The sequence below is a fragment of the Phocoena sinus genome, chromosome X, assembly GCF_008692025.1.
Source record: "Phocoena sinus isolate mPhoSin1 chromosome X, mPhoSin1.pri, whole genome shotgun sequence".
NCBI classification, from domain to species: Eukaryota; Metazoa; Chordata; class Mammalia; order Artiodactyla; family Phocoenidae; genus Phocoena; species Phocoena sinus.
Window position 1 is genome coordinate 12,053,547 of NC_045784.1, and position 144,179 is coordinate 12,197,725.

General features: G+C 40.2%; 2 protein-coding genes and 1 long non-coding RNA gene across 7 annotated transcripts; 1 reads left to right on the plus strand and 2 right to left on the minus strand.

Annotated features, from left to right (window-relative positions):
• Window positions 1-8,832: 8,832 nt before the first annotated feature.
• FANCB (FA complementation group B) lies at window positions 8,833-33,394 on the minus strand. Of its 2 annotated transcripts, none has more exons than XM_032618707.1 (9): window positions 33,293-33,394; window positions 25,523-26,572; window positions 22,186-22,338; window positions 21,036-21,122; window positions 15,560-15,688; window positions 13,032-13,195; window positions 12,127-12,563; window positions 11,769-12,006; window positions 8,833-11,050 (listed from the first exon to the last, which is right to left on the minus strand). In XM_032618707.1, the coding sequence occupies exons 2-9, from the start codon at window positions 26,453-26,455 to the stop codon at window positions 10,636-10,638; spliced, it is 2,556 nt and encodes an 851-aa protein (XP_032474598.1). In that variant the 5' UTR covers window positions 26,456-26,572; window positions 33,293-33,394; the 3' UTR covers window positions 8,833-10,635. The 2 variants fall into 2 exon arrangements, with proteins under 2 accessions (XP_032474598.1, XP_032474596.1); XM_032618705.1 differs by having other exon boundaries at window positions 10,753-10,883.
• Window positions 33,395-33,627: 233 nt separating this feature from the next.
• MOSPD2 (motile sperm domain containing 2) lies at window positions 33,628-102,016 on the plus strand. 4 transcript variants are annotated; one of them, XM_032620126.1, is made up of 15 exons: window positions 33,628-33,868; window positions 34,028-34,097; window positions 48,393-48,548; window positions 50,398-50,484; window positions 51,916-52,070; window positions 55,695-55,755; window positions 58,193-58,231; window positions 63,475-63,599; window positions 73,073-73,249; window positions 84,777-84,889; window positions 87,254-87,350; window positions 88,118-88,214; window positions 88,876-89,005; window positions 98,812-98,914; window positions 99,502-102,016. In XM_032620126.1, exons 1-15 carry the CDS (start codon window positions 33,860-33,862, stop codon window positions 99,637-99,639), a joined length of 1,557 nt encoding a protein of 518 aa, XP_032476017.1. In that variant the 5' UTR covers window positions 33,628-33,859; the 3' UTR covers window positions 99,640-102,016. The 4 variants fall into 4 exon arrangements, 3 of the variants coding, with proteins under 3 accessions (XP_032476017.1, XP_032476020.1, XP_032476018.1); XM_032620127.1 differs by having other exon boundaries at window positions 33,777-33,868; window positions 101,081-102,016; XM_032620129.1 differs by having other exon boundaries at window positions 33,769-33,868; window positions 88,876-88,991; window positions 98,812-102,016.
• LOC116747665 lies at window positions 88,238-92,010 on the minus strand. The gene is made up of 3 exons (XR_004348097.1): window positions 91,927-92,010; window positions 91,376-91,450; window positions 88,238-88,358 (listed from the first exon to the last, which is right to left on the minus strand). It is a non-coding gene; the product is annotated as an uncharacterized LOC116747665 (long non-coding RNA).
• Window positions 102,017-144,179: the final 42,163 nt, after the last annotated feature.

Here is a 144,179-nt window from a genome sequence, read left to right on the forward strand (position 1 = left end):
TGGTGGCGCAGTGGTTGGGAGTCCGCCTGCCGATGCAGGGGACGCGGGTTCGTGCCCCGGACCGGGAGGATCCCGCGTGCCGCGGAGCGGCTGGGCCCGTGAGCCATGGCCGCTGGGCCTGCGCGTCCGGAGCCTGCGCGTCCGGAGCCTGTGCCCCGCAACGGGAGAGGCCGCAACAGTGAGAGGCCCGCATACCGCAAAAAAAAAAAAAAAAAAAAAAAAAAAAAAAAAAAAAAAAAAAAAAAAAAAAAAAAAAAAAGCAGAAAGGGAAAAACAACAAATAACACACAAGGGAATCCCCATAAGGTTAACAGTTGATCTCTCAGCAGAAACTCTGCAAGCCAGAAGGGAGTGGCAGGACATACTGGAAGTGATGAAGGAGAAAAACCTGCAACCAAGATTACTCTACCCAGCAAGGATCTCATTCAGATTTGATGGAGAAATTAAAACCTTTACAGACAAGCAAAAGCTGAGAGAGTTCAGCACCACCAAACCAGCTTTACAACAAATGCTAAAGGAACTTCTCTAGGCAAGAAACACAAGAGAAGGTAAAGACCTATAATAACGAAGCCAAAACAATTTAGAAAATGGGAATAGGAACATGCATATCGATAATTACCTTAAATGTAAATGGACTAAATGCTCCCACAAAAAGACACAGATTGGCTGAATGAATACAAAAACAAGACCCTTATATATGCTGCCTACAAGAGACCCACTTCAGACCTAGAGACACACACAGACTGAAAGTAAGGGGATGGAAAAAGATATTCCATGTAAATGGAAACCAAAAGAAAGCTGGAGTAGCAATTCTCATATCAGACAAAATAGACTTTAAAATAAAGACTATTATAAGAGACAAAGAAGGGCAGTACATAATGATCAAGGGATCGATCCAAGAAGAAGATATAACAATTGTAAATATTTATGCACCCAACATAGGAGCACCTCAATACATAAAGCAAATACTAACAGCCATAAAAGGGGAAATCGACAGTAACACATTCATAGTAGGGGACTTTAACTCCCCACTTTCCCCAATGGACAGATCATCCAAAATGAAACTAAAGAAGGAAACACAAGCTTTAAATGATACATTAAACAAGATGGACTTAATTGATATTTATAGGACACTCTATCCAAAATCAACAGAATACACATTTTTCTCAAGTGCTCATGGAACATTCTCCAGGATAGATTATATCTTGGGTCACAAATCAAGCCTTGGTAAATTTAAGAAAATTGAAATTGTATCAAGTATCTTTTCCAACCACAACGCCATGAGACTAGATATCAATTACAGGAAAAGATCTGTAAAAAATACAAACACATGGAGGCTAAACAATACACTACTTAATAACCAAGTGATCACTGAAGAAATCAAAGAGGAAATAAAAGAATACCTAGAAACAAATGACAGTGGAGACACGACCCAAAACCTATGGGATGCAGCAAAAGCAGTTCTTATAGCAGAGGGAGGAACACTCCCAAATTCCTTCTACGAAGCCACCATCACCTTGATACCAAAACCAGACAAGGATGTCACAAAGAAAGAAAACTACAGGCCAATATCACTGATGAACATAGATGCAAAAATCCTCAACAAAATACTAGCAAACAGAATCCAACAGCACATTAAAAGGATCATACACCATGATCAAGTGGGGTTTATTCCAGGAATGCAAGGATTCTTCAATATACGCAAATCTATCAATGTGATAAACCATATTAACAAATTGAAGGAGAAAAACCATATGATCATCTCAATAGATGCAGAGAAAGCTTTCGACAAAATTCAACACCCATTTATGATAAAAACCCTCCAGAAAGTAGGCATAGAGGGAACTTTCCTAAACATAATAAAAGCCATATATGACAAGCCCACAGCAAACATCATCCTCAATGGTGAAAAACTGAAAGCATTTCCACTAAGATCAGGAACAAGACAAGGTTGCCCACTCTCACCACTCTTATTCAACATAGTTTTGGAAGTTTTAGCCACAGCAATCAGAGAAGAAAAGGAAATAAAAGGAATCCAAATCGGAAAAGAAGAAGTAAAGCTGTCACTGTTTGCAGATGACATGATACTATACATAGAGAATCCTAAAGATGCTACCAGAAAACTACTAGAGCTAATCAATGAATTTGGTAAAGTAGCAGGATACAAAATTAATGCACAGAAATCTCTGGCATTCCTATATACTAATGATGAAAAATCTGAAAGTGAAATCAAGAAAACACTCCCATTTACCATTGCAACAAAAAGAATAAAATATCTAGGAATAAACCTACCTAAGGATACGAAAGACCTGTATGCAGAAAATTATAAGACACTGATGAAAGAAATTAAAGATGATACAAATAGATGGAGAGATATACCATGTTCTTGGATGGGAAGAATCAACATTGTGAAAATGACTCTACTACCCAAAGCAATCTACAGATTCAATGCAATCCCTATCAAACTACCACTGGCATTTTTCACAGAACTAGAACAAAAAATTTCGCAATTTGTATGGAAACACAAAAGACCCCGAATAGCCAAAGCAATCTTGAGAACGAAAAAAGGAGCTGGAGGAATAAGGCTCCCTGACTTCAGACTATATTACAAAGCAACAGTAATCAAGACAGTATGGTACTGGCACAAAAACAGAAAGATAGATCAGTGGAACAGGATAGAAAGCCCAGAGATAAACCCACGCACATATGGACACCTTATCTTTGATAAAGGAGGCAGGAATGTACAGTGGAGAAAGGACAGCCTCTTCAATAAATGGTGCTGGGAAAACTGGACAGGTACATGTAAAAGTATGAGATTAGATCACTCCCTAACACCATACACAAAAATAAGCTCAAAATGGATTAAAGACCTAAATGTAAGGCCAGAAACTATCAAACTCTTAGAAGAAAACATAGGAAGAACACTCTATGACATAAATCACAGCAAGATCCTTTCTGACCCACCTCCTAGAGTAATGGAAATAAAAACAAAAATAAACAAATGGGACCTAATGAAACTTCAAAGCTTTTGCACAGCAAAGGAAACCATAACCAAGACCAAAAGACAACCCTCAGAATGGGAGAAAACATTTGCAAATGAAGCAACTGACAAAGGATTAATCTCCAAAATTTACAAGCAGCTCATGCAGCTCAATAACAAAAAAACAAACAACCCCATCCAAAAATGGGCAGAAGACCTAAATAGACATTTCTCCAAAGAAGATATACAGAATGCCAACAAACACATGAAAGAATGCTCAACATCATTAATCATTAGAGAAATGCAAATCAAAACTACAATGAGATATCATCTCACACCAGTCAGAATGGCCATCATCAAAAAATCTAGAAACAATAAATGCTGGAGAGGGTGTGGAGAAAAGGGGACACTCTTGCACTGCTGGTGGGAATGTGAATTGGTTCAGCCACTGTGGAGAACAGTATGGAGGTTCCTTAAAAAACTACAAATAGAATTACCATATGACCCAGCAATCCCACTACTTGGCATATACCCTGAGAAAACCAAAATTCAAAAAGAGTCATGTACCAAAATGTTCATTGCAGCTCTATTTACAATAGCCAGGACATGGAAACAACCTAAGCGCCCATCATCGGATGAATGGATAAAGAAGATGTGGCACATATACACAATGGAATATTACTCAGCCTTAAAAAGAAATGAAATTGAGCTATTTGTAATGAGATGGATAGACCTAGAGTCTGTCATACAGAGTGAAGTAAGTCAGAAAGAAAAAGACAAATACCGTATGCTAACACATATATATGGAATTTAAGGGAAAAAAATGTCATGAAGAACCTAGGGGTAAGATAGGAATAAAGACGCAGACCTACTGGAGAACGGACATCAGGGTATGGGGAGGGGGAGGGGTGAGTTTTGACAGGGCGAGAGAGAGTCATGGACATATACACACTAACAAACGTAGTAAGGTAGATAGCTGGGGGGAAGCAGCCGCAAGGCACAGGGATATTAGCTCGGTGCTTTGTGACAGCCTGGAAGGGTGGGATGGGGAGAGTGGGAGGGAGGGAGACGCAAGAGGGAAGACATATGGGAACATATGTATATGTATAGCTGATTCACTTTGTTATAAAGCAGAAACTAACACACCATTGTAAAGCAATTATACCCCAATAAAGATGTTTAAAAAAAATAAAAAATAAAAAAAAATAAAAAAAAAAAAAGCAGTTCTAAGAGGGAAGTTTATAGCAATACAAGCCCACCTTAAGAAACAGGAAACATCTCGAATAAACAATCTAACCTTGCACCTAAAGCAGTTAGAGAAAGAAGAACAGAAAAACCCCAAAGGTAGCAGAAGGAAAGAAATCATAAAAATCAGATCAGAAATAAATGAAAAAGAAATGAAGGAAACAATAGCAAAGATCAATAAAACTAAAAGCTGGTTCTTTGAGAAGAAAAACAAAATAGACAAACCATTAGCCAGACTCATAAAGAAAAAAAGGGAGAAGACTCAAATCAATAGAATTAGAAATGAAAAAGGAGAAGTGACAACTGACACTGCAGAAATAAAAAAGATCATGAGAGATTACTACAAGCAACTCTATGCCAATAAAATGGACAACCTGGAAGAAATGGACAAATTCTTAGAAATGCACAAACTGCCAAGACTGAATCAGGAAGAAATAGAAGATATGAACAGACCAATCACAAGTACTGAAATTGAAACTGTGATTTTAAATCTTCCAACAAACAAAAGCCCAGGACCAGATGGCTTCACAGGCGAATTCTATCAAACATTTGGAGAAGAGCTAACAACTATGCTTCTCAAACTCTTCCAAAATATAGCAGAGGGAGAAACACTCCCAAATTCCTTCTACGAGGCCACCATCACCTTGATACCAAAACCAGACAAGGATGTCACAAAGAAAGAAAACTACAGGCCAATATCACTGATGAACATAGATGCAAAAATCCTCAACAAAGTACTAGCAAACAGAATCCAACAGCACATTAAACGGATCATACACCATGATCAAGTGGGGTTTATCCCAGGAATGCAAGGATTCTTCAATATACGCAAATCAATCAATGGGATAAACCATATTAACAAACTGAAGGAGAAAAACCATATTATCATCTCAATAGATGCAGAGAAAGCTTTTGACAAAATTCAACACCCATTTATGATAAAAACCCTCCAGAAAGTAGGCATAGAGGGAACTTTCCTCAACATGACAAAGGCCATATATGACAAGCCCACAGCCAACATGATCTTCAATGGTGAAAAACTGAAAGCATTTCCACTAAGATCACGAACAAGACAAGGTTGCCCACTCTCACCACTCTTATTCAACATAGTTTTGGAAGTTGTAGCCACAGCAATCAGAGAAGAAAAAGAAATAAAAGGAATACAAATTGGAAAAGAAGAAGTAAAACTGTCACTGTTTGCAGATGACATGATACTATTCATAGAGAATCCTAAAGATGCTACCAGAAAACTACTAGAGCTAATCAATGAATTTGGTAAAGTAGCAGGATACAAATTTAATGCACAGAAATCTCTGGCATTCCTATACACTAATGATGAAAAATCTGAAAGTGAAATCAAGAAAACACTCCCATTCACCATTACAACAAAAAGAATAAAATATCTAGGAATAAACCTACCTAAGGAGACAAAAGACCTGTATGCAGAAAATTATAAGACACTGATGAAAGAAATTAAAGATGATACAAATAGATGGAGAGATATACCATGTTCTTGGATTGGAAGAATCAACATTGTGAAAATGACTCTACTAACCAAAGCAATCTATAGATTCAATGCAATCCCTATCAAACTACCACTGGCATTTTTCACAGAACTAGAACAAAAAATTTCACAATTTGTATGGAAACACAAAAGACCCCGAATAGCCAAAGCAATCTTGAGAACGAAAAACGGAGCTGGAGGAATCAGGCTCCCTGGCTTCAGACTATACTACAAAGCTACAGTAATCAAGACACTATGGTACTGGCACAAAAACAGAAATATAGATCAATGGAACAGGAGAGAAAGCCCAGAGATAAACCCACACACATATGGTCACCTTATCTTTGATAAAGGAGGCAGGAATGTACAGTGGAGAAAGGACAGCCTCTTCAATAAGTGGTGCTGGGAAAACTGGACAGGTACATGTAAAAGTATGAGATTAGATCACTCCCTAACACCATACACAATAATAAGCTCAAAATGGATTAAAGACCTAAATGTAAGGCCAGAAACTATCAAACTCTTAGAGGAAAACATAGGCAGAACACTCTATGACATAAAGCACAGCAAGATCCTTTCTGACCCACCTCCTAGAGAAATGGAAATAAAAACAAAAATAAACAAATGGGACCTAATGAAACTTCAAAGCTTTTGCACAGCAAAGGAAACCATAAGTAAGACCAAAAGACAACCCTCAGAATGGCAGAAAATATTTGCAAATGAGGCAACTGACAAAGGATTAATGTCCAAAATTTACAAGCAGCTCATGCAGCTCAATAACAATAAATCAAACAACCCAATCCAAAAATGGGCAGAAGACCTAAATAGACATTTCTCCAAAGAAGATATACAGAATGCCAACAAACACATGAAAGAATGCTCAACATCATTAATCATTAGAGAAATGCAAATCAAAACTACAATGAGATATCATCTCACACCAGTCAGAATGGCCATCATCAAAAAATCAAGAAACAATAAATGCTGGAGAGGGTGTGGAGAAAAGGGGACACTCTTGCACTGCTGGTGGGAATGTGAATTGGTTCAGCCACTGTGGAGAACTGTATGGAGGTTCCTTAAAAAACTACAAATAGAATTACCATATGACCCAGCAATCCCACTACTTGGCATATACCCTGAGAAAACCAAAATTCAAAGAGAGTCATGTACCAAAATGTTCATTGCAGCTCTATTTACAATAGCCAGGACATGGAAACAACCTAAGCGCCCATCATCGGATGAATGGATAAAGAAGATGTGGCACATATACACAATGGAATATTACTCAGCCTTAAAAAGAAATGAAATTGAGCTATTTGTAATGAGATGGATAGACCTAGAATCTGTCATACAGAGTGAAGTAAGTCAGAAAGAAAAAGACAAATACCGTATGCTAACACATATATATGGAATTTAAGGGAAAAAAATGTCATGAAGAACCTAGGGGTAAGACAGGAATAAAGACGCAGACCTACTGGAGAACGGACTTAAGGATATGGGGAGGGGGAAGGGTGAGTTTTGACAGGGCGAGAGAGAGTCATGGACATATACACACTAACAAACCTAGTAAGGTAGATAGCTGGGGGGAAGCAGCCGCAAGGCACAGGGATATTAGCTCGGTGCTTTGTGACAGCCTGGAAGGGTGGGATGGGGAGAGTGGGAGGGAGGGAGACGCAAGAGGGAAGACATATGGGAACATATGTATATGTATAGCTGATTCACTTTGTTGTAAATCAGAAACTAACACACCATTGTAAAGCAATTATACCCCAATAAAGATGTTTAAAAAAAAAAAAAAAAAAAAAACAAAAATGGGCAGAAGACCTAGAGACATTTCTCCAAAGAAGATATACAGACTGCCAACAAACACATGAAAGAATGCTCAACATCATTAATCATTAGAGAAATGCAAATCAAAACTACAATGAGATATCATCTCACACCAGTCAGAATGGCCATCATCAAAAAATCTAGAAACAATAAATGCTGGAGAGGGTGTGGAGAAAAGGGAACCCTCTTGCACTGCTGGTGGGAATGTGAATTGGTTCAGCCACTATGGAGAACAGTATGGAGGTTCCTTAAATAACTAAAAATAGAACTACCATATGACCCAGCAATCCCACTACTGGGCATATACCCTGAGAAAACCAAAACTCAAAAAGTGTCATGTAACAAAATATTCATTGTAGCTCTATTTACAATAGCCCGGAGATGGAAACAACCTAAGAGCCCATCATTGGATGAATGGATAAAGAAGATGTGGCACATATATACCATGGAATATTACTCAGCCATAAAAAGAAACAAAACTGAGCTGTTTGTAATGAGGTGGATAGACCTAGAGTCTTGTCATACAGAGTGAAGTAAGTCAGAAAGAGAAAGACAAATACCGTATGCTAACACATATATATCGAATTTAAAAAAAGAAAATGTCATGAAGAACCTAGGGGTAAGACAGGAATAAAGACACAGACGTACTGGAGAACGGACTTGAGGATATGAGGAGGGGGAAGGGTGAGCTGTGACAAAGAGAGAGAGAGGCATGGAAATATATACACTACCAAACGTAAGGTAGATAGCTAGTGGGAAGCAGCCGCATAGCACAGGAATATCAGCTCGGTGCTTTGTGACAGCCTGGAGGGGTGGGATAGTGAGGGTGGGAGGGAGAGAGACTCAAGAGGGAAGAGTTATGGGAACATATGTATATGTTATATGTATAACTGATTCACTTTGTTATAAAGCAGAAACTAACACACCACTGTAAAGCAATTATATCCCAATAAAGATGTTAAAAAAATTTTTTCACTGCAAAGTAAAGGAGCTGTTACAGTGGAGGATTACTGGACTGAATGTCAATATTATGACATAGTATGAATGTGTTCGGTAATTGCAATCATTGTTGCTTTTGCTGTAGTCATCCATTTACAATGCTTGTTGTCAGTTTATTTATCTCTTGTAAAAATAAAATACAGTGTGTGTGTGTGAAAAAAGAAAAAGAAGAAAAAGAAAACAAAATTATACTGGAGTACAAAGCTCACTTGTAAAGAGGTTATTTGGTACATACAGATTAATACCTTTTGTTTGCTTTTATAAATAAAAAATAAGCAATATGCTATTTTTTTTATTATCCTAGCTTTTCTATAGATAAACTATTACAATCAAATTCTGTTTAGTTTTTTGACAGCCTCCATTTTATAATTTAGTTCCTATATTTTCTACCTGGTTGTTCTTTCAGAACATGTCATGCGAAGTTTCACTACACCTACTGACACACATTGCTTTCTGACTTCCAAAATTAATCCTGAAATTATCACATTTTCATTTCCAGAAAGTCTGAAATATTTTTCATTGAAATTTCATAGAAATCGAGCTATAGAACTCAATTTGCAATGGATTACTAAAAAAAGAGGTAGCATATTATATGGACAACCATAAAAACCGAGACAAGACAGTAATAACCTAGCTTCTCAAAAACCCACTTGCATCACCAGATCATCAGGGACAAGCACTTCTGAGGCATGGGGTGGGGGGATTAGCACTTCACTGCTGCAAGTGTGAAATGCCGGTTTCTATAATCATCTTTATGTCTCTCAAGTGAGACAGAAACTTCCATCTCACTTATGGATTTTAGACCAAAAAGGATCAGAAACATTCCTTTTGGCCCATATCCCTTTGTGTCTTTTTCCTTCTCCTGACATTCTCTTATTACTTCAGAATTCTTATTTTTTCCAAAAAGAAAAGAGAATAGGTTGAATTTTTATCCCTTTGAAATGCCTCACTGGACCCCTTAAAAAATCACTTAACTGAAGTGAATTTTCACTTATTTTTAAATTTCTCAGTCCCTAAGGAGTGCCATATTCTTTAAGTTACTTTAGTTAGGATTTTACATTTTAGCTTTGCCTAGAGTTGGAATTTCAGATGGCTTAAAGGCAATTTCAATTTTTTAAAAATAGTGGCCTATGAGGTATGCTTAGCCTTTTGAAAGAGAGATGCTTTTCAAAGAAATGCCCCCAAATTTTCACATGCCTATAGACTTCATAGAGGCTTTCTAAGAAAATTTAATGTAATACGGGTTTCCACCATAATGGTCTCACCTAGACACTCTGCCATTTAAATTTCCACAGGGGCTTGATATTTACAGAAACTTCTGAATCGTGACAACCTTGTTTATCTGTTTGAAGCTTTTTTTTTTTTTTTTTTGCGGTACGCAGGCCTCTCACTGTTGTGGCCTCACCCGCTGCGGAGCACAGGCTCCGGACGCGCAGGCTCAGCGGCCATGGCTCGTGGACCCAGCCGCTCCGCGGCATGTGGGATCTTCCCGGACCGGGGCACGAACCCGTGTCCCCTGCATCGGCAGTCAGACTCTCAACCACTGTGCCACCAGGGAAGACCTGAAGCTCATTTTTATATGCTAGGTTTTACTAAGCAGAGTATAATAAAAGGGCTACTTAAGGTTTTTTGAAGATTTAGAACAAAATATTGTTCCATCACCTGTGTCTTAAGTGGAAACACTAAGGCAGGATTTCTCCACCCCGGGCATTACTCACATTTGGGCTGGACCCTCCCTTGTCGGGGGCTGTGCTGTGCTGTGTAGGAAGTTTAGCAGCATCCCTCGCCTCAAGCCACTAGATCTGAATAGCACCCCTCTCTTGCCCTCCCCACCTGCCACTACTTTTGACAACCAAAAAATATCTCCAGACATAGCCAAACGCCCCTGGGAGGCAAAATGAGCCTAGGTGAGAAGTGCTGCTCTAAGGCATGCTATTTTGTGCATCTTCAAGATTCTACACTAAGCCTCAATCTTTACTTTTACAGAGAAGGCATATAATGTAAGATGAAAACAAGTAGGACCAAAACATTCTGGCAGGGGAAAATATTCTAAAATATAACCAAGCCGAGATTGTAATTATAAATCAGTCACTTTCTGGGCAGCAAGGTCTGATTTCAGCTGAACCTCAGCTAATTTCAAAGTCATTTCTCTGTAAAGGGCACCACTCACTTTTAGGTTCGTCCCCAGCTTTTGCTTCTTTTCTCTCTGAAGTTCTTTTCTGTAGGCATGGATGCTTTCCTCTATGTCTGATAAAGCAGCCACATCACCACTAGTCTTTTCTTTGCTTGCTTCACAACTCTGCACCAAGTTGCTTTCAACCTTAACTAAGGCAGAAGAAAAAGAACCAAGGATAACCAATTCCTTCTCCAAAGCTAATCCCAAATGACCAATTAGGAAATCCTCACTTCCTAATTTTAGATATTTGAAGAAACTGTTTATAGGGAGAACGCTGCTGAGATTATGAAGGCACTGGAACAAAACTGTTTGATTCCTGGAATAAAAAACCAAACACAATATTACACAACTTAGGACAGTGAAAAATGGTCACGTACAACATACTGTAGTAATCAATTAATATTCATTTCTAAACTCTTTAGTAATCATCAGAATCAATAATGCATTCATGTGGTCACTGACATAATTCAGACTGTAGCAATCAAATACGGTCAGCCCCGTGGTTGGTTGAATCGCAGATGTGGAACCCATGGGTATGGAGGGCGGACCATACTATGCCGTCCTCTAGGACTCGAGCATCCGTGGATTTTTGTGTCCACTGGGGTCCTGGAACCAATCCTCCATGGATACAGAGGAACAGCCGTATACATATCCTAAACCAACTCAGTTAGTATTAATCAGGTTGCTTCCTGATTAAAGTTCTTTCTCTGAGTAATAAGATCAAAATTATATTTTTAAAACTTCACTGTGGGGGAGTAGTAAGGGGAAATCTTAAAGTCATTATTAGGCCCTAATCAACCCCACCAAAAAGCCAAAAACAAACATAAAATCAAAACGGCTTCAGTTCCTAAATGAGACCACCTGTTCATTCATGTTGTACCAGGCGATGACCTGGACATGTCCCACAGTGGTATAGAACACTACCACGGGGATCCCTGTTGCACGCACGCGCGCGCGTGCGCGCACACACACACACACACACACACACACACACACACACTTCCCTGGACCAATTCCAATTTGACGTGCATTACCTGGAATAGACTATTAAAATCCCTTCAAATGGTGTTCTTTGTTTCCAGTTGAAGAGTGTCCCATAGAAGCTTCCTGGCCTTTTGCAAAAGCAAATTTCTGGAAATTCTTTGATAACTTCACATTCCATGTGTTCTAAGAGCCATACCTTCATTGAAGTCAGAGCATAGCTGGGTGATATTATTTGAAAACAAGCTCTCTGCCAGGCCGCGAGAAGCGCAAAGAGATCTTCCATGTGTTCTATGGCAAAAACATGTCACAAGTGCTGTCATTAAACTCTGCCCATTATCACATAAAGGGAGTTCTTAAAATTTTCTGATTCTATTAGGTATATGATTAAAAAGGACCCACAAAAATTACCTATAGGTTTCTTCTTTGGAAATGTCAGTAGGTATTTTCCACTTGAAAGATCTTCTAGACTTAAAGCAATTCTGCCACACTGAACATAACGAGTTGCAGAATGGTTACCATTGTCTCTCTCTCTAATTTGTAGCAGCACAATGCAACAAAAATTACCGAATGCTAACAGTGGCGAAAGAGATGTTACAGCAGTAATCATCTGCACATACTCTTTCTCAGATGGTTGTACAAAAACAATGCTTTCCTGTTTCTCTTCCGCACTATCAACACTCAACTTGATTTTTTTTACCTCTGATCCTATTTCATATGGCACTGAGCCTGGTACTGGGGAAGACTTCCTACTCAACTTGATCACCCTACTTTGACACTTAATGAGCAGAAAGCTGGAGTTAGGGGCTTGATCCATTGACAGCGATAAAGTCACATGATTCAGGGACCTGTAAAAAATACAGAGCTCTGTTTACTCTAAAAGCTCATTCTTTAAAATCAAACAGATGATTAAATGCCATACAAACAACAACCAAAAAGTTTTATTCTCTCCTTTCCTAGGAAACATCATTTCAAATGTAAAATATATCAGAATATTAAGTGTAAAAGCCAAACACATTTTTAAAGATTCTGTAATAGCACTTCTCTTGAAATAGGAAAGCAAAGACGTTATAAATATGCTGGACTTAAGGAAGTAATTTTTTTAGGAGAAAGGAAAGGTAAAGTAATGCCTGTATTTTATTTTTGAGGTAGATTTTTCTCCTTTCCTCTTAAACAAGAAAAAAAAAACTACTAAGTTTTTAAAAGAGTCGATTTTGGTAATTATTTAGAATGAAATACCTCCATGCACTATATTTCTGTTGGACAGTGCTGTTGTAGAGCATCAAGATAATGTTATCATGTTAGAATTTACTTACACCTTCAAAGATGTGGTTTTCACTCCAACAACCAAGCTATCTTCTATTACACGATACCATATCTTCTCTACTAGCTGTTCTGAATCTTGAAAATTATCTGATAACTTTTCATCAAAGGTATAGACAGGATTTTCTTCTTCACCACAAAGAGTGGCAAGACATTCCTTATGGAAAAATGTTTAAATAACTGATTACAAAAAAAAAAAAAACAAAAAACCTGCCAAATGTATCAAAACTAAAAAAAAAATATAAACCAGCTTTTGGCTGGGCCTTATGGCTTACATATTTAAAAATAAATTATCATCAATAATATATTATAGATTACACATAATTCACTAAAATAAAACTTATAAAACATATAATTAACCATCTACTTGGATTAAGAAGCATGGCCTGACTGTAAACAGGGCTCTGGGTACCCAACACAGAGCCAGCAGGGATGTAAACCTGGAGTCCATTTTGAAAAATAATCTCACAATATGTGCTCAAGGCATGCTGAGAACAATCCAATCTTTATCTTAGCAGTGACTAACTCTAAACTGTAACTGGAAACTTTTGTATGAATAACAGTGATTAAACTATCTTAGGACAGCTGATCGATTATTGCTAAAATTTTCTTCTTTTATTTTTCCTTATTTAAAAAAAATTCTAGTATAATTGATGCCAAAATTTTCTTCTTAAAGACCAGGCCACTCACTTATTTCCGCACACATATGGATTTATAATAGAAATGGAAATAGGAGGAGGAGTAATGATAATAATAATACACAACACTTACTGAATGCTTGCTATATGTTAGGCACTGTTCTAAACGCCATTCATGCGTCAATTTGTTTAACCATCACAATAACTCTACTACCCTAGGTCGGTAGTATTATTATCTACATTTTCCAGATAAGGAAACTTGAGGCACAGGGAGGTTAGGTACCTCGCCCCAGGTCACCCAGTTAGCAAGACTCAGAGCTGGAATCTGAACCAGAGGCAACTGCTTCCAGAGCCCATGTTGCACATTAACCACTACTCTATACTGCCCCTCTATGTGGTAATTACTGAAAAAAGATATGGGCACTTACATTACAGTGAATGAAACATGTTCCTAGGAATCTGACACTTCTGCCAGTAGCTGTGAGATTTGAGGCAGGCTGTTCACCTGAAACCCGCAGAAATTTTTATTACCTGCCAGAATTGCTCTTAAAGTTAACAATGTAAAGGGCCCCAAACAGTGCCTTGTACGCAGTGGCTTCAATGCACTAATTTGTAACATTTCTTCCCCTTTTCTAACACCGGCAAAATCACCGGGGTCAAGTGGGGAAGGGAAATGGGAAGACTTTGAACAGTGACTTTCTACAAGGACTCGCAAGAGGTTTCCCAGGAGATGAGAACAGTAATACAGAAATGCAAGACGATGTGCTTTTGTTTTTTACGTTAATGGAATCATATTTTGGGCCAAAATCATCATATGGCTAAGACCGAAATACAGACACAAGGCAAAGAGCATTACAAGAACAGTAAATCTTAAAAAGGGAGTCAAAGCAAGGCACTAAAGTGCCTTGAGGGAAGAAAATGCAACTTCAAGTGTATCTATGTCCAGCTTTTCTTGATTTATCTGTAACTCTGCTATGCTATCTTTCTCTGTAGGGAACGAATGTGCATAAATCCTATTTTTTATGAAGTCAAAGCAGTTTTTGCTCACTTTCTACATTACTATACTGGCACAAGTAACTGCAAGGTACCTGACGAGGTTCTTACGATGGTCAACCACAAGGGAAACCAGAGTAAAATTATAAAAAGCAGATATGAGGACTAGAAGAGCATAGCAATTTAGGGACATTAAGTAGAGGAATAAATATCCTTAGAAATGAACCATGCAACAGACTAAAAGAATAATTATATTAATGATGAAATTATGTCACCATTAATACAAGGTAAAATAATACTCAGTATATTCTGTTTAAGAAGTCAGAAAACATATACAATTGCCCCTTGAACAAAAGGAGTTTGAACTGCGCAGGTCCACTTATATGTGGATTTTCTTCAATAGTAAATACTACAGTACTACTCGATCACCAGTTGCTTGAATCTGCAGATGGGGAACCAGGGATACAGATGGCCCACAGTAAAGTTACTTGTGGATTTTCACTGCGTGTAGGGTCGGCACCCCTGACCCCCATGTTGTTCAAGGGTTAACTGTAATTCACTTAGGAGTAATTTCTATTCAAACTATACAAATAAAACAGTTTAATATTTAAACCTTGTTTAAACAAAAGGACTTGTTCCCCGAGGTTCCTGATAACTGAGATTTTAATATCCTACAGAACAATTTGCAAATTGGTAAAATATTTGGCTTTTTAACCAAATAGTTTTCAATGTCATAAAAGCCCACCATTACATAATCCCTGCCACTTTGCTTCTTGATCCATTGTGCAGCATTTTCTAATATATTCCAATATTCTCATTTATAGAACTCTTCAATAGCTTATAGGTTTTCAATTCATAAAATGATAAAACGGTCACATGATCAAGTTTACCTCCTCTGCACTTGATGTACTATCATCTTTCCCTTGAAACAGGTTCATTAAAGCCTTGTAAGATTTTGAAATAATTTTTTCCTTAAGCAAGAGATGCTGCTGTAATTCCTGAACAGAAACCAAACCAACCTGTAGAGTATAAAGAAAAATCATTGCCAGAGACACAATAAATGAAACCGAACGTACCAATAATTCAGTAAGTATTTTCTCCAAATTTGCTTATTAATTCATTTTTCTACAAACAAGTAAAGAATACGTCTCAGAGCAAAACTATTTACAAAATTTGAGTCTCTAATTACAAAGGAAAATAAACACAGCAAATAATTATAATAGTTTACATATCAAATTGAGAGAATGCCAATGTATTTGCATCTGTTTCACTAGTGAGTTAAGTAATGAATCAATATGAATAAGTCCAATCAATATTACTAAAAAGCAAGGCCTACCAACACTCCTACTCCAACAAGAAAACTGTTTTGCTTGTTGAAATAATTTCTGCTTCAAAAAGCAAGACGTATCATTATGAACGGAATTGCTTACCTTTGATTTGATACTGCCTGAAATCCTCTGTTCATATGACCTTTATAGCAAAATTTTAAAGGTAACATGTAACTGTCACACGTTAATTGTTGAGCAAATAAACTCAATGCTCGGGTCCAGTCTTAACTATCAGGGGGTAAAAACTGGCTCTGAACTGGGCAAACAGCAAACCATTCCTTTTATTATACTAGATAAATAGATTTCAGCACTAAGGATGAAACATTCATGAAATATATTTTACTCCTGAAAATTTAAAAAGAGTCGCGTCACTGAACATTTAGAAGCGGCTTCATTTCAGATGGATATCTGAGACTGTTAAGTATTAATTCAGCTTTTAATATAACATGTTCTTCTAGACTGAAAAAAACAAGATGCAGCCTGCATTTGCCTTTCTTTTAAATTACATTTTAAGGCAGATAAATTCTTTTTCCTTTTATCAATGAATAGAAGTTGGAGAGTAAAGACTGAATTCTATCTTCCCTCGGTGCACAAAGCACGTAAAGTGTCTACCTAACGTTTTAAAACTTCATCTGTTAGCCTACCTCCGAGGGCTCCACGTCATTCACGTTCCATCATTCATTGGCCAAGTAACTCACGACTGTGAGGCCGTGAGATGTACCTGTCTGGGGTGGAGAGCCAAGTGTGAAGCTGCTGGAGGGGCAGAGAGTGGAAGAGAAGGCTACACAGGCAGAATGACAATGAGGGCACCCTCAGAAATTATCCGTGGTCTCTCTTCCCTACTCTCTTCAGCATGACCCTCACTCCAGGAATAAATCGTGTGTCATTAGACTTCTTAAATATTCTATGTTGTTACAAGTTTTGTTAGAAAATTATGAAAATAAGCCCATGATAACAAATTTAAACAACATAAAAAGACATCTCACCTTCCCTTCCTAGACCCTCAATCCCATTTGCACAGCCAAAAGATTGCTTACCTTTCCAGAACTTTTCCATGTATATGTTAAGGTATGCTTTCATTCTCCTCCTCATAAACAAGACCTACCCCAAACCAAACAGAGGAGCACACTGCACTGCGTGACACTGAATCTTGCTTTCCTGTTCTTATTGTGATCTCTTTCATACGTGCAGAAGAGTTTGCAAGACAAAAAAGCAGTTCATAGACTAATGATGAAGTAGATACCCCTGGAACCACACCCAGGTCAAAAAAGCAGCACTTTAGGAGCAGCCCATGGGCCCTCTCCAATAGAGAACCTCTCTCTGCCGGAGGCAACACTACCCTGGCCTTTCAGGATAACTTCCTTGTTGGTCTTCATCATTTTACCATCATCATATGAACTCCTAAAGAATATGTTTAGTCTGTGTGTGTGTTCTGCTTCTGAACTTTTATAAGTGGAATCGTTCTGTATGTAATCGCTTTTCGAGTCATCTATTTGTCGCTAGTAGCTGCAGCTCGTGCCTTTCACTGCTCTGTAGCATCCCATCGGCTCACTACACCAGTTCCCCTCTCCTTCCTCCCGCTGATGGACAGCTGGGTTATGCCCAGCTGTGGAGCATTACAAACAATGCTGCTGTGAACATTCCTGTACCTAGGCACAAGTGTCTCCAAGGTCCTGGCCTCTCCTTATCCCCTCCAACAAGTGGCTGGAAAATAAAATGCATAGGGGAAAGAACAGTGAGCCGAACTCTAGCTCTAGCTCTGCAAGCCACCTCACATTTCTGGCTCTCCATCTGCTTCCTTGTATGCAAAATGGCGGAGAGGTAGATTTGTTCATCTCTAAAAGGCCTTGCAGCGCTTAGAAATGTTTTGAGCCACATTGAGAGCTAGTGGTAGCATGTGGATACTTGAAACAACATGGACGCTCAGCTATCTCTCGTACGTCCCTGCCTTCCCTCTCTGTTTCTTTCAGATTTTCCTTCTTTGTCTCTGTTGATACCTTCTAGATAATTTTCTTAACAGTCTAGTTTGCTTATTTGCTCCACATCTCTGAGTCAACTGTTAAACTCATCTGTTTTTTTAAATTTCAATTTAATTTTAGTTTATAGAAATGGTTATTTTCTGTGAAAAATTAATCATGATGCCTTGTTTCTTCATGTGCTTAATTATTCTGTAGGTGGCTCATTTTCTTTCAAAAATTACTTGTGAGATTCAGAAGAGACCTAGGATAAATGTGTATTCCTAGAGAGGATTTTATGTTGTTTCTGCCAGGTGACTAGGGCACTCTTGCTTTATATTAAATACAAATGCTCCCAGGGCAATAGTAGCATCAGTGTTCTGCTTGCCTCCCTGGGTTCCAGCCTTTAGAGTTTGGCCTGCTAATTTATTCTTATATTTCCAGCTTTTTGATGCTTTTAAGAATATATTAAAAACATATTTCATCTATCATTTTAAGTTGTTTTTATCATCAGAGTTGATCCAAATAAATTAAATGACATATTACCAGAAGTGGAATTTCTAAAAGTCATGCTTTCATAAATTAAATTATTTTGGCATCATTTAACAATCCGTATAAAGAGGTACCTTAATCATTCTGACAGCTGCACACTATTCCATGGTTCGGTTATATCATATTTACCATACTCCTAATGATGGATATTTAGATTTTGATTGAACTTTGTTTATTACTACTACTTAAACGTTCCTGTAAAATCAGCTTTGCTTACGTGTATAAGTATATGTTTAGAACAGATTTCTAGAAGTGAAACTGCAAGAGTAAAAAGATATGTGCAATTCACATTTTAATAGCTGTAACAAGTTTCCTTCTGAGGAGGTTGGACCACTTTACATACTCAACAATACTGTTTTAGGGCTTCCCTGGTGGCGCAGTAGTTGAGAGTCCACCTGCCGATGCTAGGGGACACGGGTTCGTGCCCTGGTCCAGGAAGATCCCACATGCCATGATGCGGCTGGGCCCGTGAGCCATGGCCGCTGAGCCTGCGCGTCCGGAGCCTGTGCTCCGCAACAGGCGGAGAGGCCACAACAATGAGAGGCCCACGTACCGCAAAAAACCCCCCAAAACTCAATACTGTTTTAGCATAATGCCTATTTATATTAAGAAAATTAATCCTTTGTCAAATATGTTCCAATTTCTTTTTATATAATTTGCCTTTTTATTTATTTTACTTTGTTTGGAGCACAGAAGTTTTTAATGTAATCAACCTCTTCCTTTATGGTTCTATGTCCATTATGTTTTATTTATCTACTGTTTACATTCACATCTAATATGTGTTCACTAAGCATTTACTGAATTCACTTTAATATTAAAATACTTGCAAAAAAAACTTTTAAAGGGCCTGCAAAGTACAAATATTTACTATCTGGCCCTTCACCAAAAAACTTTGCCAGGGATAAAGGAAAAAGATAAATGACAACACAAAGAAATAGACAAATCAGAAAGGAGGGACAACTGGCCTGGCCTCCTCATTAGTGTCACTCTTTGCAAAACAGGGAGAGGGCATAATTCTAGATGAAAAGACCAATGAGACATATAATAATCAAGTGCAAGTGTAAACTGATCGGATCCTGAAAAAAGCAGCCATATAAAAACATTTTTGTGGCAATTGAAGCCATTTGAATATGGACTGAATAGTAAATAAGATGAAGAGATTATTATACTAACTTTCTAAGCAAGTAATGGTATCGGGGTTACATAGGAGAATGTCTTTATTTTTAGGAGATTCCTGCTAAAACACATAGGAGTGAAGTATTAGAAGATTTGTAACTTTCAAATGGTTCTGCAAAAACGTACAAATACATGTACATACACACACACACACAAGCAGAAACAGATGAGGAAATGTGATTTTTTATAAAGTAACAATAGTTGAATCTACATGGGGACTAGAGATAATCACTTTTATTCTATGAATTTTCTGTATATTGGAAAATTTTTATGAATGAAAGAAGGCAGGTTACATAAGAACAGGCATCTTATAATCACATTTCCATGTAAACTTGTATATATTCATTAAAAACATCAACAAGAATATGCAAGTCAAAGTGTTAAAATTGGTTATATCACAGTAGTGGAATCATAGGTAATTGTTAGTATCTCTTGAATATTTCTTGGCATAGTCTGAGTATTTTACAGGGAATGTGTGTTACCTTCATACATTTGGAAAAAAAATCAAAAACTTAGAGAGCTTTGTATGGAAAACTTGAAGGTAAACTGATCATGTTTAGAACATGTCATGATTCATCATATTTGCTGCTCCTTTAAAAGAGTTATGGTATGCTGATCCTAAAAACTAGGAAGAATGTGTTTTCAAAAGTCAGCCTCTATTTTACCTTATAAGGCTTATTAAATTTACATAATCTTACGACAAAAAGGAATCATGTTTAGATGACACATTTATAAGTAATGTCATAATAGCTTTTACAGAGGTACCAAAAAAGGAAATAGATCCTTTGAAATACAGGTTTCCCCACTACCCAAAAGTAGAGCATGCCTATGAAACCTTTTGAAAGCCATTATGAAATGATGTAAAGCAAAGAAGCAATTACCTTAGGACACATCTTGCTAAGGGATGCACAAAAAAAATGGGAGATAAAGCACGGGTGCTCACAGACACAGGTCAAAGCTATGGCAGCTGGATGCTGAGATGCCAAACTCAGTCCCCAGGAAGGAGCTTGGCGGGGTTACTCTCGCTTCTCGGGACGCGAGGTGTAACGGCTCATCACAAAACAAACGCTGAACGCTATTTTCGCTTTCGCCTTTTTTCATAAAAGCGAAAGTCCTCTTTGGATTTCTTTCGGTTAGCAAAAACAGGTGCTAACGCAGGTCTTTCGTAAAAGCAAAGTGGCATAAAGCAAAGTGGCATAAGGCGAACTTTCAAAAAGCAGGGGATACCTGTACCATATTTTTCCCTCCCAATCACTCAGTTTCTTATACTTTAAGGACCTTTCTTTCAATGTTCTTTCCTTCATTTAGAACAGCACTAATCCAAAAAAGCAAAAGGAGAAAGCAAAGACACTAACTTTCAATCTTCTTTCCAGAGGTGGAACCACCAAATAATTCTCTTTGCCGTCAAATAACTCATCTTCGTTGTAATCCAATGATTCACTCTAATAAACAAAACAATACACTAAAACTGAAATTTTGAAATAAACTGAAAATTCTTAAGATTAACAAAATACAATTAAAGTTTATCCAAAAGGCAGTGTGCCACAATACACATTGTTATATAAAAGACAAGATACATATTTTCCCCCTCATCTTCTCATAACTAGAGAAAAAATTATTATTTCCACTATTACCACCCACCTAACATTTGTATACTGCTTCAAAAAGTATCAGCTTGGGCTTCCCTGGTGGTGCAGTGGTTGAGAGTCCGCCTGCCGATGCAGGCGACACGGGTTCGTGCCCCGGTCCGGGAAGAGCCCACATGCCGCGGAGCGGCTGGGCCCGTGAGCCATGGCCGCTGAGCCTGCGCGTCCGGAGCCTGTGCTCCGCAACGGGAGAGGCCACAGCAGTGAGAGGCCCGTGTACCGCAAAAAAAAAAAAAAAGTATCAGCTTACTAGGCTTTTATAAAATCCCATAACTAGAGAAAATACCAATTATCCTCATTTTACTAATGGAAAAAGAAAACAGAAAAAAAAAAACCCTGAGGCTCAGAGATGTTTTATATAGATCTGAAACTTCCAGAGTATTATTTTCCTTATGCTCAAAATCTTAAGATATTATGAACTGTTACTTCTTTTAGTAAAGTAGTTTCGCTTTATTTTGTTCCTTAATTAATCCAATATTATCTTGTTTATTGGTATAAAATGTGCTTTTCAGAAGCAACGATAAAGTTAATTTACAGTATTATTGTCACTTGAGTGAATACCAGATACACTATATTCCAAATTTATAACAAAAACACCTACACTAATATGTATAAAATAGATAACTAATAAGAACCTGCTGTATAAAAATAAATATTTTTAAAAAGTCAATTTGTATAACATCTGTTGAAAGAAGAGTTAATGTACTATTTAAAAGATTCAATGTATGTAGTTTTAAAGTTCTAAAAGCTTACTTTAAGTATGAAATCAAAAATATTTAAAGGGTAAGTCAAAAGCTTTAAAGAGCTCAAATTTTCTAAAGTGTTCTTAAGTAATGCATAAAAAGTAAACAGAACTTACTGAATAGTTTAAGTTGTCCAGGTCTGTTATTTTAAAGGAACTGAGGCAATCTGAATTCAAGGGGTCCTTAAAAAGTAGCAGTACTTGTTCAGTTCCAGTTCCAAGAAAGTCATCTATCAGTACTGAGCTAACTTTCTCCCACTTAGCAGCAACCTGAAAGAGAGTGTTAAAGAAGGAATAGAGAAGAAAAAAATCAGATGTGAAGTAAGCTAAATCCTTTTGTTGCACGTAGCTCTAATTTGTCATCTTCAATCTTACAAACAAGCCATGAAAATGGTAGGGTAAACACTAAAAACTAAACTAAAATAAAGATATTGGGAGATGAGAAGACATAAGGAGTCATCAATTTATAAATAGCAAGGTACTGACATTTCTTTATCAACATTTGTCCAGGGACTGTCACGTTCCTGATTTCTATATTAAAAGTTTATAATTTATAAATTCTAACACTTCTCATGACTAACTCTAGTGAAGATTCTTTCTCTAACCGGTTAATTTAAGGATGACCCTCACTCCCATAAGCCTTAGTGGATATGTATTTATGATCAAACCAATTAAACAAGGAATTCAGTGGCATTAGGTAACTAGACGGTACTAGCAACCACTTTAAGAGCTCTCAAAGCAGAATAACGTTTAAGAGTCCATATGAAATTAATTAATACCCTAAACTCTGGTAGGACAAAACAGTCATTATGAGGGGCACAGAAGGGGAGGGATCCTAATAGTAGGGCACCTAGAATCATCCTAGCCTAATGAAATGATTTCTTAGGTTTATACAAGAACGTGACACCCCAAGTTTAAAACAGAAGACAACTTCTTAAAGATCCATAAAGCTGAAAGCTTCCAGATTGGTTCCCTAGAAAACTAACACCATGGGGATCAGAAATCCCTTCTCCCTCAGGCAGAAAAGCTGAAACTCCCACTTAGAATCCCGCATGGATACATCATCCTCTAGGTGGAGGGTAGCCTGCATTACAGCAAGAACATAAGACTCTCAATCTATATAATGAAATATCAATCTTTCCCCTATAAGGTTAATTCCAAAGCAGTGATTTTTCACTCATGCAGGGAGAAAGCTGTAAACTCATATACTCCCTTCCTCCCACTGCCCCACCATGAATAGCATGGACTATAATGAACCATGTGAAGAGACACTGGTAATAAGAATGTGCTCAGCACGCAAACACCATAGAGCTGTGCACGCATGCATGCACACACAAGCCTGCAATCTCTAGCTCTAGAATAGCGTCATCCAAAAGAAATATACGTGAGCCACAAATGCAAGGCACATATATAACTTTAAATTTTCCAGTAGCCAATAAAAGAAAGTTCTCTAGTAGCAGTAAAAAGGTGAAACTTATTTTATTTAATCTACCTAAAATATTATTTCAATTCAATATAATCAATAAAAATTATTAAAGAGATATTTTATTTCCATTTTTTACGAAGCCTTTGAAATCTGGTGTGTATTTGACATGGACAGCACGTTCTAATTCACACCAGCCACATTTCAAATGTTGAATCGCCACCTGCGGCTAGTGGCTACCGTATAAGACATCGCACCTCTAGAACATATTAGCCTCTTTCTATCTACAACACACCACAATCTGTTTCACATATACCTGACAATGATCTCAATTTTGAAATGCCTGCTACATAGATACTTGTCAAAACTTGCAGAGACAATTTCTTAGTTGTGGCACATGGTATCTTTAGTTGCAGCATGCGGGATCTAGTTCCCTGACCAGGGATCCAACCCGGGCCCCCCCACATTGGGAGCACGGAGTCTTACCCACTGGACCACCAGGGAAGTCCTGTGATAGAAAATTTAATTGAGCTTCTAATTAAATGGACAGGGCACATCAAGTAAGGCAGTATCTGCTTTTTTTCCCAAAGCAGCACAGGAACTTAAAAGATTGTATAATGTATTAAAAAAACTACTTTGGAAGATCTTAAACTATAAACACTTCATATCACATAAATGAATGTGCTGATAAACATCTTAAGCCAGGAGGACGCAATGTTAACAAAACACCAGCGTCAGAGAAATATTATCGGAGACGCACAGTTACAATCCTCCAACTTCCTTTTCATTTTCTGCACCTTTTTACTTGTTATTGAATGCTCAAATACCAGTGAGTATTTTAAAGCAATTTCCCAACCTTACATTAAAAGACATGACTACATATAGATAAAATGTGAATGCTTGCTCAAAGGACAACTCTGAGTTTCAAAATGTAACATAATGAAATTCTCTAAGCAACGGTTTTTAGAAAAATTAACCCATCACTTTTCTCTGGAGAACAATTATTTTTCTCTAAAGGGACAATGATAGATTTCAAGGAATTCCTCTAGATTTCATTTTAAGTTTAAAATGATAATGACCAACTTTTAAAAAGCTCAAAAACTGGGCTTCCCTGGTGACGCAGTGGTTGGGAGTCCGCCTGCCGATGCAGGGGACACGGGTTCGTGCCCCGGTCCGGGAAGATCCCACATGCCGCGGAGCGGCTGGGCCCGTGAGCCATCGCCGCTGAGCCTGCGCGTCCGGAGCCTGTGCTCCGCAACGGGAGAGGCCACAACAGTGAGAGTCCGGCGTACCGCAAAAAAAAATAAATAAATAAAAATAAAAAAAGCTCAATAACTGATTTGAGTTTTCTAGAAAGGTTAATGATCTTGTTCTAAGTAAAAATACAAAGCCAATTATTACCAACTCATGAAAATTAAAAAGTTATAGTAAAAGACAAATAAATAGATAATTGTTGTTATGTATTTATGTATTCCCCAAAACTCAAGGGTTTTATGACTCAAAATCGCAAGGCAAAATCCTTATCAAGTAATATTCAGATAATTTTAAGAAAAAGGACTGATGTAACATATATGATTTTCTTTTTAGTGCAGCACTAAAAATTGATTTGGATAATCAGACTCCAGGATGAACCCTATGAAGCACAGGGATGCTTAGTAGGTCTAAGACTGTGCCAACTGAATGATTAAAAGTACCATACCTGGGGCTTCCCTGGTGGCGCAGTGGTTGAGAATCTGCCTGCTAATGCAGGTAACACGGGTTTGAGCCCTGGTCTGGGAGGATCCCACATGCCGCGGAGCAACTAGGCCCGTGAGCCACAACTACTGAGCCTGCGCGTCTGGAGCCTGTGCTCCGCAACAAGAGAGGCCGCGATAGTGAGAGGCCCGCGCACCGCGATGAAGAGTGGCCCCCGCTTGCCACAACTAGAGAAAGCCCTCGCACAGAAACGAAGACCCAACACAGCAAAAATAAATAAATTAATTAATAAACTCCTACCCCCAACATCTTCTTTAAAAAAAAAAGGTACCATACCTGAAAGTTCTTTTCCCAAACAGCACAAGCATCACTGGCCCTAAAGGATATGACGAAAAGGAGGTCTCCTCCACCTGAATCCATAAGTTGAACTGCACAAGGATCTCCAAACGGAAGCTGGCACACACTTTTAGGAGTCCCATTTTGGAATGAAATCAGCTGATTCTTTTGAGTAAGAGCAATCAGCGACATTCTTAACCGGTTGTTGACAATCTCAGTTGCACAGACATGCACACATGTTATCACACTGGTATAAACAGGAGGGATAATGTATGTATCACTTATTACTTCTTCCCTTTCGAGCGAGTATACACAAAATTGAGTATTCCAAGTTGCATAGTCTGATTTTGAAGGCTGTGGGGTACATCCTTCCTCAGATAAGTTACATCTCTTTCGTCCTAACAAAACCATACCTACATTTTCAATCTCCCCTGCCCACTCAATAGAGGAAAACTTAATGGACATAGTAACAACTTTGCCAGTTTGGGAAGAGATATAAAAGAATGTTTGGACATGTCTCCATAAAACTAAAGGGCCATTAAGGATCCTTATGCTGTCCTTCAACTCACAGTGTAGGCTAAAACTCAAACGCTTTTCAAATTTATTGGTACTGTGAAGAAATAGTAGAAAATATCTGAAAACGTTACTCTTTTTAATGCACTGTATCATAATATAAGGCAGATTAATTCCAGTTCTGAAATCTGAAACACAGTTGCAACCTATAATTCTTAAATGAGAGTATTCTTCTTTTATCCTGAAGAATCCAGTGGATTTCTGAACAAATACTCCTGTTCCTCTGTCAAATACCATTCTTCTGACATGTAACACAGTTGTTTTTGTAGGCCCTTCATCTACAAAATTTCCTTTAGACAAACGAAAAACAAGGACTTCTCCATTATAACAGAAGAGCCTTTCTTGTTCATTAGATGACATTGCTTGTTTGCTAGTAAAGCCACAGTATCAAGTCCAATTTTCAAATGTAAATCGATTCCAGTTGATGCTTCTAAACCTAAAAATGAAATGAGGGAAACTGCCATCCAGTAGGCAGAGCTGAAAAGAAAACGCATGTTTTTGTTAGAGAACCATCACATAGGTAACTATAAACTTTGACATTTTAAAGCTTTTTATGCTATTTTAACAATGTCATGCTTATCAAAAAACTGTATCCCAAATATTATTTCTGTACAGCCGTTAAAAAACACAGTTTGCAAAGAATGCAAATAACCACACCACAAAAGATAACCGAATGTGTTAACAGCATCTATTAAAAGGTGTGGGGGCTCTATTATAAGGAACTGCACACATTCTCTCTGGCTCAGGGAATTTCTTAAGGGTTCTACTTCTGTCTCTCAAACCTACCAACCTAATCTGGTTTCTCCCTGTCGGCCTTAGTCCCTCTACAATGACAACTCAGTCAGTCAAGGATTCAAATTAGAGCACTCAGGCGCTAGGGTTCCTGCTTCCCTGAGAAAGGAGTTCAAACGGACTCGATGGCCAAAATGAAAGCCCAGAAAGAAAAACAGGAGATGCTGTAATATGGCTTTAAAAAATATCCGTAAGCGTAACAGAAATAAATCTTAAATCTTACTTTGCAAAAACAGCGCAGTTTTACACCCTAAGGAAGTCACTATCCTCATTCAAAGTAGAAGAAAATAGAGATTATAGAGGATCTATAAAATAGAGGATCCTCTATAAAACAGAGGATCAAAATAGAGTATCATTATTATAATGAACACAAGAATTAAATAATAGCTATCAATTATTCACGCTTATTATATGCCAGGTACAATACATGCATTATTTCACTTAAAGCTCACAACTACTCTTTTAAAGTAAGTATTCTTATTATCCCATCTTATAAACAAGAAAACCGTAGTCTAACAAAGGTCAGAAAATTCTTCCAAGCTTACAAAGCTAATCAGCAATGGCACTAGATTTGGAAGAGGGGCCCAATGCCTCCTGAACCTACACTTTTAACCACTACACTGTCCTGGCACACATTCCCTTACTCTGAACACTGGTTATAAGAAAGGCAACTTGAGAGAATCAGTAAAGTAGAATACATAACAAAGGAACACCCCCTCCACTGAACACATGTAAGAAAACATGTAAGAAAAAGATGTTGATGTCTCTTTATCCAGTGGCTATATATGCTGAGTCACTCCTGTAACAGTTACCAAATGCTTAGCATATGCTAAGAACCGTGCACCTTTAGAACACCCTCTGAATGTTGGGCCTGCCTTTTACTAGATGTGTGATCTATGGCAAGTTTCTTAACCCCTTTGTGCCTCACATCCACATCTATGTAACGGGGTGTAGTAACAGTATCTACCCCACAAGGTGCTGGAATTAGCTAATATAACTCACTTGAAATAGAAGCTGGCACATAGAAAGTGCTAATAAAGGCTAGCTACTATCATTCTCATCATCATGGCTGGCTCTGGTTCATACAGTACCTAATCTTAGAAACATCAGCATAGTTGCATACTTAATGGTCTGTGAATGCTGAAATGTCTCCCGTCACTCACTATAAGTAACTCTAACTCATACTCTCTCTTTTCTCTTATTTGTGGATCACTTACACCAGGAAAATAAAGTACTTTAGAAATAAATGAAAACTAGGTCACGTACAAGGAAGTAATATTGTTTTCCTCTTTCAAATGAGAAGCAAACTCCAAAGGCTTAGGTTTTGTTCTTTTAATATAAAAATCTACCAAGAGTCCAATTAGAAAAAATATCACTGAACCATTAATCTATAAATTTAACTTAATATAGCCTGCATTTTATTGAAATGACTTGATTTAGAGGGAATTCTCCTTAAAAGCAGACTAGACAGCATCTACATTCGAATTGGAGATGCTGCACCTTATTGTCTAACTTCCAAATACATGTGGTTTTAAAATATGCTCACAGCAACTAAGCCCATGTACCACAACTACTGAGCCTGCACTCTAGAGCCCACGTGCTGCGACTACTGAAGCCCACACACCTAAAGCCCGTGCTCCGCAGCAAGAGAAGCCACCACAATGAGAAGCCGGCGCACTGCAACAAAGAGTAGCCCCAGCTTGCCGCAACCAGAGAAAGCCCGTGCGCAGCAACGAAGACCCAACACAGCCAAAAAAATAAAATAAAATATGCTCACAAATTTCTTTGAAATTCCTTCCATCAAGAAGGAATCTCCTCCCCTTGAGTGAGGCCTGGTCATTATGACTCACTTCAAGCCAACAGAATACAGCAGAAGACTGGGTGACAGAGCATGGTGGTTTCCTCAGTGACCTGTTCCTTGGCTCACTTGCACTGGGGAAAGCCACCTGCCGTATCATTAAGACACTCAGGCAGCCCCGCGGAGATGTACACGTGGCAAGGAACTGTGGCTTCCTGCCAACAGCCAGCAAGGGACTGAGGCCTTTTGCCAAGAGCCATGTGAGTAAGCCTTCCAAGGATCCCATCTCCAGCTCCAGTCAAGCTTTCCTGAGCAGACCCACCCTGGCTAAGCGGCTCCCAAATTCCTGGTCCTCAGAAATTTTAAGTTAATAAATGTTTGTTGTTTTATGCTGCTCAATTTGGGAGTAATTTGTTATGCAGCAACAGATAAATACATTCCTCTATGGCATTTGGGGTTTTTTTCCAAATCAAATTGATGATATTGCTTTTGAGAATTTCAAGAAGTATTAGTGAAGTAACTGGAGATACTAGATCATAATACAAACTAGCAGAAGCCAGTTTCCTGGCTTGTTGTTAAGCAATTCATGCGAAGATCTGGGACAACAGGTACCCCAGAGTAGTTTCAGCTTCATCAGTAAAGAAGATACATAGGGTAACCAAAGGTGTGGCTTTTAATTATGAAACTACATTTTACTTGAAAGGAAATACACATATTGGTTATATTACATCAAAATGTATGACTACTAATTTATTTCAAATTTCCCACAGACATCTCAGACCTCTTAGAAGACTTCTAAGAAAGTTTCCTTTTTTAGCACTAAATGATATATTCTTTTTTAGCATTATATATTATAAATATAAATTATATATTCTGAGGTAAAGATCTAAAAACACTCATTGTCTTTTACTACCTACTCACTTCAAAAGGTGTTCAGATTTCTTAATACTAAAAACAACCAAAAATACCTTCTGTCCAGGAAAGGATTTTGTTATTTTAATATTAAATGTCACAACTAATGTGTCATCAACACAATGCTCTTGTTCACCAACACCCAAGTGTGACAGGAGTAAGGAGGATCACTAAGTAAAAGGTCACAGAACCATCCCCTTCAAAAATCTTTGGAGTATGTATTGTTGCACCTTCATAAAGAAATGAGTTAGGAAAATCAGGCCCCTTACATTCTATTGTTTTAATGCTATCACCAAGTTCCTTAACTTAGAAACTTCTTTCTTCCAATTCTCTGATCCAACTGCCACTATGATGATTCAGGCTTTCATCTCTCATTTAGGTTGCGATAAAAGCCCTTTAATCAGTCTTCCTTAATCTAGTCTCTCTCCCCTGCAATATATCCATTCATTTATCCTACCTCAGTTATTGTTCTAAAACACAAACTTGACTGGGTAACTGTCCCCTAATTTAAAAGCTTTGCACGCACTTACCGCCACTCCTCCGCATCCCCCAGATCTACGATCTATGATCCCTAAACTACTACCTGGAAAGACAGATGCGAAACAGTATACTGAACGTATGAATGACATAGAGATAAAAGGGTGCAAGCCACTACTAAATTATAATCCTATTATCCTATTATAATCCTAACCCAACATGCTTTTAGCATGAGCTCTAGGCAAAAAGCAAACTTCTTCTCATGGACTTAGACTCAAATAGATTTAAAAAACATAACTGTTACATAAAAGGTCATTATTTTTTTACTTTTAAATACTACTGCAAAAACATGCACATTTTTAAGGTAAGTTATTCTAAATGGACCATCTTCAGGGTTAAAAATTAGAAACTATAATATATTTATAAAGATAAATTTTTTCCTCAAACTTTCTGTTATCTCAAGGCTTACTGAACTCACATATCTGTGAATACCTGTTTTACTTTATACTATGCAACATCTTTTTTAAAAGTAAAAGTTCTGAGTATATGTACATAAGACAAACCTTTAAGGCTATGGAATAAGTGGTAATGTTCTTTTTTCAGATAGAAATAATCTGGAAACAAACCCAGGTTCAATTTAGAGGTTCTTAAACCAATATAAACAAGCCTTGATTAATCAAATCAGGACACCAGGCTTAGTATTCCAGCCTATTAGTCACTTGACTTTTTACTTGGTACTCTTATAACAGTGGCTGCAGAATAAAACAGGTAACTCAAACCAGTTAAGTTTTACCTCCTGTTTCAGCTCTGGAGGAGGGTGGCGGAGGGAAGGAGGGAGGGGAGATTTGGATGCAGATTATTTGTAAAATACTAGGTAGTTAATTTGAGCTTTCCTGTTCTGTATTACCACACATCAAAGTTGACTGTATATATTTCACATACAAAATGGCAACAGATGTGTGAGTATACTAGAAAAACAATACATGCTAACCTAAATATAGTAGATGGGCAACGAATTATCACCCTTCTCTCCCAGCCTCCCACCAAATAAACAATGCTCCCGTTCAATGCTAATAATAAAATTTGGCATTACAAATTTCAGAACTCTTAAATAAACTACAAGTCTGGTTCAGGAAGATCCTAAAAGACACTATATTATCTGCAGGTGAAAGCTATAAAATTCTTAAGAAACCAGTCGATAGATTGCGACCAATGGAAAGTGTCTTTGGAATTCTACCCTTGGAAAAAAGATAGAATTAAGACTCCCAACTAAAAACTTCACCTAATAATATTAAACATAAACTTATGAGCATAATACCCATAGATATCATTTTTCCAACATATAGGACATTGTTTACCTAAGTAAATTAACTTGGCTACAGAATGGGTCCACTGTTAAAACTTTTTCTACCTATATACCTAGGTCATTTGTTGGGGCTTGCCCAGAATCAGTCTCCCCTTTCCCTTGCCCAACAACACTTAGTGTACCTGAAATGTAGATGAATGTGGAGAGATGGTGGTCCACTAAGAGAATCAGGAAAGATTAAATTAAAGGTTCTTGATACCATACTAAGGAATTCTAGCTTTCTCTAAGCAGTGATAAATCACTGAAAGATTTCAAAAATAGAAATCACAGGGGCTTCCCTGGTGGCGCAGTGGTTGGGAGTCCGCCTGCCGATGCAGGGGACACGGGTTCTTGCCCCGGTCCAGGGGGATCCCACATGCCGTAGAGTGGCTGGGCCCGTGAGCCATGGCCGCTGAGCCTGCGCGTCTGGAGCCTGTGCTCCGCAACGGGAGAGGCCACAACCGTGAGAGGCCCGCGTACCGCAAAAAAAAAAAAAAAAAGAAATCACAGGATTGTACTTCTGAATAATAAAGATCCTGGTGACAGTTTTGAAGATGGGGGAGTGAATTGAGATGGGAGGAGGAGCCATCAGTTAGGAAATCATTACAAGTACTTAATTAAAGGGAGACTTTGGGAGGCAATTTGGCAGTAAACAGAAATGCATATACCCAGCAATTTCATTTCTAGATATGAACCCAGAGAAATAATCCTACATAATAATGCACAAAGACATTGCTCTAGAATGTTCACTTTGCCGTTATTTGCAATTTTTTTTTGAAAAGCAAGAACTTCAATGACCACCAATAGGGGAATGAATACAGATGGAATATCATACTACAGTTAAAAGGAATGAATTAGATGTGTATCCTTGGGGCTAGACTTCAAAAGTCAAATGAAAAAAATTAAGTTGAAGAAAAATGTATACTGTAGTACATTATGTATCAAAATCAAAACACATAAAACAGCATGATATATTTTGTTTACCTGCAATGGCTGTATTCCCTGACTGCTCTCTCTATGCCAGGCACTGTTCTAAGCACTTCGGACTAATTCATTCCTCATGACGTCCTTATGCTGTAGGCAGTATTATCCCATTCTACAGATGGAGAAACTGAGGCATGGAGTTTAAGGCCTACAGATAGGAAGTGATAGAGCCAGGATTCAAACCTAGGCAGCCTGGTCCAAAGCAAAAAAAGCAAAGGTGCAAAGATTCATGCCAAATCCCAATGACTACTGATTTTGCAGAAGAGGAATATCTGAGTAGGGGAGTGGAGCTAGAGAGAGGCTTTAGCCATATCTGAAATACTATTTCAAGAGCGTATTCAAATACTTTTTAAACAATGTTCATTTTTCCCCCATTAAAAAAAGTGAACATATAAACAAAGTTTGGGGCAAAAGAGTGTCCATCGTGGCTGACTATGGCTGGTGGGAATATGGGGACCGTTCTTACAACTTCTTGGTAGTCTTCTGTTGCGAAAACCAAAAATGTCTCCAGACATGGTCAAATGTCCCCCGGGGGGGCAAAATTGCCCCGGCTGAGCACTACCTTAATTAATAAACCGTAAGACACTTTACATCTTTTAACTCTATATACCTGTTTTAAAGATGTCAAAGATATATTCCCTGTTAAGTATTTCACCCTCCAAGTGAGAAAGATGCTGCAGAGGTGAAGAAAGTGTCAAGCGAAATAATCCCCGAATAGAGTAACCACTTGGAATAATCTAGTTATCCTTCCAGAGAAGTGTGGGCACAGGCCCCGGGTAGCCCACTTCCTTCGCGCTCTTCCGCAATAAAGGGACTAGGGGAGCAAAACCCTGCGCCGCCGCCACCCCCTCGGCGAAGGCTGGGTCAGGGAACACGCCGCCGGCCCTACCTCAGCGTGTGAGGCTCCAGCACACCGTAGCCGCCACGTCCCCAACGTCGCAAAACCGCTCAGCGCCAGGAGGCTCCAAACCTCCCGCCCGCGCGCTGCATCTTGGGAGGCCCAGGCCGGAGGCTGCGTCCAGCGCAAAGAAGGCGGAGCCTGCCTAGCGGCCAGAACCGGGTTGCCAAGGGAGGCTGAGGAGGCGAGGCCTCCGGGGAATGTTGTGAAAGCGAAGAGCAGGAGGAGCTAGCCAGGGCTGAGCTTGAAGAGGGAAGCGCCCGCTATCCGCCGGTTGGCGGGGGCGGGTCCGCAGTGCAGGAGACGTCGGGGGGCGGGGCCCGAACAAGAAGTGAATGGGAAGCCAGGTTGAGGGCCTGGTCCCGCCTCCATTCCCAGGCGGCCGCACCGGATTGGGCGGCGCGGCGGCGCTGCTGCCCGCCTTCCGTTGTCACGCGACCGCCTCCACCTCCCGCCCTTCCCTCTTTACCTCCGGGCCGGCTTGCCCTGTGATGAGGTAGTCGGACCGCAGTCGTGGAAGTGGCGACGGCAACTGCAATCACGTCCACAACCGCGACCATGGCCGAGGTGAGGAGCCGACCGCACCGCTGCCGAACCCCTCCAACTCGGACCCCGAAGCCGCCTCTAAGCCTCGGGGGCCGTGCGCCCAGGTGCAGGTGGGCTGGGCAGCGGGGAAGTGGGATGGAGCGCGTAATGTCTAAGCGTCCCTTCGTGTCTCCCTTATAGTATCAAGCCCAGAATAAAGCCAAGCTCATCTCTGACGTCCGACGGAGGTTCGAAGCTGAGTATGTGACAGGTGGGTACCGCAATCTCGGTGTTGAGGCAGGTGTGAAATGAGCGTCCCCAACTTTGCTGGGGTGTTTGCGGGAGTCATTAGGGACCATTTCTCACGGGGTTAGGGACCGTGCCCTCCACGTTTCCCAGGTTTTACTCTGCCTAATATGGCAAGGACACTGCTCCAATTGGGCAAGTGATGCGTCCATTGATTCCTAAAGGGTTAATGTAAGTTGGAAGTGTTTTGAGCGTCTCGAGTTTATGGAACTTGCAGGACACTTGTCAGGCCCTCAGCTCAGGTGACACTGTACCTCTAATGACCTTTCACGAGCAACAATCGAGAAAATGAACCTGGAAACAGCTGTAATACTACTCACGTGTGCTTAATTGGGGATCTGAATTCCTCGGCCATTTTGCCTAATTGTACTTCCTACAACCCAGCAGGCTCCCCACGAAGTAGGCCCTCTCGTGCTGGAGCAAGTTCTTATCTTTTCATCCCACACTGTACATAGCAAAGTACCTGTGAGTCCAGAATTGATTTATTGGGTGAACGTTCTGTGTCCAGATGTCACAGATAACTTGAGTTGTCCAGTATTTAACTGATGATTTAATCTTTGTACAGTAATTTTCAGAAGCCTGTAGGATAACGTATTATAAATATGGAATAAATAGTCTAATCCAAACCCTGCCACTTACTAGCTTGCTTGTCTTCTCTGAGCCCCTGATTCCATAAGTGTGAAATGTGAATAATTAGGTTAGGAGAATTAAATGAAAAGGCATATATCAAACTGTGTAGCATGGGGTTAGCATATAGTAGGCTCTCAATATTTTTCCTCAGTAGTCTTTTTGGTTATGTGAAAGGAGTTCAGCTTCTACATCTTGATTTTAGTGCTGAGCGGAGGTTCCCTACAGCTTTAGACTGCCCTAGATGGTATGTCAGTTAATGACCTAGAACAAATAAAGAAATATGTTCGGAATAACCTAGTCAGTAAATCTTTTCATCCCTCCCTGTCAGTTTTCTTCACATTGCAAACTTTGTACCAGAGAGTTGCAAAAGCACTTGATTCACTTGTAGCCCAGAGATCTCATTGCTAATAAGATAGCTGGTTCCAGTAAAGAGAGAATTCTAAAATTGCTTTCTGTGTAAATGTAACTCTTAGAGCTACATGGTTTATAACATTGTAAGAAGTAACCCAGAACTTGACCTAATGAGCTAGTTCTCCCAAATGGTCATTTACTTAGGCCCGAGGGAGGAAGCAGGATATAGTCATGGAATTTAGCGATAGATAAGATCTTGAAGGTCATCTTGGTCCAACCTTCTCATTTTTACAGTGAAGAAAGTGAGCTCTAGAGAGATGAAGTGATTTGCTCAAACGCCCTAGTGTTAGTAGCTAGGCCGGGGCTGGTGCTCGGGTCTTCTGAATTCACTCTAGTGATCTTGTGGCAGCACCATCATGTCTAATTAGATCATGGCACTCCCCAGCTTGAAACCCTTCAGTACCTTTCTGCTGTGTTTAGCATAGACCCCAATTCTTTATGGTGGCCTACACTGTGAGGCCATGTATGCACGAGCTGGATGAGCTCCATCCTCATCTTTTACTACTCCTCTTGCTTAGTACAGATTTCACCACTGCCCACAGTAAGAAACGTATTATACGTTGTAACTTAGTACACACGCACACACATAACTGAAGCAAAAGTTCACTAAAGAATACTTATGCTGAAAACCTATGACTCCCTGATACAATGACCCATAAAATTGACACCTCAACCTACAAATGTGACCCACAGTTTGAATAACATGACCAGCCACACTGCTGCTTTTACACACTCCAGATGGACTGAGTCTGTTTCCATCTCGGGACCTTTCCAGTTCTCTCTGCCTGGAAGGAAGGCTCTTTATAGGGAGTGAGCATGGCTACGTTCTTCTTTTCTTTTCCATCTTGGTTTACATGTATACGAGAGACCTTTGCCAATTATTAAGTAGCCTCCCTGTCTTGTCTCCTTTAGGGCTCTTACCATAACCTGTAATTTCCTGTTCATTTGTTTCCTTATTGTTCATTTCCTTCAGTAGAATGTCTGTGGGTCTGGGGCAGCCTTTGGGCCTTGAGGGCAGGGTCTGACTCGCCTCTGTATACTTATCACAGCTCTGAATACATAGTCATTGATTGAATACAGCAATGCTTAAATACATACATATGAAGATGAGTCCAAGTCTATATTAAGAGCTGTCCTGACCGTCTCCCCTCCCCCACCAAAATCTGGCAAAGAGCAGCCCTCACAAATGTCTCCTAAAGACCAGTGTTATTTCAAATTAAAGCACTGTCTGGCATTAAGTATAGGGAGGTTTTTGTCACACCTGGGGATGTGTGAATGTACGTGGGTGAGTTATCTGCATAGACATTGCAAATATTAATTAATTTAAAGACTTGCGTTGGAAAGGAAAATAAAAGTTCTTTAAAGACTTTATCCCCTTAAGGTTTCAGTTGTTTCCTGAAATACAGCACTGGGTAAAGGTAGAGTAGGAAAGTGGTGAAAAGGGTTTTTTGATTTGCCTGTGCTCTCCCTTTCAAGTTTACTTTTTAGAAGTTAGGTGTTGAGAACATCCACTCTCCTCCTTCCTCTCTTTCATTTTCCCCTTTCTCTTATTGTTAACAATATTTTGTTTCAGAAGAGGCTTAAGGCAGGCTTAAGCAAACGTGATGTTTTTCCTAAAGGAAAATATTATTTGCAAGTATGTTACCTTACACACTGGCTGTACTCCAACACCTCCTTGGGGGGTAGGTTCTCGGGAATTCTGAGCATGTTTTTGTTTCCACAGAAATTAAGTTACCAATTATGGATAGATTTGTAGCTGCAAAAAGAATGAAATCTAAGTCCATAATTGTTGTAGCAATACTACTGTTTCTGTCCTCATTGTTTCTGTAAGAAATTTCATGCTGAGTCTCGAATGAGAAACATTTTCCCTTCTATCTTCCTCCTTCTTGTGGCCAAGGAAAGAGACTAATCCCTTGTGACATAATGTATTCAGTTCCTCACATACTATGTGCTTAATTCTGGGAAACAGTGTGTCAATATTAGAGAAAGCGCCAAAGAAGGATAGAGCCCCTTCCTGAACGACTACAATCTAGTAGAGTCATCAAAACAGAGCTCTATCAAGAGGAATGAGTGCTAAAATCATTTCTGTAGGAGTCAAAGAGCAGGAAAAAATCACATCTAATGGGGGTGACTGGGTTAGCACCGAGTTAGGAAAAACTTCTTAGAAAAGGTGGTGTTTCTCAAGAACTTTGGAAGATGCTAGAATTCGGCTAGGTAGAGATTGTGATCCAGGTGGCTCAAATAGTCCAAGCTGAGATGCTTAAGTGAAAAGGCGTGGGGCTTGTTCGGGAAGCCATAGGAAGTCTGCTTTGATGAGCCTTAAGGAGGGTAAGCATACCTGCCTAAAAACAGTGGGAATATAGCGTAGAGAGCCTTGGCCACCAAAGCGATGCAGCTGTACTTTATTGAGTTTGAAGAGCAACTGAGAGGTTTGTGGGTTTTGTAATTTTAGGTTTGTTTTCTGGCTCTATAAGTATATGAATTCATTTAAATAAATTTGGGTGATACCAGAAACAGTCTGGAGAATCTCCCATAAGCTTATCATCCAGAGATAGCTCTTCTAACAGTGGGTGCATTTTTTTTCTGGCCTTTTTTTCTATACATTAAAAAAATAGTTAAAAGGTCATTCTGTATGTAGTTTTTCTGTGTTGCATTTTTTTATTGACATGATCTTATTTCCCCATATTACGAAGTAAGCCACGTTTTACATTACCACTTAATATTCAGTTCTATAAATAAAAGAGAATTTTCTTATCTTTTATCTGAAGTAGTCCCTTTTGGACATTTAGATTCTTTCCAGTTTTTTGTTAATACGATATTTTGCGCAGTAGTTCAGATTTTTTCCTTAAGAGTCATGTGTAGAAGTAGAATTGTTGGTTTGAAGAGTGTGAATATTTTAAGATACTTCATATGTATGCTTAATTCTCCTCCATACAAGTTGTACCACGATTCATTCCCACCAGCAGATATGAAAGTGTTAGTCTCACCACAGCTTTAGGATCATTTCTTAACTCATGCTTCTTTGTTTGCATTTGATTACTAATGAGAATAAACTTCTTTTCATATGTTTACATCCATTTGTAGTTAAAAAATTTTTTTTCTTTAGTATGGGTTTTAAAATTGGTTTGGGCTTTTCTTGTTTATGTCACTTGGACTTTTTTCCTTTTTTGTATGTATTCAAACTTATCCATTCCTTTGTGGTTTCTCCCATTGCTGTTAAGTTTAATAATTGTCTCTCATCCAATAACTTTTTCTAGTCCTTTTGTTTTGTCTTGGCCTCTTATTTTTAACTTTGAAATATCTTTTATGTACAAAACGTATAAAACATGAATGAAATAAACACCCATGTACTCACTATTCAACAAAAGAAAAAGAACTTTGTGGGTATCCTCAACCCGGCCATTCACAGGGCAGCTGCTTATCCTACATTTGCTGTTACTCATTCTCTTGCTTTTCATTAGGTTTACCACCTGTGACGTATTCCTCACCAGTATTCTATTAAGTTTACCTCTTTTGAACTTGAAATATCAATAAAAGCTGAATATTCTTTTTCCATGACTTGCTTCTGTTGCTGAAGAGTCATTCATACTATAATTGATTCCTTTTTATAGCTGTGTTGTTGCTCACAGAATGAAAATACCAGTTGATGGATTTGGGGTTCTTTCTAGATTTTACTATTATGTACAATGCTGCTTTAAACATTCTTAGATATACCTGGGGCCTAGACTTTCTCTAGGGCAGCGGTTGTCAAAGTTGGTCTAGGAATTAGAGTTCCTTGAGCCCATTTCGAGGGGCTTGAGACTCCAAAACTGTTTGCATAATAACACTGAGACATCATTTTCCTTTTTCACTGGCATTCTCTCACAAGCATACAGTGGCGTTTCCCAGAGGTTACATGGCACGTGATATTGCTCTGACAGATGATAGAATGTGTGCTCGTGTGTCCTTATATTTGTTTTCTGTTATAATACCTAATATAGTAACTACCAGTAAATATAACCCATATAAACAAACAAACTCTTTAGAACCCTCACTTATTTTTAAGAGTGTAAAAGGGGTCTGGAGACCAAGAAGTTTGAGAACTGCTGCTCTAGTTTGTAGCCAACAGTGAAATGGGTGGGTAGTAGAATAAGTACACGGTCCACTTAACTAGATAATGCCAAACTAGTTTCCAAACTGATTGCATCTGTTTTCATTTTAACCAGCACTTTTTGAGTGTCCTTATTTTTCTACATCCTGAAATCTGGCATTGTTAGTGTTTTTTTAAATTTTTGCCCATCTGATGGGGGTGTTGGGATATCTCATTGTGGTTTTAATTTGCATTTCTTTAAGTACCAGTGAGTTTGAGCATCTCTTCATATCTTTATGGGCCATTTGGTTTCTGCTTATGAAAATCACTTCTTCAGGCTCTTCTTGGCCCTTTGTTCGTCCATATAAATTTTAGAATCAGTTTATCATGTTTTTGCAAAAAAAAACCCCAAAACAAAACAAAACCTCTTTTGGGATTTTGAGTGGAATCATGTGAAATCAGAAGATCAGTTTTGGGGGACTTGACATCATCTTGGTGAAATTTTCTAAGAACCTGGTATACCTAACTGCTGAACTCTTCCTTCTTGAAAGATTTATAATTTCCTCCATAAAGGTTAACCCATTTTTGTTCAGTTAATTTCCAGATACTTTATATGTTTTATTTTTATGGTGGTTTAGACAGTATCTCTTCAGAATTTATTTTCTAAATGATTGTTGCTGGTTTATAGAAAGTACATTTGACTTTTTTACATTAATATTGGACTCAACCTTACTAACTCTTATTAATTTCAATAATTTATCTCTAGATAAGTTGTATTTCTATGTAGACAATAATATCACCTGGAAATAATGATAGTTTTCTTTCTAACTTTGCAATTTTTAGAGCTTTAAGTGCTTCTGTTTTATACTCACTGGAACATTTAGAACATTGTTGAATTGAAGCATTGTTAAAAGCCTACTTGTCTTATTCCCGGTCTTAGAGAGATACCCCCGAACACGATCTCTGTAGATATCTTTTATCAAAATGAAGAAGTTTCCTCTGTTCCTGCTTTGCTAGTCTTAGGGTTTTGTTTGTTGTTTTGTTCCCATCACAGTTGCGGGTTGAATTTTACTAAATGCATTTTCTTCATCTATTGAACACAGTGTATCGAATGAAATGTTCACTTGGTTTTTCGCTTTTAATCTGTTAATATGGTGGCTTATATTAATCAGGTTTTTAAAATATATTGCTGTAGTCGGTTAGCTGATATTTTGTTTGGGCGTTTTACATCTGTGTTGAAAAATTGGCCTGCAAAAAATTTCTTTTCTTGCACTTTTCTTGTGTGACTTTGACATTAAAATTATGCAACCTTCATAAAATGAGTTAGCAGTGTTTCCTCTTTTCTACTCCCTAACAGGTATGGTCATTGTGGAGTTCTAACCTGGTTTCCCATAAATCACCCCTCCTCCAATTGATTATTGTTGTTTTATATATTAGTGGTTGCTTATATACCATGTATTTGCCAATATCTTTATCTATCATTCCTTAAGTTTCATATCTTTTATCTGGTATCATTATTGCTTCATCTTAAGTATAACCTTGAGATTTTCCCTTGGTGAGGTCTTGGTGGTAAACTTAATTTTGAAAATGTCTTTATTTTCTCTGTTTTCTTTAAATTGTGCAGTTAACCTTGCAGGATGCCTTCGTCTTATTAGGCTGAGGGAGACAAAGTAGTTAGAGAAGTAGAAGAAGTAGGAAATGTTAGTATCATAGATGATCTCTGAGAGGAGAATTTCAAGGACAGGAAGATCAGCAGTGAATAGAAGGAAGCTCTGTACGTAAAGGTACATAAAAACGGGATTGTTCTTATCAACTGCCCTCTGGAAAGGAAGGGTGTAAGGAAAATGGCATTTAAAGTGGAATTAGTATAGCAGATTGACTTTGTTATAAAGCAGAAACTAACACACCATAGTAAAGCAATTATATTCCAATAAAAATGTTAGAAAACACAAAGTGGAACTACACTCCTGGACATTTTACGTAAATTCTCTGGATTATGAACCATCAGGGATCGGCTCAGGCTTTATTCATCTTTGCGTCTGCAGTTCCTAGCTCTCTTGAGCTAACATATGGTGGGTGATAATAAATTAGTCCTCATAAGTAATGAATTATGTATTATCCCCAAGAGAGGAAGCCTTTAGAAGATAGGTAGGTAGACAGACAGATAGACACACACACACACACACAAGCACTTGGATTTCCTTAAATTCTACTCCAACATTCTCCAGGTCAACCTTTTAAAGTTGTCATGATCACAAGAAGAGGAAAAGATGGGTTAAGAGTTTATCAAGTTTTGTCCTTAATACATGTCTAAACCTATCAAGCCTTTGATAATAGAGAGTATAATATGATGTTGTAACTTTATGTGGGTACAATATATATTTGTGCTCTTGGAACTTTTGCAAACATTCACCACATATTAAGTCATAAAGGAAGTCTCAGAAATTCCAAAGCAGCTAGGTCATACAGACCATATTCTCACCCCATTAAGCAACTAAATGAGAGGTAAGGTACTTAAAAAGAAATCAAATGTTAGGAAACTAAAATAACACCTCTAAATAACCCATGGGTTAACAACTTTCCTGCAACGTGTGTAATTCTTACTTCTGCTAAATAACTCGTAGGGTAAAGAGGATATCACAATGGAAATTACAAAATACTTAAAAGCTGAGCAAGAGAATACCTGTGGTCTCACTTTCATTTATTAGAAAACAAGGCCCAATAAAAATCAGGTAAAGATTCAATTCAAGGAGCTAAAAAAATGCACACGAGTAAATTAGAGAAAGTAGAGGAAAAAAGAGCAGATATTCATGGTATAGGAAAGAACGATAGTAGGTATAATAAACCTAAGTTGGCCTTTTGAAAGAACTAGTAAAATAAACAACCCTCGCATGACTGATTAAGAAGATAGCGAGAAGGCAAACACATACACTAGGAACAAAAAGCAGATAGAATTATAGATGTGGTAGAGATTTAAAAAATCATAAGAATTCAATGACCAGCTTTATCACAGTAAGTTAGAAAACTTAGATTAAGTGGAAAACTTTCTGGAGAAAAGAAAAATCATCTAAAATTGTCTCAATGAGAAGTAGAAAACCTAAATACATCAATGACTATTAAAGAAATTGAATTGGTAGTCACAGACCTCTACCACTCTTCCCACCCCACCATCACAAAGGCACACACATACTCGTAAGGCCCAAGGTCTTTTGTTAGCCCCAGGAATGCAAAGATAATTCATAATCAGAAAATGCAGCAGAGGAATTTACCACGTTAACAAAATGCTTCTCAGTGAAATTTTTGAACAGGCACAGTTCACAACCAAAACTATAAAAAGGTACACATTGCGAAGTCTCTTACATCTCTTGTGCCTCTTCACTCCCTCTTCCTCTTCCTTCTTTAGCTAGCCATATTTGTTTTCTGTTTCTTTTTTCTATATTTGTTTAAGCAAATACAAACATTTGCAGTAACCAGATTAAATGAGGGAAAATGTTTATTTCAGTAAAGACAGAAACCACACTGGCTATAATTCACCTTTATGAAAAACGAACAAATCTTTTACCAAACGATAAACTTTCTTAGCTCTGAAGTGTGCCTTCTAAAATTCTACAGCAAAGGTCATGGTTAATTGTGAACCTTCAAAATGATTCCCAGAGTGTCAGGAAAAAGACAGTGATCTACAATATTATTTCTGTAATTCTACTGGATATAAAATAAGCTCGTTATCAACATGGCAAGGAATATAAGAGGTATAACGTTTGCCAGTCTTGTCAGTATTGGCTCATGGTAGCAACACAAAAATCTCGACTGCTTAATAATCTGATAGAAGAAATATACAACTTTTTCTCTTTTATGGAGAAAATTATAAAGTATGATTAAAGAACATTGAAAACAATAGATCAAAAGGGAGATAAGTCATCCAAGGTAAGTCATCTCGTACATATCCAGCATATGAATTCAGCTCTTCAAGGATAGGAGCTGAAGCACAAAGCACCTCCCCTCTCTACAGCAGACCAGAGGTCGGCTCAGTCCTGTTGTCATTGTTGTTTTTTAACAGCCCTTGAGCTAAGAATATTTTTTGTATTTTTAAAGTGTTGCTAAAAAAAAAAAAAAAGAGGAAGGATCGGCAGCAGAGGCCATATGTGGCTTCAAAGTCTAAGATACTTAGATGTTTACCATCTGGCCCTTTACCGAACAATTTTGCCTACCCCTGTAATAGGCCCGTAGTTCTCAAAGTGTGGTCCTTGGGGCGGCAGCAGCATCCTGTAGGCATTTGCTGTAAGTACAGATTCTGGGATCCCACCCATGAATTAGACACTCTAGAGGTGGGGCCCAGTTATCCCCGTTTTAACAAGCCTTCCTGCTGACTCTGAGAGGTGCTAAAGTCTGAGAAACGCCGCTCTAGGCCAATGGCTTAATCCCATCGTAGATGATCACCTGCCTCTCAGTCTCTCACCAGCTAGCTTCACAGGAAAGAGAAGATTCAGGGTAGGTTGTGGCCAACCAGCAGAGGATGCCCTAAAGGGAATATTCCGTTATTTCAGCCTGATCACTCCCATTGTTGACATTTACATGGTCCAGCCAATAGAAGTGGTCCATCCAGTACAAATGCTCTTCCAGGGTCCCACCAGGACTTTAAGTGGATCAGTGCTCAGAGTCCTTGGAGAAATAACAGATGCTAAGAGGTTCTAAACTACTGTTGATGTTTGATAGTTGTATATTTGCTGCATCTGAACGGTATGACACCCTAATAACTTTTCTGGTTTTCATTATCAGAATACTTTTGTATTTTTTCAACCTTTCTATATGAATTCTAGGCACATTTATAATATCTATAATATACTTTCAAGATTTTCTCAACCAATAGGTCAGTTAGAATTTAATATTCTGTTCATAGGGAGAATTCTACCTTATGTTAATAAAAATTCATTGGCATTGTGTTTAAAATTTTCAAAGTGCCCTTGATCTTCATTAGACTGTGGATAGATAGGCAGACCTTATCTCCATTGTACAGAGAAGAAAATCAAGCCCAGAGTGACTTGCTCAGTCTCCCTGTACATAGTTAGTAGCAGGGGGCTTCTGATTTCATCACTGTGCCTGGTATCCTGAATCAGGCTATGAATTTTTTTCACACTTGTTAACCTTAAACCACAGTTTCTGGCTGGTTGGTAATTTCACCAGCCAACAAATGCACGAGGGAAGAAGAAAAGTTAATAATGGAATTCTCTTTCATGAGTAAGCACTGTAGTCTGTTTATCCTGCCGCACTTAAAATTGTGAATGTGAGGGAGAGTGTGAAGGAGGTGGGCATGCACACGCAGGGAAGAGAGGAGGAAACAAAAAGCTGAGAGGTCATCTTTACCCTGGAACATTTAGTCCTGTCTAACCCAGAGGTGAATTACCATTGCCATTTATTTAGTTCTTTCTCTGCAAAATTAGGAACTTTCCACTTTGTTTGGTGGGGATACACTGTATAAATATAAGACCAATTTACAGAGCAAAATTGATGGAAGAAGAAATAAATAGTAGAAAGAGACAGTGAACCATATGGGTGTGGTGATGGTTCACTGAGGTTTCTTAACAGAGGAGTGGCCAAAAATGAGCTTTGAGCTATTTTGAACAAATGTAAGGATGAGGCTTAAAAGTCCGCCACTTGAGATTAATGTTGGTTTGTGATGAAGTTTTCACTGTCCTCAGCAAGATGAAAGTAATAAGGACAAGGTATTATGAGAGTATACACATATATATCTGTGTATAAGGCAAATCTCTTCCTCATCGCTGTGCTTTAATCACTGAGAGGTAAAGTCTTTCAAAGTGATGTGTCCTAGGTGGTGGGGAGGGGTGTGCGCACATGTGTGTTTCGATATCTTCAGATACCTTTTGAGTGTACATGTTCAGCTTCTTCCTGTAACATCTGGATGTACTGAAGGACTGGTTTTCAGAAAACTCCCTAACACTTGAGGGTTCTGTGGAGGGGAAAACATTTTCCTTTTACCCTTCTAGGTTCTTTGACTGGCCTAATAATTAAATTGATATAAGACAGATGAACCAGAGAAAAACACAAGTTTAACATGTGTATCCCTTGTATACGTGGGAGAGACCCAGGTGGACTGAGTAACTCTCTGAAGTGGCCCAAGCCACCACCTTCAATACCATCTCCAGCTAAAGACAGAAGATGCTAGGGTGGGGAGTCAGTTATGAGAGGTGACCAAGAAAAGCTCAGTGAACAAGGGGATGGTTGTGCAGATCTATGTCCTGGCCTTTCCCATTGATAAGAGTTTCGGGAGATTTCCAATCCTTCTCCTCTTCCTGTCACAGAGAGGGAGGCACTTACAAATGGAGACTTCCTTTATACGTGTAAATGTTTCTTATAAAAGGGTGACTTGTACTCACTTTAAAGATTCCTGTATGTGCTGTTTGTTAAAAATATCAGCCTAAAATAATCAGTATGCCAAAGAGGTATGTTTTGGGCTGTGTAGTTTGCTTCCCCTCAGTTCAGTTGTCTGGGAGCTGTGTTTGAAAGCGGCAAATGGTGTTGTCATAAGCAGTTATTATTACACTTGGCCTTGTGGTCCCAGGCCAAGTTTTCCTTACCTTGAATGCTCAGTTTTCTCTCTGTTTCTCCCTGTGTGTCCTTCTGTCTCTCGCTCTCCTCCCCTCAGCCCTCTTCTCTGTCCTCTTCTGCCCCTACTTTTCTCCAGCCTCTCTCCCTCCACTCCTACATGACCTCCTCCCCAGTCCTCTCTTGCTCTGTCTTTTCTAGCTGTTTCCATCTCTACCTGTCTCTAGGGGTAAATGTTTAACAAGAGGTGTCTCATATGTAAGCACATGTCCTATTAATAACAATAATTAATCATTTTAACCTAAATGGAGATTTCTAATTTCGAAGATCTGTATCCTTAAAAGCTATCCAAGAGCAATAAGCTTTACATTTCTTGGTAATGGGCACTGTCTTGTTTATGGTATCCGTAGTGGTAATATCAGCAGTGGTAGGAGTATTGATAATAACAACAATAATGTTTGATTCTTCTTCTTATGGCTAATATTTTTTGAGTTTTTACCACTTGCCACATGTTGTCCTGGGGAAGTGGTAGTCTGCGGACCTTTGGAGATGCCCAGGACTCTTCAGGAGCCCATGAGGTCAAAGCTGTTTCCACAGTGATGCTAAGAAGCTTTTTTCCCTTTTTCGTTTGCTCTGATTACGCAGAAGCAATAGTGGGCAAAACTGCTGCCTCCTTGGCCCGAATCAAGGCACTTGGCCATTATAGTCTCTTCATTGTCAGCACTCGCAGTTAAAACTTTTTTTTTTAAGTCAATTTTATTTTAGAAAGCCCCCGATGAAGCAGTAAATTTTATTAAATCTTGACCCTTGAGTACATGGGCTTTAAATGTTCTGGGTAACAATCAGTAAATACACATTAAATACTTATGCGTATTTGAGTTGCTAGCTAAATTAGTCACATTTTTCAAGGACCACCATTTTTATTTGAAAGAACAACTGTTAAGTAAACTATGGTTATTCACACTGGGGTATTTGGGAGAAATTTTCTTGAAGTCAGACAGTAATTTCAAGGAAAACACTATATTGGTCCAGTAGAGAGTGCTGTCCAGTGGCCAAACTGGATGATCTGACTTTAGGGGCAGGTGCTCCCAGGGTCCTTTTTGTTGCTAAACAGTATATAAATTCTTTTATACCTCAACTCATGTTTATAAATCATAATTAAAGAAAAGTTGTCCTTTGAATACTGATGAACTTTTGAATAGACAGAACTAAAATACCATTTTCCAAGGTTAACTTACAACAGAACCACTCATTGTAAAGATTAGAAAAATAGAGCCCAGATATTGAAAGCCATATCCAAGGTAACACTCTACAAATACATGATTTATGGCCTCATCTTACATTTTATAGTGCTTGAAACTTTCAAGTACTTTCATGTATACATTTTTCTCTGATCCTCACACAACCCTGTGAGTATCTAAAACAGTTAAAGATAAGGAAGTTGGGACTCGAAGATGATTCCACGGATGCTCTTTATATTTCCCCACCCTTTCAGCTGTTATCGCTGAGGGCCTGAAATAACTCAGAACTACTGGAGAGGAGAGAGAATCTATACAATTTGGCAACTAACTAGGGGGAAAAAAAAAAGATGAAGGAGCCGGGCAATTTTCTGAAGTTTCTTCTTTGGGTCCCTGGGAGGGTACCATTGACAGAGAAAATAAAAAATAGAGAAGGAATAGATTCAATCAACAAATGTTTCCTGAAGGCCTTTTCATTGGCACTATGTAATCTGCTTTGGGGGCTTCTTAGGATGTATATAGACTGTGCTGTTACGATCTGTATATGGGAAGATATGGCATAAACACGAGTAACTCTGATTCAAGGGTGCTAAGTGAGTAGTTTAGGTCCTGTAGCTATTCACAGGAGGGAAGGAATTACTTCTAGGCCCAGGGAAAATTTTTATGGAAGAGGAAGCATTTGAAAGGAGTCTTGCAGAATGGTAGAATTTGGATGTGCAAAGGTGGTTGTGAGGAGACAAGGAAAATTCAGTTACAGAAAAATAGAGCAGGGTGTGGAAGGAGGATATAGAGGTATGTAGAGGTTGGTGAGAACACAGCATGTGTGTAGGTGGATAATGAGAAATTATTGGCAACAATTATTCCAGTGAATTAAGGGAAATGTTGACTGCTACATACATAGTTTTCCATTTTGTATTTAGTTCATTTTCAAAAAAGACACTTGGCAAACATGTCTTTTTAAGTACAACCTAGTTCTTTCTTGATACATAAAAGTTCATTTTTCATTGTCTAGGGTGAGTATTTTAAGTTCACATAACATAATCGATCTTCCTAGATGTTGGTTTATGGTTTTAGAGGGTTATGCAAAATATTTTACTATGGTCTTATTTTTTAACTCTGTGGTGGCTTGTCTTAAAATAAAGCTGCAATTTTTAGATAACTTTATTCTAGTCATACTTGGAAATTCCATCAATCCTTTAAATTGCATTTTCATCTGAACTGCATCCCTGTGTCTATCTTCAAGTAGCTTAGCTTTATCTTCCAGGTCTTTCTTCTCCTTTGGTATTAGTGTTGGTTATCATTCACTGCTGAATTTATTTGACTTGGATATTTATTACTGTTTTTCCCCTAGATAAGTCAGATAAGTATGATCCACGTGATGTTGAAAGACTACAACAAGATGATAACTGGGTTGAAAGTTACTTATGTTGGAGGCATAATGTTGTAGATGAAACACTGAAGATGCTTGATGAGAGTTTTCAGTGGAGGAAAGAAATGTCTGTCAATGGTAAGCAGTTCGGGCTTCCCTGGTGGCGCAATGGTTGAGAGTCCGCCTGCCGATGCAGGGGACGCGGGTTCGTGCCCCAGTCCGGGAAGATCCCACGTGCCGCGGAGTGGCTGGGCCCGTGAGCCATGGCCGCTGAGCCTGCTTGTCTGGAGCCTGTGCTCCGCAACGGGAGAGGCCGTGGCAGTGAGAGGCCCGCGTACCGCAAAAAAAAAAAAAAAAAAAATGGTAAGCTGTTCAGTTTAACCTTGACTGTGTACTATATCCCCTGCATAAATGTTACTATTTTACACTTATAGCATATTTGCAAATATTCTTGGCAGTCATCAGAAATATCAGAATATAATGTTTTATAAAGACACAGTAACATTTGAAAGGAACATCTTATGAATAAATCTTAAAATAGGATTATTCATAAGGAAATCAGATCACCAAGGAGCAGAATCACAGATTCTTCACTGACAGCAGAGTCTTCTATTCTGTGTCTATTTGGTTTAGAACGATTAAAATATCAAGACAGCATCTTCGCTACTAGGCCTAGAAATAAGGGGATACTATTTGCCTGTTTTTCTCAGTTGTTGCCTGGTGTCTGTCTCTATTCCCAGAGTTCCTTGTGCTAATAGGTGCTCCATGTGGAATTACTATACGAATGGGAGTTCCCAAAAAGCAGGCTTATCCCCAAGGATGCCTATAGCAGCCTCCTCTTAACTTCTTGATTTCAAGGCCCAATTCTAGATTGCAATTCCCCACCTCCCCCAAAAAGGAGTTTTAAATCTTAGAGGGGATTTTATAATAGTGTTCAAGTACATGGAGAACTCTTTTCAGGAAAGGTTACCCGTTATCTCTCTCCTCCTAAAAAATTTAACAGGAAGAAACTGGCACAACTACTAGTTTCGATGAGGTATAAAGGATTTCCTGACCTTGAGGATTATAAGCTCTGGAGTGACTGAGTCTGGAGACTTAATACAAAATAGTCAGCAAATAAATCCAGAGCAGATACTCTCCGCAGTCATCCTACTTGGAGAAGGAATCTATCAGAAGGAGAGTATTTAAAAAATAATTTGATTGGAGATATAAAAACTGTAGGTAATTTCAACAGTGAAGCATTTATTAGTCAAGCAAAGAAATGTAAACCTGATGTTTCTAAATCATTTAAGTACAGAATAAACCTTTAAACTCAAGAATAGTTTTCTCTTACATAGAATTGCTAGTTTCTAGTGGCAGACAGCAGAGAGATGATGAAAGGTGGCTGGGGAAAGATAAATCTTTGAGAGTTCTCGGAGAAGTACTGATGAATGACACAGAAGCCTTGACATTTGCTGCCTTGCTGTGTTGGTTCTCGGCCTCACTAGAGAGTGGACCTCCTGCTGAAGGATCTAGCATTTTCTTGAAGTATTTCCCACCTGCCCCAAGATTATAAATGTATTAGACTCTACTGGTTATCAAACTTTGATTTCTTATACCACTTCTGAGGCTATAATGTGGACATTTACTGCCATGTTCTTTTGAAATTGTCCAATCGTGATAATATTTGTTTGCAAGTCATTAGGTGAAATACAACTAGAACATGGAGATGTGTCCACATCATAATGGCTGATATGTAAGAGGAAATGGATTTTTTCCATTTCTGTCATCTGTGTCTTTATGTAGTTTTTTTTCTACTTAGTAAGAAACAACCATTTTTTATCGTCAGAGGTTCTTTCCAGATGTTTGCATAAGCTTTTTCTTTTTTTAGTAAGTTTATCTTTTTTTATGTCAGAGCTACTATATTAACAGTAACCTTTATGTTGTAAGTTTTGTTTTTAAAAGGCGTCTAAGTTACAATTACTCATCAAACTTTATCGCTTTTTAGACCTGACTGAAGCCTCCATTCCCAGGTGGTTACTGGAAATTGGTGGTATTTATCTCCACGGTTATGACAAAGAAGGCAACAAGTTGTGTAAGTATAATGTATGTACTGGCTTTTCAGGATTTTGAGATGTAGCCATCCATCTCAACTGAATTAATAATAGGCAGAGCTTTCTACGTATGTACCACACGTCAGGTTTCCTACAATAGGGATTGTTAGGGCCAGCTGGACCAAGCGTCAGATACTTAGTAGTTGAATGTACCGTTTGCATTATAATAAAGTAGGCTGTAAAGGCAAATGCCACATCCCATCACACAGCCACAAGGATGTAACTCAGAGTCATTATCTTCTTTCTAATTTACTGATGTTAAAATTCAACCCAGTATCTTTATGGAAAATCTTTTTGATGGTCACTAAGGGTGGCTAAATGGGCCAAGCCGAATTTTGGGCAGAGGGGATAGAGGTATAACTTGGTTTGTACCAATGCTGGGACTCAGCAGGAGTGTCACAGCCCCATCCTGAGCAGATGTCCTGCCAAGGCAGTTTGCTGCACGGTCGTGCCCGCCTTGTGCACCCTGTGTGTGGCCCATGGTCAGCTCCTGTTGTAACAGTGCTCTCGTAGCGTTTTCCTCCCATTGCTGGCTCCCCCTCAATCTTCCTTTCCCATTCCTTATTCCACCTGTATCTCACATGTGCTTCCCAGGCTTTGTTCCCTTCTTGGCCTCTTTTCCTTTCCAGCTGATGCAGTCTCCTTGGGTGATCTCAAGTACGTTGGCACCTTCAGCTGCCTTCTCCCCAACAGCGGTGACCCCAGGCTGTCCCCAGGCCACATGCATGTACACATCCAGCTGCCCACCGGATTGATGGTTGGCCGCCTTCAATACAACACACAGCTGAACCATATGCGTCCCACCACCCGCCCTCCCTGTACTCCCAGCTCGGGCCCACAGCCATCGGCTCTTCCTCTGACAGAGCTTCACTTTAGCCCCTCCTCCAATTTCAGTAGCACTTCCTCAGTTCACTCCCAACCCCTACCCCCTTAGCATTTCATGCAGATTTCTTCAAGCCCTGCCTGTCTCTCTGTTCAGCTGCTCCTCTCACCACTCGTCACATCTTGTCCTAGCTGCCACCACTCTGAATGGTTGCCAGGCTCCGTCCCCACACACGACACCCGCTCATGCTGCCATCGTGCTTCCGTCTGGGCTTTTCCTCTGGACGGAACATTTTTCTAGTGCTCTGTTTTTTGTTAAGCACAGTGTAGAGTACTTTTCGGTTATTACCAAATATTGTTTTTTCCCTTACTTACTAAGGGGGGAAGTGTATTTTCTAAGGGGGGAAATAGTTTACCTTTCTGCTACTCTTTAAGGTTCCCTAGTATATACTATTTCGAAGAGATGTTTTTAATCTGAGAAACAAAATAAAGACAAATGTTAAGGGAAAGGAATGATATAATATATGCATAAATAATATTATAATGCCATAAGTATTTTTTCTTATTTTTATCTTATGACCTGCTTAAAGTCTGGATCAGGGTGAAGTATCATATAAAAGACCAGAAGACCATATTGGACAAAAAGAAGCTTATTGCGTTCTGGTTGGAACGGTATGCTAAGAGAGAAAATGGGAAACCTGTAACAGTGATGTTTGACCTGTCAGAGACTGGAATAAATAGCATAGTAAGCATTTTTCATTAATTCTTAAATCATTGTTTATCATGACATCCTCCCTCTCTCCTGTCCTCCCTGCCACTACCCCATTGACCAAGTAGTCCTGTAAAATAGAGCTAACCAAGTCATGTTGGGGATTTATTTCCAACCCCTGCATTGTGAGTGAAGTCAAACGTGGAATAGGATTTGCAAAAAATTAAATGTGCTTCAGTATTTGGCATTGAAACTGTAGATTTCCTAGAAATATTCCTTGTCCGATACACAGGATATGGAAGGAAGACGTCGAGGCTGGCAGGGTAATGAGTAGGTGTGGTAACAGTGAACTTTTCTATCAGAGCTAATAATGCCCTATACAGCACCTCCCCGTGCCTGGTGCAGAGTAATGCACTCAGGAAATGTGGAGTACAGTAATGTATGCTCTCCAGCGTACCATTACCCGCATGCCATGTTTTGCAGTGGCAAGATGTTCACCTGCATTTTTGCACATCCAGCACTTTGTGATTTTGTTGAGGTTTTTTGTTTGCTCGTTTAGGTTCGCTTTCTGTTTGATTTGGTTAGCTTTGGAAACCAGTTTTCTTCAGGTGATTTTGCCAAGCTTAAAAAATAAATAAAACCTACCGGTCTTTAATTTGGGCCCTTGTGACCTTAGTGCCAACTACAAACCCTTCAGCAGCGATGGGGATTTGTTGGCGCATTTATTAGAGCTGTTGTCTCTAACACTCAAAGCTGGGCTAATTCTGGTAGCAGTGAAGTGGTGTTCGGAGACATGCCTGGGGCAGCGTTGAAATCTTTTTCAAAATCCAGTTGGCAAAGTATGTTAATATTCCCTGAAGTGTTCGTATTCATACTCTTTGGCTGGTAACTAACATCTAGAAATCTATTCTAAAGAAATAAACCTGAGTATAGAAAAAGTGTACATCAAAATTTTTTCAGAGTGTCATTTAAAATGGTGAAAAAGTAGAAAAAATGTAAATGTCAATACAGTGAAGTGAATTATGGTGTATCTAATTGATGGAGTATGTGTAGCTATGTAAAATGGTGTTTGTAAAGAATTTGTAGTAATATTGGAAAATAGCTTTTTTTTTTTAAGAGAAAAGGGCGACAGGGTTATATCCTAGTGATACATAGCCCCCAAAAGGGAAGCCTTAGACATTAAACAAACAAAAAACAGGCTAGAGTTTTTTTAGGCAGTGGGACTACAAGTTTTTTTTCATCTTTCTTTGTCTCTAAGAGTCATTTGCCCTGGGTTATTTTTTCAATCTAGTTTCCATGTCAATGAGTTCTAGATTACAGAGTAAACCATTTTATACCCAAAATCTAAATCAAAATGCCTAGATAAATAAATATTGCATAATAATAAATTATGATTCTATTATCCTTTATGTATGATAGTTTTCTATTTATTAACCCAGAATCATAAAAAATAAATGTTAATGTTTTTTATTGACAAATACAGGGGCGAGGAATTGAGCTGATTATTTTTCAAGCTACTTATATACTGTTTCATTATCTTTAATTTATAAAGTTTATTTGCATTACTAAGTAGTTAAATCATTAATGTTTTCAAATACTAGAATCTTACTGAATTATGTTTATACATGACCCTCGTAATTCAGAAAAGATTTAAGTCAACCTTTAAAGATGTATACATAATTGCAAGTCAAAATTTAAATTATTTACTAGAGTTAGGCCACTAATTTGGCTTTAAGCTTGCCTGAAAGAAATGGAATCATTTAAAATTACTCAGTGAACACAACATCATAAAGCAATTATACTCCAGTAAAGATAAGACAAATAAAATAACTCAGTGGACATACTTTAAAACCAGCATTTTAGGGAAGTTTATCTACTGCTGATACTTGAACCAGAAGAAAAGTCTTTCTTTTTTTTTTTTCAAGTTTTATTCTTTAATTAAAAAAAATTTTTTTTTGAGTGATTGATTTTTTGGCTGCACGCATGTGGAATCTTAGTTCCCCTACCAGGGATCAAACCCGCACTTCCTGCATTGGAAGCGTGGAGTCTTAACCACTGAACAGCCAGGGAAGTCCAGAAAAGTCTTTCATGGGTCTTCAAAGGGAAGACATTTTACAAGATAATGAATAGCATCCTTGAAAACATCCTCACAGAATGCAGAGCAGTGGGTTTCATGGAGCTTCTTTATGTAGTACCCACTAATACATGTACACCAGTGGCATCCTATCAAATCGGCTTGAATTAGCAGTAATTTGGGATTTTATAAGCAAGGTTATTCAATTAAAGATGAAAAGAATATTGGACAGAGACTTTTGGGGCAAAGTCTGGAAGCCACAGATCATATACTAGGTAACCAAATCTTTACATAACTAGTTATTTTGAGATACCTTCTTTGACTCTTCAAATTATTCAACTCTGTGCACAGTGGATATAATGATTAGTTATAAAGGTATTATTATATGCTAGGATTTATCCCATAATAAATATGTAATATAGTTATGGATGCTTATTTTCAGTTTATTAGCGTTAAAGATGCTACAACTCACATGCTAGGAATAACTTTATAGACTCAGATCTCTAGGGCAGCTCACCTTTGAGTAACTGATGGATTTAAGTTTGCCTGGTTGTATCTTTCATCCTACAGTCCTTATAAGATGGCTGATTAGTAAGTCAGCCTGTCGCTAGTGGAAACACACGGAATGAAATGATCCATGTGAATAGTAACCCTAATAATCTAGTTTCATGTTGCTGTGTTCAGTGCAGTAGAACCAATAGTCAGCCTAGAAATTGAAGTCAATGAACAACATTTAAATATAAACGAAAAAACTCTAATTCTTATTCTAGACTCCTACACAAGAGGAAAGAAGCTAGAAGTGAAGTAGATACAGCAGGCCAATATGATCAGATTAACTGTTGTATAAAAGATTAATAAAATATATTTTATTGACTATTATGAGGTATAGAAATTAGGTTTAAAAAACAAACATATCAGAATTAACATGCATATATATTGTCATTCCAAGTAGTCAGGTTGAAAACTATATACTTGTTCTAATAATTCTTTAATTGTTCGACAGATGTTTAGAATTTCTTTATGGGGTTCCTCTTTCTTTATTTCTTTCTTTCTTTCTTTCTTTCTTTCTTTATTTATTTCTGCGGTACGCGGGCCTCTCACTGTTGTGGCCTCTCCCTTTGCGGAGCACAGGCTCCGGACGTGCAGGCTCAGCGGCCATGGCTCACGGGCCCAGCCGCTCCGCGGCATGTGGGATCCTCCCGGACCAGGGCATGAACCCGTGACCCCTGCATCGACAGGCAGACTCTCAACCACTGCACCACCAGGGAAGCCGGGGGGTTCCTCTTTAGATCCGTTTTATAATGCCACATTACCTTAGCAGCCTAAAGTATCTAACTAGTCTGGGGTAACATGAATGATGTTTAAGCCAATTTCTTTAACTCAGTTTTAGGACTGATTATTATAAGTAGCTTAATGACTTAAAAACTAACTCCTGGGAATATAAATATTTATTTATGAACTATTTTTAAAAGAATTTAATAATTACCTCATTTATATTTAATAATTTATCACCTTTAGAAATATGCAATCTAAAATTCTCTAATGTGGACAGTCTTAAAGATTTAAATGTATAATCTTTCTTTTAGGACATGGACTTTGTACGCTTCATCATCAACTGCTTTAAGGTTTATTACCCTAAATACCTCTGTAAGTAACTTGCTCCTTTATAAAAATACAATATAGCGAAACCGTACACAGTGTCTAAGGATTGTGGAGCTTTGTATTATTTTAGACTTTAATACCTGAGACATTGTTTTCTGGTGAAGAGCTTAAATATGTTCTAGAAGTTGAAGTACATATCCTAGTAGGTACAGGAGAAATTTTTCATAAATAATCATTGTCCTTTACAGTTAGTTTTAAGAGTTCAAGTTATAATCTGTGTACATGCCATCCTATCTCTCACACACACACACACACACACACAGAGATGTAAAAGCATACATTTATTTCAAAGATTATCCCATTTTTACTAATTTTTCAACTGAGAAATTTTAAATATTATTTGGAACTTCTTACATGCAAGAAACAGATGAGCAATATTGGTAAGTAAAATATACTGTGTGATAAGCAATACTCATACATAAAGTACATTGTGTTTCTAGTTGCTTTTTTTAAATTGTCATTAAGAAAGCACTTGACTAGTGTGCACGACATTTGAATATGGTGGCATTTGGAGTTTGTTTTTAATTGTGACTCTTCTATTAATTACCTGAATGAAAAACTCCTAAATATTATATATTCATTTTTGACTTAATAGATTTACATGATGGCTTCTCCCTAGGGAAATCAAGATGCCATTCCACATAAACAGTCAAATATTTTTAAGAACCCCAGTGGGTTGAAAGTGAAGAGACAGAAGAGAGGCAACAGGGACATCAGAAATGGAAACTCACAGGTCTGCCTGGGCACACCCCTGGCAAATACCACAATTAGCGTCTTTGGGGACTTGTGACTCAGGTGACACTACAGCATGAAATGCCTAAGTCATTTTATTTTGACGTGCTTTCACATTAGTGTTAATGTGATGTGAGAAACAGACAGAAAGCATGGTGGATATCGAGGATCATTGCCACTCCTAGCCCTGTGCTCTCGTGTCTTCAGAGAGAGTGTTGATGAACATTTTTAGGTAAAAAGAATGTCTAGTTTGGGGAACCTGTAGGATCTGCTGTTCCTTCTGAATTCTTCCTGGATCTGGCATATACCCTGATTCATTAAGACTTGCTGAGTGGTGCCAGTCATTGGTCAGTAGGGAATCACTGCCCTGGATTATTAGATTTTTTCTTTCATGTACAGAATGAAAATAAAATATCCACTTGTTTATTGAAATACCCAAAGGGGTTTGTGAAGAGCTGTTTATAAAGAACATAAATATTACTATTACTTTATAAAACACATCTAAGATTCTTTTGAGAAAACTATTAATAAATTCATGGGTGTATATCAAGATGAATTGAACACTGTCATTCCAAATAACTAGAGTTAATTATTCTAGCTACATAATGTTTTGCAGACATTGAATTTTTTTTGCGGAGCACAGGCTCCGGATGCGCAGGCTCAGCGGCCATGGCCCACGGGCCCAGACGCTCTGTGGCATGTGGGGATCCTCCCGGACCAGGGCACGAACTCGTGTCCCCTGCATCGGCAGGCGGACTCCCAACCACTGCGCCACCAGGGAAGCCCACAGACATAGAATTTTATAGAATCTTAAGTTGATCATGTTTCAAAATTTGTCATGAAATATAATATTCTTAAAATCTTGAGTCAAAATCTTTTTAGACATATCTCAGATGAAGACTGAGGTATTGAGCACCAGGGTACCTCTTTGCAACTACCTTGTTCCTTACATGTGCATTATTTGTCCTACATTAATATAATCATTCTAGGAAGTTCTCTGTTCAGGGAAGAATGAAATTATGTTTTGATTCATCTGGAATAGAAGAATGAATTTGTTATCAAAAATCCCCTCTGTGGGTTCTGATTCTTTATCATAATTGTTAATAGGGCTGCTTAATATCTTCATCTAAGTATACAAATAAAATTTCTGTATACTTTGGAATTATTTGGTTTCCTGAGGCTCATAATATTAAGAAAAGTTGAAATCATTTTTGTTTCTTAAAACATAATGATTTATTAAAAATGGGGCAACTGTCAGTGGGTTTAACAATATAATATCTAGAAAACTAGAATTGAAGCCATAAATTAGACATTGAAATCATTTTAAAGCTCAGTGGACTTTAGCACTAATATGACATGCCACATCCAGAGTTTCCACTTACCCACTTACTATTTTGTTTGGTACCTTTCTGCAAACAACAAAAGCAATAAATGAATAAAAGAACACGCTATTTGCCAAAGGGCAGTGATAGTACATTATTCATTTCACACAAGCCATCCTCCTAGGTGAGCCCCTCACCATTGTGAGAAGTCAGTTTAGTTCTAGCACCACTCACACTTTATGGAATTAAAACTGAGTCATCCATCTCAGTTTTTAGATATATTTAGATCACTAGTTTTTTTAGGCCAGGTATAAGTGACTACTATTGTGGTACTAAGTCACAGACAATGAATTTTTTTTATCTTTCAGCAAAAATGGTGATCTTTGATATGCCTTGGATAATGAACGGTGAGTATATTACTTATACTTTCCTAACATAAAACGTCTGATTTTTTTTTCTTTGACAATTTAGCCATATTTCTATGGTTGTTAAAAAAGAATGTTATTGTGTTTGGTGTGTAATTTTAAGAGGCTGCAGCTAGAACACGCAAAGGCTGTTCCTAAGCAAACTGGGCCAGCGTTGTACCCCCAGGCTCTGGGGATATGCATTAGTCTTGTCTAAAAACAGTTTTAAAATGTTCAGTCATTCAGGTAAAACTATAGCCAGAAGACCTGTTTGTCATCTACAGATGGGATATGTCACAGAATGCAGACCTCGGCTAGGTTCTCTCATGGGCTTCAGGTGTTGAGGAAGAAAATGGGATGAATCTAAAATTTAGTCCAAATCTCTATAGTCACATAATCCTTAGGACAGTCATGGTATATATTTTGGGCAAAAAAAAAAAATTTAAACCATTGAAAAACATTCTTTACCAACTCGGATGTGGCTGTAAATTTAATGTTATTTTCAGAATGTGCATTTTCATTCATGTTTGCCAATCAATTGTTACATAGAAGGCAGTAGAGAAAACGAATGAAATCAAAACTTGGTTCTTTGAAAAGTTCAACAAAATTGACAAAACTTTAGCTAAACTGATGAAGAAAAAAAGACTCAAATTATTAAAATCAGGAATGAAAGAAGAGACATTACTACTGACCTTAAAGAAATGTAAAGGATTATAAGGGAATACTGTGAACAGTTGTGTGCCAAGAAATTAGATAACCTAGATGAAATGGGCAAGTTCCTAGAGAGACACAAACTATCGAAATGGACTCAAGATTCTGAATAGAAGTATAACAAAAGAAATTGAATTAGTAATCAAAAAACTCACAAAGAAAAGCTAAGACCCCAGATGGCTTCACTAGTAAATTCTACTAAACATATAAAGAAGAATCAACACCAGTTCTTGTCAAACTCTTCCAAAAAATAGAAAACACTTCCCAACTCATTTTATGAGGCAAGTATATCCCTAATAATAAACATCACAGAAAAAGAAAACTAATATCAGACTAATATCCCTTATGAATATAAATGGACCAGCCCTCAATAAAGTAACAAACTGAATCTAGCAGCATATAAAAAGGATTATATACTATGATCAAGTGGGATTTATCTCAGAAATGCAAAGTTGGTTCAACATATGAAAATCAACCAGTTACCCAACATATTAATAGACTAAAGAAAAAAACCGCGTGATCATCTTAATAGACACAAAAAGTATTTGACAAAATCCACTACACTCTCCTGATAAAAGCACCCAAGAAACTAGGAATAGAAGGTTCACAGAGTTGGGACAACTGCCAAGTTAGTTGGATCACAGTAGTTCACACAAGACTACCCTCACTTATGACACTAATTGTAAGTTCAAGGGGTTTCCAAAACTACCCTCAGGTTTACTGGAATCATTCACAGAACTCACTGAAAGCTATTGTACTCAAAGTTATGGTTTATTACCAGGAAACAATTCAGATTAAAATCAGCCAAGGGTAAAAAAAACCAAACATATGGTAGAATCCAGGGAAGTACCAAATGTGGAGTGTGTTACTTTCCCGTCATCAGTATGTGACAGTGCTCATGAAGTATTTTCAAACAGGGAAGCTCACCCAAACCTCGGTGTTCAGAGTTTTTATTGGGGCTCCGTTTCCTAGGCCTGACCAGTTTATCACATGGTTCATCTCAGTCTCCAGTCTCTCCAGAGGTCTACAGATACTGTGTGACCCAAAGCCCCCACCCTAAATTGTATTGTTCCAGTGTGACTCGGGGTCCCTAGGCAAACAAAGACACTCCAACAGGCATGAAGGTTACCTCCAGAAGCTGAGGGTAAAGGCCAGACCTTTCTTTGGGTAAAGTTAATTTTTCACAGAAGAGAATTTCCTCACCCCGATAAAGGGCATCTATGTAAAACCAACATCTATGAAAACCCACGGCTAACATCATACTTAGCAATAAAAGAATGAATATTTTCCCCCCTAAGATCAGGAACAAGATAAGGTTGTCAGCTCTTACCACTTACATTGCCAGGGCACTTTGGCAAGAAAAAGAAATAAAAAGCATCCAGATTAGAAAAGAAGAAGTCATACTATCTATATAGGCAGGTGACATCTTCTATATGGAAAATTTTAAGGAATACACACACACAAAAGCCTATTAGAACTAATAAATGAGTTCAGCAAGGTGGCAGGATACAAAGTCAATACACAAAACCAGTTGTATTTCTGTACACTGGCAATCAATAATACAAAAATGAAATTAAACAATTCCATTTATAATAGCATCACAGAGAACAAAATACTTAGAAATAATAAAAGAAGTTGAAGACTCATGCTGAAAACTACAAAACACCATCGAAGGAAATGCAAGACCTAAGTAAATACTCATCTCTTGTTAATAGATTAGAAGACCTAATATTGCTAAGATTCAATGCAGTCCTGTCAAAATCGTAGCTGCCTCCCCCACTTTTTTTTTTTTTTTACAGAAATTGACAAGTTTGTCCTTAAATTCATATGGAAATGCAAGAGACCCAGAGTAGTAAAAATCTTGAAAAAGAACAGTGAAATGGAAGGACTCACACCTCTTGATTTTTTTTTTTTTTTTTTTGGCTGGATTGGGTCTTAGTTGAGGCACACAGGATCTTTTGTTCTCATTGCAGTGCGCTGGCTCTTTGTTGCAGCGCACAGGCTTCGCTCTCGTTGTGGCGCACCGGCTCCAGAGCACATGGGCTTTGTAGTTGTGGCATACGGGGTCTCTAGTTGTGATGTGTGGGATTAGTCGCCCCACAGCACGTGGGATCTTAGTTCCCTAACCAGGGGTTGAACCAGCGTCCCTCGTATTGCAAGATAGGTTGTTAACGACTGGACCACCAGGGAGGTCCTGTACCTCTTGGTTTGAAAACTCACTACAAAGCTATAATAATTAAGATGTTGTGGTGTGGACATCAGAATAGACACATAGATCAGTAAAACAGAATTGAAAGTCCAGAAATAAACCGTAACATTTATGATTAATTGATTTGTTAACAATGGTGCGCAGACAATTAGGTGGAGAAAGATTAGTCTTTTTAATAAATGGTACCGGGACAACCGAATATCCACATTCAAAAGAATGAATTTGGACCTCTACCTTCCGTCACATACAAAAATTAACTCAAAATGGGTCAGAGTTAAAATTATAAAACTCATAGGAAAAAACATAGGAGTAAATCTATATGACTTTGGAGTAGGCAGTGGTTTCTTAGGTATGACACCAAGAAAGCACAAGCAACAGAAGAATAGGTACATTGTACTTCATTAAAATTGAAAACTTGTGTACCTCAAGGGACACCATCAAGAAGGTAAAAAGACAACTCTCAGAATGGAAGAAAATATTTACACATAAGACATCTGATGAGGGACTTAGGTCTAGAATACATAAATAACTTTTATAATGCAACAGTAAAATGACAAATGGCCAAATTAAAATGGGTGAAAGATTTTAATAGACATTTTTCCAAAGAAGATGTGCAAATGGGCAATAAATACATAAAAGATGCTCAACATCATTAGTCATTAGAGAAATGCAAGTAAAAACCGAATGAGATACTACTTCATACCTACTAGGATGGCTGTAATCAAAAAGACTAAAGTAACAAGTGTTGATAGTGATGTGGAGAAATTGGAGCCCTCATACATTGCTGGTGAGCATGTTAAGTGGTGCAGCCACTGTGGAAAAACAGTTTGGCAGTTCCTGAAAACATTAAACATAGAATTACCATGTGACCCAGCAATTCCACTCCTAGGTATATCCCCAAGAGAATTGAAAACATGTCTACACAAAGAGTTGTACACAAATGTTCTTGGTAGCATTATTCATAATAGTGAAAAGTGGAAACAGTCCAAAGTTCATCAATTGATAAATGGATAAACAAATGTTACATATCCATAAAATGGAAAGTTATTCAGCCATAGAAAGGAATTAAATACTGATACATGCTACATCATAGATGAACCTCAACATGCTGAGTGAACAAAGCCAGTATGAAAAAAAACACATGTTGCATGATTCCATTTATACAAAATGAGCAAATCCATAAAGACAGAAACTAGATTAGTGGTTGCCAGGGAATGGGAGAAGGGAGGATAAGGAGAGGTTGCCAGTGGGGGCAGATTTCTTTTCGGTGTGATGACAGTGTTCTAAAATTAGATAGTGGTGATGGGTTACACAACTCTGTGAATATACTAAATAAAAAACATTGATGTCTATACTTTAAAAGGGTGAGTTTTATGATATGTAAGTTTTATCTCCATAAAGCTGTTATAAAAAGTCAGATTTTGCACTTCAGTTAATTCAAGTAGCATAGCTTCAAACATGTCAACTCAGACTTTTTAAATTGAAATTAATGAAAATGTAAATGTTATGTAAAAAAATTTTATGCACAGTTAGCCAAAGTAAAAATGCAATTTTCTGAACCACTGTTTAATCTTTATCATGCGGTTTTATTTCATTTTTTTTCGTTGACACTTCTGAAAATTTAATGCTAGATTTCTCTTTTAATTCCTTTAAAATGTGCTTAGAAAGTCATGATGGAAACGAGGTTTAAAAGTTTAAGTAAATCAGAATGGCATGACAGAACAAAATTGTAATTACTAAACAGCTGTGTTTGATAACGGTTTATTCTTGCACATTCTGTAAGATCGTCACAGTTCTAAGCTGCAGGGCTTGGGAGAAAGGCACAGAAGTTCAGGCTTAGGATGGAAAGTCTGGGTCTGGCTCACGCATAATGAGGAAGCCCGCTTTCTTCTCTTCCTGACTTCTCATTTGAGAAGGTTTTTCAGATTGGGGGTTTATCAGAGAGGCATAAGGCAAACGACTCTTCTCATACTATTGTACATATTAGTGAATCACAATGCTGTTTGATTCATTGTCTGGAAATCTCAGTAGTTGGGATCATTGATGGATTTGTACAGAGGCCAAAACCCTGATAGGTTTATTAATGAACATCAGGATAATTTAATCTTCCTGAATCTTCCTGGAACATTTGAAACCTACAAGGGACAGTCAAAATGTAGATGCCTACAGAGATTAGAGAATGTGAATTAAGTACTGTGCCATGGAAAAATACATATTAACAGATTTTAGCCTGAACTAATTCCAGAGGACGTGGGTTAGCACATACAGTAAGTAAATCGAGAAAGAGAATGAAAGGAATTTAATGAAGTGACTGTTTTTTCTTCAGCTGCTTTCAAAATTGTGAAATCCTGGCTTGGTCCAGAAGCAGTGAGTTTGTTGAAGTTTACAAGTAAAAATGACGTCCAAGACTATGTCAGTGTAGAATACCTGCCTCTTCACATGGGTGGAACTGTAAGTACAGTACTTGAAACCTGTTTCTAAAATAAGACTGGGTCATGGCACATGAGGCTGTATTCTTTCCTCAAGGAAAAAGGAAAAGCAATATCTTACCATCCTAAGAAAAATCATAGATATCCTAAAATAGCAAGCAGTGTTACAGACACTTTTTATTTAAGTTTTCAAGTTGTTAAATGTTTATTTGTGAATAGGTCATGTCTTTACATGGTTCTAAACTGAAACCTATGGAGTAAAAGTATTGAGAAACAAGTATTCAGTAAAAAGTCTTTGGACTGCTATGCCAACCACACTGTTCCCCTCCCTAGTTTCATTTCTTATTTTTATTCCCAGGGATCTTTGTTACCTATATAAGCAACCATAGTAAATATGCAATACATATATAAGCAATTATAGTATATATATAATTCTTTCTCCCTCCCATCTGTTTTAAAAAAGTAGTGTATTTATACACTACTGTGTATCCTGCTTTTTTCTTCACGTCTTACAGGTCATTCTAAATTAATATGTGATAAGCTGTCTTACTCTTGTTTATGGCTGCATAGTATTCCAGTGTCTAGAGATGAACCATAAATTTTTTAAGGAATAACCATAAGTTATTTAATTTCCTTTTGATGTGTCTTTAGTTTGCTTCCAGTTGTTTACTGTTGAACAGTTTTTAATATATACTGTCATTTCATTTTTTGGAAATGATCTTACTACTGAGAAGTTAAGAGACCAGGAGTAAGTAGATATATGTTAAATTTTTAATACTCCATAACAATGAAACATATTTGGATAATGACTTTTTTAAATAAACTGAAACCTATGGATTTGGTATGCTTTGGGTTAATTTGATTAATATTTCAATTATTTGATTTTTACAATCTACTTTGTACTGGCAAAATTGTATTCAACTAGAACCGAAGGACTAGCAAAATGAAAAGTTTTCGTGTGTGCTTTTCTTTGTTTTCTTTCATTTTAAAAAAGTTGAACCAATACTTTTGGGGGGGAGCTATCTTTTATTTTTATAGTACATATTTTATTTGTACAATACATCTGGAACCTATCAAAGATCATCTCTTAGCGACTGAATAAAATATCTGAACCACAATTTACTCATTTTTTTTTTTCTTTGCGGTACGTGGGCCTCTCACTGCTGTGGCCCCTCCCGCCGCGGAGCACAGGCTCCAGACGCGCAGGCTCAGCGGCCATGGCTCACGGGCCCAGCTGCTCTGCGGCACGTGGGATCCTCCTGGACCGAGGCACAAACCCGCGTCCCCTGCATCGGCAGGCAGACTCTCAAGCACTGCGCCACCAGGGAAGCCCCACAATTTACTCTTACTCGCCACGAGGATGATGTGTTATACAGAAAGTTCTCAGCAGCTTTTGGCAACCAGCTACAGATGATTTTAAAAAGGAAAAAAAGGAAAAGAAGAAATAGTACAAAGTCCTTAGACAACACTTATGATCTGAGACTCAGATTTATTTTAAAGGATAACAAACATATATTATCCTTAGGTCTAAGATTCTGTTTCCAGACTATCAGAACTCAACATAATCCTCCACAGAACTCCCAACACACTTCAACTCACTGCAAGAGAAACTGGGTGGGGTGGGGGTAACAGAAAATTGAATCTTTCCTATACAGACATGCACAATAATTTCTTCAGCCAAATTGGACCTTAAACTGGTTACGAGTATCTTGATGCCCAGACATCTGAAAAAGCAAATGAAAAGTCTCTATTATTACTGAATGATGGTCATTAAAGATGGCTGAAAATATGTTTCTTTTTTCCCCCTTAAACATCCAATTATTTCTGTCTTTTTTTTTTAACTTTTATTGGAGTATAGTTGCTTTAAAATGTTGTGTAAGTTTCAGGTGTACAGCCAAGTGAATCAGTTATACATATATATACATATATATCCATTCTTTTTCAGATTCTTTTCCCATATATTTCAGAGTGTTGAGTAGAGTTCCCTGTGCTATACAGTAGGTCCTTGTTACTTATCTGTTTTATATATAGTAGTGTGTATATGTTAATCCCAATCTCCTAATTTATCACTACCCCCATGTTTCCCCTCTGGTAACCGTAAGTTTGATTTCGAGATCTGTGAGTCTGTTTCTGTTTTGTAAATAAGTTCATTTGTATCATTTTTTATTAGATTCCACATATAAGTGACATCATGTGATTCTTGTCTTTCCCTGTCTGACTTCACTTAGTATGATCATCTCTAAGTCCATCCATGTTGCTGCAAATGGCATTAATTCTTTCCTTTTATGGCTGAGTAATATTCCTTTATATATATGTAGCACATCTTCTTTATCCATTCCTCTCTTGGGCATTTAGGTTGCTTCCATGTCTTGGCTATTGCAAATAGTGCTGCAGTGAACGTTGGGGTACATGTATCTTTTCAAATTATGGTTTTCTCTGGATATATGCCCAGGAAGTGGGATTGCTGGATCATATGGTAGTTCTATTTTTAGTTTTTTAAGGAACCTCCATACTATTCTCCATAATGGTTGTACCAACTTTCATTCCCACCAACAGTGCAGGAGGGTTCCCTTTTCTCCACATCCTCTCCAGCATTTATGATTTGTAGATTTTTTTTTAAATGATGGCTATTCTGACCAGTGTGAGCTGATACCTCATTGTAGTTTTGATTTGCATTTCTCTAATAATTAGTTATGTTGAGCATCTTTTTTTTTTTTTTTTTTTATGTTGAGCATCTTTTAATGTACTTCTTGGCCATCTGTATATCTTCTTTGGAGAAATGTCTATTTAGATCTTCTGCCCATTCTTTGATTGGGTTATTTTGGTTTTGTTTTTTTTTTAACCGCATGAGCTGTTTGTATATTTTGGACATTAATCCCTTGTTGGTCGCTTTGTTTACAAATACTTTCTCCCAATCTGTGGGTTGTCTTTTTGTTTTTGGTTTCCTTTGTTGTGCAAAAGCTTGTAAGTGTAATCAGGTCCTATTTCTTTATTTTCATTTTTATTACTCTAGGTGGTGGAACAAAAAAGATATCGCTGCAATTTATGTCAGAGAGTGTTCTGCCTATGTTTTCTTCTAAGAGTTTTATGGTATCTGGTCTTACATTTAGGTCTTTGATCCATTTTGAGTTTACTTTTGTGTATGGTGTTAGAGAGTGTTCTAATTTCGTTCTTTTACATGTAGCTGTCCAGTTTTCCCAGCACCATTTACTCAAGAGACTGTCTTGCCTCCTTTGTCCTAGTTTAGTTGACCGTCGGTTGGTGTGTTTATTTCTGGACTTCCTATCCTGTTGCGTTGATCTATGTTTCTGTTTTTGTGCCAGTGCCATAGTGTTTTGATTACTGTAGCTTTGTAGTATAGTCTCCAGATTGCTTTGGATATTTGGGGTCTTTTGTGTATCCATACAAATTTAAAAATTTTTTGTTCTACTTGTGTGGAAAATGCCATTGGTAATTTGATACGAATTGCATTGAATCTGTAGATTGCCTTGGGTAGTGTAGTCATTTTGACATTATTGATTCTTCCAGTCCAAGAACATGGTATATCTTTCCATCTGTTTGTGTCATCTTCAGTTTCTTTTATCAGCGCCTTATAGTTTTCAGAGTACAGGTCTTTTGCTTCCTTACGTAGGTTTATTCCTAGGTATTTTATTCTTTTTGATGTAATGGTAAATGGGATTGTTTCCTTAATTTCTCTTTCTGATCTTTCATTGTTAGTGTATTGGGATGCAAGAGATTTCTGTGTATTAATTTTGTATCCTGCACCTTTACTGAATTCATGGATGAGCTCTAGTAAGTTTTCTGGTAGCATCTTTAGGATTTTCTATGTATATTATCATTTCATCTGCAAACAGTTGACAGTTTTACTTCTTTTCCATTTTGGATTCCTTTTATCTTCTCTGATAGTTTTGGAAGTCCTGTACACAGCAGTGTTGTATAAAAGTGGTGAGAGTGCACACGCTTGTCTTGTTCCTGATCTTAGAGGTAATGCTTTCAGCTTTTCACCATTGAGTATGATGTTAGCTGTAGGTTTGTCATAAATGCCTTTTATTATGTTGAGGTATGTTCCCTCTATGCCCACCTTCTGGAGAGTTTTTTATCATAAATGGGTGTTGAATTTTGTCAAAAGCTTTTTCTGCATCTATTGAGGTGATCATATGGTTTTTATTCTTCGGTTTGTCAATTTGGTGTATCACACTTACTGATTTGTGGATATTAAAAATCCTTGCATCCCTTTGGATAAATCCTACTTGATCTTGGTATATGATCCTTTTAATGTATTGTTGGATTCAGTTTGCTAGTATTTTGTTGAGGATTTTTACATCAATGTTCATCAGTGATATTGGCCTGTAATTTTCTTTTTTTGATATCTTTGTCTGGTTTTGGTACCAGGGTGATGGGGGCCTCATACAATGAGTTTGGGAGTGTTTTTTACTGTGCAGTATTTTGGAATAGTTTCAGAAGGATAGATGTTAACTCTTCTCTAAATGTTTTATAGAATTCACCTATGAAGCCATCTGGTCCTGGAGTTTTGTTTCTTGGGAATTTTTAAATCACAGTTTCCGTTTCAGTACTGGTCTGTTTATATTTTCTGATTGGTCTGTTTATATTTTCTGTACTGGTCTGTTTATATTTTCTGATTAGTCTGTTTATATTTTCAGTACTGGTCTGTTTATATTTTCTGATTGGTCTGTTTATATTTTCTATTTCTTCCTGGTTCATTCTTTGGAGATTGTACATTTCTAAGAATTTGTCCATTTCTTCTAGGTTGTCCATTTTATTGGCATATAGTTGCTTGTAATAGTCTCTTGTGATCCTTTGTATTTCTGTGGTGTTTGTTGTGATTTCTCCTTTCTCATTTCTAATTTTATTGGTCTGAGCCCTCTCCCTTTTTTTTCTTGATGAGTCTGGCTAAAGGTTTATCAATTTTGTTTATTTTCTCAAAGAACCATCTTTTAGTTTCATTGATCTTTTCTGTTGTTGTCTTCATCTCTATTTCATTTATTTCTGCTCTGATCTTTATGATTTGTTTCCTTCTGTTAGCTTTGGGTTTTGTTTGTTCTTCTCTTTCTAGTTGCTTTAGGGGTAAGGTTAGGTTGTTCCTTTGAGATTTTTCTTGTTTCATTAAGGTAAGATTGTATTGCTGTAAACTTCCCTCTTAGAATTGCTTTGCCACTTCCCATAGGTTTTGGATCTTTGTGTTTTCATTGTCATTGTCTCTAGGTATTTTTTGATTTCCTCATTGATTAATCAGTGATCCATTGGTTGTTTATTAGCATATTGTTTAACTTCCACGTGTTAGTGTTTTTTACGGTTTTTTTCTTGTAGTTGATGTCTGTCTCATAGCATTGTGGTTGGAGAAGATTGTTGATATGATTTCAGTTTTCTTAAATTTACCAAGGCTCACTTTGTGGTCCAGCATGTGATCAATCCTGGAGAGTGTTTCCCGTGTACTTGAGAAGAATGTGTATTCTGCTGCTTTTGGATGGAATGCTCTATAAATATCAGTTAAGTCTATCTGGTCTAATGTGTCATTTAAGGCCTGTGTTTCCTTATTGATTTTCTGTCTGGATGATCTGTCCATTGATGTGAGGTGTTTAAAAGTCCTCCATGATTATTGTGTTACTGTCAATTTCCCCTTTTATGTCTGTTACATTTGCCTTATGTATTGAGGTGCTCCTAAGTTGGGTGCATATATATTTACAATTGTTATATCTTCTTTGATCCCTTGATCATTACGTAGTGTCCTTCTTTGTCTCTTGTAACAGTCTTTAAAGTCTATTTTGTCTGATATGAGTATTGGCACTCCAGCTTTCTTTTGATTTCCATTTGCATGGAATACCTTTTTCAGTCCCCTCACTTTCAGTCTGTATGTCCCTAGATTTGAAGTGGGTCTCTTGTAGACAGCATATATATGGGTTTGTATCCATTCAGCCAGTCTATGTCTTTTGGTTTGAGCATTTAATCCATTTACATTTAAAGTAATTATCTATGTATGTTCTTATTGCCATTTTTTATTTTATTTTTTTGGCCATGCTGCATGACTTGCAGGATCTTAGTTCCCCAACCAGGGATTGAACTCAGGCCATGACAGTGAAAGCACCAAGTCCTATGCACTCGACCGTCAGGGAATTCCCTTCTTAATGCCATTTTGTTAATTGTTTTTTCCATTTGTTTTTGTATGTCTTTTTTCTCCCCTTCCTCTTTTGTTCTCTTGTGATATGGTGACTTACTTTAGTGTTGTGTTTGGATTCCTTTTTCCTTCGTGTGTGTCTGTTGCAGATTTTTGGTTTGCAGTTACCATGTTTTGATATAGCAGTCTATATACGAATAAGATTGTTTTAAGTTGCTGGTCTTTTAATTTCAAATGCATTTCCAGTATCCTGCATTTGTACTTCCCTCTTCTCATGATTGATGGTTTTGATAGCATATTTGTGTGTGGATTATTTCCTACCTTTACTGTTAGTTTGCCTTTACCAGTGAGCTTTTCCATTCATAATTTTCTTGTTTCTAGTTGTGGCCTTTTTTTCCCCCATCTAGAGAAGTTCCTTTAGCATTTGTTGCAAAGCTGGTCTGCTGGTGCAGAATTCTGTTAGCTTTTGCTTGTCTGTAATGCTTTTGATTTCTCCGTTGAATCTGAATGAGATCCTTGCTGGATAGAGTAATCTTGGTTGTAGGTTTTTCCCTTTCATCTCTTTAAATATATCGTGCCACTCCCTTCTTGTCTGCAGAGTTTCTGCTGAAAAATTAGCTGATAACCTTCTGGGAGTTCCCTTGTATGTTATTCATTGCTTTTAATATTTTGTCTTTGTGTTTACTTTTTGTCAGCTTCATTAATATGTGTCTCGGGGTGTTCCTCCTTGGGTTTATCCTGCATGGGACTCTCGGCACTTCCTGGACATGGGTGACTATTTCCTTTCCCATGTTAGGGAAGTTTTCAGCTATTATTTCTTCAAACATTTTCTCAGGTCCTTTCTCGTCCTTCTGGCACCCCTTTAATGTGAATGTTGGTGCATTTAATGTTGTCACAGAGGTCTTGTAGACTGTCCTCATTTCTTTTTGTTCTTTTTTCTCTATTCTGTTTCGTGGCAGTGATTTCCACCATTCTGTCTTCCACTTCATCTGTTCTTCTGCCTCATTTATTCTGCTCTTCATTCCTTCTAGTGTATTTTTCATTTCAGTTACCATATTGTTCATCTGTGTTTGTTTTTTCTTTAGGTATTCTAGCTCTTTATTAAACATTTCTTGTGTCTTCTTGGTCTGTGCTTCCATTATTTTTCCGAGATCTTGGATCAACTTTACTGTCATTACTCTGCATTCTTTTTCGGGTAGATTGCCTATCTCCACTTCATGTAGTTGTTTTTCTGGGGTTTTTATCTTGTTCCTTCATCTGGGACATAATCCTCTGCTGGTCTCATTTTGTCTAACATGCTGTGATTGTGATTTCTGTTCCACAGCCTACAGGGTTGTAGTTCTTCTTGCTTCTGCTGTCTGCCCCCTGGTGGATGAGGCCAGTCTAAGAGGCTTTTGCAGGAAATTCCCTGGCGGTCCGGTGGTTAGGAGTCCATGCTTTCACTGCTGAGGGTGCACATTCCATCCCTGATTGGGGAAACTAAGATCCTTCAAGCCACACGGTGCGGCCAAAGGAAAAAAAAAAACCATTTATTTAAGAGGCTTGTGCAGGTTTCTTGTTGGGAGGTACTGGTTCCTGCCCATTGGTATACGGAGCTGGGTCTTGTCCCTCTGGTGAGCAGATGTGGGCTCAGGAAGACTTTAGGCAGAATGTCTGCTGATAGGTGGGGCTGTGTTCCCACTGTGTTGGTTGTTAGGCCTGAGGCATCCCAGCACTGGACCCTGCAGGGTGTTGGGTGGGGCCAGGTCTTGGTGAGAAAATGTCAGCCTCCAGGAGAGCTCACGCCAATGAGCACTCCCCAGAACTACCACCAGTAGTGTCTTTGTCCCCACAGTGAGCCACAGCTGCCCCCCACCTTATAAGGAGACCCTCCAGTACTAGCAGGTAGGTCTAGCCTTATGTACTGAGGTGCTCCTAAGTTGGGTGCATATATATTTACAATTGTTATATCTTCTTTGATTGATCCCTTGATCATTAGGTAGTGTCCTTCTTTGTCTCTTGTAACAGTCTTTAGTTTAAAGTCTATTTTGTCTGATATGAGTATTGGCACTCCATCTCCTATGAGGTCACTGCTTTTACCTGTGGGTCCTGGTGCTCATCAGACCTTATGTGCGTCCTCCAAGAGTGGAGTTTCTTGTTTCCCCCAGTCCTGTGGAATTCCTGTAATCAAACCCTGTTGGCCTTCAAAGCCAGATGCTTTGGGGGGCTCCTTCTGATGCCAGACCCCCAGGCTGGGCAGCCTGATGTGGGGCTCGGGACTTTCACTCCTGTGGGAGAACCTCTGCTATCTAATTATTTTCTAGTTTGTGGGTAGCCCACCCAGCAGGTATGGAATTTGATTTTATCGTGATTGCACCCCTCCTATCGTCTCGTTATGGCTTCTTGTTTTTGGATGTAGAATATCTTTCTTGGTAGGTTCCAGTGTTTTTTTGTCAATGTTTGTTTAGCAGTTAGTTGTGATTTTGGTGTTTTCATGAGAGGAGGTGAGCTCATGTCCTTCTACTCTGCCAGCTTGTCTCGGCCCTCAGTCACAAACGTTTCATTTTGGCATGCTCAATTTTTGTCCATATTTTTATGCCTTCTAGGTTTCATGTTTTACTTAGAAAAGGCCTTCCCTTACTTAGGTTTTGTGTTTTGGGGGTTTTGTTGGTTTTTTTTAATCCTCGTATGTGTTGTTCTGGAGCTTGTGTCGTTTTTTTAAAAATATACATATACATTTAAAGCTTTTATTCATCTGAAATTCTTTTTGGTATAAAGAATGAGCTAGGGACTTCCCTGGTGGTCCAGTGGTAAAGAATCCACCTTCCAATGCAGGGGACACGGGTTCGATCCCTGGTCGGGCGACTAAGATCCCATGTGCTGCGGGGCACCTAAGCCCGTGCGCCACAACTACTGAGCTCATGTGCCTTGATGAGAAAGCCCACATGCCGCAAATTACAGAGCCCATGCACTCTGGAGCCCGCGCACCACAACTGCAGAGCCCGTGCACCCTGGAGCCCGTGTACAACAGCTAGAGAGAGAAAACCCACACGCCACAACTAGAGAGAAGTCTGTGCACCGCAACGAAAGATCCCACATGCCACAACTAAGACCCGACACAGCCAAAAAAATAAAAAGTAAATTTGTTTTTTTAAAAAAGAATGAGCTGAAGATCCAATTTCGTTCTTTTACAGATGGCTGGCCAGTTGTCCCACACCACATCCTGCTTTTACCTTTGCTGTTTCAAACTGCTTGCTTTGTTTTAAATTTCACTGTCTAATTAGCTCTGTTTTCTTGGCCAGAGGAATGGATTTTAACTTTACTCAGAGAATTATTTCTCCACCCACCTCTTAGCAAGCTGATGCAAAATTCTTTTCTCTCAGGATCCTTTCAAGTATAGCTATCCACCACTTGTAGATGATGACTTCCAGACACCGTTGTGTGAAAATGGGCCTATTGCCAGTGAGGATGAAGCTTCAAGTAAAGAAGATATAGAAAGTGATGACAAAGAAACCTTGGAAACAATTTCTAATGAAGAACAAACAGCTCTTCTTAAAAAGGTAATTTTTTTAACATCTTTATTGGAGTATAATTGCTTTACAATGGTGTGTTAGTTTCTGCTTTATAACAAAGTGAATCAGCTATACATATACATATGTTCCCATATCTCTTCCCTCTTGCGTCTCCCTCCCTCCCACCCTCCCTATCCCACCCCTCCAGGTGGTCACAAAGCACCAAGCTGATCTCCCTGTGCTATGCGGCTGCTTCCCACTAGCTATCTACCTTACGTTTGGTAGTGTATATATGTCCTTGCCTCTCTCTCACTTTATCACAGCTCACCCTTACCCCTCCCCATACCCTCAAGTCTGTTCTCCAGTAGGTCTGTGTCTTTATTCCTGTCTTACCCCTAGGTTCTTCATGACATCTTTTTTCCTTAAATTCCATATATATGTGTTAGCATACGGTATTTGTCTTTCTCTTTCTGACTGACTTCACTCTGTATGACAGACTCTAAGTCTATCCACCTCATTACAAATAGCTCGATTTCATTTCTTTTTATGGCTGAGTAATATTCTATTGTATATATGTGCCACATCTTCGTTATCCATTCATCCGATGATGGGCACTTAGGTTGTTTCCATCTCCAGGCTATTGTAAATAGAGCTGCAATGAACATTTTGGTACATGACTCTTTTTGAATAATGGTTTTTTCAGGCTATATGCCCAGTAGTGGGATTGCTGGGTCGTATGGTAGTTCTATTTATAGTTTTTTAAGGAACCTCCATACTGTTCTCCATAGTGGCTGGACCAATTCACATTCCCACCAGCAGTGCAGGAGTGTTCCCTTTTCTCCACAGCCTCTCCAGCATTTATTGTTTCTAGATTTTTTGATGGTGGCCATTCTGACCGGTGTGAGGGGATACCTCACTGTAGTTTTGATTTGCATTTCCCTAATGATTAATGATACTGAGCATTCTTTCATGTGTTTGTTAGCAGTCTGTATATCTTCTTTGGAGAAATGTCTCTTTAGGTCTTCTGCCCATTTTTGAATTGGGTTGTTCGTTTTTTTGTTATTGAGCTGCATGAGCTGCTTTTAAATTTTGGAGATTAATCCTTTGTCATTTGCTTCATTTGCAAATATTTTCTGCCATTCTGAGGGTTGTCTTTTGGTGTTGTTTATGCTTTCCTTTGCTGTGCAAAAGCTTTTAAGTTTCATTAGGTGCCATTTGTTTATTTTTGTTTTTATTTCCATTTCTCTAGGAGGTGGGTCAAAAAGGATCTTGCTGTGATTTATGTCATAGAGTGTTCTGCCTATGCTTTCCTCTAAGAGTTTGATAGTTTCTGGCCTTACATTTAGGTCTTTAATCCATTTTGAGCTTATTATTGTGTATGGTGTTAGGGAGTGATCTAATCTCATACTTTTACATGTACCTGTCCAGTTTTCCCAGCACCACTTATTGAAGAAGCTGTCCTTTCTCCACTGTACATTCCTGCCTCCTTTATCAAAGATAAGGTGACCATATGTGTGTGGGTTTATCTCTGGGCTTTCTATCCTGTTCCATTGATCTATATTTCTGTTTTTGTGCCAGTACCATAGTGTCTTGATTACTGTAGCTTTGTAGTATAGTCTGAAGCCAGGGAGCCTGATTCCTCCAGCTCCTTTTTTCGTTCTCAAGATTGCTTTGGCTCTTCGGGGTCTTTTGTGTTTCCATACAAATTGTGAAATTTTTTTTTTTTTTTGGTACGCGGGCCTCTCACTGTTGTGGCCTCTCCCATTGCAGAGCACAGGCTCTCGGGCGCGCAGGCTCAGCGGCCATGGCTCACGCCCAGCCGCTCCGCGGCACGTGGGATCTTCCCAGACCGGGGCACGAATGCGCGTCCCCTGCATCGGCTGGCGGACTCTCAACCACTGCGCCACCAGGGAAGCCCAAATTGTGAAATTTTTTGTTCTATTTCTGTGAAAAATGCCAGTGGTAGTTTGATAGGGATTGCATTGAATCTGTAGATTGCTTTGGGTAGTAGAGTCATTTTCACAATGTTGATTCTTCCCATCCAAGAACATGGTATATCTCTCCATCTATTTGTATCATCTTTAGTTTCTTTCATCAGTGTCATAATTTTCTGCATACAGGTCTTTTGTCTCCTTAGGTAGGTTTATCCCTAGATATTTTATTCTTTTTGTTGTAATGGTAAATGGGAATGTTTTCTTAATTTCACTTTCAGATTTTTCATCATTAGTGTATAGGAATGACAGAGATTTCTGTGCATTAATTTTGTATCCTGCTACTTTACCAAATTCATTGATTAGCTCTAGTAGTTTTCTGGTAGCATCTTTAGGATTCTCTCTGTATAGTATCATGTCATCTGCAAACAGTGACAGCTTTACTTCTTCTTTTCCGATTTCGATTCCTTTCATTTCCTTTTTTTCTCTGATTGCTGTGGCTAAACTTCCAAAACTATATTGAATAAGAGTGGTGAGAGTGGGCAACCTTGTCTTTTTCCTGATCTTAGTGGAAATGCTTTCAGTTTTTCACCATTGAGGATGATGTTGGCTGTGAGGTTGTCATATATGGCCTTTATTATGTTGAGGAAAGTTCCCTCTATGCCTACTTTCTGCAGGGTTTCTATCATAAATGGGTGTTGAATTTTGTCAGAAGCTTTCTCTGCGTCTATTGAGATGATAATATGGTTTTTCTCCTTCAGTTCGTTAATATGGTTTTTCCCACTGATTGATTTGCGTATATTGAAGAATCCTTGAATTCCTGGGATAAAACCCACTTGATCATGGTGTATGATCCGTTTAATGTGCTGTTGGATTCTGTTTGCTAGTATTTTGTTGAGGATTTTTGCATCTATGTTCATCAGTGATATTGGCCTGTAGTTTTCTTGCTTTGTGACATCCTTATCTGGTTTTGGTATCAAGGTGACGGTGGCCTCGTAGAATGAATTTGGGAGTGTTCCTCCCTCTGCTATATTTTGGAAGAGTTTGAGAAGGATAGGTGTTAGCTCTTCTCTAAATGTTTGATAGAATTCACCTGTGAAGCCATCTGGTCCTGGGCTTTTGTTTCTTGGAAGAATTTTAATCACAGTTTCAATTTCAGTGCTTGTGATTGGTCTGTTCATATTTTCTATTTTTTCCTGATTCAGTCTTGGCAGGTTGTGCATTTCTAAGAATTTGTCCATTTCTTCCAGGTTGTCCATTTTATTGGCATAGAGTTGCTTGTAGTAATCTCTCATGATCCTTTGTATTTCTGCAGTGTCACTTGTTACTTCTCCTTTTTCCTTTCTAATTCTATTGATTTGAGTCTTCTCCCTTTTCTTCTTGAAGAGTCTGGCTATTGGTTTATCTATTTTGTTTATCTTCTCAAAGAACCAGCTTTTAGTTTTATTGATCTTTGCTATCGTTTCCTTCATTTCTTTTTCATTTATTTCTGATCTGATTTTTATGAATTCTTTCCTTCTGCTAACTTTGGGGTTTTTTTGTTCTTCTTTCTCTAATTGCTTTAGGTGCAAGGTTAGGTTGTTTATTCGAGATGTTTCCTGTTTCTTAAGGTGGGCTTGTATTGCTATAAACTTCCCTCTTAGAACTGCTTTTGCTGCATCCCATAGGTTTTGGGTCATCGTGTCTCCATTTTCATTTGTTTCAAGGTATTTTTTTATTTCCTCTTTGATTTCTTCCATGATCACTTCGTTATTAAGTAGTGTATTGTTTAGCCTCCATGTGTTTGTATTTTTTACAGATCTTTTCCTGTAATTGAAATCTAGTCTCATGGCATTGTGGTCAGAAAAGATACTTGATACGATTTCAATTTTCTTAAATTTACCAAGGCTTGATTTGTGACCCAAGATATGATCTATGCTGGAGAATGTTCCATGAGCACTTGAGAAAAATGTGTATTCTGTTGATTTTGGATGGCGTGTCCTATAAATATCAATTAAGTCCATCTTGTTTAATGTATCATTTAAAGCTTGTGTTTCCTTATTTATTTTCATTTTGGATGATCTGTCCATTGGTGAAAGTGGGGTGTTAAAGTCCCCTACTATGATTGTGTTACTGTCGATTTCCCCTTTTATGGCTGTTAGTATTTGCCTTATGTACTGAGGTGCTCCTATGTTGGGTGCATAAATATTTACAATTGTTATATCTTCTTCTTGGATCGATCCCTTGATCATTATGTACTGTCCTTCTTTGTCTCTTGTAATAATAGTCTTTATTTTAAAGTCTATTTTGTCTGATATGAGAATTGCTACTCCAGCTTTCTTTTGGTTTCCATTTGCATGGAATATCTTTTTCCATCCCCTTACTTTTCAGTCTGTATGTGTCTCTAGGTCTGAAGTGGGTCTCTTATAGACAGCGAATATATGGGTCTTGTTTTTGTATCCATTCAGCCAATCGGTGTCTTTTGTTGGGAGCATTTAATCCATTTACATTTAAGGTAATTTTCAATATGTATGTTCCTATTCCCATTTTCTAAATTGTTTTGGGTTCGTTATTATAGGTCTTTTCCTTGTCTTGTGTTTCTTGCCTAGAGAAGATCCTTTAGCATTTGTTGTAAAGCTGGTTTGGTGGTGCTGAACTCTCTCAGATTTTGCTTGTCTGTAAAGGCTTTAATTTCTCCATCAGGGCTTGCCTGGTGGCGCAGTGGTGGAGAGTATGCCTGCTGATGCAGGGGACATGGGTTCGTGCCCGGGTCCAGGAAGATCCCACATGTGGCGGAGCGGCTGGGCCTGTGAGCCATGGCCGTTGAGCCTGTGCATCCGGAGCCTGTTCTCCGCAACGGGAGAGGCCACAACAGTGAGAGGCCTGCATACCAGCAAAAAAAAAAAGGTGTTTAATTTGTCCGTCAAATCTGAATGAGATCCTTGCTGGGTAGAGTAATCTTGGTTGCAGGTTTTTCTCCTTCATCACTTTCAGTATGTTCTCCCACTCCCTTCTGGCTTGCAGAGTTTCTGCTGAGAGATAAGCTGTTAACCTTATGGGGATTCCCTTTTGTGTTATTTGTTGTTTTTCCCTTGCTGCTTTTAATATGCTTTCTTTGTATTTAATTTTTGACAGTTTGATTGATATCTGTCTTGGCGTATTTCTCCTTGGATTTATCCTGTATGGGACTCTCTGTGCTTCCTGGACTTGATTAACTATTTCCTTTCCCATATTAGGGAAGTTTTCAACTATAATTTCTTCAAATATTTTTTCAGTCCCTTTCTTTTTTTCTTCTTCTCTGGAACCCCTATATTTCGAATGTTGGTGCATTTAATGTTGTCCCAGAGGTCTCTGAGACTGTCCTCAGTTCTTTTCATTCTTTTTTCTTTATTCTGCTCTGCAGTAGTTACTTCCACTATTTTATCTTCCAGGTCACTTATCCGTTCTTCTGCCTCAGTTATTCTGCTATTGAGCCCATCTAGATTCCTTTTCATTTCATTTATTGTGTTGTTCATCGTTTGTTTCATCTTTAGTTCTTCTAGGTCCTTGTAAAATGTTTCTTGCATTTTGTGTATTCTAGTTCCAAGATTTTGGATCATCTTTACTATCATTATTCTGAATTCTTTTTCAGGTAGACTGCCTATTTCCTCTTCATTTGTTAGGTCTGGTGCGTTTTTATCTTGCTCCTTCATCTGCTGTGTGTTTTTCTGTCTTCTCATTTTGCTTATCTTACTGTGTTTGGGGTCTCCTTTTTGCAGGCTGCAGGTTCGTAGTTCCCGTTGCTTTTGGTGTCTGTCCCCAGTGGCTAAGGTTGGTTCAGTGGGTTGTGTAGGCTTCCTGGTGGGGGGGACTAGTGCCTGTGTTCTGGTGGATGAGGCTGGATCTTGTCTTTCTGGTGGTCAGGTCCACGTCTGGTGGTGTGATTTGGGGTATCTGTGTACTTATTATGATTTTAGGCAGCCTCTCTGCTAATGCGTGGGGTTGTGTTCCTGTTTTGCTACTTGTTTGGCATAGGGTGCCCAGCACTGTAGCTTGCTGGTCATTGAGTGAAGCTGGGTGCTGGTGTTGAGATGGAGATCTCTGGGAGATTTTCGCCATTTTATATTATGTGGAGCTGGGAGGTCTCTTGTTGACCAGTGTCCTGAAGTTGGTTCTCCCACCTCAGAGGCACAGCACTGACTCCTGGCTGCAGCACTAATAGCCTTTCATCCACACGGCTCAGAATAAAAGGGAGAAGAAGCAGAGAGAAAGAATTAGTAGGAAGGAAGGAACGAAGGAAGGAAGGAAGAAAGAAAGGAGGGAGGGAGGGAAGGAAGGAAGGAAGGAAGAAGAAGAAGGAAAGACGGAAAGAAGGAGAGAAAGAAAGGAGGGAGGGATGGTGGGAGGGAGGGATGGTGGCAGGAAGGAAGGAAGGAGGGAAGGAAGGAAAAAAGAAAGAAAGAAGACAAAGTAAAATAAAGTAAAATATAATAAAGTTATTAAATTAAAAAATAATTATTAAGAAAAAAAACGGATAGAACCTTAGGACAAATGGTGAAAGCAAAGCTATACAGACAATTTCACACAGAAGCATACACATACACACAAAAAGAGGAAAAGGGGAAAAAATCATAAATCTTGCTTTCAAAGTCCACCTCCTCAATTTGGGATGATTCGTTGTCTAAAGGAGGGAGGGAGGGAGGGAGGAAGGAAGGAAGGGAGATAAAGTAAAATAAAATAAAGTAATTTAAATTAATTATTAAGAAAAAGAATTTTTAAAAAAACCAAAAAAACGGACGGATCGAACCCTAGGACAAATGGTGGAAGCAAAGCTATACAGACAAAATCTCACACTGAAGCATACACATACACACTCACAAAAAGAGGAAAAGGGGAAAAATCATAAATCTTGCTCTCAGAGTCCAGCTTCTCAATTTGGGATGATTTGTTGTCTATTCATGTATTCCACAGATGCAGGGTACAACAAGTTGATTGTGGAGCTTTAATCCGCTGCTTCTGAGGCTCCTGGGAGAGATTTCCCTTTCTCTCCTTTGTTCTCACAGCTCCCAGGGGCTCAGCTTTGGATTTGGCCGCGCCTCTGCGTGTAGGTCGCTGGAGGGCGTCTGTTTTTTGCTCAGACAGGACGGGGTTGAAGGAGCCGCTGATTCGGGGGCTCTGGCTCACTCAGGCCGGGGGGAGGGAGGGGCGCGGAGTACGGGGCAAGCCTGTGGCGGAAGAGGCTGGCGTGATGTTGTACCAGCCTGAGGCCCGCCGTGCATTTTTTCGGGGAAGTTGTCCCTGGATCCTGGGAACCTGGCCATAGCGGGCTGCACAGGCTCCCCGGAAGCGGGGTGTGGAGAGTGACCTCTGCTCGCACACAGGCCCCTTGGTGGCGGCAGCAGCAGCCTTAGCGTCTCCCTCCCGTCTCTGGTGTCCGCACTTTTAGCAGCGGCTCGCGCCGGTCTCTGGGGTCCGCGCTTTTAGCCGCGGCTCGCACCTGTCTCTGGATCTCCTTTAAGCAGCGCTCTTAATCTCTCTCCTCGCGCACCAGGAAACAGAGAAGAAAAAGTCTCTTGCCTCTTCGGCAGCTGCAGACCTTTTCCCGGACTCCCTCCCGGCTAGCCGTGGTGCACTAACCCCCTTCAGGCTGTGTTCACGCAGCCAACCCCAGTCCTCTGCCTGGTCTCCGACCGAAGCTGGAGCCTCAGCTCTCAGCTCTGCCCGCCCTGGCGGGTGAGCAGACAAGCTTCTCGGGCTGGTCAGTGCCGGTCGGCACCGATCTTCTGTGCGGGAATCTCCCTGCTTTGCCCGCCGCACCCCTGTTGCTGTGCTCTCCTCCATGGCTCCGAAGCTCCCCCCTCCGCCACCCACAGCCTCGCCCGCGAAGGGGCTTCCTAGTGCGTGGAAACCTTCCCTCCTTCACGGCTCCCTCCCACTGGTGCAGGTCCTGTCCCTATTCTTTTGTCTCTGTTTTTTCTTTTTTTCTTTTGCCCTACCCAGGTACGTGGGGAGTTTCTTGCCTTTTGGGAGGTTTGAGGTCTTCTGCCAGCGTTCAGTAGGCGTTCTGTAGGAGTTGCTCCACATGTAGATGTATTTCTGGTGTATCTGTGGGGAGGAAGGTGATCTCCGCATCTTACTCTTCTGCAATCTTGCCCTCCGCCCTTCTGCCCATTTTTGGATTGGGTTGTTTTTTTGTTATTGAGCTGTATGAGCTGCTTATAAATTTTGGAGATTAATCCTTTGTCAGTTGCTTCATTTGCAAATATTTTCTCCCGTTCTGAGGGTTGTCTTTTGGTCTTGTTTATGGTTTCCTTTGCTGTGCAAAAGCTTTGAAGTTTCATTAGGTGCCATTTGTTTATTTTTGTTTTTATTTCCATTTCTCTAGGAGGTGGGTCAAAAAGGATCTTGCTGTGCTTTATGTCATAGAGTGTTCTGCCTATGTTTTCCTCTAAGAGTTTGATAGTTTCTGGCCTTACATTTAGGTCTTTAATCCATTTTGAGCTTATTATTGTGTATGGTGTTAGGGAGTGATCTAATCTCATACTTTTACATGTACCTGTCCAGTTTTCCCAGCACCACTTATTGAAGAGGCTGTCCTTTCTCCACTGTACATTCCTGCCTCCTTTATCAAAGATAAGGTGACCATATGTGTGTGGGTTTATCTCTGGGCTTTCTCTCCTGTTCCATTGATCTATCTTTCTGTTTTTGTGGCAGTACCATACTGTCTTGATTACTGTAGCATTATAGTATAGTCTGAAGTCAGGGAGCCTGATTCCTCCAGCTCCGTTTTTCATTCTCAAGATTGCTTTGGCTCTTCGGGGTCTTTTGTGTTTCCATACAAATTGTGAAATTTTTTGTTCTAGTTCTGTGAAAAATGCCAGTGGTAGTTTGATAGGGATTGCATTGAATCTGTAGATTGCTTTGGGTAGTAGAGTCATTTTCACAATGTTGATTCTTCCAATCCAAGAACATGGTATATCTCTCCATCTATTTGTATCATCTTTAATTTCTTTCATCAGTGTCTTATAGTTTTCTGCATACAGGTCTTTTGTCTCCTTAGGTAGGTTTATTCCTAGATATTTTATTCTTTTTGTTGTAATGGTGAATGGGAGTGTTTTCTTGATTTCACTTTCAGATTTTTCATCATTAGTGTATAGGAATGACAGAGATTTCTGTGCATTAATTTTGTATCCTGCTACTTTACCAAATTCATTGATTAGCTCTAGTAGTTTTCTGGTAGCATCTTTAGGATTCTCCATGTATAGTATCATGTCATCTGCAAACAGTGACAGCTTTACTTCTTCTTTTCCGATTTGGATTCCTTTTATTTCCTTTTCTTCTCTGATTGCTGTGGCTAAAACTTCCAAAACTATATTGAATAAGAGTGGTGAGAGTGGGCAACCTTGTCTTGTTCCTGATCTTAGTGGAAATGCTTTCAGTTTTTCACCATTGAGGATGATGTTGGCTGTGAGTTTGTCATATATGGCCTTTATTATGTTGAGGAAAGTTCCCTCTTTGCCTACTTTCTGCAGGGTTTTTATCATAAATGGGTGTTGAATTTTGTCGAAAGCTTTCGCTGCATCTATTGAGATGATCATATGGTTTTTCTCCTTTAGTTTGTTAATATGGTGTATCACGTTGATTGATTTGTGTATGTTGAAGAATCCTTGCATTCCTGGAATAAACCCCACTTGATCATGGTGTATGATCCGTTTAATATGCTGTTGGATTGTTTGCTAGTATTTTGTTGAGGATTTTTGCATCTATGTTCATCAGTGACATTGGCCTTTAGTTTTCTTTCTTTGTGACATCCTTGTCTGGTTTTGGTGTCAGGGTGATTGTGACATCATAGAACGAGTTTGGGAGTGTTCCTCCCTCTGCTGTATTTTGGAAGAGTTTCGGAAGGGTAGGTGTTAGCTCTTCTCTAAATATTTGGTAGAAGTCGCCTGTGAAGCCATCTGGTCCTGGGATTTTGATTTTTGGAAGATTTTAAATCAGAGTTTCAATTTCAGTGCTTGTGATTGGTCTGTTCATATTTTGTATTTCTCCCCTGATTCAGTCTTGGCAGGTTGTGCTTTTCTAAGAATTTGTCCATTTCTTCCAGGTTGTCCGTTTTATTGGCACAGAGTTGCTTGTAGTACTCTCTCATGATCTTTTGTATTTCTGCAGTCAGTTGTTATTTCTCCTTTTTCATTTCTAATTCTATTGATTTGAGTCTTCTCCGTTTTCTTTTTTGGATGAGTCTGATTGATTAATGGTTAATCAATTTTGTTTTATCTTCTCAAAGAACTAGCTTTTAGTTTTTTCGATCTTTGCTGTCATTTCCTTCATTTCTTTTTCTTTTATTTCTGATTGGATTTTTATGATTTCTTTCCTTCTGCTAACTTTGGGGGTTTTTTTGTTCTTCTTTCTCTAATTGCTTTAGGTCCAAGGTTAGGGTGTTTATTTGAGATGTTTCCTGTTTCTTAAGGTAAGATTGTATTGCTACAAACTTCCCTGTTAGAACTGCTTTTGCGGCCTCTCATAGGTTTTTGGTCATCGTGTCTCCGTTGTCATTTGTTTCTAGGTACGTTTTGATTTTTTCTTTGATTTCTTCAGTGATCACTTGGTTATTAAGTAGTTTATTGTTTTGCTTCCATGTGCTTGTATTTTTTACAGACCTTTTCCTGTAATTGATAACTAGTCTCATAGCATTGTGGTCGGAAAAGATACTTGGTACGATTTCAATTTTCTTTAATTTACCAAGGCTTGATTTGTGACCCAAGATATGATCTGTCCTGGAGAATGTTCCATGAGCAGTTGAGAAAAATGTGTATTCTGTTGTTTTTGGATGATCTGTCCATTGGTGAAAGTGGGGTGTTAAAGTCCCCGACTATGGTTATGTTCGTGTCGATTTCCCCTGAAAACGGTAATTTTCACACAAAAAAATGAAATTGACACAGAAGCTGTGACGTAGCCCCAATTCTACCATAGCTGGGTGTGTAATTTTAGGTAATTCACTTAACTTGCTGCCCTTCCATATCTTTGTACATAAAGAGGAAGGATGGCACTAGTTGACTGGTAGTGTGCCACAGTATATAAAAGGTTGATTCCATGCTTTTGTATAGAAATTGGCTAAACACATCTTAAAAGAGTCCTTTTTTTCTGCAGTATTTTTTATCTATCTAAAATAAGTAATTAACTCAACATTACCTTGATCTACTTTCTCTTTTTCATTTTTAAAGAACACTTAGTTATGTTTTTATGAGATATCAGGGACTTGATAGAGGGATAAATATATTGCAATGTAGAACAGATTTTAAAACGCTTAAAAGGGAGGGGAATTCCCGGGTGGTCAAGTGGTAGGACTCTGCGGTCTCACTGCTGAGAGCCTGGGTTCAATCCCTGGCTGGGGAACTAAGATCCCACAAGCCATGTGGGCCGGCCAAAAAAATAAAAACTCTTAAGGGAATGACCATGTTACATTTTCTAAAAAGGCCTATTTACATAGTAGGCACTCACATATAGGTCAACCATCAGGTTACTATATGTTAAATATATAATTTAGATATAATAAACCCATGTTAAAGATTGCAATTTGGATTGAGTCACTATAATGCTTACTTTTTGACCTAATGAACTGCCTGTCAGTGTGAAATTCAATTTATCTTTTTTTCTTCATATATATATATATATTTTGTCTCTAGGTTAACATAATTGAACCTACTTTCAAAGCAGAAGAGAATGAAAAAGTTGATTCCAAAATGAAAGCTTTCAAGAAACCATTGAGTGTGTTTAAAGGGCCCTTATTACACATCAGGTACTAGTTGAGGATTTTATTTACTATGCTTTCATAATATATCTTGATCATTTTGAGGGAACTGCAAAATTAAGAAAACTTCTGGCCTGTTTTTGAAACTGTGGAAATATAACATTAAGGGTTATCTGAAGACTCACATTGGTTTCCAGATATAGTGGGTATTTGTAGCTACCTTTTTGTTATTTATTCTGTTGAGTGTGTTTAAAGGGCCTTTATCCCACATCAGGTAATAAGAGTGACTATTCATATATTAACAACAAATCTGAATGACATATATTTTTCTCATTTTACTGATAGTGTTTGACTTGCACAAGTGTGAGGTTGCCAGAAATGACACTGAAGTAGCCATTTATCGATTTGACCTTCCAAAAGCTAAAGCTGAACCGGAAAAACAGGGTTTTTACCAAAGCCGAATTTCAGCACATCTCTATTTTTGTCTAGGTTGTTCAATCCAAAAAATTCAGTATTGTTTCCTTATCATGATGTAAAGACCTTTCTCACAAATCTATACAGCCTTATGTTAATACTGCTTTACCAACTTTATTTAGTAATGGTCTACTGTATCATTTTCTATCCCTTTACTTGAAACCTTTCTATGTTACTGTTAAAGACTCATGAACAATAGAGCCAGACATTTTAAACATCAAATCTGAAATTCTCTGACAAGATTGGTTTGTTTACATATATTTTGAATACTGTTCTATTTGGATTTATCTTCACCATCTGCAGGAGTCTGTGGGTGAGAGGGAAGGAGGGAAACACACGTGCATGTTCTTTTCCATGGTTTTCCTTTGTAGTTTCCCCCACTTTGGAATTTGTTTGTTTCCCATTTTTCCCTCTACTAGTTTGGAAGTTACTGTTTTTTCTCTGGAGGCCTGTCAAAACCATAGGTCCTGGCTTGTAACTATCAAGGTATGACTAGAAGATCTGGCTAGGGAGAAAGCCAACTCTGCAATGCCCACCCATTTCTCCAGAAAATCAGTGCTCTCTCTGTCTCTCTGTGTCTCTCTCTCTGTCTCTCTCTCACACACACACACACCACACACCACACACCCCTAACCAACCTCTGTCTCCCTAGAGCTTTTCATGGTTTTTGTGCTGGATACTGAGAGCAGTTCTGAGATTCATTAACCTTCCTGTTTTTTCTGTGGTATATTTCAGATTGGGTTTTAAAAAGATGCCAGCAACCATGCTAATTTATGTCTTGCCCAAAGCTGGGCACAGCTCTCCTGGGAGAGCACTTTTTTAAAATGTGTGTTCTTTACATGAATAAATATCTCTCATACACACATATTCCTGATATAAAATGAATCTATTTAAAGGTGGAGCTTATAGTCAAGGGCTATCTGAAGAACTCACCTTTTTCTCTAAAAATCACAGTCTGGGCTTCCCTGGTGGTGCAGTGGTTAAGAATCCACCTGCCAATGCAGGGGACACGGGTTCGAGCCCTGCTCCGGTAAGATCCCATGTGCTGTGGAGCAACTAAGCTCGTGTGCCACAACTACTGGGCCTGCGCTCTAGAGCCCGAGAGCCACAACTACTGAAGCCTGTGTGCCTAGAGCCCCTGCTCTGCAACAAGAGAAGCCACCCAATGAGAAGCCTGCGCACCGCAACAAAGACCCAATGCAGCCAAAAATAAAAATAAAAATAAATTTTTTAAAAGTAAGTAAATAAATAAAAACCACAGTCCTTTGCATCATTTGGAGGCACCCGATTTGGCTCATGTAATTAAACTACATAAACTTTGCTTGAGTCTTTTTATTTTTAAAATACAGTGGCCAGTAATAGTAAAATTTGCATTTTGAGCCTCACTGATTTTTTGACAATTTTTTCCTGTAATTCCCGCCCCATGTTTTGTGTTTTTCTCCTTCCATATTATTTAGAAAAAACCTTTCTATAGTTAGGACTTACTCTGTTACTTAAATATATCCCTGATGACCATTTTAAGTTACACTCTTTTCTCTTGATGTATAAAAATGTGCCCTATTCTAATGTTTGTAATTAGGTAAAGTTGAAGCAGCAATTTCTTCTCTGATTTTTATCTTTCACCTACCAAAGAGTTTTAATAAAGAAACCTTAAGATGGTGCTGATTATAGGACTAATTCAGAATCTTCCTAATTCGCTCCTGTACTTCCCTGTTTTGCTTTTAGATCTAGGGGGAAACCACAGGACTTTTTAGTGTGCATTGAATCAGTAAGATTAAAATACAAAATATATTAGGTATTGTTTTGTAATCTTCTTTGATGAAATCTCTTTATACAAATGAGTGTAAAATATTAACCAAATGTTTCTCTTCAAGCTGATGATTAGATTGTCATTTATTCTGAGCAATACCATTGGCTTATGCTTTTGTTGTCACCTAGCCCAGCGGAAGAACTGTATTTTGGAAGTACGGAACCTGAAGAGAAGAAAGCTTTGATAACATTGACAAATGTAACGAAAAACGTAGTGGCATTTAAGGTAAATATCTGAAAGATATAAATTGTGTGTGAAAATTGAAAGACTGATAATTTTGAACTTGCACAGTGGTTTTATTTCTGTTTTTAGGCTTGTTATATTGCCTTCTATCTCTGTGTGTCACAGCTTATCTAAAATTTTCCCTGAGGTCTGTATCTTAGTCTTTAATGTGCAGTAATAGGGTACTGTCCAAATTAGTCCCAGGGTTTGTTTAAAAAAAAAAGACACTTTTCATTGTATGAATAATTTAATTCATAGAGAGTGAAAAAAATAAAACTATAAAATCTAAAGTGCAGTTTCCCCCAAGTGTGGTATATTCTGGAGTATAGTCTATACTGGATACTAACCTGACACTGAGCATGAAGTATAACAGGACTGACTCCACCACTGCCCCTTATTGTAGGGTATTACTTCCTTAAATCATCTACTTCCTAGATGTCCTTTGATTACTGCTTTTAAGTTTCTAGACACTATTGTAACATGTGTTCTAATGTGTGTTGTTTTTGAACCTGAATTATGAAATTCAGGTGATTAACAGGATAAACATTTAACAGTTGGATTTCTTTTTTTAGTTTAAGAGGAAGGCTAAGTAACAGACTGATGAGTGTTTTTTTCTAGTAGATTGAGATGCTTTTTTCCTGCAGATGGGAAAAGATATATTCTATATACATAACCACCAAGATTGTTTTATAGACTTTATTAAGGATTTTTAAAGCCATTTCCCCCCAAAGGGCATAAAGGTTATGTGACTACTGTTTTTCTGTAAACAGGTGAGAACAACTGCTCCAGAAAAGTACAGAGTCAAGCCCAGCAACAGCAGTTGTGACCCGGGTGCATCAGTTGATATAGTTGTGTCTCCCCACGGGGGTGAGTTGTCACCTGGCTGGCCACAGTCGGGTGTTATGGGGGGCCTGGGGCTGGGTGATGACTCAGCAAAGCTGGACTGGAATCTAGAAATTAGCAGGGTATCAGCAAGTCACCTCGCCACACTCTGGGCATCTGTTTTCTCACCTGTAAAGTGAGACGGGTGAATGGCTCTCATTAAAACAAAATTTTTTTAAGAAGTAAAATTGTTTAGACTGATGCCAGTTAAAATTGAATTTCAAACAAAAAAAATTCTTCATCTTTAGGAGAACTTTTTCCTTTCCTAAGATAGTTCCGGGCTTCCCTGGTGGCGCAGTGGTTGAGAGTCCGCCTGCCAATGCAGGGGACACAGGTTCATGCCCCGGTCCGGGAAGATCCCACATGCCGTGGAGCGGCTGGGCCCGTGAGCCATGGCCGCTGAGCCTGCACGTCCGGAGCCTGTGCTCCACAACGGGAGAGGCCACAACAGTGAGAGGCCTGCGTACCGCACACACACAAAAAAAGATAGTTCGGTATTATTCATTTTCCTTAGTGAAAAGATAGTTCGGTATTATTCATTTTCCTTAGTGTTTTCTAGAATAATGCTTAAGCCACATAGCCAACCCTTTGTCCCTTTGTAAAGGTTCCTGTTTGTTATATAATAAGTTACCCTTTTGGAATGCAGGTTTAACAGTCTCCGCCCAAGACCGTTTTCTGATAATGGCTGCAGAAATGGAACAGTCATCTGGCACAGGCCCAGCAGAATTGACTCAGTTCTGGAAAGAAGTTCCCAGAAACAAAGTAATGGAGCACAGGTATGCTTTTCCCTTACAGGCTCTCAAATTGCAATGGGAAAAATCCCAAAGAGGAATGCACCTACATGGGCTAAGCAGGCATCCCTTCCTCTTGGCATTTGGCAGACATCTAGGCTTACACTGTTGGCCCCAACCCCTACAAGGCTCGGGTACAAGACCTGGAGTTTCTCTAGGAGATTGCTAATAGCAGAGATTTATTTGCTGGCCAATGCAAGAATCTGAATGTGTCAAAATTACAAACAGATTTTCTCTTACAGCAGTTACCTTTGTAGGAATGCTCACCTTACGTACTAGAATGTTTGCTGCAGTGAAACAGTTTCACAAAAATTGTCTAGTAGTGGAAAATGGAAGGGAACCTAAATGTTCATCAGTAAAGTAATAGTGAAATGCATTTGAGAAGTACTCTGAAGCCACTCAAGAGTGTAGTACATCTGTTTGTTCTGATACCTGTGACATACTATTAGGAAAAGAAAAAAACCTACTCACAGAAAAGTATGTATGACAATTATCCTATTTAAGAGAAAACCCTGTGACTATATAGGCATATACATGTATGTCTGTGCATGTGTGCAAAAAAGATGTATAGGAAAGTAGAGGAGAATAGAGAAGAAGGTTGGATGTGGGGTTTTTTTTCCGGAGTGTGCCCAGTTTTGCTCCCCAAGGGACGCTTGTCAATACCTGGAGACATTGTTGGTTGTCATAACTGGACAGTGGGGTGCTGTGGGCATCTAGTAGGTAGAGACCAGGGATGCTACTCAGTATCCCATCATGCACAAAACAGCACCCCGTGACGAAGAATGATCCAGCCCAAAATGTCAGTGGTGCCAAGATTGAGAAAGCTCAGTTGAGGGTAGTTAAGGATGGCCACACTGATGACATTTGAGGAGAACCTGAAGGAAATGAGAGTAGGCCACATAGATAACAGGGAAAAGAGCTTTGCAGGTAGAGGGAACCATAAATGAAAAAGATGTGTGCTTGGCCTGGGTGAGGAACAGCAAGGAGGTCAGTGTAACCTGAATCCAGTACAGGATGCCAGATCATTGCCATAGTGAGAACTTCTGATTCTGAGAGGAGAAACCATTAGCTGGTGCTGAGCAGAGCCATGAGGTGATCGGCTTGTTTTTTTTTAAAGGATTACTCTGGGAGGCTTTGTAGAAAAATAGACTGTGGGCAGACATAGATGAAAGAGTGATACTACTGAGTTAACAACACTTAGACTAGCGCTGGCATATAGCAAGTTCTATTTAAGTGTGGTGCTCTCCTTTATTCATTTAGTCACTAAAACAACCCTAGGTCGTAGGTAGTTATTTTTTCCTTTTTATAGACGAGAAGCTGAGAAACCTAGTAAGGGTTGTAGTTGAGTTGAATCTTCAAGTAAGGAGTTGAAAGAATACAGATGTCAGATGTGGCTGGAACAGAGTGTGAGAGGATCCATAGTAAGAAAGCATGTTGGAGGCAGACAGGGCCCAGAGGAGCAGCTTGGGCACCATTGTAAAACCACTGGGAGAACGTCGACCTGCTCTGAAATGCCTTGGACAAGATTACCCTTTGCGGGCAATTCACAGAGGGTAGGAGAACAAAAATAAGAATGGGCCTGGGAAGACGAGCTTTATTTCCTCTAGGCTAGGTCTAACTTGTACCCAGCGAGAGAGGGTGAAAGTTAGACACAGCTCAGAGGAATATTTAGTAGCCAAATGAAGGAGAACAATACAGGGCGTCAGGAGGGAAAGCAGTAGGTGAGCTGTGTCAGTAAGGCCCGGGGTAGAGTGTGTGCCAACGTCAGTCAGGGATGAGGTGTGAGAGGTGGCCGTTGCTGGTGACGTGATGGAGGTAACTGATGACCTCACGGGGAACATTTTGAGTTGGTAGGAGCCAGATGCCAAAGAAACACAGGTAGTGAGACTTCCGGAGGTTGGGCTTGTCGGGGAGGGACCAGGGTCATGGTTGGAAGGAAGACTGTGTTGTTGAGAAGGGGTTGTTTGGGATTTTGTAATGGGAGATATTTGAGCGTTGTTTAAAACCATAGTGAGGACCCATTTCCGAAGGAGAGGCTGACCTTACAGAATAAACCACTGACAGTGAAATTCCTGAGAAAGAAGGAACAGAACCTAAAGCCGAGGTAGGAACACGGATCTAGATAAGGCTCATTGTGACAGCTGTGACATGTTTTTAGATGGAGAAGATGTTTAAATTTTCAATTTACTTTTCAGGAGGGCCTACTTTTGAAGTTCTTATCGAACAGTACCTCAAAATTACGGGGTTTTTTCTTTCTTTTTGGTTTTGTTATACATGAGTTGCTTTGTTCTCTTGCTTTGTAAATCAGTTTCTAATGGCTTTCTGTTCTATAACTGTCAAAAGAGAATCACTTACCTCACAGAAACAGCGAGACTTGGTGGTTTGGTACTGAAGGCCCAGGTGAAAGCACCATCTAGAAAGGGTGGCTTCCTGCAAATCGGAAGATCAGGTGAATTCTACTGAGTATCATATAAAAAACTTTTCTTAGGTTATTGAGCACTGTGTGTAATTGTGTTATTTATACCTGCATTAAGAAGCTGGAGGATGTAGGAAAGGAAAAATAATTTTCCCTCTACCCTTCCACGTTCTTGGCTGAGACCCACTGTAATAAAAGACAGATGAACAGGAGAGAAACAGAAGTTTCATAACATGGATACCTCCTGTATACGTGGGAGAGACCCAGGAAAACTGAGTAACTCTCCCAAATGGCCCAAGCCACCACCTTCACTACCATCTCCAGTGAAAGACAAAAGACAGATGTTGTGGGGTGGAGGAAGGCTACCAGGAAAAGCATGGTAAACAAGGATAAAGTTATTACGCTAATTTAGGCAAATTCCTGTCTTCTTGAGGTCCCCAAAATATTCTGAGGTTCCTGAGCTTGCCAGGAAGTGACTTTCCTTACTCACCTAGTAAGGCTGTCTGGAACCCTGTAAGCAAGGTACCAGGTCAGTTGTTTCCAAGGGTCTTTAGTTCCTTAAAGCCATCTGGTCATATCCGACTTCATGCATTTCATTTTCAAATATGACATTCAAGTCAAAACCTTGATAATACAAGCATGTTTCCAATTGTGTCCTGTTACAAGGAGAACACATTCTCATTGAACTTGTGCAAATAACTATATCACCATGAAAATGAGAACATTCACTAAGAGTTTCTAAATTCTGGAGGGATCAGGTATGGAGAAAAATTGTCTCAATTCTGCTTACAAAGGTATAATTCACCAAATTGCAGATAGCTTAAGAGGAAAAGTTCTCCTTAAATCTGGAGAAACAAAACGTGTTTCAATCATTCTCATCAATTCATTCAATCCCATGTTATTAATTTTTGTTCTGCTTGAATTCAGTTTTCTCCATTAGTTCTGGAAATTCTTACCCAGCTCAGTTTTACAGTCTTAAAAGTTATCAGAAACCTGTGTTCTAGAGTACTTGTCAGAGTCCTTTTTGTGAATCTCTTTGAAGGTCAAACATGTATCTATACAAGTACAATCAAGAAGGTTTAGTATTCTTATTTGACAATGTGTCCCACATAATTTAACATATCAAATAAGCCTAAGTGGTTTAATATCTTTTTATAAAGAGAGAGAACACATCTTTTGAGATGTTCCAGGGGCCCTGGGGAAAATCCCTAAGTTCGTTTGAGGTCAAAAAGACTTCATTGAGAATTTGATTTGGGGACGTTTGTCAAAAATATCAAAAGGTTTTGGACACTTGACTAAATAGAATCATAAATCATTATGAAACAATACTTAATTATCCAGTTAACCAAACTGACAGTTAAAAACATTTCAAAGGCAAACACAGAAGGTCACATAGTTGCGAGCAAAACTTAGCTCTTAATCTTAAAACTGAGCCTTTTAATTAAAGACCTGATGATAAAGATGACATGAAGCACAGGAAATTATTTTGATAAAATGCAAAATCTTTTCTTTCTAGGCAGATTACTTAAAAAGGTAAAGAAAAACCTTTCACAATCTCTTATCAGGAGCAGACCAGACCAAGAGCCCAATAAAACTGTCCCTTTAGCAAAAAAAGAAAATTTAGTTTTATGTGATTACACTGTTGATATTAAGCTTATTGTTAAAACCCTTAAAACAAATTTATTCAATTTTAGCCAGCTTGACTACACAAGGTAAAATTTTCTCTTTCTGTCTCTTCCCAACTTTCTGTATCCATTTATTCTCCTACTTTTTCTGTATCCATTTATTCTCCTACTTTCTACTCTGAAATAACTAACTATAGCTTTACTTCAGGATAAAATCACTTTCACTTCCCTTAACAAAAATGCACCTCCCTACTTCTCTTGGCCAAAAACATATCCTAATTCTTATGTACAGGGTTGATGTACTTATTTCTAGTTGTTTTAATAATCCTTAGAAATGTTACTTTCTAGTGAAAACTAATAAATAAGCACTTGCAGTCTGTTACACCAGCGTTCTTTGGATTGGCAAATTTATGAATATATTTCGTAATTTCTAGAAATAGATACTTCCTCACAGTATAGCTTTTCATTGTGGCACAAGATGTTTACTAATATACCCAAATATCTTTCATTCTGTAATAAGAAGCCAGAAGTAGATACTATGTGTAGTAATTAATGTTTCACTATTTTATCTTATTTGGAAATGATCCAGATATTCAGTGAATTTCCTGTCATTTAACTTAGCAAAACTCTGAAGTTTCAAGTTACCAAAGACATTTGGAAAACTGTTTGTAAGAGATATACCATAAAATATACTCATTGCTGGTAAGTTCACCTAACGTTTATCTCGCTGATATTTATCTAAATCACTTGCTACCAACAATCGTTTAGACTCTTCACACAAACGCCAGGAGACATTCAGCCATCATGCCAAGGTGTTCTTCTTGCTGACAAATTTTGTAACAGAGATAACATGAACTTATTTGAATAGTAAGCCCAGGTAGAATAAAGGTTGCATGTCTCTCTTATATCAAGACCTGTATAATTAAACCAACCAGTTAACCCAGTTTGTTTGTTTTGTATTGAAGTATAATTGATTTACATTATGTTAGTTTCAGCTATTCAACATAGTGATTTGATATTTTTATAGATTATACTCCATTTAAAGTTATTATAAAATATACTGTACATTACATCCTTGTATCTTATTTTTTTAACATCTTTATTGGAGTATAATTGCTTTACAATGGTGTGTTAGTTTCTGCTGTATAACAAAGTGAATCAGCTGTACATATACATACATCCCCATATATCCTCCCTCTTGCGTCTCCCTCCCTCCCACCCTCCCAATCCCACCCCTCTAGGTGGTCACAAAGCACCGAGCTGATCTCCCTGTGCTATGCAGCTGCTTCCCACTATCTATTTTACATTTGGTCGTGTATATATGTCCATGCCACTCTCTCACTTCATCCCAGCTTACCCTTCCCCCTCCCCGTGTCCTCAAGTCTATTCTCTATGTCTGCATCTTTATTCCTGTCCTGCCCCTGGGTTCTTCAGAACCTTTTTGTTTTTTTTTTTAGATTCCATATATAGGTGTTTGTTAGCATACGGTAATTGTTTTTCTCCTTCTTTCTGACTTACTTCACTCTGTATGACAGACTCTAGGTCCATCCACCTCACCACAAATAACTCACTTTTGTTTCTTTTTATGGCTGAAGAATGTTCCATGATGGACACTTAGGTTGCTTCCATGTGCTGGCCATTGTAAATAGAGCTGCAATGAACACTGTGGTACATGACTCTTTTTGAATTATGCTTTTCTCAGGGCATATGCCCCGTAGTGGGACTGCTGGGTCGTATGGTAGTTCTATTTTGAGTTTTTTAAGGAACCCCACACTGTTCTCCATAGTGGCTGTATCAGTTTACATTCCCACCAACAGTGCAAGAGGGTTCCCTTTTCTCCACACCCTCTCCAGCATTTATTGTTTGTAGATTTTTTGATGATGGCCCTTCTGACCGGTGTGAGGGGATACCTCATTGAAGTTTTGATTTGCATTTCTCTAATGATTAGTGATGTTGGGCATCCTTTCATGTGTCTGTTGGCAGTCTGTATATCTTCTTTGGAGAAATGGCTGTTTAGGTCTTCTGCCCATTTTTGGATTGGGCTGTTTGTTTTTTTGTTATTGAGCTGCATGAGCTGCTTGTAAATTTTGGAGATTAATCCTTTGTCAGTTGCTTCATTTGCAAATATTTTCTCCCATTCTGAGGGTTGTCTTTCGGTCTCGTTTATGGTTTCTTTTGCTGTGCAAAAGCTTTGAAGTTTCATTAGGTCCCATCTGTTTATTTTTGTTTTTATTTGCATTTCTCTAGGAGGTGGGTCAAAAAGGACCTTGCTATGATTTATATCATAGAGTGTTCTGCCTATGTTTTCCTCTAAGAGTTCTATAGTGTCTGGCCTTACATTTAGGTCTCTAATCCATTTGGAGTTTATTTTTGTGTATGGTGTTAGGGCGTGTTCTAATTTCAATTCTTTTACATGGAGCTGTCCAGTTTTCCCAGCACCACTTATTGAAGAGGCTGTCTTTTCTCCATTGTATATTCTTGCCTCCTTTATCAAAAATAAGGTGACCATAGGTACGTGGGTGCATCTCTGGGCTTTCTATCCTGTTCCATTGATCCATATTTCTCTTTTTGTGCCAGTACCATACTGTCTTGATTTAACCCAGCTTTTATTTACCAAAGATTATCCCACATCATGTGAACTTGAAAAAAATTGGGGGTTAGTTTCTCTATTTCTGAGTTTTAGGAATATTCAATTTGAAAAGCACTTATTTTTCTTTAAGCCAGTTGAATAGTTTTTATGAATTAATCTTGGCAGTACCATTCAGAAGTAGAAAAGTAGCACACATTTATAACATATATATATATATATATACACACATGTAAACATACAGATGCAAACCAGAGACCTTATAGCTTTGGTTCCAGAATTTTAGCCATGAATTAGGTACAGTGACACGAAACTCACTAGCTTAGTAAAGAACAGTTGGATCCGAACTGTGTTTCTGGCAGTTGGAATAAGTTTACCTGCTCGGAGTGCTAAAGCTTTTTTTTTTTTTTTTTAAACTAATATTTGTGGGGGTTTTGTTTTCACTTGCCCAGTTTCAAAATAGCTCCTTTTGGGCTTCCCTGGTGGCACAGGGGTTGAGAGTCTGCCTGCCGATGCAGGGGACACGGGTTCGTGCCCCAGTCTGGGAAGATCCCACGTGCCGCGGAGCGGCGGGGCCCGTGAGCCATGGCTGCTGAGCCTGTGCATCTGGAGCCTGTGCTCCGCGACGGGAGAGGCCACAACAGTGAGAGGCCCATGTAACGCAAAAAAAAAAAAAAAAAAAAATAGCTCCTTTTCTTTAACTTCTGATGAGCTTCATTTTCCTAAAGTTTGCATTTCTTTGAGCTGGCTATCAGGTCCTAGAGAAGGTGGGGTAGAAAATTTACACCTCAAAGGGACAGAGAAAGTAAGGTTTTTTTTCCTGGAGTTTTGGGGGTCCTTTACCTATTATCAGAGGTTTAGCGAAATTACCGTTTAAATGTTTTCTTACTTTTCTAAGTACAGAACAGTTCTGTTTCCAGTGACGTGGTCTTTTATAATACCTACAAGTATTTTGAGATGAACAGGTGAACTTTGAATTGCTTCTAGAGCTGAATTTCTGGTTTTGTGAAGATTTGCAAGACAAAGACAGTTGCTTTTAATTCCTCAAAAAACTGGATTTCAGCCTGAATGGCATCCAACTACATTTTCTTCAGTTCGCTTTATATCAGGGAGATTTCCAATTAAGACGGAAATCGATTTCCATGTTCTGGAGTTTCAGGGCTTAACGCAGCAGCACCTGTACAAAGTCTGTATAAAGTGTCCAACAAAGGCCTTTGAACACTCTCCTGAGTGCACAATTCAACCTTGGACCAATTCACCTTAGGGGAAAAAGCCCCTGAATATTGGCCTTCAGCTGATCCATTTCCTGATAATTTGGGAGGACTTCTGGTCATCTGCTGCCCGTGTGAGCGTGCCTGTTTTCCCTAGGGGGCCATCGGGCTTGTCTGATAACTACAGTATAATCATGGGTGTGAAGAACACCCCTTAGCAGCCAATCAAGGTCCCTATGAGTGGGGAACTGAATGGCCACTAGTCTTTTTTAACTCTTCTCTAAATTTGGTAGATATCTTCTGAAAGTGGAGGTAAAAAGAGCTTTGTAATTTCATCTTACTAAGGACGTCCCTAAGGCTGGCCCCCATACTCCTTCACGTCCTCCTTTCAAGTTGGTCTTTCCATAGGTACCAAGAAAGACAATTGTTTAGGCTGAGAGCGCTCTAAAAAATGTTTAAACACAGAAGTTTTTCCAATTCAAAAGATCCATCATTTGGCCATTGATGAGTAGTAGGATCTTATATTAATCTCAATAGCAACTCAAACTTATAAGCCTTTTTATGGCTTAACCATGGATGCAAGAGGCATCCCGAAACGGGGTGCAAAAGATGCAGCCCTCACACGATTCAGAAAGCTCACTCCCAGAGTTAGCCTAAGAAAGCAAAGACCTTCATTGTCACACGTGGTTAGAATGGGGTCGTGAAAAGTGTTTCCCATAAGAATGATATGCCTTCAGTTACAAACCTGCGACACTGGGTAAGCACTAGGGAACAGGACTTCTCCAGCCCTAAATAAGACAAGAAGGTGGAGACGACAAGGGGCCCTTATGACCGACGCCCACGAGAGCCGGTAGCATCGGAGAATGTTGCTTATCAGTTAGTGTCCCGGATCCCCAGCCTATTCAGGTGGTCGCCAGATGCATGCAGACACATGCATCATCCATCTGGCAGAGACCAGAGAGACTATTCTCACTGGTCATAAAGCCAAGCTCTCAAAACAGAATTAAACGAAAGGAAAATCTCATCTGTCCTATGGTTCTCCTCTGACAACACAAGAGACAGATAAAAGAAAACAATGACCATCTGTGGGAGGAAAGAGGACCAGTGGAAGACAGAAATACTCATAACAAAAATCTCTACCAAAGTCACAATACCTAAGGAACTGGCTGACACAAATATTTTCTCCTGCTAATCTCAATTTGGAAAAGAAGGGACAAGGTGAAATTTTTACCTTCCTCTCTCAACTGCACCAGACTGAGATCCAGGAGAGCTGACTTTAGTAAGAATTCTTACCCTTCTCGGGCTTCTGCCCGTTTTCCAGAATCCCATCTGCAGGCTCCCAAGTGAGTATGGTATCTCAGCAGCTCCCAGGGTAGGTTGCCAAACTGTAGGAGAGGAAAAATAATTTTCCCTTTATTTTTCTACGTTCTTGGCTAAGATCCCCATCCCACCCCCCGCCATACCCCCGTAATCATAGACAGGTGAACAGACGAAAACAGGAAAAAAACAGAGGTTTACTAGCATGTATACCTCCTGTATACTTGAGGAGAGACCCAGGAAAATAGTAAAAGTTCCCGCAATGGCCCATGACACCACCGTAAATACCACCTCCAGCTAAAGAGAAAAGATGATGTTGTGGGCGAGGGAGCTTTTCAGCGCTTTTACTGAAAAGTGAAAAAGCTTTCCACTTTTGTCTGCTTTTTCTTAAAAAATAACCAGCTCAAGATAAACCTTGTGCCCCAGAGGCACGTTTTGGGGTGGCAAATTCTGCTCCCCTTCAAAGATAAACACACGTTGAGCTAGCTGCTCCCTTAGGTATATCTGGGGAGAGGAATGAGTACTTTCACCTCTGTTACATACACTTCTGTGTTTAACTGTTTTCATTTTACACTTTACTTTTCAAAAATTCATTAAAAACTTTAAGAAGTTATGTTTCCTTTGTACTTTCATAGGTTAAGATGCCATACTGTTGAGAGCATTAAGCCAACCACGCTTACATTAAAACACCATGCCTTTAACATGTCAGATAAAACCAGTGAAGAGCTCTATCTACAGGTAAGTGTTCTTTCTTCCTAACTATAAGTCTTTAATGTTAATCAATATTAGAAATCCATTTTTTCCCCACTGACATAAAGCAGACCTTTGGCATAGCCACGACAGAAATGCTCTCTTCTTTGCGAAGGGAAGCCAGATCGGAAATGGTAAGTGGTGCGTTACTTTTGGAGATCTTCTAACTAACTTTCTGAAAGCTCTGGCTATTTCAATTTGGACTAGGGACCTTATAGCAAAGCGCATGGTATTTTGGGGGGTATCGAAGAACTTGATCTCATGGAAAAGGTACCATGTAGTGCCTTTAAATTTGAAAAAGGTGGAGGGGCTCTCTTTCTGAATACCTGGTTTCAGTACCTCCAGGAAATGATTGCTTTGTTCCTTTCTCAACTAGAGAATTAGACCTTTTCAAAATGAGAACAGATACACATCCATTCAGCAACCAAACTGCATTCCCAGCTCGCAGCCTTTCGGAGTAGATGGACTCTGTCCCATAAATGTTTGTGGGATTTCTAATATTCCCGTTGGTCATGCACGTGATTATTGTACTGTTTTATTGATACAAACCTTTCATCCTTTTCTCCCCTCTTTAGCTCAATCGTTTACTAGAAAGCAATAGGAAGCTTGAAGACCAAGTTCAGCATTGTATCTGGTTCCAGCAATGGCTGCTTTCCTTAACAGTGGTCTCGCTTGCTTTTGTCATCTCTCTCTTCTATTTGTTGTACAGTTAAAGAAGTGGTGCTCGGTAGGAAACATGGCTTTTCCGTTCATTAGTTGGAAAAAGTACCACCCAGAACTTCTCCACCATGCTGAAAGTGTCACACATCTGTGCTTCCTTCCTCCAAGGAAATGTACGGCATTTGGGGGGGGCGGGGAACTGAAACATGTCTTGAAAATAAACTGTTACAATAAGGAAACGCTGAAGATATTGATTGTAAGAGACTATAGGTAGTTAGTCAAGTAAGTAAAGGTATATCTGTCGTGTGACTTAATAGAGATAATTTATTTTTCCCTTTTGATTTCATACTTTTAAAGCTTGTTTTATCATGTATATATGTTAGCTGAACGGAAAAGTAACATGCTTTGTTGCAGCCAAAAACTGTCATCTGCTTTTTTTTTGACAGAATTATTATAGCTGAGCCAACTTATTAGCTTTTCTATACTATGTATATAGAAGAACATGTATATTGAAAAAACATACAGAGTAATTTCTGTAACCATGACTTTGTAATTTTGAGAACTACTAACAGATGCTAGTCGATGTTCTTTTGGAATGTACAACTACTTAATGCCAAACCACCTTTAGCCTTTGTTTCTTATCCGTCTTCCTTAACGGCCTGCCTGCCTTTTATTAATCTCAGACTTTTTAATGAACACTCACACTCTCATTTAGCTAGGATTTGGGGAACTAAGTCTGGTTGGATTTTCTCTAAATTCTGTCCGTCAGTAACGTCCAGAAGAAGAACCTCTCCAGTCTTTTTTTACGCAGTTTCACGCTGCTCTCTCTGGCTGGACAGGGACCCTTTTGCTTCCTGATCCTCCCCATTGGACCATCTTCACCCTCCTTTCTAAGCGAAAGGAGTTAGATAAAAATTTTTTTGAAAAGTTAGTTTTTGAGATGCAGAGCAGTATAATTCATTTACATTTCAATTCCTTGCTAAAATCAGCCAGGAGAGGGGAACTTTCGGTAAGGGTGAAAAAATAAATCGAAAGTGTCACTTCTCGGTTTAAGAGTGAAAAATACTGTAAAAACTTCAGACCAGGGTTAATTGACTCCCTTGATATATTCTGCCTTTGTCACAGCAATACTGAGGACGGTTCCTCAATTCGTAACATGATACACCTCGCAGGAGCAGAGCCTGATGCGAGTAGTTTGTTTTCTCATTTAATATAAACAGTTTTGGTCCATGTTGGTTCACATATAAGTCTACTTCATATGAAAGAAAAAAATAGTCTGCCTGGAAAATAAATTTTGAGTTTTGATTGAGCCATGTTTACAGAATGTTTTATTCTGAGGTTGTAGTGTTGGCGGCTTTCATGAGAATGTGATGATTCCCAAATGGCATTATGAAGAATGAAAAAATAGAGTTCCTTCAAAATTGGCCTAGGAAATAAAACCTTAAATGGACACTGGTCTGATACTTCGTCTTAATTTGGGTTTTTCTGTTTCAGTTTGCCACCTCCAGACGTGAAAGTGACTGCAGCCCACCCTAAGTAGTACTGTCCATAGTATCTCCCTGTGTGTGTGCACAGCGATTTCCCCTTTTATGTTAGATTCCTGGCTTTGTCATAATCTAATCCCGAAGTATCTGCGTATGTGTTTTGTTCTTCAGCAAATAAGCGAGGAAACAGTCAAAATTGGAAATGTATTGTCCTGACGGTGTCCCTTTAATGTTTCACATGAAAATTACACTGACTCACTAAAATGTTTTTCCCTGATGTCTGGCCAGTTGAATTTAATAACATTTCTTGTTAACATTTGTGTGTCTATTAAATGTGACTAAGCAAAATTTACTGAAAATTAACCATAAAATCAAAGGCATCTAAACTTCTATACTTGTCTTAATTGATCACATATATTTACATTTGATTTTATTGTGTCTTCGTTTGATTTTATTTAATCACGTCTGTATGACTGAGTATGCTATAATTAATAATTTTATTTTTAATATGTCATTACCTGTTCATGACCAAATTACCAAGGACCAACATTCAGATTTAAATTATCTTCACTTGGAATGGAAATTCATAGAGTTTCCATGAAAACATTAATGAAATATCATTATAGGCAAGAAGCCTAAAGATACAATTGCTGGTAAACCTAGCCTCAAATTTCATAATATACCATAACTGTTTTTATATCTTGCCACTAATTTTGACTGGATTTAATAGCACTTTATTGTACAATTGCAAAGAAAACAAGAATATATTCCTAGAATTGTTGCCGGTGTAATTTCTCTAATGTTCTGGTGCTTTTCATATATTTTCAGTATTTTTATTACTATATTGGTATTTTCTTTGTATAAATTGATCAAAAGAACATGTTTTCTATTTTAATATGTTTTAGAAAAATAATTACATTTATGCAATAAATATCATCAGGAAAAACCTCTGGTCTCTAATTGATAAAGCATTTTAAAAATCAAAGCTCAGGTTCACTCTGACCTTTCAAAGATCACATTAATTTCTTCTGCACCTACTTACCTTTTTATAAGGATGGCACCACAAACTTCCAAAGGCACAACTGTGTCATCAGGTGAACCCGTCCCTAGTGTGTCCCATTTCTCCTCGCCCCTGGGTCAGGGTCTGGCTGCTCTTCAGGGGAGCTCTCCATTTTCCGGACTTAGCGTTGGCCTCACTGTCACAGCTGGGGGCTCCATCACAGAACCTATCACTAGAGTGGCCGCACATGTCAGAATTGCCCTACATCCCTCAATCCTAGTACCTATACACCTGCCTGCTGACAGGAACCTGCAGGAAGCAGGCTGACAAGAAATCCTACCTGGCTGCCGGGCGCATGGCAGGTGGTCCAGGCGAGAAGGCACCGGAGCACGGCACGTGGGTGTGGTTCAGGAGGGGCGGCCCCGGATAGTGATGGCAAAGGCCCTGGGGATTGTTTGTGTGGTTCCCCTCGCCACTGGAAGACACAACTCCCAAGTGCAGCTCCATGAAATAGAACGAAAAGGACAGGTCCATCTTCTAAACTGCAAAAGAGGTCGAGATACAAAACCATGGGAGAAATTCAAAACAGAGCCACAAAGACAGACCGGTAACCTACCAAGGAGCCCCACACCTACCCAGGACTCTGAGGGTGTGGCCTCCTTTCCCAAAAGATGCAATTTTCTAGGAAAGAGCTCCTGTGTGGGGAAAGCTCCAGCTAGAAAAGGATCAGTTACTTTACAGCAACCCAGCTCTTCTCTAAATTTTACCAGCAACTTAAGGTTTCTTGATGTCAGAACAACATGGGTCCCCAGAAGCACAGGACTCCCCTTTTTCTCCTGGCCCAAGGGCACGGAATGGAAGTCCTCCCATTTGTCCCAGCTGAGGGAGTGGTGGCCAGGAGTGAGGGCTCTGAATGAAGACTGCCCGGGTTCAAGTCCCCCCCTCTCTGACATTTGCTACCTGTGTGACCCGGGAATGTTAATTAACCTCTTTCAGCCTCAGTTTCCTCATCCCTAAGTGCCTCTGATATCAAAGTACGACTTCCCAGGATGAGTGTGAGAGTGAGAGGAAATCTTGCATTTAAAAGCAGCCCTGGAGAGGCTAGCCTGGCTTTGTTGATGTTGCCTCCACCACCTTCCATTCCAGCTCCCTAGAACTTTTCACACTTGGGTTGATGTCCTGAATATCCCATCTCACTCAAAGCCAAATGTCAGTTCTCCAAACTTTTCCCTGCTCTGTACTCCCATCCTTGCCTTCTTGGTACTTCACTCTGAATTTTGGTGCCCAGGTCAAGGGATGCATGTAGATGGCCAGTGATGATCAACTGCCTTGAATCCTGTAAAGGAGTATCCCTTACCAGTCTGAGGAAGACTTGGTTTGATGCTTCCTTCCACCACTGCACCCACACCCCGTCATAACAGCACACCAACACCTGGAATTCATCTTGCAATATTCCACCCATAACAGTTTCCCGTTACATTTGTAACAATTCCATAAAAATATCACATAGGATCTTTCACATCCTCATAACAATTTCATCCTTAACACTGAATATAATTACTTCCCTCTAATGTCCAAAGATTCTCCTCCCTACCCTACTCGTGTCCCCTGCCATGCAAAGTAAAGCCAATCTCTTGCACATGTTAAAATACTTGAGACAACCGGTTCAACTGGCAAGAATACAGAATCCTTGAAATTACCAGTTGTTTGTGTTCCTTTGTCTGAACAATGCGAGAATACATGATAAGACCTGGTGTTTTACAGATAAGGAAACCAAGAGCCTGAGCAATAATTCTTTTTCCCAAGGTCACAGGCTAGTTGGTTTCAGAGCCAAGAGTTGAACTAGTCTCCCAAGTCCAGTGCTTGTTACAACCACTCAGAGCTGCCACGTCTGAGTAATAGGTTACAATGCTGAAAGGACAGCTCTGAGAACTTTACCTACCCTAAACAGCAGGAGACGAAAAAGAGAAGATAGAATACTTGAGAAGCAGAGGTGACAAAACACAAATAACCACTCAGGACCCTTGGTTGGAAACGTACTTGGAATTCTAAGCTACAGACAGAACTTACTTTGTGAAAGGTTTGAAACGTACAGGTTAACGTACTGTTTACTTTGATGGAGGGCTGTGTTGTACAGCATCAACCTTCTGAGAGGTTTATCCATCACTCTGTAGAAGGGCACCTAGGAGGGTGTGCAGCTACTAGTTGTCTCAGCCATAGTCTAGTCACCTCAGGGAGTCATGTGTTTAATACAATCAGATCACAGAAGTTTTCTATTGCCACGTAACAAATTACCACAAAGTTAGCATCTTAAAACCACCCGAATTATTTCATACTTTGTGTGGGCTGAGTCTGGTACAGCATGGCTGGGTTCTCTGGTCAAGGTCTCACAAGACTGTCAGCCGATGACATCCTCCGTGGAGGCTCAACTGGATAAAGATCCACTTCCAAGGGCTCACCTGATTAGATCAGATCCAGCCAGGACAAATCTCCCTTCTGATGAACTCAAAGATACCTGATTAGAAACTTTACATCTGACAAATCCCTCCTGCTGTGTAAGCTTACCTAAATCGTGGGAGTGTTATCCCATCACATTCACTAGCCCCAGCCCCCACTCAAGGGAAAGGGTTATATAGAGTGTGTATTGAGTAGAACCTGCAAGCTCATCCAATCTGGTCCCCTCACTTTGCGGACCAGGAGACAGAGGGTCAGAAAGCTGAACCCAATCTTACCCAGTCTGACTGCTTTGAATTCACGGATGTCCTCACATGAAAACAAATAGACTACAACTTCTGTGTTAGGCATCAAATGATAGTCGTGGAGGACAGTATATCTCTATCCCGGTTGGCTTTCTCCAGTCTGATAACTTCAGTGCACACAAATATTCAAACTTTTATAAATCATCTGTTAAGGGAAAGTATGTCTCCACTATTTTAAACATTGACTCAATCATAAACACTCAAGAAACATTCTCACGATGAGTTAATGTGCTAGGGCAAAGAGGACTTCCAGTAATTGTGTGCTTTTGTAAATGAAGCTGTAGTGAAAAACAACTAGTTTTTTTTTAACTTTCCTTTTTTCTTTTCCGAATAATCCATTTCATTTAGTTTATTTAAATTAGTGTTCTCGGACATACATATGCTCTGTTAAGGTAGCTATGAGAGAAGATTAAAACTAAGAAAGGAAAAAAATCATTTTCTTATGGAGACTTGCATGATGATTCCCAGTATATTTACTATCTAATTTACTTTGTATCAAAGTCCAGTGCCTTGAATTCTAATTATTCCAAAAAGTCCCCTGCAAATTTTCAGGTCATCATAGAGCAGTGCATGTATATGTGCGTTGAAAATGTCACTAGCTTTTTTAAGTCACCCAAAACTCCTTCTGCATGGATTTGCTATTGCCCCATGAATTCAAACTTGATTCTACCTTCTATGTATGTTTGTTTCTGACTGCAAGAAACTTTAAAACTACTAATATTATGACTGTCCCCTTTTGCAGGATCTGGGACTGTAACAAACTAAGACGTGGATCATTTGTCTTTCCCATCCCAATATTCCTCTCTCTTTTCTGCAGCAAACCCTCACCCTAATATTGTCATACAGATTCATTCAGTACAACTTAATATTTGCAGTTAAATTTGCCCTGAACTGTTTTCACCCACTAACAGGCAAATGTGCTTGAGTCAAATACCAAATCACTGTTCTCAGTCATAAACTAAATGTCAAAAATGTGTTTTAGGTACTTTTCCAATACTCTGTGACTCCAGCTACTTCCTCTTGCAGGGATGGAGAGGGAGAAGGTTATAATTAGGGGGAATAACAACAGGATGATGCAGTCTACCAAAATTTAAATTTTTTTCACGTGGCTGAACTAATAAGCTGCTTAAAAGGAAACGGATGTAAAAAGCAAAGCTTCCTTGTAAACCCAGTATTTACTGCTCTGAGATCTCTGAAACCACTTAAGATCTCAGTCATTAAAGGTGGAGGTGTATCTTATAGAGAAATTATATCCTCAACTCAGTGCTTAGGGTAGAAGTGAGTATAGTCAGAATTTTCTTTCCTAAATTCATTGGGAAGGTGGCAAAATAGAGATGGATATAGTAACCATATCTTGGTGAGTCCAAACCTTTCTAACACCAGATAAAGCATTTGGTTTGCTTAATAGTGTGTGTGTGGGGGGGGGGGGTCATGTAGTATAATAAATATATGTATTGTCTTTAAAACTAGAATCACCGTCAGCAAGATTCTCTTAAGAGACACAAGAGAATTGGGAATGAATGAAAGGAAAACGTTCATATTTACCATTCTATATACAGTGGAGGAGACCATCTTGATTCTAAGAGTTGAGAGCCAGATGTAAGTGAGGTTGCTCACATAGTTAAGGCCAAAATCAGAAGGAAAATATGGGCTTCCTCTTAGACAAACCTCTTTAAGAAGGGTCCTCACCACATCTCCACTTCCACCTTGCTCCCTGCTGTCTCACTCCATTCTAGTGTCTATTCCCATCATTCTAGCAAAACGGTACTTGCTAAGATCCAACAATGACCTCCTTATCACTTCTTCCATTGGACTTGCTTCAGCCTGAAACTCAAGTGAGTTCCTGCAGCAGCATTTGGCTGTATCAACCACTAGGTTTCTGAGACAACAAACTCCTGCTTTTCTTTTCTCCCACTTTAGTGTCCTTGACTGGCTCACCTTCCTCCACCAAGTCTTCAAGACGTTGAAGTTAGAACTGGACTCTTTCCTTTCTCTCCATAGGTGATCTCCTCTACACCCAGGGCTGCAATGAGCAACAGCAAGCCATTAACCCTTCGACATTCTAACCATACCTCCTGTTCTAGGTCTAGATATATGTATCTACCATCAACTCAGCAGTTCCAGGTGTCCATCACAAAATGTCAAAAACAACTCATGATCCTCCCCCAGACCTAGCTGTCCAGTTCCTATCTCAATGGATGGTACCACCCTCCATCCATGTAAAACCAAGTACCCCTAAAACTGAGTTCCTCTGCTGAGTTTATAATTAACCTCTCTATCCAAAACTTTATTCCCTTTCTTGTTCCACACCTATTCCCGCTCAAGATTTAGGAGTAACAAGGAAAAGGGAGGATTGTAATCAAGCAGGACCCTATGGGGCCTTCCTGGGACAGACCTTTCCCCTGCCAGGTCCTCTGCCTGCCTCCTGTTTATAGGAAAACTTTAGCCTTTTAGGCCTTCCCCGAGTTACAAAGAGCAAATTTAATCAGAGGAGTGAGAAAAAGCAGAAACAAAGGAAAACAAGCAAGACAAAATAACAATAGTTTAACTACGGAACAAATTTAGTTCCTCCTCAAGGACTACAGATAATATTCTGAGCCATATCCTTGAGCTGTTTTGCAAATACTGAAACTCCCACCAGGTGGAAGAAGTTAACTGCATGTTAGCCACAAGCACATAGACCACAAGCACAGATGGAACCAGAAGGCTGATGACGCTGAGTCCCAATTACCTCACCACCAACCAATCAGAAGAATGTCCACGAGCTGATCACACACCCTAGAACCTTCTCCCTCGCCTCATCTTTTAAAACCTTTCCCTGAAAGCCAACAGGTCTTTCGAGCCTTAGCCACCCATACTCCCTGCTTGACCTTGCAATAAATGCTGCACTTGCCTTCACCACACCCAGTGTCAATAGATCGGCTTTACTGCACGAGCGAGCAGAATCCAGTGTGGTTCAGTAACACATTTACACCAGCTAGAAACCTGACCTTCATCCTTGACCGTACAGGGCCTCTCCCCTTTCCACTGCCATCCCCCTTCTTCAATCCACAGCATCTCTCACCTGGACTTCTGCAACAATCTCAGGCAGTGTCTGGGCTTCCCCTCTGACTCTCTGCAGTCATTCTTTCATACTGTAGTCAGGGACATTGAGGACTCTTTGAAAATGCACATCCTATCGTATCACTCCCCAGGTCCTATCATATCACTCCCCAGGTTAAAACCTTAAGTGTCTTCCATGGCTCTCAGCCCGTGATGAAATTTCCTAACTTGGCCTACAAGCTGCTGAAGGACGACCTTCCCAGCCTCATTTTCCCCCTCTCTCTCCCTCTAAGTAGTCTGGTTCCATCTCTATGCCTGGAACTTCCCCCCATCCCAACCTCCCACCTTCACCTCTTCAAGGTGGCTCTCAGCTCATCTGTTCATAAAAGGTACCTCTCTGCACACCCTCCCCACTTTTCTTCAACATGGTATTGGAAATCCTAGCCAGAGCAATTAGGCAAAAAAAATAAATAAAATAAAAGGCATCCAAGTTGTAAATGAAGAATAAAACTGTCAGATGACATGATGTTATATATAGAAAACCCTAAAGACCCCACCAAAAACTGTTAGAACATATGAATTCAATAAACTGGCAGGATACAAAATCAATATACAAAAATATGTTGCATTTCTATACACTAATAATGAACTATCAGAGAAATTAATAATCTCATACACAAGGTGCATCAAAAAGAATAAAATACCAAGGAATAGGTTTAACCAAGGAGGTGAAAGACATGTACAGTGAAGTAATATTAGTGAAAGAAACAGAAGAAGACACAAATAAATGAAAAGATATTCTGTGCTCATGGGTTAGAAGAATTAATACTGTTAAAATGGTCCATATTGCCCAAAGCAACCTACAGATTCAATGTAATCCCTACCAAAATTCCAGTCCATTTTTTCACAGAAATCGAACAAGTAATCCTAAAATTATGGAACCACAAAGACCCTGAGTAGCCAAAGCAATCCAGAGAACAAAGAACAAAGCGGAGGCATCGTGCTTCCCGATTTCAAACTCTACTATAAAGCTATAGTAATCAAAACAGTATAGTATTGGCATAAAAACAGACATATAGATCAATGGAAAAGAATAGAGAGCCCAGAAAGAAACCCATGCATATATGGTCAATTAATTTATGACAAAGAAGCCAAGAATATGTAATGGGAAAAGGATAGTCTCTTCAGTAGATTGTGCTGGAAAACTTAGATAGGCACATGCAAAAGACTGAAACTGGACCGCTAACTTACACCATACACAAAAGTTAACTCCAAATTGAATGTAAGACCTGAAAGACTTGAACGTAAGACCTGAAATCATAAAACTCTTAGAATACATGAGGGTAAGCTCCTTGACAGTGGTCTTGGCTATGATTTTTTGGATTTAACACCAAAAATCAAAGGCAATAAAAGTAAAAATGAGCAAGTGGGACAACATCAAGCTAAAAAGCTTCTGCACAGACAACAACAAAAGAAAGGCAACTAGCAGAATGGGAGAAAATATTTGCAAATCATATATGTGATAAGGGGCTAATATCCAAAATACATAAAGAACTCATAGCAAGAACTCAACAGCAAACAAATAAACAAAAAAAAACAATACAGTTAAAAAATAGGCAGAAGACCTAAAGAGACATTTTTTCAAAGATGACATACAGATGGCCAGTAAGCAAGGTACCTTAGGTCAACTGTATAAGGCACATGAAAAGATGATCAACATCACTAATCATCAGGGACATGCAAATCAAAACCACAATGAGATATCACCTCACACCTGTCAGAATGGCTATCACCAAAAAGACAAGTAATAACGAGCGTTAGCGAGGATGTAGAAAAAAGAGAACACTTGTGTACCGTTGGTGGGAATGTAAATTAGTGCAACCACTATGGAAAACAGTACGGAGGTTCCTCAAAAAGACTAAAAACAGAACTACCATATGATCCAGTAATTCCTCTCCTGGGTATTTATCCGAAGAGAATGAAAATACTAATTCAAAAAGATATACACACCCCCATGTTCACTGCAGCATTATTTACAATAGCCAAGACATGGAAACAACCTGTGTCCACTGATGGATGAATGGATAAATACACAATATATACACAACAGAATATTATTTAACCATAAAAAAATAAGAAATCTTGCTATTAATGACAACATGGATGGACCCTGAGGACATTATGCTAAGTGAAATAAATCAGATAGAGAAAGACAAATACCATATGATCTCACTTATTTCTGGACTCTTAAAAAGAATCACCAAAAAATGAGCTCATAGCTACAGAGCATGGAGGTGGAGGGTGGGGGGTGGGCAAAATGGGTGCAGGGGTCAAAAGGTACAAAGTTCTAGTTATAAAATAAATAAGTTCTGGGGACGTAATGTACAACATGGTGACTACAGTCAATAATACTGTATTCGGTATTTGAAAGTTGCTAAGACAGTAGATCTTAAAAGTTCTCAACACAAGAAAAAAAATTCTGTAACTACATGTGGTGATAGATGTTAACTAGAGTTGCTGTGATCATTTTGCAATATATATCAATATTGAATCCTTACGTTTTACACCTAAAACTAACATAATGTTCTATATCAATGATATCTCAAAAAGAAAAGGCCTCTCTCTCTCCAAGGACGTGGTTGATCAGTTTCCGCTATCAGATGTTCCCATGATACCACCATGTTTTCTTCATAGTACTTATTGCTGCTTATATTTAGATATTTATGTGGCTTTTTTTTAATTTGAAGTATTTTTAATTTACAATGCTATGTTAGTTTCAAATGTACAGCAAAGTGATTCAGTTACAAATATATATATGCACATATATTCTTTTTCAGATTCTTTTCTATAGGTTATTACAAGATACTGAGTATAGTTCCCTGTGCTATACAGTAGGTCCTTGTTGTGTATCTATTTTATATATTTAGTGTGTATATTTTTTTGTTTTTTTTTTTAATTTTTGGCTGTTTTGGGCCTTCGTTGATGCGCGCGGGCTTTCTTCTAGTTGCCGCAAGAGGGGGCTACTCTTCGTTGCGGTGCGCAGGCTTCTCATTGCGGTGGCTTCTCTTGTTGCAGAGCACAGGCTCTAGGTGCGTGAGCTTCAGTAGTTGTGGCTCGCGGGCTCTAGAGCGCAGGCTCAGTAGTTGTGGTGCACGGGCTTAGTTGCTCCGCGGCATGTGGGATCTTCCTGGACCAGGGCTCAAACCCTTGTCCCCTGCATTGGCAGGCAGATTCTTAACCACTGCACCACCAGGGAAACCCTACAGTACTGGGCCTATGTTAATCCCAAACTCCTAATTTATCTCCCCACCACCACTTTGGTAACCACAAATTTGTTTTCTATGTGTGTGAATCCATTTCTGTTTGATAAATAAGTTCATTTGTATCATTTTTTTCGATTCCACATATAAGTGATATCATATGATATTTGTCTTTCTCTCATTTACTTCACTTAATATGATAATCCCTAGGTCCATCCATGTTGCTGCTTGTGCGACATTTATTAATGCCTTTCTCCCCATTAGACTATAAACTCCACAAGGGGAAGGGATGACATTCACCATCGAGTCCCTAGCACCTAGCACATACCTGCCACACGGATGGAGCCTACTTGAAGGAATTAATTCCTTAGTTTTAAAAAATAGACTCTTCTGGGGCTTCCCTGGTGGCGCAGTGGTTGAGAGTCCGCCTGCCAATGCGGGGGACACGGGTTCGAGCCCTGGTCCGGGAAGATCCCACATGCCGCGGGGCAACTGGGCCCGTGAGCCACAACTACTGAGCCTGCGCGTCTGGAGCCTGCGCTCCACAACGAGAGGCCGCGACAGTGAGAGGCCCGCGCACCGCGATGAAGAGTGGGCCCTGCTCGCTGCAACTAGCGAAAGCCCTCGCATAGAAACGAAGACCCAACACAGCCAAAAATAAATAAATAAATAAATGTTTAAAAAAAAAAAAAAAAAAAAAATAGACTCTTCTGAAGTTCAAGGTTAGCCTTCCCCTTCCTCGTTTCTAGCTTTTGTTAATTAAGAATTAATTGTTAATGTCAATTAATGAACATTTACCAAGCACAGCTTTAGGCAAAGCATGTAACTTGGTGGCATAGGAAAAATATCAAGTAAAAGAGACAGTGGCTGTTCTCAAAGAACCTAGAATAGCTGGTTTGCAGCCCTGAGGGGAATTATAGGTCAGCAAGGCCATTGTCTTTCCAAGCCTCACAATGATGGAATTCCTTCCGTCATTCGTCATGTTCAGGCTCACCCAGATGTTGAGCAAGCAGGGAGCCTTCCCCCAGCTTTTCTTACCCTACTCGCATCTCAGCAAAAATGACTATAGCTTCACTAGTACCATGCCCGAGCAGTTTCTTAAGTGCTGCTTTGTCTCTCCATAGGCCTGCATTTCCCCCCCCCCCCCCCCCCCCCCCCGCCAAGAAGATCCTTCAAAATACTAACTCTACAGTTTACTCTGGGCCAAAAGGCTTCCATCGTCATACAATTTTGAGAAACACCGTACTAAACAAGCCTGAAGTTTCCCCCCATAAACTTTCTCAGACTCTTTATAAAGCATGGAAGCCTCTTTTCAAGCAATATATTTTGGGACTCAGTATCCTAAGAATACACTTGGGAAAACATCGTGTTAGGAGTGTTAACACACGTTGAAGGGATCCTGTATGCCTGGAAGCCCAGCCTGCAACAGAAATTTGTCAGTGCCAAAGGTGATGCTTCCAAGTTAAAATGCCATGACACATGTAAATATAAAGATCTATACTGTTCAGCCTGGTATAGCTCTTTAGACTCTCATTTTCTAAATTCCATTTGTAAAAGTAACTGAATACGGCAGAAAGTCTGTTTTAACTCAATGCTACCTGCACGCTCCAAGACCTTCCTGTGGATTTGCATTTCGATGTCCACTACCCCCCCTAGAGCTAGTTTATATTTTAGTCATGACCAGACTGCCTATGTCTGACTCTCCCTTCCTTCCTAACCCTATCTGGACCAATATTCGTCTGCAACCCTTCTGTGGATCCAATATCATTGCTGCTCTCTGCTCGACAGGATCTCAGCCAACCCATGCATGACTTTGGGCCGCAGCTCATAGCCCATAGGCAGCTATTACCCCCCGGAAACACACCCGCTTTTGTTGGCTTTCCTTCACTAAGGGCAAATCCAAATAGACCTCAAGGCCATTATGAGAATCCTAATTTAGGGGATTTCATTACAGCCATTCAATGTAAGTATGTTTCAAGTTAATGGCATTTTCTAAGTATTGGCAGACTTGGATATAACTGCATATAATCCTATCATCTCAGCCTGCCTCTCTCCCTGTGTTAATGGCATTTCCTTTTAGAGTCTTCTTTTCCATCTTGAAGTCTCTCTGAAGACAGAAATTCTGCTGAGTACTTCACTTCATGCCGGTAGTAGTTTCTTCTTCACTTACATCTTTGAATTACAAAGGTTCTGGCACCGATCTTTGGCTACTTGTACCTATTAACCCTTCCATTTCATGGCTTAAAAATCAGTATACAGGGGCTCCCCTGGTGGCACAGTGGTTGGGAGTCTGCCTGCCAATGCAGGGGACATGGGTTCGAGGCTGGGTCCAGGAGGATCCCACATGCCGCAGAGCAACTAGGTTCGTGTGCCACAACTACTGAGCCTGCGCTCTAGAGCCCGCGAGCCACAGCTACTGAAGCCCACGCACCTAGAGCCCACGCTCCGCAACAAGAGAAGCCACTGCAATAAGCCTGTGCACTGAAACGAAGAGCAGCCCCCGCTCGCCGCAGCTAGAGAAATCCCGTGTGCAGCAACGAAGACCTAACTCAGCCAAAATAAATAAATACGTAAAAAAACAAAAATCAGTATACATTTTTTGTTCAAGGTTCAGGGGAGAATAAAAAGGTGACTGACTCCTGTGAGGTACCTAAGTACAAATGCATTTTATTTACTCCAGGTACATTTTTCTCTAGCTGTTGAATCTAATGTTCTTTGACTCAGTTATAGGTGACATTTCCACGTGCCTTCCCTTGCCCACAGGACTCATCATTCAATATTGGATTTACCTGTCCTCAGTAAAGAGCATGCGTAATAGTATTAGACTGTTTGCCAGGCACCCCCTAAACAAACACGGCTTGAATCAAACGGACTGCAAGTTCAAAGTTTTATGGTTTCAGGAAGTTACAAGAGATAGAAATCTGCTTTGTTGCCCCTCAAACATAAGCTTGGAAAAGCCAATCAATTATGAAGGAGCTATAGAGAGGCACCAAAGAAAATATCACTTCTCAAGAAGGACCTGGTAACCTGAGAGAGAGAGAGACAGAGACAGCAAGCACAACAGAGAGTCCTTGGCCCTTTTCAAAGAGTGAGTTTGAAGGAATCAAGAACCTATGAAGACACAGACCTACTAGAGAATGGACTTGAGGATATGGGGAGGGGGAAGGGTAAGCTGGGACAAAGTGAGAGAGTGGCATGGACATATATACACTACCAAACGTAAAATAGCTAGCTAGTGGGAAGCAGCACAGGGAGATCAGCTCGGTGATTTGTGACCACCTAGAGGGGTGGGATGGGGGGGGTGGGATAGGGAGGGTGGGAGGGAGGGAGACGCAAGAGGGAAGAGATATGGGAACATATGTATATGTATAGCTGATTCACTTTGTTATAAAGCAGAAACTAACACAACATTGTAAAGCAATTATACCCCAATAAAGATGTTAAAACAAAAAAAAGAACTTATGAAAAAAGAGCCAGAATCTGATTAAGAAAGGCTGGGCAGGGCTGAAGATTCTGCATTTCTAACAAGCATCTAGGTCATGCTGACGCTGAAGCTCCCGACCACAAGGCTTTAGAAATGTTAGAAAAGACCATCTCAGGGCCTACAGCAGATCCCCTGCATTAAAAATTGCATATAAAATAGATAGCTAGTGGGAAGCAGCCGCATAGCACAGGGAGATCAGCTCGGGTGCTTTGTGACCACCTAGAGGGGTGGGATGGGGAGGGTGGGAGGGAGGGAGATGCAAGAGGGAAGAGATATGGGAACATATGTATATGTATAACTGATTCACTTTGTTATAAAGCAGAAACTAACACACCATTGTAAAGCAGTTATACCCCAATAAAGATGTTAAAACAAAAAAAAAGAAATTGCATATAGACACCAGCCCAGGTGGTTCATATGCACATTAAAGTTTAAAAAACACTGATCTAAACAACTCCTTCGTTTTGCTCCAAAGTCCATTTTCCTAAGGGCCTTCCCATTTTATCTGACTTTCCATCGTTCCCTTGGCTGCAGCAGTTTTGGTTAGAAGGTGTTATGCTCTTTTTATGGATTTTGCTAGCTAAAGAGTTTGTGGCCATTTATAAGTGGGCTATGTATGTATATTCTTTAAAATAAGTTAAACATTTATTGACTGTTCTCTAGGTACTGGGTACCGTGCTGGGCACAGTGTTACAAAGAGGAATAAGATGTGGGCTCTATATCCTCAGGGAATCACAGCCTTCGGATGGGGTGGTCCTGGTCCAGGTCTAACACATGGGGAATCACTTACACAAAAGGAGCTATTTTTGTCATTAAACTTATTCATTGTATACTCTGATAATTAAAAGGATGACACTGACATTTTCCAGCTGGCCGTGAAATCCATAGATTCCAGGTACAGTTACCATAAGTAATCCTATACAAACTTGATATATCCTCACAAAAACTTTCCATAGGTAAGGACTCCCCATCAGCAAATACCATCATGAAGTCCAGCTAGCAAATCTACAAGATTTGCTCAGGTCATTTTCCCGGGGTGTGACCTCAAGGTGGGAAAAGCTGGATTGCAGATCAGCTGTTAACTCTTTCCTTCCCACTTATACAGCTGTGTCATGCTGGGAGCTGGCTAATGAAGCACACTGTTTAGGCAGTGTGGGCTTTTCAGAAGCAGAAGGACAGGAGAGGCCAATTTCTAAAAGACTTATGTGGAAAATAGTTGCCCTTATTCTAAGGAAACTCATCCTGGAAATGTAGCATCTGAAGCAGGGGAGGCATTCAATAAATATTTGCTGAATGAATGAAAATGTAAATCTGCCTTAGGGGAAACAGCTTAGAACACTAACCATAACACATCCCTGCACTGGTCTTGAGGCAATTAATGTTTACCCTCTTCCACACTCGTGAAAGCATACCCCTTGTGCAGGGTTCATCTTGCACAGTAAAAAAAAAAAAAAAAAAAAAGGCAGGGTATGGCCTGACCTCTATTTGGTTGGGTCTAGTTGTTAGAACTGCTGGTGCAATCGCTAGTAATAAATGGCTCTAGGTTTATTCTCATTTCAAAAATTACTTTGATATTCAGCTTTGCAAAACGAATTCAGATGTTTAATGCTCCACTGAGAATTAATGGACTCGTTTAATGTTCGAAACCCATTAGCTAAACAATTTATTCTGGGGATCAATTATTCAACATTCTGAGGCTCTCCAAAGCACCTATAAAAGACACACCTTAACAGATGCCATTAACAACTCTCTACCCTCTAAGATGGTCCTCGGAAACAGAAAATACTAAATGAATCCTCTCCAGGCAATCGCTCCTATTAAGTATGTTTTCTTTGGGTACTAATTAAATGGATTTTTGTTTTGCTGGATCTGTGAAATTACTCCATTTCTTATTTAGCTCCTTTAGATAGCCAGTAACCCCACTACTTTGTCTCCTTTATTTTCTTTATATCCAAAAGGGATTCCCAGGGACTTCCCTGGTGTTCCAGTGGTAAAGAATCTGCCTTCCAATGAAGGGGATGCAGGCTCGATACCTTGTCGGGAAACTAAGATCCCACATGCTTCGGGGCAACTAAGCTCGCGTGCCACGGCTATAGAGCCCACGCGCCCTGGAGCTCTCGCGCCACAACTAGTGAAGAGAAAACCCGCACGCCACAACTAGAGAGAAAGCCGCATGCCGCAACTAAGACCTGAGCTGCAACTAAGATCCAAAAAATAAATAAACAATAAAATGTTTTTTAAAAGGGGGGGATTCCTGAATCTAGGGCTAGCTACCAAGTATTGCCAGGACTGGAGAGAAGGGCAGGGCTTTTAGATTATGATTAGAGCCAAGAAATGTCACTGGAAGGCAGATGGGGAAAGAAGAGTTGTTTTGCATACTATAGCAACCCTGCCTGTCACTCGTAAGGAGAGAGTAAAAGGGCAAGTTTGCATCTACAAACAGGTTCTACAAATAGCCACTGAACAAAAGCAGCAACTCCCAGGCTTTGCTGCCAACACAACGATTAGATTCCTTCTTCCCAACGGAGGAAAGTGCTTGGTTGTACTGGAAAGGGCTCTTGGCTCAAAAAGCCCTTTGAGTAGATGGTGGGATGTTCAGGATATTATGTGGGGGACGTGTCTCTCCAGGTTAGGAAATATAGGACCTTTGAAATTCACATGGGTCTGTGCAAATCCAGGCACCTCCCATAAATCCTCAGAATGGTTTTGAACTGTTCAAAACAAGACAGCAGGCCCCAAATGGAACTGCTTATGCTAAGCCTCATGTCACCAAACCAAGACTTAATTACATTTTCGGCTCTCCCAGAAACGGAAACTTAAACCAGTCAATAAGAAAATCACCTGATCAGCAATAGTTAGGTAATCCACCTGATAGACCCCTGCCATCCCCTGAAGGAAAGGAACCTTGCAATAACCAACCTGCTTTTTTGTCCACAATGACTTCCTTGTTCCTACTTCCTTCTGCCTATAAAAACTCTTTCTCTTAGTACAGCTCCTCAGAGCTCCTTTCTATCTGCTAGACTGGATGCTGCCCTTCATGAATCGTTGAATAAAGCCAGTAAGATCTTTCAAATTTACTCACTTGAATTGTTTTTTAACAGAACTCAAAACAAGGCAAAGATCACACAATGACAAAGAATAAAGATACAGGACAAAATAAAAACAAATTGTGACTTATGTTAGTTATATGATTTTTTGACACTTTAAAAACATTAACTATCAATCATCAAAAAAACAAAATTAAAAAGAACTGTCACTGGGGCTTCCCTGGTGGCGCAGTGGTTAAGAATCCGCCTGCCAATGCAGAGGACACGGGTTCGAACCCTGATCCAGATCCCACATGCTGCGGAACAACTAAGCCCGTGTGCCACAACTACTGAGCCTGCGCTCTAGAGCCCGCGAGCCACAACTACTGAGCCCATGTGCCACAACTACCGAAGCCCGCACGCCTAGAGCCCTTGCTCTGCAACGAGAAGCCACCGCAGTGAGAAGCCTGCGCACAGCGACGAAGAGTAGCCCCCACTCACTGCAACTAGAGAAAGCCCGCGCAGCAATGAAGACCCAATGCAGCCAAAAATAAATAAATACCAAAAAAAAACTGTCACTGGGTATAAACAAGCAGCATAAACACAATTGTAGCACAGTCTATGACATGTTGTAGACACTCCGTGTTTCCATGGCTGTTCTAGCACTAGGGCCCTTTCATTTTTTATTCATTATAGCCAAGATCTCAAAACTTGAATTACTTTTCTGGTTCTTTAGTTAACGGACCATAAATAATGATACATCTCAAGTCTCTGTAGAAACTACTCAACTCCACTGTCATAGAGAGAAAGCACCTGAAGGGGAGCAGAATATGCCGCCCCAAAATGTGCCTCTTTGGCCTGAGGATTATTTTGAGCCGATTTTCTTGTTTTTCTTTTCTTTTTTTTTCGGTACACGGGCCTCTCACTGCCGTGGCCTCTCCCGCCGCGGAGCACAGGCTCCGGACGCGCAGGCTCAGCGGCCATGGCTCACGGGCCCAGCCGCTCCGCGGCATGTGGGATCTTCCCGGACCGGGGCACGAACCCGTGTCCCCTGCATCGGCAGGCGGACTCTCAACCACTGCGCCACCAGGGAAGCCCTAGCTGATTATTTTTAAGAAACAAAATATTCAGCAGACACAGGAGACTCTCCAGAAACATGGTAGAAGCTACCCTTTTGTAAAGGACATTTACAATTTTAAGGGAAATCTCTATTTGTTAACATCTCCCTCTCTGTACCAGGAAGAGGAGGATGACACTAAATCTCCAGAAACTCTTCTCCATGGAGAAGGCACCCACTTAAATCTGCATAACCTGACCCTTGGTGACCATGCTTCATTTCCTGCTAACCTTCCATAACTGGCTCCCTCCCCTCTCCAACATCCGTCTTCTGTCTTTAACTAAACAGAAGACATTTAAAGTGGTGGCTTGGGGCCATTTCAGGGACGCTTACTCAATTTTTCTGGGTCTCTCCCATATATACAGGAGGTATACGTTATTATTAAACTATCTTTGATTACAAGGTTCCCAGCTGAGAGCTCAGAAGGATACAGGGAAAAAATGATTGTTTCCCTCTACACAGCTATAACTAAGTGTGTGACCTCACTATGATGCAATAAAACTTTCTTTACAAAAACAAGCAGGATGCCACATTTATTTATTTGTTTGGGGTTTCTTTGGGGGTCTTTTTGTTTTGTGTTTCTGGCCGCGCGCGCAGCATGCAGGATCTTAGTTCCCCGACCAGGGACTGAACCCATGCCCCCTGAAGTGGAAGTGCAGAGTCTTAATCACTGGACCGCCAGGGAAGTCCCAGGAGGCCAAATTCAGCTTATGGCCAGTAGTTTGTCACCCCCTGAGGTGGAATTTCTTCCTCACTTATCTTCGAGTATTCCACTGCCTAATCCATCCTTCTGCCCACCTCCAATGTTCTTTCCCTACAACCTGTTCTCCTCACTGCTAGCAGAATGATCTTCCTGAAATGTCAACCTGTGATGGAATTTTTCACAGACGTATGGATATCAAACATCTTCTTCCTCCCACTTACTATGTCATACAGTTCTAGTCTTTAGTTTAGTACATGGCAACCCAGAAAAACAAATACATCACCTAGCCTCCTTCACAGTAAAGCAAGTCCTGGCCAATGAACTGTATGTAGAACCATGGTGGGGGATTTCAAGGAAGACTCCTGAAAAATTAGGAAGTGGTTCACTGACCTGGAGGGGAGATGTGATGGGTGGAATGTCAGCAACTATCATGAGGATAGAAGTCAAGCAGTGAAAAAGACAAATAAACAGAGTTCCTGGTGTTTTGTGGTAAGGAACTGCCACTCTAGTCTAGACTGCATATTGCTGTCTTTTCTCTATGTGAGAGCGGTAAAGATATATCTCGCTTAAGCAAATGTTGTTTTGGATTTTGTGTATGTACAAACACAACACCAACTGATATATTAATGATGTGTCATTCTAGGCTAGTCATAGGAGGGCTTTCAGTTGCAAGTAACAACAACAAAAAAAAAAACAAATAGTACCTGGAGGAAGCGCCTCCTGACTTCGGTTCCACAGTCCAACAGATCAAGGCTCGCCTAACACTGGCCTTTCTCCCATAGTCAAGATGGCTGCCACAGCTCCAGGAATACAACCTCATTAAAGGCAGAAAGAAACAGCCAAGGGACCTGCCGGCACCACGTTATTTTAATCAGGAAAGCAGTAGCTTTCGTAAAGATCTCCACTGAGGTGCTCTGCCCTTCCTCCAGCAGCAAGGGAGTCTGGGAAAGTCAATACTGAGCTACGTGCACATCTACCTGGCACCTATGGCAAAGGCAGGCAGGAGTGCCTGGGGATACTAGTTTAGCCAACCTCCAGTGCCTAAAAACCTTGTAATCGTTACCTGCATCCCTCAGGATAAAGGCTCAATAAAAAATTCAGCCTTCCTATGTCTTAGAAGTGCTTCTCAGGCTCTACTGAGAATGCCCTGGGGTTCTTATCAAAACAGAGATTCTGAATCAGCCGATCCGGGGGTAGGGCCTGAAAGTCTGCATTTCCAAAAAGTTCCCAGGTGATGCCAGTGCCACTGGTCCTTGGCACCATACCTGGCATAGCAAGGGCTGACAAGGACTTCATGATCTGATGCCTGCATTATTTCTACAGCATCATCTTTTTTGTCTCTTCCCCTTCTACTCTCAACTCCAGCCATGTTTTACTTTCAGTTCCCTGGAAGAGTGCTGACTAACTGCTGACTGCCTCGCATGCAGTACCCTCTGCCTGAAACTCACTCCCTGCCTCCTCTGCTTCGTCCTGTGAATCGTTAGTCATGCATTGGGTCCTGCTGGACATCACTTCCTCCAGGAAGGTTCTCTGAATGCCACTACCCTCCCCTCAGAGGTGGAATTTCTTCCTCACTTATCTTTGGATCCCCAGTGCCCAACCCAGTGACTGGTACACTGTGGACTGTTGAACAAATACATGTTGAATTAATGAATCAATGAATGAATCAAAGAAATGATGTATTATCTACAAGACAAACGCTGTATTTCAGCGGGAGTCTTCATAGCCAGCTTTCTGGTGGATAACAGCTATATATTACCATGCCAAAAAGCAAAACAAACAAAATTATCATGCTTTTCCAAAGGCATGTATTCCTTTTAAAAATTAAATAGAAGTCACCAACAAAACCACTAAAGCTAACCTAAATCATCTTATTTATATATTTTTATAAATTTATTTTACTATTATTTTTTTAGCTGCATTGGGTCTTCGTTGCTGCACGCAGACTTTTCTCTGGTTGCAGTGTGCGGGCTTCTCATTGCGGTGGCTTCTCCTGTTGCAGAGCACAGGCTCTAGGGAGCAGGCTTCAGTGGTTGTGGCGTGCGGCTTCAGCAGTTGTGGCTCGCGGGCTCTAGAGCACAGGCTCAGTAGTTGTGGCGCACGGGCTTAGTTGCTCCGGGGCCTGTGGGATCTTCTCGGACCGGGGCTCAAGCCCACGTTCCCTGCACTGGCAGGCGGATTCTTAACCACTGAGCCACCAGGGAAGCCCTAAATCATCTAATTTAAAGGTGACGAAATGTTGAACATGATATAAAGACTTGAGAACAATTTCTTACTATGCTGCAATTACTTGATTCAATGCATTTTTTCTTAGTTGAACTTGCTCCAAATGAGTACTACTGAGGACTGAAGCCAGTCTACTGGTCATTACTCATCCATATGAGATAAGTACAGAAATGGAGAGTAAGCATTTGGAAACCTTTTTGCCAACTTCATAGAGTAATTTTGTTTCATTTGAATCTAACCATTAAAAAACTGTTTGTATTTTTACGTCCTTTTGTTTCTTTACTTTTTTTAAGTAATTCATTTTTATCGTGTTTCAGAATGTCTTGGTTCACAATGGATTGGAAATGGTTTCAAAACCGGTTTTCTCTGCAGATCATTTGGGGGCCACTTCGAAGTTTTCTCATCTGGGTCAGATCTAAAGCAGTGGTTCTCAACTTGGGGGTCACCCTGCCTCCCAGGGAACACCAGTCAATATCTGTAGACATTGCTGATCCTCACAACTGCAGAGAAGGGGCAGGTTCTACTAGCATGTAGTGGGGAGAGACCAGGGACGCTGCTCAACGGCATCCCACAATGCACAGGACAGAGGGCCCCCCGCCCCCCAAGAATGACCCAGCCCCAAATGTCAGTAGTGTGAGGTTGAGAAACCCTGATCTAAAGATCTAAACCCACAATCTGAAGCCAGTTTAGGGCCCAAGACGTTTTCTTCCCTGTGCCTCCTCTCAGCTGGTGAGTTGCTTCTTCCCATCAGAACCACCAACGGAAAAGTCACATGCCCACAGGGTTAGATTTGATAATACTATTCTGTCCTTCTTCTTCTTTGCGTCAAAGATTCTTCCCTCTTCCTGACACCCTTGATTCCTTCGAGGCAGAGCAAAAAGAGAAGCACAGTCTGACGATTTTGCTGCAACAGGGCCTCGTGACTCTTTTCCCCTCTCATCGGTGTTTTTTTTGGTTTTTTGTTTTTTGACAGCTGGCTCTTTGGTTTCTCAATCTTGCACTTAGAATGGGTGCGAGCGCTAATGTGAACGCAATGCTTAGATGTTCATGTTACACAGAATTCTCTGCTGACCCTTCTGGCAACCATCTCGAACAGGACTAAACGAAAACTCTTTTCTTGTTGGACTTGCAGTTGCTGTTTAAGCTTCGTTGAATGTAACTTTCCAAACACATGTCAACAGGCTCTCACAAGTTTTGCTGAAGAAAAATAGGAAGCGGCGGATCTAAAGCTGTTCATGCTTATTTGCACTGCTCCGAGAAATCATTTCACTTCAGAGAGTTTTCATTCAATGACCTGATCCTTTTTTCACCCTGGCAGGGTCAGTGACTCTGGCGATAAACACGCACGTGAACAACTCAACCTAACAGACTTCCTGAAGTTCTTGGAAATGAGGTCTTTGCAATCTTTACTGAAGCTCCTCTTAAAAATAATCTGCCCTCTGCTATTGCCTGGTATTTTTTTTTAAATAAAGAACATGGTTGATTTTACTTTGTTGATTTATTAAAATGCTGCTAATAAAGCTTATATTCCATAATAGGAGTTCTGACTGGGATGCTATAATAATAAGAACTAATACTTTGGGAGAGCTCACTATGTGTGGGTTACAGTGCTATATTAAATATATTATCTCACTTAATCATTGTGACCAGCCTACACAATATGTACTATCATTGTTCCCTCTTTACCGTTAAAGAAAGTGGGGCACACAGAGATGACGACAGTTGGCCAAGCTTATGAAAGTAGTGAGCGACCGGGCTAAGACTCCAAGCCAAGCGCAACGGATCCAAAACTGCGATTCTACCCATCTCCCCTGTCTTGCAAGGTGAGAGTCACTTAAACAAGAAATGCCAGTAGAATAAGAAATTGGAAGGCATGATTTGTGTGCTCTCAGGCTGGTCATGAGAAGCACCATGAAGAAACTAATGTAAATAAGTTCCGTACCTTTAGGAAATGCATCTTACCCATCCTTGTTTCTCCCACAGGCTTGTTGGGTACCGTAAGAGTGCCTCTCACAGAATGAGCGGGCAGTCAGTACTGGGAGCGTTGCCCCACACTAGAAGCTGGTCACTCACATCCTTGCTCTCCACTCATTCCATCTTCACCCCTCTGTAATTTGCAAGTCTGGTCTGGAACCAGTAGCTACGAAACCGGTCATTCTCTCCCCGGGCACACCCTGAGGACAACCCATGAGCCACAGTCACACATCTGTGCTACCTCTGTCACTATCTCTAGCTGCCTGTTCATCCTCAGCAGGGATCCTGGAAGCTGATGTTCAAAGTAGATTAAAAGACAAAATCTTGAGCACCTTTGCTGTTCAGCCGTGGGATGGGAAGTCTCAGGCCCCTTTCCGCAGAAGAGGGGAGGGATGCTGAACAATGGTTAGGATTGCCTCCCCTCTGTCCTGGTGAGCTTTTCATTCCTTCAAGTCAACGTATCTAAAGTTTTTTGTTTTTTTGGTCTTTATTTTACTTATTTAAATTTTTTAAAATTTTATATTGGACTACAGTTGATTAACAATGCTGTGTTAGTTTCAGGTGTACAGCAAAGTGATTCAGTTATACATACACATGTATCTATTCTTTTTCAGATTCTTTTCCCATTTAGGCCACTACAGAGTACTGAGCAGAGTTTTCTGTGCTGTACAGTAGTTCCTTGTTGGTTACCCATTTAAAATATAGCAGTGCGGGGCTTCCCTGGTGGCGCAGTGGTTGGGAGTCCGCCTGTCGATGCAGGGAACGCGGGTTCGTGCCCCGGTCCGGGAAGATCCCACATGCCACGGAGCGGCTGGGCCCGTAAGCCACGGTCGCCGAGCCTGCGCGTCCGGAGCCTGTGCTCCGCAACGGGAGAGGCCACAGCAGTGAGAGGCCCGCGTAACGCCAAAAAAAAAACAAACAAAAACACTCAGTAAAATATAGCAGTGTGTACATGTCAATTCAAGTTTCTTCCTCTCTTCTCCTTCATGTCGCCAGGACTATTTGTAGCTTAGCAGTCTCAAAACTAAAATCACAGATCAGAATGAGACCAAAGAGTGAGAATTACTTTTCAATGCCTCCCAGGACAGCCTGGGAACTTGCAGAAATGCAGATTCTCAGATCCCACCCGAGACCTACTGAATGAGACCCACTAAGGGTGGAGGCCTGCAGTCTCTGTTTTTAATGTTCTCCTGGGGATTCTGGCATGGATGATTCTCAACCCCGACTGCATATTAAAAATCACCTTGGGAGTTTTAAAAGTCCCAAATTCCAGGCTACATGACAGACTAATTAGACTTTCTGGGGCTGAGACATATGCGTAAGAATCTCTTAAAGCTCTCCAGGTAATTCCAGTATGGAGCCGAGGTTCAGAACCAGTGGGTCTGCACAGGGTTCCTCAACTGTGACAACACTGACATTCTGAGGCAGATCATTCTTTATTGTCGGGGCTCTTCTGTTCGTTGTAGGACGTTTAGGAGCATCCCAGGGCTCTGTGCAACAGCACCCCTCTCTCAGCTGTTACAGCCAAAAGTATATCCAGACATTAGCAAACGCCCCTGGTGGAGGAATGGGTGTGGGGGCAAAAATCACCCCCCGCTGGGAATCACTGGGTTAGAGGTCATCATTCTCTCTGCAAGAACGATTATAGGCCAATGCACAACAAAATTATCTGCAGGGCTTATTTAAAAAGCAGATTATTAAGCCCCAGCAGGCCTCCTGAATCAGAATCCTCCAGGAAATCAGGCAGCTTGAGCGTCTGAAATTCTCAAGTACCTTCAAGGTGGAGTACGACTGAACTGACTATTTCTTCTTAAAGGCAGATTGAATTTGACGTCGGTGCTTAGGCAAGCAAAATTCGGTGTGTTTGGAATCCTTGTTCTTGATCACAGGTGGAAGTGAATTGATTTATGTTTCTTCCAAACATTCCAGCTTAGCCAGACAGAACTACTTGGAGAGTTTAGCCATCTCTCTGATGTGCACTGAGGTAAAGGAAAACTCTAAAATTTCCATCTGGGCTTCCCCGGTGGTGCAGTGGTTAAGAATCCGCCTGCCAATGAAGGGGACACGGGTTTGAGCCCTGGACCAGGAGCATCCCTCATGCTGCGGAACAACTAAGCCCGTGCGCCACAACTACTGAGTCTGCGTTCCAGAGCCCACGAGCCACAACTACTGAGCCCCCGAGCCACTACTACCGAGCCTGAGTGCCACAGCTACTGAAGCCCGCACGCCTAGAGCCCGTGCTCCACAACAAGAGAAGCCACCGCAATGAGAAGCCTGCACACCGCAACCAAGAGTAGCCCCGCTCACCGCAACTAGAGAAAAGCCCACGCACAGCAACGAAGACCCAACGCAGCCAAAAATAAATAAATAAATTTATTTAAAAAAAGAAAATTTCCACCTAGTGACAGTAGTGTCATGTTCTGTGTAAATGAGTATTTCAGCATCTGCACAGTAACTTTTTATAGAGATTCTTGACTGTTAAAGGACATTTACTGTGAATGTCGATTCAGACATCTTGAAAGTCACAAATTACAGGGCGAGAGGAGTTTGCAACATTGATTCCAGTTTACTTAAGGGTATGAACAGCACTGATGACCATTTTTCCTAACAATTCTGGTCCTGGGTGTTCTCTTTACGGATGCTATCACCCCCTTAATTAATTTTTTAATATGTTTGGAGAGCTTCTCGGCCACGTTCCAAGCACGCATCTACTTCTGATTACTTTTGCTCTGTCCATTGACTGTGGGTGCATGAAACATGCTTCTTGGTTTAGTAAGAGTTGGCTGGGCCTCATCCTCCAGCTTCTGCCCATAATGTCACTTGGAATCATTCCTTCATTCACTCACTATGCAGGGATAACTGTAATGACAAATAGATGCTTTTAGCGGAGCTTCGGACCTCTGACAAAGGCGTCATTTTTCTTTGGAAATTACCAAAGACTTTACAAATGAGGCAGCATTTAGGCTGGCCTTACAGGATGAGTGAGAATTCATCAAGCAGCCAATAGAGGTTTTTTTTCGAAGATAAATCTTACATCGTAGAGTAGATGAGAATCTGTTTTTGTGTCTCAAAGAGTCCATAGTACCGTGGCCTGAAACTAAGGGTGCCATTTTCCCAACGATTAAAGTCTCTTATAGGTATATTTAGAAACATAATTTCTCCCAAAGAAGGAAACAAACTGGAGAATGAAATATTCCATAATTTGAAGTGTTACAAAACCGGACAACAGGCCCCAAATGAAGTGGCTTATGCTAAACTCCACATCACCAACCCAAGAGTTAATTACAGTTTTAGTTCTCCCCAAAATGGAATCTTAAACCAGTCAATCAGGAATCACCGATCAGCACTAGTTAGGTCATCTGCCCAAAAGGAAAGTCACCTCGCAGTAACCAGCCTGCTTTTTTCCCCTACGTAACTTCCCTGTTTCCACTCCCTTCTTTCTGTAAGAGTCATTTTTTTCATTTTGTACAGCTCCTCAGAGTTTTCTATCTGCTAAATTGGACGCTCAGTTTGAATCATTGTTGCTTAAATAAACTCAAATTCTTTAATAAGCCTCAGTTTATCTTTTAAGAGTTCGAACACAGTCATGTAAAATTTCAAATTGGGCCAGAAAAACCCCAAATAAAACCAAATCCACCAAAAAGGCCATACATGACTCAGAAATTCATTTCATTCCAGCCCAGTGATTCTCAGCTGGGGGCGACTGTGATCCCTAGGGAACATCTGGTAATGTCCGGAGACGCTGTGTGCATTCACACCTGTGGAACGTGTAGACCCTAGAGACGCTGCTAAACATCCTCCGGTACAGAGAAGAGCCCCACCAGCCCCCATACGAAAAGCGCTCCAATCCAAACGGTCAACAGCGCCGAGGATGAGAAACTCGGTTCTACCCCACACCGTGTGGCAAAGGGGACATTTATTTAAACTGCCGTGCTTGGTCGAATGGAAATCAGTCCGGCTCTGCTCTTTGTTCCTTAGACGGTTTAAATGATGACATGTCAAATTTACCTTGTTCCGCCCTCACGGCCGCACAGTTCCATCTATAAACAGGGTCCTCGTGAACTCAGGACACTGCACACTCATGTGAACTTAATAATTTGAGTTGAGGGAAAATAAGAATCCAAGAGTGGGGGCCCATCAATGTTGGCGCAACGTAAGTATTTATGAAAGTACATTCCACCGCGGGTGCACGTGTCTAGAAGAGAATTGTTTCATGCGGCTGTGAGAAGAAGCAAAGTTTTCTAAACACAGCCTGTATTATTTGAAATGAGTAGCCTTACATTCGTGCCAGGTAGAAAGAGCCCAAGAATTTCATATTCAGTCAGCAAACGTGCAAAGAACGGGGTGGGGGGGGGGGGAGAACAAGAGTGTCTCTGTCTAAAACTCTATTTTTCCGTTTAGTAGTCGCTAACCACATGTGGCTGTTGAGTACTTAGAATGTGTTGAGTCCAGCTTAGGTGTGCTATAAATATAAAATACATACTGGCTTTCAAAGACTTAGTCCAGAAACAAGAATGCAAAATATCTCAATAATATTCAGTTTGATTACAAGTTGAAGTAATTTTTCAATATACTGGGTTACATAAAATATATTATTAAAATTAATTTGGCCTACTTTTTAATGGGGCTACTAGAAAATTTTAAATTTTGTATATATAGATATAAATATATAATATACTAATATATTATGTATTTCTATCGGACAGCACTGTTCTAAAAGCACACATTTCTTCCTGCCGTTGTTTTTAAATCCTATTGCAATGCTGCTCCTGAAAACTCTGAGAGTTCAGATTTCTAACAGGTGTGTCCTTCAATCACCAGGCCACTAGTTCTCAACCCTGGTTGCACATGGAAATCATGTTGGAGACCTGTTAAAAATTACTGATGCTTGGACATCCATCAGCAAAAACAAAGCAACAAAACTCTAGACCTAAATCCCACATCTTATACAAAAATTGACTCAAAATGGATCGACAGATTTCAATGTAAAATGTCAAACTATAAACTTGTAGAAGAAAACATGGGGGAAGAGCTTCAGGATCTAGGGCTAGGAAGCAAGTTCTTAGACTTTATACCGTAAGCACCATCCATAAAGGGAAAAATGGATAAACCGGACTCATGAAAATTAAAAGCTTTTGTTCTGTGAAAGCCCACTGAAGAAGACAAACTACAGACTGGGAGAAAATATTGGCAAACCGCATATCTAGACTACCCAGAGAAGACTCAAACTCAACAGTAAAAATACAAATCATCTAATGAGAATATGGGCAAAAGACATGAACAGATATTTCACTGAAGGAGGATACAGAGACGGCAGATCAGCACATGAAAAGACATCCAACATCATCAGCCATTAGCGAAATGCAAATTAAAACCACTGCACTGGAATCTACAATGATCTCAATACAAATTTCAATTTTAAAAAGTACTACCGCCCCCCTTCCCATCCTCCCACTCCTCTAGACTCTGATTTAAGTGGTCTAGAGTATGGCGTGGGCATTGAGAGTTTAAAATCTCCCCTCGTGATTTTAACGTGTGGCTAAGGGTAAGGACAATTCTTCGGGGATGAAGAATGTAGCTTAATAGGAATTGATAAAATAGAGCCTGAAGGGAGGTGAGGGAAGGTACTGACTTGGAGCTTTGTGATTGAGGGTTATCTTCACACTGAGTCCCCGAATAAGAGAACGCGGCTTGTTCTCAGGATGTTTTATGTTCCAGCATTAATGTCTAGCCAGAGACACAGCTATTTCTATCCACTGGAAAGAACAGGATTTCGGCAAACTGACCAGGTGGGATTAAACTCTGATGCCTACTTATATTCTCTCACCTTCTGAAACCGAGCGGGGCCCTGTGAGGCTCCCAGGCATGGAGGCCTCTTTTTGGTCCCCCTTTCTTGTAGGCAAGACACCAGCCTCCATGACCTTCCCTGAGTTCCAAAGGACACATTAGAACAGTTCCTAATCAAGAGAGGGACAGCCAGGAAAACACCTGAGGCAAGATTAAAGGGACCAGAGAAGCTCATCAAGGTTAGAAGACCCACCACCTGAGACCCTGCACACACCCTCATCTTGTCAGCAACCCCACCCTTGGGAAGCATTGCTATAAAACTCCTCCTCAAATCCTCCTGGGTTGGGACACATAGTTTTTCGAGGCAGGAGCCTGCTGTGTCCCCCTTTGCCTGGCAAAGCAATAAAGCCATCCTTTACTACTTCACCCAAACCTCCGTCTCCAAGATTCGATGTGGCACCGGTGTACAGAGAGGCTGTACTCTTTGGCACAAAGATTATTTTGAGAGACAGCAGGCACAGGAGAAGTTCTGAAGACAGAGTAGAAGTTACCTTCTTGTAATGGGCATTTACATTTACAAGGGAAGTCTCTATTTGTAAGGGGGTCTCCCTCTGTCTACCAGGAAGAGAAAGATGACTAAATCACCAGAAACTCATCAATGGAGAAGGAACTGCCTTAGTAACAAAACTTACCCTTGTTTACCGTGCTTTTCCTGGTCACCTCCCATAACTGGACTCCCTCTCCCACCACTTTTCTTTTGCCTTTAGCAGAAGGTGGTATTTAAGGTGGTGACTCAGGCCATCTCGAGGCCACCTCAAGGAGACACTCATCTTCCTTGGGTATTTCCCATGTATACATGGGAATAAACTTCTCTTGGTACTTCTCTTGTTAATCTTTTATCACAGGGTCTCAGCTAAGAACTCGGAAGGGTTGAGGGAAATTATTTTTCCTCCCCTACAGCAAGGAAATTTGAGGATCACTGTTTTAGGCCACTGGCTCTCAACCTTGCCTCCAAGTTGGAATGACTTATGGAACCTTTTCAGTATCCTGACGCCTGATAGCCAAAGACCCTGATTTAATTGCTCTGGGGTGCGGTCAGGTCAGCTGGAGTTTTAAAGCTCCCCGAGGGCTTCGAACATGGAGTCAAGATCGAAAACCACTAGTTTAGGTATTCATCTTCGCTTATCTTCAACAACATCGTTACAGAGCAGGACCTTGTGGAGCTCCTGGGCACGAAAGCCCTCCCGTGTCCCCCATTTCTTGATTACAGGCAATAGGCTTCATTCAGCCCTCCGACCTTCCCTGAGTTCCAACAGGTCGGTGCTAATTAGGGAAGGAAGGGGATGCGGAGACAAGGGAGGAACAGTCAAGAGAAACAACAGTGCCGCCTTGGGGTAGGGTCCTGGTTCCCCTCCAGGGACACACATAACAATATCTTTGAGCTGTTCAGCAGATGCTGAAGCCCCCGCCAGGCGGGAGAAGTTAACTGCATGCTGCCCACAAGCACGTAGACCCCAGACCAGCTGGAACCAGAAGGTTGATGATGCTGACGCCCACTTACCTCCCCACCAGCCAATCAGAAGAACGTCCACGAGCTGATCACGCCCTCTGTGAACCATTACTATCAAACTCCTGACTACCCCCTCCAGGTGGGGACACACAGTTTTGAGGGCATTAGCCTGCTGTGGCCCCCTTTGCCTGGCAAAGCCATAAAGCTATTCTTTTCTACTTCACCCAAAACTCTACCTCCAAGATTTAATTCGGTGTTGGGGTACAGAGGCTGGATTTGGCTTCAATATCAGCTGTGTTTTGGCACACAGGATTCAAGAGTGAATGCTTTCATAGGTAGGAGAAAACTTTACAGGCTGGGGGGCGGGAGAGAACCCTGTCTGTTTCTCCAAAATCACTGATTACTCTACCTGTTTTTAAGGCTGGGCAAGTTTTGCCACTTAGCCTCATTACCAGGGCATAGCACAATATCTCCTTTCCCTTTTGAAATGGATTCGCCTCTCCTGAGCTCACAAGACCCTTCCCAACCACCCATCCAATGGCCATGTAAATTGCCTACGTCAGTGGTTCTCAATTTGCTGCGTTTTAGAATCTCCTGGAGACTTTTAAAAAATACCAATGCCTGGCCCCCACCCACAGATGGTCTGATGTAACTGGTCTGGGGTGCAACCTGGGCTTTGGGTTTTTGTTTTGTTTTTTTTTTTTTTGCCGTGCCGCAAGGCTTGTGGGATCTTCGTTCCCCAACCAGGGATTGAACCCAGGCCCTCGACAGTGGGAACGTGGAGTCCTAACCACTGGACCGCCAGGGAATTCCCAGGACCTTGGGATTTTTAAGAGTCTCCACGGATCCTAAGGTTTATCTAAGTCTGAAAACAACTGATCCAACTGAGATTTCATTTAGTGTTGGGAAACTGACTTTGCACCAAAAGATCCTACCAAAAATAGTCAACAAGGTAAGCAGGCATGCAGAATGTGTCGTATGTTCAAGCTAAGGACCCCTAAACAATGTGGTGAAGCGTTCATAAACGCAACAGAGAATGCTTGTAGGTGAATCATTCCTGGGAACACCGTATTCCAAATCTAAATCGCCCCCTCCCACAGCTAAGAGCCCTACAGTGTATCAGAGTCTCTGGCACGATCTATGCAGAGTTCACGTGCATGCCCAGTTCTACAGATGTGAAGGCAAAGTAGTTCTTCTGCAAAACAGTGACTCTCAACTCATCAACTCTCTACCTCCTGGTGGGCCAATGTTATACCAACATCAAATGCAAATTAAAGATAAACTAATTTAAGTCCTAACTGCCTCTACCTCATCTCCCGAGGGGGGCTGGTGTTTGTGATCACACCTCCAAAGCGGTGTGCCACCTGCGGACCGTCATTTTCATCAGACGTGCCTAATGACACAGCTTCATTTTGAAGCTATCCGCCGGCATTCACTCCTAGGTTCCACAGTAGTGGAAGACATTTTCCCCAGTTAAAATATCCTCTCTGCCCCTTTTCAGAGGACACTTTCAGTTTCCAGATGAGCAACCGAGAGGAGGTGCCACCCCTGGCAGCAATCTTTAGGGAGATTTGGAAGAGAAGTTTAACTAAATGTCATAAGAGAGAATCGGGTGTTTTGCACTGTGGTTAAAAGTCCATCCTCTGCCTCCAAGGGATGAATGCCAGAAGATGAGTCACACCGAGTGGGATGTGAATGTGAATAGCAAGGAACAGCATGTAACAGGGGCCTTCTGAACCATGGCTAAAGGCAGACAAGTGGGATGAAATCTTGCTGCCTCAGATTTTCTTGGGCTGAGCGATCTGGAAGCAAACACACAGAACATCTGGGAGACACTGTGGTGGTTCCGCCCAGCTGAGCCCCCTGGAAGCTCTCACCACATGCAGATGGAGATGTGGACTCGAGAAAAATGCGGGTAAGAAGGAAAATGTTAGTTCTAAACTTCGCACTGGTTTGACATGGTTCTCTTCCCACACAAAGGGCAGTCTGTCCTGGGGTAAACAGATGACTCAACCAGGGAATAGAATGACTGTTAGGTTCAGCCGGGAAGCTCAGGAGATTCTGAGCCAGAAATAGAGAGACGAGAAGCAATTGCATTTCATGAAGCCCACTGGCTTTTCCGTACTGAGTTTCAAATTCCAGTACAATTAAAAATCTATACAAGTGGTTCTCGCACTTCAGCATGCATCAGAATCCCCTGGAGAGCCTGTTAAGATGCACCCCCAGTGTCTCAGTGTTTCTGGTTCTGCAGGTCTGTGCTAGAGCCTGAGAATTTGCATCTCTAACAAGCCCCCAGAAGATGCTGATGGCCCAGGGATCATACTCTGCGAGCCACTGCTCTGAGGACAGCTCTGGGTATCTTTTAACCACAAAGGATGACTTACACATGACTCTGAGCGCTTACACCCAAGTACCTCTCTCTTTGTACATATTTGGGACCCCAGTAGGTCAAGTGAGCACAGGATTTGGAGTCACATGGAAGATGCTGACTGCGGATGCCCGTGATGTGACTGGTGCGACAGCAACTTCTGGTTTCATAAACAAACCAGCAGCTGACTGCAGAACAAGAAAAATAACATTAAAAAACTGCTGGGAGCATAACGGGAAATACCAAACCCCACATGCAGAATGCAGAGTGTGTGTGGGACTGGGGAAGGACTCAGAGGATGAAGGGATGTTATTTTGTGGATGAGATGCTCATCTTGTATATGGAAGACAGAGCAGCCTTGAGGGATGCAGCAGGAGGGTTCTGGTTATTTATTTACTAATGTCATGATTATTGATGCCCGCAGGGTGCACAGGGTGGTGCTGAGTTACACATCTGAAAGAATAACATAGTTGGGAGGTTTGTGATGTTGGGATACGGTGCCAGTGGGAAGTGGAGTTCATCTTCCCTGAAGATTTAAATTTGGGACTTGACCACTGTTTATTGGTCAGCCAGAGCTGGTTTTAGTCAGACTGGCCTAGATGCAGGAGAATGGATTTAATGATGTCTCAAGTGCTATTTCTTCTTTAGGTAAAGAAAGCATGTAACGGAAAGTCAGTGCTTCGAGGGGAAGCTATGCTATGTCTATAGCTCACTTTTCCCCATGATCTCATTCTGAGTCTATGAAAGCCATTTAACAACTCTGTAAGCTGGAGGTAACTGATAGCAAAACAATTATTGCCTATAGAAATGCAGTGGAGGGTCCATCAACTTCCCTCCCCCACGGGAAGAAGGAAGAAGCTGGTTTGAGCTCTACCATTCAGCAGTACCATTCTGATGCTCACCACCTGGAGTTAGGGTGGACTCAAAGGGCACGGTCCCCAACAACACTGCCCCCGTTTCAGATGCCAGCTGCAAGTCTGGGGGTCCTCAAGCTACCAGCGCTTCTGACTAACTGGCTACAAATTCAGGGAGGCCCACTACTCCTTCATGTTTGAGAATTCATGAGAATGACTCATGGCACTCGGGAAACCTCTATACCTAAGATTACAGTTTTACGATAAAGGATACAAATGAGGACCAGTCAAATGAAGAGACATGTTGGGAGCCAAGAAGTTTTCGCCATTAGAAGATGGCCGACATCCTGCTTCTCTTCCTGCTTAATGAGATAAAAGCCCGCGCCTAAAAACAAAAGCCCGCGCCTAAAACGAAAGCCCGCGCACGCAGCACCAATGATAATTTGCCAAGTACTTCCCTTATTCTGGATCCCGCCCCCCTTTCTCTGTACTGTATAAATACAGCTACTGCAGCAATAAAGGTTTGAGGCTTGATCAGGATTTTGTCTTGCCTCCATTCTTTCGCGTCTCCTGCCCCTTCTTCTCTTTTCAACCCCTACAGGTTCCTCCTCGGACTCACAAGGATTTGTCCTGCTGGTCGGGACTCCCGGGGACGCCCGGGGCCGAGCACAGAGACATATAGGGTGAGGTCCGAGAGGGTCTCAAACACAGAGCTACTGTGTCCTCTTCCCGTGGAATCAGGGCATGTCATACTCGGCACATGTGTGTTCACTCACGAGGAAGCTCACTGGAGCCTGGTGTCCTGAGTTTTTACTGGGGTCTCATGACATAGGCATGATTAATTGGATAATTGGCTACATGATTGGACTCAATATCCAGTCCCCCTCCTCTCCCTGAAGGTCCAGCTGACATCACCTGGCTCAAAGCCCCAACCCTCTAATCACCAGGTTGTGTAACAGGGAAGAGCCAATTCTGACTGCATATTGGATCTGTTTCTTTGACTTGAACCTTTGCTTCTCGTTGCTTTTGTTATTATAATCACTGTCTATAGCTGCAAGCATACATAATAGCCTGTCACAGGGAACCCTGCCCCTCTGCCTGCCTGTTAAACCAAAAGGCCTTTGTTCAACTCACACAGAGACATTTTGACCCTGCCCACCTGTGAATGGCTGCAGAAAAGAAAAAAATTAACACATCCCTTCCTAGTTTGCAAGATAAACGGCCTTTTTACTTTACTTCCCCACCTTCTCCCCCTGTTCTATAAAAGAAACTGACGTCCAGACCCCAATAAGATGATTTTGGGGGGACCCTAGTCCGCCATCTTCTCGATCTGCCGGCTTTCCGAATAAAGTCGCTATTCCTTGTCTCAGCACCTCGTCTCTCCATTTATTGGCCTGTCGTGCAGCGAGCAGAGCGAGCCTGGGTTCGGTAACGGTTGGTCTAATCACATGAGTCGTCTCCTTAGCATAAACCCAGTTGTGGTCCAAGGACCCACCGTGAATAACAGATGCTTCTATCACTCAGGAAATTCCAAGGATTAAAATTTCCCTCCCAGGAACTATGGGGAGTCAGTCTCCATTTGCATATTCATTTTAATATTCTTGATCCATAAACGTGTCTGTTTTTCAGATGGATGGTTTAAGTGGTTACAACATCACGGGGTTCCTTTGTTTTTAGTTTTAAAACTTAGGTATCTGTAGCGGGAGGACACTTGGAACTGATCTTGGATCACCCCATCATTCTGTGGTTAAGAACCCAAGGCCAAGAGATAAGTGACATGCCCTGGGGCCTCACAGCCAGGTGGAGCTGACCTCGGTGTTACCGGTGTTACCGAGACCAAGCTCGCTCTGCCCGCCACATGACAGGCCAATAAATCAGAGACGAGGTGTTGAGACAAAGAAGACGACTTTATCCTGAAAGCCGAGGTGTTGAGACAAAGAAGACGACTTTATCCTGAAAGCCGGCAGACCGAGAAGATGGCAGACTACAGTCTCAAAATAACCGTCTTATCAGGGTTTGGATGCCAGTTTCTTTTATAGCAGAGAGGGGGAGGAGATGAGGAAGTAAAGTAAAAAGGCTATAAGATTTGCAAATATCCACTGGAATAGCCAGCCTCGGGGAGGGGATGTGTTAATTTCTTCTTGCCTGTAGCCGTTCACAGGTGGACAGGGTCGGGATGTTTCCCTGAACAAAGGCACTCTGGTTTAACATTCAGGCAGAGGGGCAGGGTTCTGCGAGGCAGCCATTATGTATAGACAGTATCCTTTTAGTGAACCAAAGCAATGGGAAGCACAGGTTAAAGTAAAAGAAACAGATCCAACATGTAGTCAGATTTGTCTCTTCCCTGTTACACTGGGATTGGAATTTCTGCTTCCAGACTCAGACTCTAAGTTGTGTTTGTAGAAGGGAAAAATAATTTTCCCTCTGTCCTTCTAGGTATTGATTCTTGGCTGACAGCCCCGTAATAAAAGACAGATTAACAGGATAAAAAGAAACAGCAGTTTAAGAGCATGTAGACACCTCCTGTATACATGGGAGAGACCCAGCAAAACCGAGTATCTCCCCCAAACGGCCCAAGCCACCACTTTACCATCTTCGGCTAAGACAGAAGATGTCGGGTTGGGGGGAGTGGGTTAAGGGGAGGTTTTCAGGCAAAGCACGGTAAACAAGGGTAAAGCTGTAATGCAGATTTCAATTGATGCCTTCACCACTGATAGAGTTTCTAGAGATTTGAGAGTCACCCTTCTCTTCCTGGGACAGAGAGGGAGACACCTTAACAAATGGAGATTTCCCTTATAAATGTTAAAGTCTCTAATAAAAGGGTAACTTCTACTCTGTTTTCAGAGCTTCTCCTGTGTCAGCTGTTTCTTAACAATGGTCAGCTCAGAGTAATCCTTATGCCAAAGAGGCGTATTTTGGGGTGGCATATTCTGCTCTCCATGTTCCTCATAAACCAAGTGTCCCCCTCTCTACCCTTCCCCAGACTCCCTGAAGAGAACACCACCCAAGGCCTGATGTACTCCAGTTAGGAACTCTCTGCTCGTTCTGTCCGACTCTTCCTTTAGATCAAGAACTTGTAACCGAGCAGGACCCCATGGGGGCCTTCCCCCACATCCTCTGCCTTAGCTCCTCTCTGAGGTACCCAGAAAATAGCATTTGATGCACATTCCCTGAGTTGTTTTGCACATGTAAAAGAACCCTCCCCCTCTCCACCAAATGGAAGAACCACTTGATGACCAGGAGCACAGAGCCCCAGGCCTCCCGGAGCCTAAGGACTGATAATGTTAACCCCTGCGACACCACCCCTCACCTGGCTTTTAAAAGTGCTTTGCCGAAACCCTTCGGGGAGCTCAGGACTTTTTAGGGCATAAGTCACCTGTCTCCTTGCATGGCCTTGCAATAAACCTCTCTGCTCCAAACTCCTACGTTTCAGTTTGTTTGGCGTCACTGTGTCTCTCGGACGCACGTTAACAAACTCCTTGGGGGTGAGTGTGGGACCTCGTCCCAATTGGCATCTACATTACCTAAGACAATTGCACTGGCACGTGGAATGTACTTCAAACTGTTTACAAATATATAAATGATACTTAATACAAAAGCACATAAGTGAATAATAGCAAACGATGATTAACATTCATAGGACATTGGCTATCTGCATGCAAATAACTTTCCTTGCACTAACACATTTAAAACTCACATCAACTCCACAGATTAGGCACCATTATTATTATCGCTACTTTACAGTTGAGAAAACTGGTTCACAAAGTTTGAAAAACTTACGGGAGACAGAAGATGGCAGAGCATGGTCTGTTTGCTTCTCGAGTTGAACTCAACCTCTAGCCCAGCAGTTCTCAAACTTGAGTGTTCATCAGGGTCAGCTGGAGGGCTTGTTAAAACACCTGGGGTGGGTTGTGGAATTTACATTTCTAGCAAGTTCTCAAGGGATAATGACGATGCAGGCTTAGAGTCCACAGGTGAACCAACTGCTCTAGGCTTTGCCCGCCAACCCCGAATAAAAATAAACACAAGGCAACACAATCTAAGAAGAAATACAGGCCAAGTTTTATACACAGCAAGCGATCTTCTTGTACATTTTACATTTTTCCCAAGCAGACAGGGGCGACCCAGGTTTACCCTTTCATTGTTTTTGAAGCATATGATGGGATTGGGGCGGAGCGTGAAATTAAAGGAAGGGATGTCTTCTAGTGTTATTAGGATCTTTCAAGAAATGGGAAAAATGCCAGTAACCTATTTCTGTGCAGATTTCAAACCTGAAATACAGGACTGCCTTCAAATCAGAACATTATATCAATCACGTGTTCTGAGAAAATGATACAGAGGAACAGAAAAAAATTTGAAACTCTTTTTCTTCTATCCAAGCCTGTGCCAAACAGGAAGAAGGTGCTGGTGGCGGTAGTGGGTACCTGCAGTGGCCTTTAAGGGAAAAAATAGTCATTGTTTATCAGCCCAAGCCTTTTGTAACATAGCCCCCAGCTGTGACATCGTGGTCAGCTGCCGCTCTGCTGACCACGGTCCACACAATACCCCTAGTCTTTTTCAGTTTCAGGTGAATGGATCTGGACTGTTGGATTAGCTATCAGACACACACTGGAACAATCCTTTCAACAAGCGCCCACACTGACCAAGGAGGAATCTTTGGAAAGGAAGAGTGGGCCGTTTAAAGTGCTGGTTCTCGAACTTCACTGCAAAATGGCATCACTTGGGAAGCTTTTATAAATCCAAAGCCCGGGCCCTAGCCCAGACCTATTACAATATAATCTCTGCAGGTGGATTCGAGCAGTAGCTTTTTTTTTTTTTTTTTGCGGTACGCGGGCCTCTCACTGCTGCGGCCTCTCCCGTTGCGGAGCACAGGCTCCGGACGCGCAGGCTCAGCGGCCGTGGCTCACGGGCCCAGCCGCTCCGCGGCACGTGGGATCCTCCCGGACCGGGGCACGAACCCGTGTCCCCTGCATCGGCAGGCGGACTCTCAACCACTGCGCCACCAGGGAAGCCCAAGCGTTAGCATTTTTGAAGCTGCCCAGGTGATGGCAATGTGCAACCGAGCTTAGGATTCCCCTGGGGATCTTGCTAAAATGCAGATTCCAACTTAGTAGGTCTGGGGTGGGGCCTGAGATTCTGCATTTCTAGCAAGCTCCTAGATGGAGCTGATGCCGCAATGTATCTCAAGTGCAAGAAAAGCAGCAAAATGACTGGCAAAGTTGTGCTCCATTGAATGCAAAGATCTCCTGTTGCTGAGACCCTCCTGCTTGCCTGGAGTCAGAGCAAACCCCAGATAATGTCAGGAGGATGTCTGCTGTTCAGCCCCATTGAGCATGTTAACATCCCGCCTTTGGCGAGGAGGCAAGGAAACTCCAGAAACAGCTGAAATGCTAATTTCTCTTACCTAGCCTCACCTCATGAAATGCTCCGGATTTCCTGGTATAGAATATCGTGCCCCTCTGGATAGACTGATGGATTCAATGAGCCCTTAGCAATCCTATGTTTAGCACTGCTCAGTGAAATCAGAGGACGTGATATTCTTCCACGTGATGTGCACCGGCCTAAGCCTTGCAAATGAATTTCTAAGTCGTCAGGCATTCCCCTTTCCCTCCACCACCAAAATTCTGTGAAATGTGTGATTTGCATTGGACATGTTATTCAGTGACATCCCCCCCCCCCCCGCTTTCCTTCCCACACTAGCTGTTCACCAAGTGCCATCATCTTCTTCCCTGCTGGTCTACCAATCACAGCCTCCTTTGCTCTTAGGTATGGTCATGTGGCTGGATTGTAGCCAATGGAATGTAAGTAGAAATAATGTGCGGGGCATGCAGACCAGGCCTATAAAAATCTCTCCCCATGTGATCTTCTAAGTGCTCTGCCCTCTGCCAACTTTGTGCAAATGAGTTCAGCAACTTGGAAGCCATGTGTTGCAGATGGCAGACCCACAAGATGGAAAGGGAGCTTCCTGCCGATTAGGAACGCTTCTTTTTGACTTTATGGAGAAATACAGTTCTTCTGTGTTTGAATCATTCCACCTTTTGTAATTCTTTACAGCAGCTAGCCATATTTTAATTAGTATACCTTGCAACCAACACGGTCTACCTTCCAAGGAGCAGAACTTGGGGATGTGGAGAGAGAACCATGGGTCACCCAGGTCACAGCATAGCCCCCATCCCATCCTAGAGAGCAAGGTATTTGTCGCAGGACTGGAAGAGGGTCTCTTCCTCCTTGTGGACCTCTCTTGCTCTGCCTCTCTGCTGCTAGACTGTTGCAATAGGGCTTGGGAGAGTCCCTCTACTAAGAGGAGAGTATGGGGAGCCAAAGAAGGAGCAAGGAGAAGCTGATTGCTTAGGTCTACTTCTTGTGTTGGTTTTAAGAATGAGAATGATGATACATGCACCAACAATGTCCACAGCAGCACTATTTACAAAAGCCAAGACATGGAAGCAACCTAAATGTCCATCAGCAGAGGAATGGATAAAGAAGATGTGGTACACATATACAATGGAATACTACTCAGCCATGAAAAAGAATGAAATAATGCCATTTGCAGCAACATGGATGGACCTAGAGATTAGTCGCCACACTAAGTGAAGTCAGTCAGACAAAGACGAATATCATATGATATCTTTTATAGGTGGAATCTAAAAAAAATGATACAAATGAGCTTATTTACAAAACAGAAATAGACTCACAGACATAGAAAACAAGCTTACGGTTGACAAAGGGGAAAGGTGGGGGGATAAATTAGGAGTTTGGGATTAGCACATACAAACTACTATATATAAAATACATGAACAACAAGGTCCTACTGTATAGCACAGGGAACTATACTCTCTCCTGTAATAACCTATAGTGGAAAAGAATCTGGAAAAGAATATCAATAATTAATATATATTAGTTAATAATATATTAATTTCAATTGATATAATGATTATTAATTAATATATCATTTATTAATATATTAAGAATATGTTAGTAATATTATTATAACTATAATATTATAATTATTAATTATACAGCAAACAATAATTAATATTAATTATATAATTAACAAGCAGTGGTTAATAAATTATTAATAAATAATATTACTAGATAGTTAATATTAATTATATAATGAACATATGGTTAATTAATATATATTTATATATTCTTTTTCAGATTCTTTTCCATATATAATATATATATTATATATATAACTGAATCACTTCACTGTACACTTGAAACTAATATGACATTACCAATCAACTATACTTCAATTAAAAAAAAAGAGGGCTTCCCTGGTGGCGCAGTGGTTGAGAGTCTGCCTGCCGAGGCAGGGGACGCGCGTTCGTGCCCCGGTCCGGGAAGATCCCACATGCCGCGGAGCGGCTGGGCCCGTGAGCCGTGGCCACTGAGCCTGTGCGTCCGGAGCCTGTGCTCCGCAACGGGAGAGGCCACAACAGTGAGAGGCCCGCGTACCGCAAAAAAATAATAAATAAATAAATAAATAAAAATTTTAAAAAAGAATGAGAATAATGAAAAGACGATTCACAGACTGTCCAAGTAACCTCACCAGAGGAGACAAGGCAGGGATAATAACAGTGATGGTGATGATGATGATGACGATGATAACTAACACTCTTAAGGGGTTATCACATGCCACCACTGTTATACAGTTTTACACAGATTGCCTCATTTACTCTCCACAACAACCCAATTATTAAGTACTATTAATATTCTCCTTTTGCAAGGGCAGAAACAGAGGCCCAGAGAAATGAACTTGACCACTCTGCAAGTGGCAGAGCCAAGAGCGAAGGCAGTCTCCCTCCAGATCTCAGGCTTGTATCCACTGAACTAGGCAGTTTCAGGGTCTGGAAACTGCAGTTGAACAGTGCAGGTATCTGGCAGAATCAGGGAACCCCAACAACTGGGGAACCCTCAACACATGTGGCACAGTCATAAGAAGAAGCTCTCAGGGAGCTCACACCTGGCCAGCTACGTGGTCTATTTTTCACGACTGCTCCTGGCTGAGACCCAAAATAACACCTTCAAACATAACCTTACGGGAACCTTAAATGAATTAATGCACGCAGGCATCCGAAGAGGCTCATTTTCTTCTATGCCTGTTTCCTTACACTTATAACTTATCTGTATCCTCATAATTCTTGAATTTTAGTATCTTGTAAAAATTTATACAGGCAAAAAGTGTATGCAACATATAAGTATCTCTGAGGATTATAAAATGTACATCTGTGTACCCACCACCAAGCTGAAGCTAGAAGACATTCCAGGATCTTTGGAGTACCTTCCCTAGTCTCGTATTTTTACTCCCCCACCCCCAAAAGGTATTCAAAATTATTTCAGTCATTCCCTTGCTTTCTTTTTTGCCATACTCCAGGGTTCCTCAGTAGCAGCACTACTGGCATTTTTGATGGGATAGTCTTTTGTTGTGGGGCGCTGGCCTATGCTGTTATGAGTTGAATTACACCTCCCCAAGGATATACTGAAGTCCTAACTCCCAGTACCTCAAATGCGACCTTGTTTGAAAATAGGGTGGTAGTAGGTGTAATTAGTTAAGATGAGATTATACTGGAGTAGGGTGGGTCTTTAATCCAGTATGACTGGTGTCATATAACTCTACATACATGGAATCATACGTGTGTTCTTCTGTGACTTGCTGCTTTTTTGATCAGTGTTATGTGTCTGAGATTTACCCAGGCTGGTGCATGGAGCTGTCTATAGTGCATTCATTTTCTCTGCTGTATAGTATTCCACAGCATCAGTATGCCTGGTTCCCCATTCCTTCCATCTGGGGAAAAGGTGGAGACAGGGAAGTTTCTGAGCTCTCTCCTCTGCATTATGGGTGGATTTCTTGTTCACTCTAACCCTAAGGGTGAAACTCTTCATGATCCTAGCCTTATGGAGGGTTCTCCTATTAAAGTCTCTACCTTAGTATTTCTTAAGCTTTATTTTCCGCTCCCTGGGCCCCATGAAGCCTCTAAAACAGAACTTGGGGGTCATCAGACACCCTCAGGATGAAAACCAGGTTGAGCCCGCCTCAGTTCTTGAGATTCCCACTTTCCCTTCCCCTTTGACCTTTACAGATTTCCTTCTTTCTTGCCAGCCTAGGAAGTGCATTTGAAAAGCTCGTTTTTCCAGAACTATGATCAGGACTCTTAGAACTGAAGAAGTGTGGTTCTTCTCTTCCAAGAAAGAAGAAAAGCAATTCTTGGAAATGAACTCATCAGTCTGGTAAACCATAAGAAGTCTTGGAGTCGAACACTGAAACGCCTCAAGAAATGGTATGTTTACAGCAAACCATCATTGTTTCGTGTCGCATAACGAGATCTTGGGCCATGTATGGAAGACTGATCCTCTAGCATTTCCCTCACCCATTGCATTCCCGTTCATTACTTAACTGCATAATTCCACCATTAAGCACGCATCCAACCCTGAGCCTAGTTCCAGACAAATCCCCTTTGCTTTATGTAGAGAATCAGAAACATTGAGTTAGAAGCATCACCTGCATTCTCAGCCCGAATTTACAGAGGTCACGTGCCCCCTCCTCTGCATTCTGTTGAGATTTCTAGGGCCAGTCCATAATTTCCGGGTCCAGTCATTCTACAGCAGAAATTTCACTACGATGACTATGAGACCTGCCTTGTAAAAGCCGCACAATCGTGCCAGAAGCCAGTTCTGGGGCATCCTTTCCTATCAAGAGATTTAAATGCAAAGCCAGAGGCAAACTTTTATGCAAAATGAATAAAACAAAACCTGGTTGGGGAACAGCAGGATGTGACTGCAAATATTCTGACATATTCCAAATGCCAAAAGCCCACAAGTCTAATTTCTACTCCACTGGTTTATGTGTCTTTCTGTGAGAGGTCAGCTGCTTAATAAACACCTGCTACCTGGCCGCGGATTCTCAGAGATCTCTTTTGGAGTTGATTAGACCTCACGGGAATTCAGACACACTCTCGAGTTGAATTCAAGGCCGTGTTTAACTCCTTTCCTCCC

Coding starts and splice junctions, on each gene's coding strand:
- FANCB (XM_032618707.1), bottom strand. CDS start 26,455: ATGTCATCTAATGAACAAGAAAGGCTCTTCTGTTATAATGGAGAAGTC. Junction 13,196..15,559: donor GTACATCAAGTGCAGAGGAG/GTAAACTTGATC, acceptor TTTTTCCATAAG/GAATGTCTTGCCACTCTTTG. Junction 12,007..12,126: donor TCCAAAGAAGAAACCTATAG/GTAATTTTTGTG, acceptor TTTTTGCCATAG/AACACATGGAAGATCTCTTT.
- MOSPD2 (XM_032620126.1), top strand. Junction 73,250..84,776: donor AAACAGCTCTTCTTAAAAAG/GTAATTTTTTTA, acceptor TTTTGTCTCTAG/GTTAACATAATTGAACCTAC. Junction 87,351..88,117: donor AAAACGTAGTGGCATTTAAG/GTAAATATCTGA, acceptor TTCTGTAAACAG/GTGAGAACAACTGCTCCAGA.